This window comes from Miniopterus schreibersii, assembly GCF_964146895.1.
Source record: "Miniopterus schreibersii genome assembly, chromosome: 1".
Lineage (NCBI taxonomy): Eukaryota > Metazoa > Chordata > Mammalia > Chiroptera > Miniopteridae > Miniopterus > Miniopterus schreibersii.
In genome coordinates, this window is record NC_138101.1 from 164453851 (window position 1) to 164598029 (window position 144179).

A 144179-nucleotide genomic window follows, 5' to 3' on the forward strand; every position below is an offset into this window, starting at 1 on the left:
CATTTCACTGTCCGGAACTCAATTGCATGGCCATGCTTAGCTGCAAAAAAGGTTGAGAAATTAAACATCATTCTGCGTGACAACATGCCCTGTTAAAATTGGGAGTTCTGCACATTGTGAGAGTGATAAGATTGAGTAGATTTTGGGGAACAACCTAACGGGTTTGTAATTTTCTGTTTGTGTCTGTGTTGCCAGCAAGACTGCAAGCTTCGTGAGAGCTGGGCCCCTTCGTGCTGTCTAACATATGGAAGACATTAGATGAATGCCTCTGGTTGACTAGAGTGATTGACAAAGCTCTGGAATTTGGGTCAGATTTTTATTCTAGTCTTAGTTCTCCATAATTTGGGAAAAGTTTCTCAATCTCCCTGGGCTTTGGTTTCATAGAATCATAAAAGTTAGTTGGAAGACACTTTAGATATTATCTAGCCCAACTGTCTCATTTTATAGATGAATAATATGAAAAACAGAAAAGGTAGTGACTTGTCTAGGATGCAAAATTTCACAAATAGAAGAGCCAGAGCTCAGATCTCCTAGCTGCCAACCCAAGTTCAACACTAAGGTATCTCTCTCCATATCCAGGGAATGGGTACAAAGGACAGGTGACCTGTAAGCTCCCAAATTAGAAACTCTGATGCACATACATGGTCAGATTTCTACCCTTGAATCAAATTAAATACAAAACTAGCAAGGAGCCCAGCCTATGTGGCTCAGTTGGTTGAGCTCCGACCCATGCACCAAGAGTTCTCCGGTTGGATTCCCAGTCAGGGCACAGGCCTGGTTGTAGGCTCGGTCCCCAGTAAGGGGCATGCAGGAGGCAGCCAATCAGTGTTTTCCTATCTCTCTCTCTAGAAAATCAATAAAAACATATTTAAAAAAAAAAAATAGCAAGGAACCACTGCATCCCACTAAATCTTGCTATGTGCTTCAGCAGCCTCGATGGTCATTCAAGAGGCAGAGAAGTTCAGAGCTTCAGGTTCCAAGGTCATCTAAGAAGCAAAACTAGTTGAGGAAAGCAAGGGAGAGAGCTTGGATGACCCAATTCCTTGGTCACAAGCAGCAATATTCAATATTCTGAGAGGACACTGCTCTCAGTGCCACAGAGCAGCTGCCCTCAGGGAATCCAGGTCACACACAGTTAAATAGCAGTGGGAGAAGGTGTACGTAACATTAAACAGAAGAAATGTCACAAGGCAAACTGGCCATAATAATAATAACAGCTTCCATTTATTGCTCAATTGCAGTGTGTGCCCCACTCAGTGATAGGTATTTATTTTATAGGCTTGATCTCATTAAATTCTCACGACAAGCTTCTGGGATTACTGAAGGTCATACAGCTGGTAAGTGGTGATTAATTGTCAGAGGAGTGGTGTGAAGACAATAAATTATGGAGCAGTTCAGGAGAGTAGCATGTGGATAGAGTCGTCTGGGAAGGCTCTGTGGGGGAGGAGAGGTTTAACTGGACCCTGAAGATGAGTGGGATTTGTGGAAGGGGAGAAAGGGGGACAGTGAGTGTGGGTGGCAAAGGCAGCCTCTGTACAGGGAACAGTGAAAAAACCAATTCCCAGGTAAGGGATGGGAGCAGTCAACACAAGGCCAAACAGCCAAACTGTGGAATTGTGGGGCCAGGGGGCAGAAGAAGAGAATGACATACCCAATGGTCATTCTTAGAGAAGGGGTAACAAGTAAAGCTGGGGTCCCAGGCCCACTGCAAAAGAAAAGAGAAAATAAAGTGACTGAGAAACTCTAAAGGCACTTTGTGTCATGTGCCTAATAAACAAGTATCTTTTCATCCAGGAATCTCACTTCTAGGATTTTACCTAAAGAAAATTTCAGAGACAGTGTGAAAGCTGGAAACAACTAGATGTCTAATAATAGGGAGATTGTTGAATACATTATTGCACATGTATATGACTAAATGTTATGTTGCTTCTACAAAACACACTTTGAACAATGTGAAATGATATCACATAGTGTCAAGTAGAGAAGCAGAACGCAAAGCTGCCATACAAAAGTTTTTCGTTTTAAATTATATATGTGCGTATAAAATCGTGTGTGTGTGTACACATACTATCACAGAAAAAAGACTAGAAGGAAAGACACTCAGAATATTTACTGTGATTATTATTATAGAGTTGTAATATAAGTGCCTTAATTTTTTCTTTAGACTTTTCTATATATGCCAGGTTTTATTCAGCGAACATGCATTTTTACAGTAATAAAAATGCTCATTTTAAATCTTTTTAAAATGTAAGCTCCCCATACTCTGCCATGAAGCGCTATAATAAACGCCTTGCTTTGTCTTTGGAGGTAATTCATTATCTCATCCTCGAGTATACAGACCCTAATATTACAAGCACATGATTGCTCAGTAATTACTCCACCCATAGATTTTTTTGAACGTTCATTTAAACCTGATATTTCTAGGTTCCCATGTAAAGTTCCCATCTCCATGGCTCCCACTGGATCGGAAACACTCAAGTCTCCCATTAATGTGGTCTGTAGCCATTCAGACAAATCCCCTTCCCCAGAGCCATAAATCCTAAGTGAACGACACCCTTATTTCAGGGGACAGGCACCACAACCTTTTTTAAACTCCATGGTTTATGAATCTGTGGCTTTCAGAATGGCAGGGGTCCTTCATCAATACCCACAGGACCTTCCAGGTACAGGAACGTATCACACCAGGTGGAAAGCCATTACTGTACTCGGGTCAATGGTTTTCACCTTTATCCTTCCTGCTTGGTTTGGTTTGGGGGTTTATTTTTTCCCCTTTCATTGAAATAGTGGGGACATTAGCTGAGTAAGAGGCAGTGCATTAAATATGACTTGATCAGAGTCCCAGCCTGCCTCTGCCCTGCCTGCTACAGGGGCAACATAAAGGTTAATAACCGAGACAGGTCCCCGCGCACTTAACCACAGAGCAGCACCCATCACCGAGTGACAATTAGGAACTCTCCGTGAATGCCAATGAAGGGTGGTCAGAGCTTCCCCCGGAGCAGGCGCTCAGCTCTCCATCCATCGCCTCGCTGACGGCCTCCAGCGCTCCTGCGGGCCGGCCGCGCGGCCCGGTCTCCGTTTCCCCAACGAAACGATCTGCGCTTCTTGGACCCAGTGGGGAGGCGCAGGACAGGGGCCGAGGGACGTGAAACAGGCTTGTCTTTGGCATGCTTGGGCAACAGCTCAGAATGTCTGCTTGAGACTTGAAAAGAAATATCGCCCAGTGATCTTGCTTGTCCCTGCTTGCAACTTTCTGGCTCTCAGACGGGGATGGCCCTCCCTTAGACAGTTCTCTTTTTGCAGGCAGCGTGACCAGTTGGAGCAAGCACACAGCCAGCTGTGTGATTTTGGACAAGTCGCTCGGGCCTATATTTTCTCATCCTTAGAATGAATGGGTTGAATGAGAACAGTGGTTTTCAAACTGGGTTCCTCAAGGTCTCACGGTTCCATAGTGATGCCTCAGGACCTCCAGGGGCAGGGAGGTTATTTTATTTTATTTTATTTTATTGAATTTATTGGAGTGACACTGGTTACTAAAATTATATTCAGGTGTAGAATTCTATAATACATCATCTGTGTATTTATTGTTTATTCACCGCTCCAAGTCAAGTCTCCTTCCATCACCATTTATCCCCCTATTCCCCTTTCTACCTCCCCACCCCTTTCCCTCTAGTAATCACCGCACTGTTGTCTGTGTCTATGAGCTTTTTGTTTTGTTTTTCTTACTCTCTTCACCTTTTTCACCCAGCCCCCAAATGTCCCCTCCCCTCTGACAGCAGTCAGTCTGTTCTCTATCTATGAGTATGTTTCTGTTTTGTTTGTTAGTTTATTTTGTTCATTAGATTTCACATATGAATGAAATTATATGGTACTTGTCTTTCTCTGACTGGCTTATTTCACTTAGCATAGTGCTCTCCAGGTCGATCCATGCTGTCACAAAGAGTAAGGTTTCCTTCTTTTTATGGCAGAACAGTAGTCCATGGTGTGAATGTCCCACAGCTTTTTCATCCGCTCATCTACTGATGGGCACTTGGGCTGCTTCCAGATCTTGGCTATTGTAAATAACGCTGCAATGAACATAGGGGTGCATATATTCTCTCAAATTAATGTTTTGGGTTTCTTTGTATATATCCCCAGAAGTGGAATTGCTGGGTCATGAGACAGTCCATTTTTAACTTTTTGAGGAACCTTAATACTGCTTTCCACAGTGGCTGCACCAAATGCGTTCCCACCAACAGTGCAAGAGGGTTCTCTTCTATCCACACCCTTTTCAACACTTGTTGTTTGTTTATTTATTGATGATAGCCGATCTGGCAGGTGTGAGGTGATATCTCAATGTGGTTTTAATTTGCATTTCTCCAGTGATTAGTGGCATTGTCTTTTCATATGTCTATTTTCCTCTTTGGAGAAGTGTCTCTTCAGGTCCTTTGCCTATTTTTTAATTGGATTGTTTGGTGAGGTGTTGTTTTGTTTTTGGTGTTAAGTTTTTTAAGTTCTTTATACATTTTAGATATTAACTCCTCACTAGATGTATCACTGGTGAATATGTTCTCCCATTCAGTAGGTTGTATTTTCATTTTGTTGATGGTTTCGTTTGCTGTGCCACAATTTTTAGTTTAATGTAGTCCAATTTGTTTATCTTTTCTTTTGTTTCCCTTGCCCAAGAAGATATAGCAGAAAAAAAATGTTGCTACAAGAAATGTATTAGATAGGTCTGTCATGACTCCCAGTCTTCGTGGGGTGGCCTTATATAGTAGGCGTCCTGTGGGGACAACCATTTTATTATGTTCATGGATTCCTTGGGTCAGAATTTCAGACAAGCACAGCAGGAAATGCTCTCTCTGATCCATGATGTCTGGGACCTCAGCTGGGAAGACTCAAAGGCTGAGGGTGACTCAGTGGCCAAGGCTAGACTCATCTACCCATTGACGGGAACATCTACACATGGCCTTTCTCTGTGGTCTTGTAACAGGGGCTAGTTTAGGTTTCCTCACACAATTGCAGATGAGTTTAAAAGTCACAGAGTGTTTCTTCTTCTGTACTCTATTGGTTGAGCCAGTCCCAAAGTTTTATCCATGATCAAGGAAGAGGGCTAGAGGGAACAAGAATCATTGTCACCCTGTAAGAAGAGCGTGTGGGATGGGAGACAGTGTTGTGGCCACGATTGGAAAATACAACCTGCCAAGCCCTCTTTATTTGAAAGATGAAGAGAAAGACAAAGAATTAAGACACATCTACAAAGGGCAGAGCTGGGCATGAACCACTTTCTTCAAATTTGAGTTCCTTCTATTTGACCATGCTGCTTTTGGCTCTGGGTTTTATCTTTCTAAATCGGCTGGTCATTAATTTAACAAAAAGACTCATTCAAATACGAATTCTCATCATGGTGGTGCATGACCAGCCCAGGAGAACAGTATCTTCTAGCGTACGGAACATTTTGGTCTCGTCAATTCTCAGAAAATTAGAATGTTATTGTGGTGATCATTTTGCAATATATACAAATATTGAATCATTATGTTGTACACCTGAAACTAATATAATGTTGCATATCAATTATACCCCAATAAAAAAAGAAAATTGAAATAGAAAATGTATATAAATTCCATCAAAATTAAGTTAAAAGGCTAGCTTCTAGTCCAGCATTAGGCGCATAATTGGTACTTAGAACAGGGTTGTTTTGTTGTTGTTTTTAATGAATCAACAATTGATGTTAAATCCTTCCCAAAGTCAGGGCCATATAAACAATCCTTTTAGGTTGCTTTGATGCTTTGATTGTTGCTACTTGGAGTTTACTTCTTTCTTCATTCATTCTCACAATACCTAAGTGTACTTACATCCAATTTACCAATGAGAAAAATGAGAGATGAGAGACCAAGAGAACCAAGAACACAAGGTGGGGTCTGAGGAAAGAGTTGAACTCTGGGGGAAGTTGTGAAGTAGAAAAATCTTCACCCATCCAGCAGCCAGGGAATGGGAAGTGACAATGCCTGGTCCTATGTTGGACACAAGATCCTGAGATGAGTTAACAATAATCCCTGCCCTTGAGGGCTTCACAGCCTAAAGAAGAAGTAATCTAACATAAGCGGTGTTAGAGGGCCTGACCAAAGTGCTGATGGAACACAGAGGAAGCAGGAACAGGTACTGCCTGGGACATTGGCAGGCTTCACAGGGGAGATAACATTTAATCTAGACTTGGAGGGAGAGGTAATGAGCTATGAGTTTGTTAACATTTACATTCTGTCCCATGCCTAGGAGTTTGGCTTGCTGTGTGTGAAGGATTGTCCAGGCAGAGACCATGGGTGGAAAAAGTCCCAAGCATGGGGAATAAACATGAGAGGCACAGAAACATAAAAGGACATGATATGTCTTGAGAAAGGTTGATATCTGGTCATCACTGGAGGCAGGTGTGCATTGAGCATTAAGTTGAGGTTACATTGTGAAGGAGAATCAGTAGCATCCTTAGCTATCTCCCTTTCTGTGAGCTTTACCTTCCACATAGTCCCACTTTACCCCCACTTCTGAGACCCTGCTTTCTCCCTCTCCTGGAAAGTGTCTGATATTAGTCACTTACACTATAGTATAAATGAGATTATTTATAGCCTATAAGCCTGTGAGTTCTTTCCTAAAGAGCTTTATTTTAAAATTAGAAATTTGATTTCAGCTTATAAAACAAAAGGCTGTGTCTCTCTTATTTGAAAGAATGTTGTTGAAATCCTTTCTATGGCCAATGAAATTTCAGCCCAGAGCTTAATTATTCCAAGAGCTGCTAACCATTTCTCCCAATAAAACACAATACATTCCATAATGATCAACTGCAGAACTCTTATCCTTCACACACAGCAAGCCAAACTCCTAGGCATGGGACAGAATGTAAATGTTAACAAACTCATAGCTCATTGCCCATAAAAACTCTTTTATGAGTGCCTAAGTAACAGGCAATTGTCCAGTGCCTGCAGCTAGAGTGATAATTCCACCTCCTACTAGCTGAATGAGATGAGTGCTGATTCTCTTTGTGAGAACATGTGGGTTATAGTGGTGCGCGGGGAAAGCCAGACCTCAACACAGACACAGTTCATCCACAGTGCTGCGAGGAAGGAATGAAGATGTTTCCTTGGGGTGATTGGACTCCTTTCCTTGTTGATTGGTGTCGGGTACTGCCTGACCTCCTAGCTCATCAGTGCCCCTTCTCACTCCCACTTGTTGCCATCCTTGAAGTCAACCTGACCTAGTATTAGAAGGCAACTGACTGATCATTAAGCTCCATTCTTGCTGCTTTTTCTCAGATTACTCTTTTAACCTCTCCTTCCTGCCATCTCTCACCTCCTGACCTCATAGATGATCTCCTGACTCTTGTTTCTCTTCCTGAGCTCTGATTTCCTGACATTCCACAGTGTGACTGGCTTTTTTCCCATGTTCTGCTGTCCTCTGACTGTGATTGCCAAAGCTATATTGTACCCTTCTACAAGATCCCTCTCTGAGTGTTATTACCCCAGAAGGTTGACATCAAGTCAGCCATACTATGGCTCCTGCTTCCCTGGGCCAGGAAGAAGTTCTTGCCTTGTTTTCCTGTGTCCAAGCCTCTACCCGGTGCTGCAATCCCACTCGCCAGGTTTATATCTTACCCTTTTGTTCCAACCCCTGCCCTGCCTGGTTCCTTACTAAATGCCCCATCTCCTTCTTTTGGAATGAGGGTCCTGTCTTGCCATCACTGTGCAAACTGTGCCCTCAGGAGCTGGAGCTCAGTGGGAGGGGAGGTCCAGTTCTTGGATCCCAAGCTCAGTTAATGACGAGCTCTGGCTGCTAATACCACGTTGAAGACCCTGATCTGAACTCTGACCCTTTTCCTGTCCATCTCATCTCTGGTCACTGCACTTTGTCACCCTCCATAGACTTCCTGCTGCCATCTGTTGCTGGGTCTGCTCAGAAACCTGCCCTGTCTCATCAATTAGACCAACTGTTGTGACAACCCCAAATCTCAGTAGTCTAACAGATAACAGGTTTATTTCTCACCCACACAGTTCAAGTATTCGACAGTCTGCCACACGGTGATTCAGGACCTGGCTTCTGCCCTCATCACTGACTAGAACTAGTACCCGGCTACACCTAGAAAATGAAGTCTTCCTGCGTGTCAGGAGAAAATGGAATGGTTGGTGTACAAATAGCATTGTCTCTGCTACATCTGGGAGGCATCTGTTTTCTAAGTGTGATCTCCTCCCAATCCAGTCCACCTCCCCTGCTCCAATTTATTATTCTGTCCAAAGCCCAGAAAGGACTGGACTCCTGAGAAGATATCTTAGAAGTGGCTAAAGATGTGGACCAGGGCTTTTGCTTTTCCACTGCCTGAGCAGAAGATGGATCCCAGGCACTCTGCAGAAAACCTCGGGCCCTGCATAATCTCACAAATTGGGCTCTTTTTGACAAGTGTCAGCCCTTCATTTCTTCCAAGAAATGTTCTCTTTTCCCTCCTGGGGACTTGTTCTGAGAAGAGATACTCAAGTGATACGTGCCTCACAAATATCTAGATAGAGGGGAAAATGGCATAAAGAATAATTTAGACAAAACAATGTAGATTGCCATGGAAACAATCTTTAGAACACACTAGGGAGAAAGAATCATTGTTAACATGGTGCATATTTTGCAGAGATATCCAACCACCAAATTTAATTCTGGACCTTTCAATCACTGTTTTCAAAATGCTGGGGTTGTTTCAGCCAGAGAGTATGTGCTGGTTTTTAGGGAGCCCTTTTCTTACCCATCTGATAACCTTTTAATGAAGATAATGCTTTAATTAAGGCAACTTATTGTTTCTCTGTTGGTTAATTTAAAGTCAGTGAAAGGTTAAGCTACCACTAACGCAGCAAGTTTACTAAACTATTCCAGAAGTATTTATTCTGACAGCAGAGGCTTATAAGAATATGGGGAAATGTGTACATGGAAGATGGGAGGTTTATCTTTTGCAATGCATGGAAAGAAGGGAAAAAAAGCCATCCTTAACTACTCAAAGCAGTTTTTCTCAGATTTTTTTTTCTGTCCCAACATATGTACAAAGCTTTATAGGTATGGATGACTCTTGGTTAGTAATAATGATTTAATATGGCTGTTTAAATAAAACCTCTGGGTGTTGTTAATGAAGTTTGTTCCAGGTGTTACTAAAAATAAATGTCGAAGAAGGGCTGTGGCTTTTGTAAGTGAGGCCTCATAGTTGGGTAGCGTGGTCTAGGTGCTGGGCCTCTACCCTGAAGGCATGGAAATGCAGTGTCTGCCTTGGTTATCTGCCCGCTAGTCTCACAGGGCTCTATCCCTGCCTATTCCCCAGGCTCCCAGCCTTCCTGGGGGAAAAATTGGATGTCTTCTCATTAGAAGGCGAAGCCATTGCCTTATCTTGTGAATCCAGGAACCAGCTGGATCACAAGTCATGCTCCATGCCCTGAGGACTTCTGGAGAATGCTTGTGTTCTCTGCTCCCCTTCCCTTGTCTCTAGTCTTCCCACAACATGATATGTGCAGGCTCAGGGAGGAAAGAGCCAGTTTGCTTGCCTGAAATAGATGCCAAACTTTGGTAAAATTATAGGATTTCTTTCTTACCTCTTCCTACATATATTTGTTGAGCATGTACTATGTACAGCGGGTCCTCAAATAACGTTGTTTCATTCAATGTCATTTCATTGTAACATTAATGAGAACAAAAAATATCTGGCTTGGGCCACTGTCTGCATGGAGTTTGCCTGTTCTCTCCATGTCTGCATAGATTTTGTCTGGGGACTTCAGTTTCCTCCCACATCCCAAAGATGTGCGCATGAGGTCAAGAGGCGTGTCTACATTGTCCCAGTCTGCGTGAGTGTGGGTGGATGTGAGTGGCCCTGTGATGGAAGGGTGTCCTGTTCAGGGTGGGTGCCTGCCTTGCACCCTGAGCTGCCAAGAGAGGCTCTGGCCACCTGTGACCCTGAACTGGATGGAATAAGCTGTTTGGAAAATAATTCTCTTACTTGTTTTCATTAATTTTACTTAAATGTGTGTATAGCTCACATTTGGTTCAATGTTTAGAAAGTGTTTTGGGTCTTTATTTAGAAGGTTGGTGAAGCTTTTGCTACAGAAATATTCCATTGGAACTTAATTACTATTAATGTCAATTGACCTATGGTAAAATTGGTTTCATTATATGTCATTTTGCTTAAAGTCAGTTTCCAAGAACTTATCCATATCAAGTGAGGACTCACTGTACCTGACAAAGGGGAATGGAATAGTGGAGATTGGATTAGCTCAAGCAAGGTCCATTTCTGGAGCGGGAACATTGCTGAACTAAAGCAGAATTCTGTTAGAAGGAAAGAGGCTGGGGCTCTTGCTGTTGGCTAGGTAAGAGGAGTGGCTGCCCAGGATGCCTTGTCATCAACTTATCTGCTAGCCATCGAGAACTTACTACATTCAGGGCACTCTATATTTCTGATTTTCATCTAGCCTACATGGATTTTTTAAAATCCTCACCCAAAAATATGTTTTTATTGATTTTAGAGAGAGAGGACAGGAGAGAGAGAGAAACATCAATGTGAGAGAGAAACATCGATTGGTTGCCTCCCAACTGGGATCAAACTCGAAACCTAAGTATGTGCCCTGGCGGGGAATGGAACCCACAACACTTTGGTGTACAGGACAACGCTCCAACCAACTGAGCCACCTGGCCAGGGCATGGCTTTTTTATTTTAATGGCAGGAACTGTGGCTTATGCACTTAGTAGCCATCCAATAAGTATTTGTTGATTTTTTTTTTTCCAATTTGATGGTGAAGAGTTGAGAGAAGGGTGTAGAATTCACTTTTTCTGGGATCTTATGGTTTAAAGACTTAATTTTTGGTCTCATTGTTAAAGGAAATGAAAGATAACCACATCTGGGTTCTGATCATTTAAATCATGCAGATGCAAATGAATCTCAAATATATCTTCTTAGCTGTAAGTTATCTCCTGGTCAACTTGAAAATTATTTGACTCTGTATGTATGGCCCATCTACATCACTCTTACATATGTTAAATGAATTTAGACAGGTAATGTATGTAACTTGGCTAACTGGTCTCCTTTTTATGTGGCTTTTCCTCATTTTTTATTTAATAGGGAAATTGCTCTCCCACTGAATCTTAATTCACAATGTTAAGACTTCAGAAATACAGTTTTATATTCAAAAAGAATTTCAATCTTCTTACTGTCAAACACAATGTGCTCTCACATTGGCACTTAATATTGTCAGGATGTCAATTTAATTTTGACAGGGCCCCTATAGATGGAATTTTCAACCTTCTATTCTTAGTTAATATGGATGGATAAGAGGATATTTAAGGGTTTTTTTCCTCTCTGTTTTCATGGAAACATATACTTTCCCATAAGATTGGATGACAGTAATATGTTTGTAAAGCACTCTAAGCTTTTGAGAGCAAAAAGCTTCTGTACCACTCAAGACCTACTATTAACTGCCTCCAAATGGCTCCCTCACTGTTGTTATTTCCAAATGCTTAATAGTCTGTAGGGCACTGGAATCTTTGTTCCCACTAAGAAATGTTTTTTTCCACTTTCCTTTGGTGTAGCCCCATTGGACTTTTAGATGTAGCAAGTTATAGTGACAAAGCCATTGTTTTTTGCTCTTTAGGTCATGTTAGTGCCTAATGATTAGTAGGATGTGAATTTTTAGATTTTTGTCCAGGAGTGAACTACTCTCAAGACTCTCGTGATAGCTAGCTATGGCTGCATAACGAATGATTTCAAAATGAAGTGGCTTAAAACAATAGACATGTATTTATCTCACACAGTTTCTGGATGGAATCTGGGAGAGGCTTAACTGAGTGGTTTTGGCTGAGGGCCTATCATGAGGTTATATCAAGGTGGTGGCCTGGAGCTGCAGACATCTGAAGGCTTAATTGCAGCTGGACTGGCTCAGTCCATCTTGGAAACCCCACTCACACAGCAATTGGCTGGAGGCCGAAGTTTCTTGACATGTGGGCCTCTGCTTGAGTGTCCCTAAGATAGGAGCTGGCTTCCTCCAGAGTGAGTGATCAAACAGAAAGACCAAGGAAGAAGCTGCAATGCTTCTTGCAACCAAGTCTCAGAAGTCATACATTGTCACTTTTCTTTATTAGAAATGAGTCACTAGGCTAGCCCATGCTCAGGGAAAGGGGTATTAAGCTCCACCTCATGAAGGGAAGTATAGCAAAGAATTTGTGGACATACTTTAAACCACTACAGCTCTCTTGATTTCTCCCCTTTGTTACAGGGTATTTGCAAAAAAATAAACCAAAGTCAGAGGTTTGTGGCCAGCAAATGGACAGATGAATACTGTTCCCTCAATATTGAGGTAAGTCATACAGAATTTCAACCTCTGGCCTAACCAAAGCGGTGCTCCACCAAAACTCTAAAAGGATGAGTGGTGGCTGGGTCTGAGAGAGCCAGGTTTCTTCTTTCAGCTTTTAGAATGATACCGTTCTCCGTGCCCCTTGTGAATATGCAGTGGCCAGGAGGTAGCTCTTCCCAGGGCATGTGCGGAGTGGGACAACAGTAAGGATGGGTGCTGAACGGGGATAGAAGTGTTTGCGTTCGGTTGTACTTGCCTGGACTAATAGGTCAGATACAGGCAGCCGTTGGTAAGACCTGAGTAAGGAGTTAGCTGGTTCTGTTCCGCTGCCGGTTTACAAAGCCCAGCCACAGATGGTGAGAGTGAGGCCATCAGCGGAATCGACTCTTGGGATCAAGCAAGCGCCAAAGCCTCCTGCTGAAATTATCCACAGCACCACTGAGAGATGTGCAGAATCTGCAGGCGGAATTCTAGGCTTGGATTTAGAAAACAGAAACCGTGGTGGTTCTGGATCTTATCGCAGGGTGTGAGGAAAGGAGCGCTTGGTACCAGATGGAGAGGTTGCGAGAACAGAGTGTGACTGTCAGGCCACAGAGTGAAGCATGGTGCCATAAAGACAGATGGTGAGAGGGGTGCCCCCGTCTGTGGTGGCTTACTGCCTTTTCAGTACTCATCCTGCCTGTGTACCCTTCACACAGGGCTCTTCAAGAGCTACTTCCAAAGCATTTTGATTTAGAAGTCAAATGGAAGTGTTCCAAGCTTTAGTCCAGGCTAAGAGTATTTCATAGCTTTTCTTTTTTCTCACATTTCAAGACACCCAGGTTTTTGATATACTAATAAGGGAATGATAGAATGGCATAATTTATGAAACCAGGCAAAAGAAGATGCCATATAAAGACAGAGTAGAGTGAAGACTAAAGTTTTCTTTCTAGTACATTCCTGGTATTAAGATACCAGTGCAAGAGCAGAGGAGGTGGGAAACACAGAAAACACAGAGATTCATACTTCAAGATATGTATCAACTATGTACATGTCATTACCCTACCAAAGAAATTCCATGGTTCTCTTGGTGCCACCTATAGATGCAGGTGGGAGAGGCCTGCCTTTGAGGCGCTCTGCTCTGGCCCTTCTCCAGCTGCACTCCTACCTACTGAGAAGGAAACCATCAGTGGAAAAAAAATGTGCCCATCTAGAGTTGACTTGACCCTTTCAGACCTTGCTCCAGGTACCCAGAAGGCAGAATTTCCTGCCCAAATCGCCCTGAGCCTGCATCCAGGGCCCATATGGGCTTTTCCCCTAGATCCTGAAATATTAGTACCTTGACCTGTGAAATGGCCCAAAATTAACCATTTTATAGAGGGAAAGGTGGGAATGGAGTTTGGGAATGTGGCCTGGAGTGCCCAGGGAGTGGGGAGTACTTTGCAGTGTGGGGCTGAACTGGCTGTGGGGGGAAGACTACTCTTTGTGGGGACCAGCTCTCCTTGTTCCAGCAGGGAATTCTGAGAAGTCCCAGAATTCTAAGTGCAAACCTGGTCTTCCAGTTTTTTGATTTCACATATTGTTGGCTTGTTTTATATGTTTTGCATATTTAGACATTTGATATGTGACATGTGTAGCCGTTTTGTGGGTCCCACAAATGTTATGGTTGGTTCTGGTTCCCTGTTTAATACAGAAGCAAGCTGAATCAGCTTGCCTGGTTTTTAAGGCTTTTTACTGTTGGTTCCTCTCTAATCTTACCTCCCACTGCTCTTCTGCAGGAATTTTCCATCCACAGAACTGATCTACCCATAGCATGACTCCACCTACATCATTTTCTCTGTGCTCAGGTTCACACTATTTTTCCCTTGGACTGCATTTCTGCCCTGCATTTGGATATGCCAAGCTACTGTTTTAAGACCCAGTCTCCTCCCTCTGGACCCCTCTAACAGCTTTTGTCTGAGCCACTTATTGGCACTCAAAGTGTACAACCGTGTGTAGTCATTTTTCTTATTACGCCCAACAGTTTAAAAAAAAAAGTCAGAAATGTAGCTAGAGAATCAGGAGAATCAGGTACCAAAGGAGGAGATCGTCAGCACTGGCCAAGGCTGTAGAGAGGTCATTGGGAAAGATGCCCCCAAATAGACCATGCCCATTCAAAAAGAGGTCTTTTGTGACCATTTTGAGAACAGCAGATTGTGTGGGCAAAAGCAACATTGCTGTGGGAAAAAATAGAGATAAGAAAGTAGAGACAGCAAATATACTTTGATGTTTCTAAGAAGTATGATTCTGAAAAGAAAGGAGATAGAGTAGTTGAGAGGGTGGAAGAGGTAGGGTGGTTTTGTTCTGTTCAAAAATGGAGGAGATTGAGAGTGTTTGTGGAAGAAAGAGCTTGATTGGGGCGGGGGGGGGGGGTGGAACTGATAAGAAAGATAGTTGATCAAACAAAATCCGGGAAAGGCTGGGGCCCAGTGCACAGGGGCTGGAGTTCACCTTGCTGAGGAGAAAGGGCACTTCTTGCTGCTGTAGCTAAGGCAATGAGGAGGGGAGGAGGGATGAAGGCTACGGGACGGGCATGCCAATGAAGGGACTGGATTTAAGGGAGTGGCTGTCCTTGTAGAGGAGAGGCTAGGAGAGACCGGATTTGGGGGGCGCATCCAGATGTCACACATTTAAATATCACATTCTTTATTCATTCCTTTCACACCTATTCAGTGTGCTGCGTGTGCCAGGCACTGGGATCTACAGAGATACGACTTTTCATGTAATTTGCTATACTGGTGACTCAAGTAAAATTTACTTTCTACTTTCCTAGAAGGCTTTAAGTAGAATTACATGCACGAATCAGACGAGAATCCTTTGTCATACCAGATGTCCTGAGTTGGGGTTTGGAAACCACGGGCACCTCAACAATGGCACTATGTTTCGAGTGGAGAGGGAGGAGGAGCCGAGACGGGCGAGAGGTAGTTTAGAGCCCGGTGACCGAAGAGGGTGCGTCTTCAGCTAGGAAGCTGCGAGCTCCAGGCAGCGCGGTAACCAGGGTAACAGCGCCTCTGCCCGCACAGGTGTGAGGACCCGCTTCCCCGCTAAACCACGGGCATCCACGGAGGCTGTGAAGGTCCAGATAAAAGCCAAGTTTGCGATCCCAACGACTCTCCCGCGGACGTCCACCGCTTCCGACTTCTTAAGGTCATTGCTACCTTTGCTCCTAGTTCATCGATGGGGGCGGAGGAGGGGAAGAAGCGGTGGGCAGGGCAAATTACCTTTCCTGTCTTACAATTGGTAGCGACGGGCTCTGAGTCCCGCCTCCGACGCCGCCGCCGACAGGCTCTGGGCGCTGTCACTCGCGCCTCCGCTACCGCCCCTCGCCGTGGCTGGGATCTCGCGGGAAGAGCAGCGGGCAAGGCTGTGGCTGGGTCTCCGGGCGGCGCGGGGAGCGGGAGGGCTCTTCTCACACAAGCGCTTCCTCGCGGAGGGGTTGGAGCTGCGGCAGCCGCAGGCCTGGGCCGCCCCTTCTCTTCCGCCTCCTTCTCTTCCTCAGGGCTCCCCGGTCCGCTCGCCCTCCGACGCTGCCCAGGTAAGGAAGCGCGGAGCGCGTCTCCGCCGAGGAGCGGTCGAGGAGCCGGGACCCGGAGCTACCGGGGCGGGCGGGCTCCCGACGGGGGCGGCTCCCGGGACCGCGCGGCGCTGCCCGGTGGGCGCCGGGCTTGGCGGGGTTCGGGAGTGCAGGCGGCGAGGAGGTGTGGTGGGGTCGGGTGCGGGCGCCCAGGGGCGGTGCGGCCAGGGCTCCTCGGGGTGAGGGGGCGGTTTATTGGGGGGTCCCAGGGCTCTTCTGGTTTGATGGGTGGTGGTGGTGGTGTAAAGGGTGCAGGGTCTTCGGGGTCGAGGGAGATTTATCAGGGTCCTGAGGTTCCGTGAGGTGGTGTGGCGGGGTTCTGGGACAAGGGGGTCCCTTTATCGGGGTCTTAGGATCTTTGAGGGCAGAAGATTCAGTTTAGCAAGGTGCCGGGTCTCTGAAGGGGCAGACCGTTGGGGTCTGGGGGGACCTTTGAGCGGGAGTGGGTATCCGTTTCGCATTTCTGGGATGAAGCAGCAGTTTATTAGGGTCCCGGGGAACGGGGTCTGCGTTTCGGGGTCTCCGGGCTGGAGGGCGATGTGTCTGCGTCCTGCAGGGGCCGGGCCGCCTCGGCGTGCAGCTGGGGGCGGGAGGGTGCACCGCGGAGACCGGTGTCTTCACTGGGGTTTTTGCTTTGCCCAGAGGGGGGCGGTAACTTGGCTTGGTCTACAGTCTTTTCGGGGGCGACGAGGCGAGTTGGTGGGTCCCGGGGTGATCTTGAATGGAGGGCGCGGCTCAGCAGGCGCCGGGGCCGCTCGCAGACCGGAGGGGGCTTTTCAGGGGCATCCTGAGCCGGCCCAGGAGGCGGTCTCTGTGGCTGGTCAGCATCCTGGAACAGGTCTTTCCTTCGAGGGGATGTACTCCGCGCGTAGTTGGAGGGTTGATCCGTTTCGTTGCATAGTTGGAGAAATAGTAGGTTGTTCTGCAGTTTTCTTTTCTCTGCCCCAGGATCCCTGTAGGGGCGTGCTGGCCTCGCTGCTCTGGGAACAAGAGTGACAGTCCCTTAGATGGGGGTAGTGTCTGTAGGGTTTTTAGGAGGCAAGCGTCCTCAGGTTGAGCGTGGAAGCCTCTGAGGATGGGGAAGAACGTGTAGTTTTGGTGGTTTTGGCTTCCCTTCCCTAGGTCTGCTTTGCTGATACTGCATTATTCGATCTGTACTAAAGTCTTGCTAGAATGTTAGGAAGTCAAGTTGTGCTGGGAAGTGTGTTCTGGCTTCTCTAAAGCATTTGTGGAGAGGGATAACTTTAAGTTTAGCCTTCAAGTAACATACTGGAATTTGAAGTTCCGAAGCTAGAACTCTGCAACATCATTTGAGACCTTTTAGGGTGACTAACAGAGCCCTTTTAGAGAATCTTGCTGAACAGTTTTGTAAAGGTACAGTTAGTCTTGAAACTTATGCAGAATTCTTGGTAACTAGCCCAGACTTAGGTGGAATTCAAATAAAACAACCTGTATATATGTGTATATGGTTTTTTTAAAAATCTGTAGGTCAAAAAGTCTGTGCATTTGCCTGACAATTATTCTGGTTAGATAGCTACTTTATCAGAGAGGCCTGTAAATGAAGCCTGATGAGGCAGGCAATGGAGTCTGTACTCATAGTAATTCTGTCATTTTAGGTAAACAGACAAATTTAAGTATGCCAAAGCAAAGAATTTTGCCTGCTTTAGTCTTTTTCTCTTGGTTTTAGAACCAGATAGATTAGGGAAAATGTTCTTAATCCTTGAATCTTGGAATCATTTTAAAAAACAATGTTATTCTACATAGCAATATTTAACTCTTTAGAGAGTTTACATTGTTACAATTCAAACCAAAATACCTGCTTGACTTTTATAGCTATCAAAACTGATGAGTTGAGCAGATATTTGGAACTACAGCCCCCCCAAAAAAAAACCACACCAAAAAAACCCAGAAAACAAAACAAAAAAAGTAGGCAAACTTTTTTCCCTTCAGTTTTGAAAGACAAATGATAAGTTAAGCAGATTTCAATGACTTTTTTAAAAAGCAGCTTTTCTAATTTCTAAGTAACGTAATGATCAGTCAGCAGTGTTTGATTATCTGCTAGGTGTCAATCACTGGAGGTACAATGACTCCAGCTCTCATGTAACCCACATGGACAGAGAGAAAGACAACAAATAAATACATACATAAAATGATTGAGATGCTGATAAGGAAGAAATAAACAGCTTACTTGGGGTTTAGCTCACTTTTTAAATAATCCCTGAATGATAACATAATTGTTGTCTGTTGTGATAACCAGAGACCAAGCAAGATAATGATCTGCCTTCTGAGTTACCTTCTGAATTATTTAAGAAAGATTACATTATGATCAGTAGAGTTGGGTGTTAAATATATATATTGACTCTGAGGATTAGCACCTTTTGTTATGAAAGCATAAAAAAGTCTTAACATCACACAACAAATTTATCAGTGTTTGGGGGATTTTTCAAGAGAAAATTGCAAAAGCATAAGACAGCTTATTAATTTTATGTGTTTGTATTTGAATCTATTTCAATGAACAGACATTACTTAAGTGTAAATTAGAGAAGCCTAAAAATTAAAATATTTTGATCACTGCAAATTTGTGAAACTTACACTATCAGGCTTTTTGTCAGTGTTGCCACTTCTACCTGTGTGTACTAGTGAAGGAAAAATATATATTTCAAGGATCTAAAAATTATAGGGGTTGGGTGGGGAGCACTACAAAATAAGAAAAAGACTGAGACTTAAGTAAAATGTTAGAAAATGTTAAAGATTTTGGAAATTATTTATATAGAGATAAATTAATCTTAGGCCTCGCCTCTTTCAAATTTAATTGTGTCCTAAGTTTGACAAAGGAAGTTTTAGTCTCCCTGCACAAGAATAGATGTGTTTTAATGGCAGAGGAGGAAGTGTTCTTACCGTAGCACAGACTTCAGGAAGATTTCTTCATGTGAAACATATGCAGATCTAAGAGGTATGTTTTTCTTTGAGGCATATGAAACATAAAAATAGTTCTGTATATTATTATTACACTATTGAAAATTACAATACTAGAGTGTCTTTTGGATTATCATTCAGCATTCTAGAATCATAAATATGATATACTAAAGCAGTTTCTAGAAAGGAAATCATAAGACATGAATTTCCATCTTCACTGTGCAACTAACCATATGACCTTAGGTAATTCCTCAGTCTCACAGCACCTCAGTTTCTGTATATATATAATTGAAACAGGAGAAGCCTCTGTAAATAATCAATATAAATTCCAGTTTCAAGGATTCTATTGCATTGGTTTTTATGTTGCAGATCTGCAGTATTTACATGTACAAAAAGAAATAGATGCATAAGAGTAGCAAGTTCTCAGGGTACAACTAGTTTCATGTAATTTTTACATATCACACCTAATTTTAGAAGCCTCTTCCTCTTTAAGATTTATGGGAAATACTTAATTCCAGAATATACATTTATGAGTGTAAACGATTTCCTTTTGAGAATTTAGCTTTACCTGGTAAAGCATTGTTGTTTTTATTTCTGATCCCTGGTTCTGTAGTAGAATATCTATGTGATAATCCAATGTCCTTATTTAACTCTGACTGTAGAATGAGGTCTCTAGTGGTTGACCCCCTTTAATCTATACTTTAGTGCCAAGATGATTTTTCTAAAATGCAAATCTGTTCAGTGCTTCTTTCTTAAAACCCATTCTCCTTCCTTACCTACAATATTTAGTCCAAACTATCATTACAAGGCTTTTCATCATCTGACTCATCTCTTGCCATTCCCCCACCATAAACCTCAAGCGCTAACTGTACTCATAAAACCGGTTCACTGAAAGAGCCATACTGTGTGTCCTGATTTGGAGTCTTTTCATATATTCTCCCTGCTGCTTAGAATGCTTTTCCTTCTCTTGTCTTGCAGACAAAGGCTACTGACTTTTCAAGATACAACCTAAGCACCATCAGCTTAAGTTTGTGTCCCTTGCCCTCCCTCTTCCCACGCCAGTAGGTTATTCACTCTCTCTGTCTTGTTCATTCTCTTATATTCTTTAGTTTGCTTATAATTATTTATGTGTCTGCTCCTGTACTCAGAGGCAAGTTTATATTTGTCTTATTACTTTTTAAATCTCTACTGCTTATTTTGCACTGTTGGCTCTCATTACATGTTTGAACTCTCAATGCCAAGATTAAGGTCTTCATAATGTCTGAGATGAGTTAAGCCGAAATCTCAAGTCTTGTCCTATTCTAAAAGTCTAGGCTTTCTAAATTTTCTTATTCTCTTGCCTCAGTGACTTCAAACTGACATTAGATCTTCAGTTCTTATCCTCATATTTAAAATGTGAGACTGCCAGAACTATAGGAGTTAAGAGTTTCTCTGTTAAACTTGCAGAAAAGTCTTGCTGAATTGGAGGCAACCACTAATCCCTATATCTAAAATTGCTAAGAGAATTATGAACTAGTTTGGGTATTTCAGATCTTGGATATCAGTGATTTGGTAGACATTTTACCTTGGCTGCTTTCTATATGGGAAATTATTGTTGCAATTATGTGGGCTTTTATATTTGCTTAATAATTGCTTCACATACATTGCCTTTACTTTTCAAAACAAGTCCCTGTAGATTTAATAATTTACTCAGGATCATTATCTACTAAGAAGCAGGCTATGACTAGATCCAGGTCTATTTTACTCCAGAGTCTATGATTTTTCAAAATACTACACTACTTTCTAAATATGATTGCTTATTCAGTGTATTTTAAATTATTAAGAGATACTTGACTCATTTTATAAATTGAAGGAGTAGTTATAAGATTTATCCATTCAGATTTTTCAAAAAGCTAAAATAGAGAATTTGAGATTGACTGAATTTTAGAGGCGATTTAATCCAACTCCCATATTTAGCATATGAATTTACACAAGGGAATGACTTGCTTGAGATCACACAGCTAATTGGTTAAGTGTTTCTTTAAGTTACTTGTGAAAATTGGTGTTATAAACCATTATTTGAAAGGAATACCAGATGCCAGACACCCCCCCCCCCCCCCGGGGAAAAAAGCATAGAGTGGCCTTTAGAAAAGTGATGTCAAGGATCTCAGAGTCTTAAGGGCATGGCTCAGATATAATCCTGACTTTGGATCATGACACACAGTACCTTTACTCATGTAGTTCCTTTGTCTTGGTTTCTTTCCTTCCTCTTTTTTATTTTTAAAAATCCATCCACAGTTTACTAATCTTATGCCTGATGAAGTTATTATTAGCATTGGCCTTACCAGTAACCACTTAAGGGCCAACCATGGGCCAAGTACTAGGGATACAAAAAAGCATAAAATCTAATCACTGCTCTGAAAAGGCTTGGTTTATTTGGGGCTGGGAGGCAGTATATATGTATTTAATTGCAAGGTAGTATACAAGGATGCCATGAATGATGCAATTCTAGGAGCAGAGAAGATTAGGTAAGTATAGAGTGGCTAGTGGTTACAGAAGTTTCTGTGTAAAAAAGGTTTATCTTAAGTTAGCCTTTAAATGAAAAGTTGGAGTGGTGTGAAAGGAGGGAAAGATGGGGAAGAACCTCTCACTATTTTATTTTACTTTTTAAATCTTACCCTTGCTCACTTTCCTTCAGTCACAGTGGCCTCCTTGCTGTTTCAGAATGCCTAAAACATGTTCTTCCAGATATCCATGTGTCTCTTTCCCTACTTTCTTTACATCTTAATTAAAATATAACTCCTGTGATTCCTTTACTGGCTACCTTGTTTAAAATTACAGTATCCCTTGCACGCATAATTCTTTGTATTCTTCTTCCCTGCTTTGTTTCTTTTTTTTTTTGCCTTATTGCTACCTAACATACTCTATATTTTTATTGTCTTTTTACCTTACTGTAATGGAAGATCCACAAGGGCAGGGACTTTTACACATGTTATTCAATTCTTTATACCTAGCACCCAGGATAGTACCTGTTACAAAGTAGGTACTCAAATTTTTGTGGAATGAATAAGACAATTGAACTTTAAAGCAGAAATGTGAAGGTCATTTGATCTAATTTCCCCTCCCTCCCTCCCTTCCTCCCTCCCTCCCTTCCTCCCTCCCTTCCTCCCTCCCTTCCTCCCTCCCTTCTGGCTCGCATAGAGGAGGAGGAACTCTTTCTTCCTTTCTATAAAAATTTTATGACTTTAAAATTAGTTTACTATACTAGTAGTTTACTATACTAGTAAACTACAGAAATCATAAACAACTCCATGAATTTCTATATATGTAAACATGTAGCCACCAACCAGATCAAGGTACAGAATACTTCTAGGACCTTAGAAGCCTTTCTCACGTTCTCTCCTAGTCTTCCCAAAGGTAACCACTGTTCTCAGCTCCATTACTATAGATTCATTTTGCTTATTCTTGAACTTCATATAAAGGGAATCAAATCATTCTTTTATATCTAGTTTCCTTTGTTCAACATTATGCCTGTGAGATTCATCCACATTTTTAGAGTTAACAATAGTTTATTATTTTTCATTATTGTGTAGTAGTCCATTTTATGAGTATATATGTTTCTATTCTACTGTTGATAGACATTTGGGCCATTTCCAGTTTTAGCTTTTAGGAACAAAGCTGCTATGAACAAATTTGTACTTGTCTTTTGGTGGACATAAGGATTCATTTCTTGGCTAAATAACTAGGAATTAACCTGACTTCTCTCTCTCTAGATAGGTACACATAATTATTAATCCCAGGTGGTTCTTAGCACATGCTAGATGGTCATTAAATGATTGAAGATAAATTATTATTATTATTATTATTTTAATAGAGAGGAAGAGGGAGGGAGAGAGAGAGAAACATTGGTGGGAGAGGGAAACATCAATCGGTTGCCTCCTATACTCACCTTGACTGGGGAATCGAACCCACTACCTTGCAGTGTATGGGATGATGCTCCAACCAAGCGGGCCACACCGGCCAGGGCGACGATACATTGTTAACTAATCATGTACTGTGATATTATCTCAAACATTAAAAATATTGGAGAACAGTCCCTACACTGTTCTCTTTCCTGCCTTTAAAAAAAAACCACACATATTTTTTATTGCTTGCTTGCCCTCCTCCAGAAGATGGGAGAAGTATGTGTATAAATGAGAAAAATCAAAATTAATTTCAAAATGTGAATTTCAGAACTTAGCTATTTTCCTATATTTTCCCCCCAATAAAAGTCACTTCTTTCTGACAGTTTGGTTTTATCATACATTATATTTTCCTACTATTTTATCGTTTTGTTGTCAGTGGAAGTGGTGTATTCCTTTCCCCATTGAGTGCGGGAGTGGGGGGGGTTGTCCTTACGATATCTTGAGAAAAAGCATTTTTTGGACTCACATGGGAGAATGAATGATTTTCATTTGTGTGTAATTACATCTCCGGGTTTCCTATTTCCTTTAATCCAGTCCTGGAAGAAGTGCAGCTGGGGATTCAGTCGAGCTAAAAGCAAAAGTCAGTGTCCAGAGTTTCCGTTCCATGTTGGAGTTGGGTTCCGTTTAGCATTAGGCTAGTTGCAGTCCATTAGCCCATTATGTGGGGTCCACGTGGCTGTGGGCCATGTTGGGGAATGCAAGAGAGCAGGAGCCTGAGAGCCTGGCAGGCCAGAGTCAAGCACAACACGCCAAGAGGCAAGAGCAAAGAGACCAGGAGAGCAAACTCCTTTATTTAGGGACTTAAGTATCTCAAATCTTCCCATGCTTGCAGTGGCAATGCCTACTCTGGCCAATGACCTGTTCCCAGGTGTGGCTGACAGGCAAGTACCTTGCCTGTGTCACCCAGGCTTTACTGGGCATGGGTCTATTCTTCCCCGTGTTCAGTCCCTTACCCCACCGATCTTCTGGGAAATAGACCAGTGGCTCCCTAGGGAGTGTTGAACTACAGCTTCCTGACAAAGCTGCACAAATTACATGCCTATAATATTTGGCCTTCCCTTTGCCCCTTTCCTGCTATTAATAACTAGGTTAATTGTAACGGTATCATTCTGAAATCAGTGGGTAGAAGAACTATTAATCTGGTTTTTATTTCTTTCACATGTTAATAGCTTGTGTTGTCTTTCTCTGATGACCTTAAGTCATTTTAGAAGTGGCTTTAGTTGGTGAAGAATGCGAATGAGAGTTCCTACAATAATAGAGAAAATCTTGAGAAATAGTTTTCTCATTCTGGAAACGCCTTCAGTTCCCCTTTTGAAGTGATTCCTAAGCGAAGTCCTGAAAGATGAACAGGAAACAAGGTGGATGGGCTATCCAGTAGGGAACTGGGTGGGCACACTATATGTAGGGAACTGCATTTGCAGAGAGAGGGGCAGCTTGGGGATCTCCAGGTGATTTAGGACAGTGGATTTCAGACTATAACGTGCATGTGAACCTTCCGGGAGGAGTGGGGCTCATGAATTTGGAGTTCTGACGTGTTCACAGCTGATGGAGATGTTGCTGGTTGAAGAATCACAGTTTGCAAACCACTGGGCTAGAGCATAGGAAACAAGTGAGAACAAAGGAGTGGGGAGTGAAGGCAAGATACGAGGGCTCCTATAACCAATGTAAAGACTGCATTTAAGGCAGTGGTCACCCACTGAAGGATGCGAAGTGTGATAGTGACTTGGTGAGATTTGTGATTTCCTACTGGGCAACTAGTGGTAGAAATAATCTTTACGGATAAACTCCATCTACGTTTGAAACTATACAGGTTAGTTAATGTGTGAGAAATTAAAGTTTACCCATTCATTAATAAGTATTGTTTCTCCCACTAGCAGAGTCAGTCTATTTAAAAGAAAAGTTTGGTTATATTTATTAAGTTAGATGTTATATGTTAGTTTAATCAGTTCCTTTTTCCAAGGATATTATTTATCCTAGTAAGTATTAAAATTTAACTCATAATTACATTATTAATCCTGTTTGATAGGATTTAATTTTTGTCCATATTTTATCATATGATAGTCTGAAGTTTTCTTTTTTATTATATTGATTTAGAAATAAGCTAGTTGGGAGTGCTTATTGTGTGGTAGGAATCATCTTAATGATACATAGCATATGGGCTATTTTATCATTGGCTTCCATAATTGTTACTAATTAGAAGGCTTAAACTTCATTTATTTCAACTGTTTAAATACCACATCAGGCCCGGCCAGGCGTGGCTCGGCAGTTGAGAGTTGACCTAGGATCCAGGCGATCGGGGTTCGATTCCTGGTCAGGGCACATGCCCGGGTTGCGGGTGCAACCAATGACTCTCTCATCATTGATGTTTCTATCTCTCTCTCTCCCTCTCCCTTCCTCTCTCTGAAATCAATAAAGATATATTTTAAAAAAATAAATACCACATCAGTTTTGCAATATTATAAACTTAAGAGTGTGTGTGTGTGTGTGTGTGTGTGTGTGTGCGTGTGGTATACATATATAACACTCCCCCCCCCCATTTATAAGTTCTAGAAACTCATTTTAAAAACTTGGAGAAACAGAAAAGACAAAAATCTAATGCCTCAACTCAAATATAAGCATTGCTAACATTATGGTATATATTCTTCCTCCAATGAGTATATTTATTCATTTGAATACTGTTTATCCCCCCAGCAAGCGGTAAATCATGAAGATTTTTCTACTGTATTAAAATTGTTTCAAAATTTAATTTTAATATCAGCATTATATTCTATTGAGTGGGTGTGTAATTATTTAACCATTCCCAATTATTGAACATTTTATTCCTCTGATGATAATGTTAATGAAAACCTTTGTGCATAAATGTTTCTCCATACTTGATTATTTCCTTAGGACTGGAATAAAAATGTTCAGTCAAAAGGTAAAGAACTTTAAAAAATTATATTGACACATTGCTTTCTAGAAAGGTTATGCCAATTTATATGCCAATATTCAATATTAGTTTTAAAAGCCTTTTCTAATTTTATAAACAAAAATGATCTTAAATAAGCTGAGGAACAAAATGGGTCCAGAGGCATAGATTCATGGAACAGAATGATAGATCTCATGGGGGAGGGCAGTGGAGGGGATGGGAAGAGATTAACTAAGAAACACATATGCACATATCCATAACCCATGGACGCAGACAGTAGTGTGGGGAGGCCTGTGGTGGGGTGAGGGCTGGGGAGAAGGGGGAGTATGGGGGGGAATGGGGGACATCTGTAATATTGTCGACAGTAAACAACAACAAAAATGATCCTACTTTAATTTGCATATCTTTGATTTTAAGTGAAGTTGAGCATTGTAAATTGTTTTTCTGTTTTGTTGTATTTTGTTAATCCTCACTCGAGGATATTTTTTCCATTATTTTTAGAGAGAGTGGAATGGAGGTAGGGAGGGGAGAAAGAGAGAGAAGCAACACGTCCTAACTGGTACTGGGATGAACCTGCAACCCAGGTACTTGCCATTGACCAGGAATCCAATATGACCATTCGGTGCTTGGGCCCGCGCTCTGACCACCGAGACACACTGGCCAGGGTGAGCATTATAAATTGTTTTTCAAACAATTACATATAAAATATTTTTAAAAGATAATGAATGCCTCATACATTATTTTCTAAGGTGAAATATTTTAACTAGAGTTCATGTTTTATTGTAGTTTTTCCTTTTAATAGATAAATTAATTTTTTGAATAGTTATTATAAAAACCCAAACAGTTGCCCCAGAGGCAATCACTGTTATCAGTTCCTTCTGTATACTTCCAGAGGTATTGTAGATAGTTTGTATGTGTGTATGTGAGAGAGAGAGAGGGAGGAGGGAACTCTAGACGAATTATGGAGAGCGTTCATTAAAATACTATCCAGTTCAGATGTGCTATTGTGTACTAAATTGTGTAGTAAAAATTAGAAAGGGTCTAAAAATGATTAGTATCTGGCTACTGGCCCAGAAGGAAGAAAAGCAGGGTCTGGCAGTATTTGGCACTAATTTTCTATAAGACAAGTGGCCTTAGCTCTTTTTATTATTGGATCAATTCTTTAACAATAGCACTTCTGTTTATAGTACTGATTCTATAGTACTGTTCCAAATGGAAAGCTAAGTTTTTGAAAATTAGACAGTTGGTACCTGAAAGAAACTCTTTAAAGTACAAAAGCTATTTGGAGGTATTTAAGAGAACATTTAGGGGAAAGATACTTTATTCTTAGGTATTTTAGGATTTCTTTGTTTAGTGGTTACAGTTTTAGCAGAGTTTTCATGACTGCTGCTTAACAGTAAAAGTTTTAGCTTGAATAATTGCAAATAAAATTCATCATTTTCCTAAATTCTTGTTTACGTAATTCAAAAACCAATCAGCCATGGTATAAACATATTTTAGATATATTTTATAAAGATTTTTATACTAATAGTATAGTAGAAATTTGTCTCATACATCTACAATCTTTGAGCTTGACTTGAATGCCACTGCTAAATGAATGGAGCAATAAGAGTCAGGTTTTAATTGGATTCTACAGAGTTTTAATGCTTTATTGAAAATATATTTGCTTTTGGGATAGATTTTTTTTAAGGCCCTTGTTTCCAAAAATAAAATTTGGGGATGATATTGTTTATTGAATACTAACTTTCTGCGTGGCCCAGGATAAGTAGGGGGTATTCAAGAGTTCTTATTTGCTGGAATTTGTGTCTCCTGTTCTAGATTAATTATAGGGCTATAAAGGCTGCTAAAGAATTTGCACCTCATAGTGGTTGGTGATATTTGTAGAGTTTTAAAAAAGAATTTATCAGAGGTAGGAGGGAAAAGACAATCTGGATTTTTTTTTAAATGCTTAATATTGAAATAGTTACATATTTATTGGAGAATTGCAAAGATAGTTTAAATAATTCTCATATACCTTTCACCTAGCTTTTCCTCATGTTAACATCTTATATAATTATGGTACATTTATCAAAACTGAGAAATTCATCTTGATTTTTAAAAGAATTCAACAAACCTTGTTTTTGAATACCTACTATATGTCAAGGAGTGTTTTAGCTGCTGAATTATGTACAATATTGGAAAGCAAATAAAGGCTACAGATAATTATAATAAACTGGTAACCTTGGTGTCACTTCTGAATAAATTTTCAGATTATTGAACACATGTAATGTTGGTACTTAAAAAATAAGACAGTAATCACTAGGAGCCAGCATGGATTCACAGAGAACAATTCATGGCATACTAGCCTCACTTCTTTTCTTATAGAGTAAGTAAACTGGTAGGTTCCTCAGACAATACTCTAGCCATAGTCTATCTAGAATTATAGGTGCATTTATTGGATTTTTAATTTTGTGCTAGACACTGGTTAAATGCTTTACATAGATTGCCTTATTTAGCCCTGTTTTATAAATAAGGAAAGGGGTCTCCAAGGTTATACAGTTATACATTTGACAGCCTTTTAAGATATTTTTGTAGACGAGAGAAATGTAGACTGAATAATTACATAGGTAGGTGGATTTGTAATTGATTAATGGGCCAATGTTAAAAATAAACTACAGTTTATTTGTAGTGGTATGCCTCAAGATGCTATCTTCCCCCATGTCCTATTAAAAGATGTTTATTAGTTATTCTTACAGTTGTGAAGGGGAGTGCTAGTATGTTTGTTATGTGACAGAATCAGGATCCTCCCTGTACCTCCACCCCTTATTTTTAATTATTAGAATGAAAGACTGTATCTAAGAAAATATTTGTTATAATAATTTTATATTTGATGTGTATATATTTGATAGGAACAAAGCAAGCTCTGAATTGAAAAAAAGAAAAATCTGCACAGAGTTGCCGATACAGAGTTGGAGACTTGGAGACCTAACAGCAGTAGGCGGGTTTTTGGTTTTTTGTTTGTTTTTTAAGCAGGTGTAGTCCTTCTTGTTTGTCTGAAGTTGGTGAGTCTATGGTTTATTATAACTGCCCCAAAGCCTAACACCCACTAAAAACAACATTATTTTGAAGCATGTTGTCCAAAACATAGTTGATTATCTTTTTGTACTCTGGATTTAGCTTAGAATTCTCAGTTCTGTCACATTTTTAAGGAGAGCATTCATAAACAGTGTATTCAGAGGAGAGTAATCAGTATGAAGCAGTGTCTTGAAACAGATACTTGCAAAATAATTGAAACATTTAAGATTTTCAGCCTGGAAAAAAGGACACTTTAGTGGGATATATGGTAATACTTTGAAAATTGGGTAACTGAATGAGCTTTCAAATTCTTCCTGTCTCAAATCTGTGATTCTGTGAAAAACAGGAAGGAATGGCATGTGGAAGAGGAATTAAACATATCTTTTTTTGCATCCCCAGAGAATAGAAATAGGAACAATGGATGAAAAAGGAAGGGAAATATTGATACATAATGATGTTTTTAACAATTGAAATGAAAATAGTGGGCATTCTGTCATTGAGGCATTAAAGTATGTATTGGACTGAGTTTAATCAAACAATTCTCTCTGGACTTTCCAGCTCCAACCTTTTTTTAAAAAAATTTTTATTCATTGATTATAATTCCCCATAGTGAAGCTTTCTGTTAGATACATCACTTGTTCTCAACACCTTATGGTTTCATATAATATCGTGTTAGTAATAAAATATTATTATGTAGATTTAAACTTCAGCAGGGTATTTAATACATTAATAATGTATAACTATCACCAATATCTAGTTCCAGAACATTTCATCACCCCAAAAAGAAACCTTGTTCCCATTAAGCAGTCATTCTCCATTCCTCCTTTTCCCCTAACCCCTGGCAACCATTAATCTTTCTGTCTCTATGGATTTGCCAGTTCTGAATATTTCATATAATGGAATCAAGCAATATGTGCCCTTTTGTGTCTTGCTTCTTTCACTTAGCAGATTGTTTTCAAGATTCATTCATGTTGAAGTAGCATGTAGCACTACCTCATTCCTTCTTATAGCTCAATAATATTTCCTTGTATGGATAGTAACACATTTTGTTTATCCATTCAGTCATTCATTGATGAACATTTGTAATGATTCCACTTTTTGGGTATAGTGAATACTGCTACTGTGAACATTTGTGTAAATTTTTTTTGTTTAAACACCTGTTTGGATGTATCTACCTAGGAACAAAATTGTTGTGTAATATTGAAATTATATGATTAACTTATTGAGGAATTACTATACGGGGTGGGCAAAAGTAGGTTTGTAGTTGTGAGTACGCAAAAACAGTTTATTTTTGTATTATTTTTTAATTATTGTATTATTTATTTATATTACAACTGTAAGCCTACTTTTGCCCACCCCTGTACTGTTTTCCATAGCGGCTATAACACTTTACATTCCCACCAGCAATGTATGATGGTTCCACTTTCTGTACATCCTTAATGTTAATTTTTTTAAATCATAGATATCCTAGTGGGTATGAAGTATCATTTCATTGTGGTTTTGATTTGAATTTCCCTAATGACTAGTGATGCAGAGCATCTTTTCATGTGCTTATTGTCCATTTGTATATCTTTGGAGAGATATAAAGTCTTTTGCCCAATTTTTAATAGGGTTGTCTTTTTGTTGGCTTATAAGAGTTACTTATATATTCTGGTTACTAAAGCCTTATCAGACATGATTTGCAAGTATTTTCTCCCATTCCATAGGTTTTCTTTTTGCTTTCTTGATGGTATCTTTTGATGCACAAAATTTAATTGGGGTAAAGTCCAGTCGATCTGCTTTTTTCTTTTGTGGTTTATGCTTTTGGTGTCATATATAAGAAACCATTAACAATTCAAGATCATGCAGATTTAACCCTGTGTTTTCCTCTTGGAGTTTTATATGTTATATTTAGGTCTTTGCTCCATTTTGAGTTAACTTTTCCATATGGTGTGAGATAGGCGTCCAAATTCTTTTTCATGTGGATACCCAGTTATCCTGGCACCATTTGTTGAAAAGACTGTTCTTTCTTATTGATGGCCTTGGCACCCTTTTCAAAATCAGTTCATCATAGATGAATGGGTTTATTTCTGGACTCTCAATTCTTTTCCTTTGATCTGTATGTCTCTTTATGCCAGTACTGCATGATTACTACAGCTTTTAGTACATCTTGAAATATAGAAGTGTGAATCTTCCACCTTTTTTCCCAAGATTTTTTGGGTTGTTTGGAATCCCTTGCAATTCCATGTAAATTTTAGGATCACCGTTTTCATTTCTGCAAAAACAGCTGTTGAGATTTCGATAGAGATTACATTGAGTCAGTAGATCGCTTTGGGGGGTATTGCCATATTAACAATTTTAAATCTTCCCATCTATGAACATGGGATGTCTTTCCATTTATTTAGTTAGATCTTGTTGAATTTCTTTCAACAATCTTTTGTCACTTTCAGTGTCCAAGTCTTTCTTTAAAAATACGTTTTTATTGATTTAGAGAAAGAGGAAGGGAGAGAGGGGGAGAGAGAGAGAACATTGATGTGAGAGAGAAACATCGATTGGCTGCCTCCCGCACGTACCCAGACCTGGGATCTAACTTGAAAGCTGGGTATATGCCCTGACTGGGAATAGAACCGGCGACCTTTCAATACGCAGGACAACGCTCAACCAACTGAGCCACACCAGCCAGGGCAGTGTGCAAATCTTGCAGTGCAGAATAATGACACCTCTCCTCCCTCATGAACTCCACCTCCCTCCAAGTCTTTCAGGAATATCCAATTCAGAAAAATATTAATTCTAAAAATTAAGAATAGATTTGTTCCATTTCTTTTTCAAAGTTCTATAATTTGTTTCATCTATTTTATATTACTCTATCTAAGTTACCCACTGAAAGAATAACAGCGTTCTGAAAATCTTTTTAAAAATCCAAGAGTTTGTTTTGCTTCTATAAAGTCCATCAGCCAGATGTGTTATATCCATGTCTGTTTCAGTTAGGACCCTCCTGTCTATAAGTATCAGAAAGCCCAATTCAAACAGCCTTACACATTAAGGAAATTTATTAGCTTAACATAACTGGAAGTCAGGGCACAGTAGGCTTCCGGATTAGTTGGTCAGTACTTTAGTAAAGAGAGCAAGGATTCAGATTCTTTGCCTTGTTCCAGTCCATTATCCATAATGCTGGCTTTATACCAAGGCAGGATTTTCCTTGTGTGATGGTTGCCAGGAAGGAACCATGTTCTACACGGAATAAAAAGTCTGGCTTCCTCTTAGCAGAAAGGGCAAACAACCAGAAGCTACCAGCAAACCTTTTCATATCTCATTGGCATGGTTCCTCAGTTCTGAATCAGTTTCTGGCAATGATAGTCTCACCCTTGAGTCCAAGTCAGTTCTCCAAGTGGCTGCCATTTACAGCTGTGGAATGGATGTTGGAGCAGGCAGTCACAGTGTCTGCCTTGGTTATGTCCTATTGCTCTAAGGTTTTTTTCTCTATTATTTTTTGTTATACTTTCATAATGAGTCAAAATATGCTTAGTCATGTTTTTATTGGTTTAATTGCCCAGTTCAGAGCTTTCTGTCATGTAAAGCAATATAGCAATTACTAAGTATTCCTTTCTTAAAAAGAGTGTTGGGAGGCAGCTATGCTCACTACTATACCATCAGCACTTTTTTGGGGGGGAGGGTTGGATGCTGGGTGGAGGGGATCAATGGAGGGAAAAAAGAGGACATCTGTAATACTTTCAGCAATAAAGATAAATTTTTTTAAAAAAGAATGTTAGGCCCAGCCAGGCGTGGCTCAGCGATTGAGCGTCGACCTAGGATCCAGGTGATCGGGGTTCAATTCCTGGTCAGGGCACATGCTCGGGTTGCCGGCTCAATCCCCAGTCGGGGGCGTGCAGGAGGCAGCCAATCAGTGACTGTCATCATTGATGTTTCTATCTCTCTCCCTCTCCTTTCCTCTCTTTGAAATCAATAAAGATATATTTTAAAAAAAGAATGTTGGAATAGTGTAAAGATTGGAATAGTTGGCAAATTTGAATCTGTATCTCCTTGTAACCAATAATTTTTAACTGCTTTCACATCCACATAATTGACTTAGTTACCATTTATGTAAAGACTAGTGATTTGATTTCTGTCTCCTTTCTCTCTTCAAGTTGCCTGAAGAAAAAGAAAGTAGATAAAGTAGATCCTGATACAGTAGAAAAGGAGCTGGGTTATGAGTAATGCTCTAATTAATTCCAGCTTCACTGCCTTCCAGCTGGGTGTGATCATGGGCAAAGCACTTCATCTCTCAAGCCTTCAGTGGTCTTTTCTATAGGCTGAGATAATACTACGTATCTTCTCACCAAGTTAATTTAAATTATGAAAGAAATTGTGAAAGAAATATGAAATGTGTAGAGTAGCACAATTTTTAATTATCAATATTACACTAATTAAAGAGTAGGCAGTTAAAAGGAGGAAATCTAAATAACGTGGGAGATCTTGTTTTAAAAAATAAATAATTGATCTTAGATTCTAAGTATTCAAACTATATCAGTAGAAAATAAAGATGTGTCCATCTTTTTTAAAATTAGATGCTTCATAAATAAAAGAAAGATGTTTTATAAAATATCTGTTTGAAAACTTGATTCTGGTTAGTGTAACCTACTAGCTACTTTTCAAACATTCCCCAGAATTTTTTTTACTTCCCATTTTGCCCCAGTTTTTTGGTTAAAAAAGCTATTTTTGAAGATAACAGGTATGGAGTAAATTGTAAACTATAGCACTTTATGTGGCTTGCAGGGTATGATGGATTTATTTATTTATATCAGTTGTTGCCTTTTCTTATATGCACTCTGTTCTTTTCTTTTCTTGGAACATTATTCTTTTAAGAATCCTGAGGTTTGACACAGAAATATGGGTGGAATTTCATTGTTATTACCAAATGGGATATCACATTTCATAGCTGAGAACTTCGAAGAGTAAAACTTTGTATTTGGAGTTGAATGAAATTATGATGACACTATGAAATTTGATTTTTAAAATACTATTTAACATATTCATTATGTCTTCACTGAATGTAGATGTTGAGTCTGGATATGTTAATAAAGTCGAGTATTAAGTATAGTTTTTCTCTGTAACTTACTACTGTTGGTGAAACGAAGCATATGTGCCTTTCGAAGTGATGCTCATTTACCTTTCGGTTTTGAGCTAGTGGCTGTGATCCATCAGGTTGGATTTGGGGCATTACCCTTTTCTGAATGAGCTCAGTCTTACAGCGTGTCTTTCTCTGTTATACTGGAGATGCTGTAGACCAGCATTGAAGGGAAAGAAGAACTAACATGTTGACTCTGCCACTAGGTACCTAACATTTATGTCATTTTATTCTTCCTCCAACCTGATGAAAGAGTATTAGTGTCCCCATTTTACAAAAGAAAACATTTAAATTTAGAGATTAAGGAGACTCAGAGTTACTCTAATGGAGGAATCCTCTGTCCCTCCCTCCCATCCCTCCTATTTTCATTACATTTTTCATACCTGCTTTCATTACTACAGCTCCTCTTTGAGGAAGGTGTTATTTTCTTTTTCAAATGAAGAAAAGAGTTAACAGGAGTGTCCAATTTAAGAATAAGAAAATAAGCCCGGCTGGCGTGGCTCAGCGGTTGAGCATCAGCCTAGGATCCAGGAGATTGCGGTCGGATTCCTGGTCAGGGCACATACCTGGGTTGCAGGCCGATCCCCAGCAGGGGACGTGCGGGAGGCAGCCGATCAATGACTCTCATCATTGATGTTTCTATCTCTCTCCCTCTCCCTTCCTCTCTGAAATCAATAAAGATATTTTAAAAAAAGAATAAGAAAATAAGAATATGCATACCACATTAAAGAATAGAATCTTATATAAAAAATTTTTTTTAACATTGATTTATTTTCAAATGCCAAACTAACTTTGCTTTTCTCTAAAAACACCACTTGGTCATGACATATTATACTTTTTATTTATTGTTGGACTTGATTTATGGAAATGTTAAGAATTTTTGCATCCACATTTATGGAAGATTTGGCCTTGTACAATGAGTTGAAAAGTTTCCCTCTTCAATTTTCTAGGTGTTTTTTACAATTGGTATTATTTATTTCTTAAATTTTTGTAGAATTTACCAGTGAAGCCAGTAGGCTTAGAGTTCTTCTTATAGAAAGATTTTTATTACTATAATTCTGGTATCTTTAATAGATATAGAATTGTTCTGGTTATCTGTTTCTTCTTAAGTGAGATTTAGTAGTTTGTCTTTCAGAAATTTGTCCATTTTGTCTCAGTTGTTAAATTTATTGACATTTATTGTTCATAACATTTCCTTATTATTTTAATATCTATGTTCTCTCATTTCTGATGCTGGTATTTTGTCTTTTTTTTTCTGGTTAGTCTGGCTCAAGGTTTATCAATTTTACTGATTTCAAAGAACCAGCTTTTGGTTTCATTGACTTTAAAAATTTCAAATATACTTTCTTTTTTAAGAGCAATTTTAGGTTGTATGCAAAATCAAATGGAAAATACAGAGTTCCCATATACTCCCTCACATATTCACACCCTCCTCCACTACCAACATTCCTCACCAGAGTGGTATATTAGTAATAATTGATGAATCTTTATTGACACATCATTATTACCCAAGTCCATAGTTTACATTAGGGTTCATTCTTGGTGTTGTACACTTTTATGGGTTTAGACAAATGTTTAATGTATTCACCATTCTAGTATCATACAGAGTAGTTTCACTGCCCTAAAAATACTGTGTTCTGCCTAATCACCTTCCCCCAAACCCCTGGAAATGACTGATCTTGACTGTCTTCATAGTTTTGCCTTTTCCAGGATGTCATATACAGGATGTCCCCCAAAAATGTATACACATGTTAACAGTTGATAGCTCAATTTTGAAAATGAAATCTATTTCAATAAACACTGCCGTTAGCCCTAGCCAATTTGGCTCAGTGATTAGAACGTCAGCCTATGGACTAAAGGGTCATGGGTTCGATTCCAGTCAAGGACATATATTTCAGTTGCAGGTTCTATCCCCAGCCCTGGTTGGGGTGTGTGCAGGAGGCAACCATCGATGTGTCTCTCTCACATCAATGTTTCTCTATCTGTCTCCTCCCCTCCCACTCTCTTTAAAAAATCAATGGAAAAAATATCCTTGGGTGAGGATTAATAAAAAATAAATAAAGTAAATAAATAAATAAACACTGCCTTTATCATCATTCAAAGTGTATGTATACATTTTTTTGAGGACACCCTACACTTGGTATTATATGGTATATAGCCTTTTCACATTGGCTTCCTTTACTTAGTGATATGCATTTAAGGTTCTTTCATGTCTTTTGATAGCTCTTTTTTTTTTTTAGCCCTGAATAATATTCCATTGTCTGAATAGATTACAGTTTATTTATCCATTCACCTACTGAAGGCTTCTATGAACATCCATATGCAGGTTTTTTGTGGATTAAATTTTCAACTCATTTGCGTCAGTATCAAGGAGCATGATTGCTGGATTATATAGTAAGAATATGTTTTGTTTCATAAGAAACTGCCAAACTGTCTTCCAGTGTTTCTTTACAGTTTTGCATTTTATTGATATCAAAGAACTAGCTTTTTATCCCTTTGACTTTTTTCTAGTTTCTGTTCTATTGTCTTTATTTCTTCTGTCTTCCCCTTTTTCTGCTTTCTTTTTTTTTAAAAAGTATTTTTATTAATTCTGAGAGAGAGAGAGAGACATCAATGTGAGAACAAAACATCAGTGGGTTGGCAACCGAGAGTCCAACCAGCAACCTCTCGGTGCTCGGGATGACACCCAGCCAATTGACCCACACCAGGCAGGGCAGCTTCCTTTTCTTACAGAAAGGAGAGAACACTTTACTTACTGCTTAGGCTTAATTTGCTCTTCTGTTTCTAATTTCTTAAGGTAGAAGCTTAGGTCATTGATTTTCAGACCTTTTTTCCTAAGATTTATAGTGTCGTTTAGTTTCCAGATTTGGGGGTTGGGTTTTTTTCAGATTTTCTTATTTAATTTAATTCCATTGTGATCAGAGAATATACTTTGTATGATTTTAAATCTTTAAGATTTATTGAGAATGGCTTTATGGCTCAGATTGTAGTCTGTCTTGGGTAATGGTTCTGTGTATACTTGAAAAGAATGTCTATTCTGGTATTGCTGAGTGGAAGGGAATGTTCTATAAATGTCAGTTAATTCAAATTAGTTGATAGTATTGTTCAATCTGCTATATTATTAATTTTCTGTCTTGTTCTATCAATTTTGGGGAGAGGAGTGTTGAAGTCTCTGATCATGGATTTTTCTATTCTTCCTTGCATTTCTTTCAGTTTTTGCTTTATGTATATTGAAGCTGTTAGTTTGGGATTCTTATATCTCTTGAATTGATTCCTTTATCATTATGAAATGACCCTATTTATCCTTGGTAATAGTCTTTGCTGTGAAATACACTTCTCCAGCTCTCTTTTGATTAGTGTTAGCTTGGTATATCTTTACTGTCTTTTAATTTTTAAACTTTTTGTTTGTATATTTAAAGTGAGTTTCTTGCATACTCATTTTATCTCATCTGACAGCCTCCTTTAAATCAGGAGTTCAGACCATTTACATTTAATGTGATTACTGATGTGATTGGGCTTTTGTCTGCCATCTTGCTATTTGTTTTCTGTCTTATCCATTCTTTGCTTTTTCCCTTTTTTTCTGTCTTCTTTAGAGGAGGTGTAAATCTTTTTTTACCTTCATAGTTAAATTGTTTTAACTTCTCCCCAACCACTTATTGTCTTGGAGGAACTATGATGAAGTCTGATGTAACATGTCCCTTGGTATTGGCTGAAAATGGAAGGAAGAAAGCGTATCTGAGGTAACAGATTCTATTCCACAGAGCCAAACCATGGTACAGAAGCCTTACCTATTTTTAGGGTAATCTGACTTGGCCCTAGAAATGAATGGCCCTGTCCACCTAAGCCAGATTCTGTTCATTCCAAGTGTGCTGTTGCCCACCGAGCTTGCAGCCATATTTGTAGTTTGAGAGTCTCAATAAGCCTGACATGACTTTCGACATGAATGTAGATTTCTACTAGGGCAAAAAGAATTCATTCTTATTCTTTTCAGTCCAGATTTCCAGGATTATTCAGATAAGGATCTAGTATGAGGTCTAGGGGTAATACGTGATTTTTACCTGGAACAGCCTCTCTTATATATCTTCTCTGGCTACAGTGGTAGCTGTTTAATAGTTCAAAGGTTCTAAAACATTGATCTTGTGTACAGAGAACAACCATTAATCTCATATTACTACTGCTTTGGATACTAAGTTTTCTTTAGTTGATTTTTATTGACTTCTTGGGCTTTTTTCTTCTTGTTTTCTACAAGAATATCAGCACATTTGTAACATCTGCAAAACACTTTTATAATAGATTGGAATGTGAAAAACCCCAATCCTGAAGGCAGATGCCTTTACAGTCAAGTCTTTATAGACTTAAGCAGTGATACCGTTCTTTAACCACTGGACGAGGCAGTATGTCGTGATAGAAAACAGTGGACTTAGATTTGAAAGAACTGTTACAGTCCAGATTGAACCACTTATAGGTTATTGACCTTGAGCAAGTCAGTTAATCTCTTTGTGACTCAACTTTTTCCATCTGTAAAGTATGTTGGAGGTGAGGGAGGATGTGATTATATCTGCCTGCTTATTGTACACATCAGTGTGAAGATAATAATAAATAAAGATATAAATAGTACTGTGGAAAATGTGTAAAGCACTATACAAATACAAATGTAAAAATAATATTTAAAAAAATTTATTTTCTCAGTTCAATCAAGTCCTGTTCTTATCTTTGAAAAACTGTTTAAATATTGCTTCATCTAAGTAGTTTATTTCTTTTATCACTAATAGTTTAAAAAAAGGAAATGAAGTATATGTAGGTTGGAAAATGGATGGAAAACACATGATATTATCTTAGGCAAAGGTTATAAATTACCTATAAAAATTTTATAAAATCGCCTTGAAGTAGTTGGGCTTTTTTAATACTAATAAAATTTGATTGAAGTTTTTACTCATCTTTTCTTCTGCTCCTAGAAGAGAATTTGAAAATTCTTAACAGTTATATTTTATGAAATGTTGCATATGGATTTTCCACTTTGGATCATCTATAACAATTATTTTTTTAAATCATTCTGGTTGCTCCTTGTGTAGGATGAGTCTGGACTACTCTTCCCTTCCTAATTATGCATTGAGGAGAATACAAACTAATTTAATATAAGCCCAATTTGAGTATAATTAAGGAGTTAAATCTGTCAGAACATAAATCACAACGATTAAAATATGAATGTAAAATTTGGTGCCTTTGAAATTTTTTAGGTTACTCCACTATGTTAGAATAGATCAGTGAGAGAATCTTCTTGGTTGGTTCAGTCATTCATTAAACAAATATCAATACAGTGTCTACTATTGTATTTACGTGTCTCTCACCCATTACTAGATTGATGATACCTTAATCCTATTCATTATTCAACTTTTAGTTCCTTCAGTACAGTGTTTCCATTCATTGCTGTGTGTCTATTTTAGTTATCTATTGCTGCATAGTAAATTATTTCAAAACTTAGCTCAAAACAACATTTATTATCTAGCAGTAGGTCAGGAATGCAGGAACAGCTTGGGTAGATCTCTTACAAGGCTGCAGTCAACGAGTTGACTGGGCATGCAGCCCATCCATCTAAAAGCTTTCTGTGGAAGGATCCACTTCCTAGCTCACTCACATGGTTGTTGGCAGGATTCATTTCCTTATTGGGATTGGCCAGAAGCCCCACTTGGTTCCTTGCCACGTGGACCTCTCCATAGAGCATCTCACTCTGCATAGGCAATCAAGATCAGAGCAAGTAAGCAAAAAGGCAAGAAAAAGTGCCAGCAAGGAGGACATCACAGTCTTACAACCTAACCAGAGAAGTGACGTCCCATCACTTTTGCCATATTCTCATCTTTAGAAGGAAGCCAGTAGGCAAAGCCCACACTCAGGAATAGGACATTACACAAGCATGTGAATACCAGAAGTCAGAGATCATTGACAGGGCATCTGGCATCTTAGAAGCCTGCCACCCAAACCCTGCTACTATAAAATGCTTAACTTGTTGAGTGAATTCATTTTTCCCCATGCACCCTAACTAGTAACATGTCTTTGTAAGAGGGCTGACCAAAGGTACAAATTCAGTTTGAGAATGTCAAACAATGACTTGCTACTTAAGGATTCTTTCAACCGCATATTCCTGGTGTCATTAATGATTTGCTTTCATGAAATAAGTTAATTTTGGTAAAAAGTCAAAATCATTTTATATCTTTAGGACCTAAATGAAACCAGGAATACTATTTAAGAATATCAGAATACATGCATTATATAATTTAATGGGAATTCAATAAATAGCCTAATAGCAAGCTATATTTTGAGATAATTCAAGCTTCCCAGTCATTCCCAAGACATATATCATTTTATGACCTGGATAGACATAGTGATATATCAAAATCTGTGCAATTGAAGTATAGCTAAATTGCTACAGTAAGATGATCTTTCTTACAAAAATAAGCTTCTAACAGGCTGGAATAAGTATTAGATTGTAGTTTTGTTTTTTTTTAATTTTACATAGTTTAAATGTTGAGGTAGTTTAATCTTTAGAAGAGAATTAAGGAATCTCATTCTAAACTTGTAACATGTTAAATCTTAGAAATATCTTGTCCAACCGTATCTTTTTATAGATGAGGAAATGGCTACTCTGTCACATACCCAGGCTCACTGGTGGTAGAGCCAATGCCAGATCCTCCTGATTCCATTCAGTGCACTGTACCATGCCACACTGCAAATAATAAACCATACTGGCAACACTTGAGGATCTCTAAAAATACTGATGCCTGTCCCATACCCAGACAGTCTCATTTAATTGGTATGGGGTGGAACTTGCATTGGATTTTTAAAAGCTCCCAAGTTTGGGAACCTGCTCCATAAAGGTATGTGTGCCTAAGGACTTGGAACCAGGGTAAAATCAATAGTACAGACTTCTATCCATTCTGATTTCTTAATCATATATTTGGCTAGGTTTTTTTTCTGGGCAGTAAGAAAAATCTTTACATTGAGAAATAGCCAAGAATGCTGAACAAAGGCTTTCTTAATAAAGCTGCCCTTCCACTCATAAGTATGTATTTTGGAAATGAGTTAGCCTACAAGATTGAATGAACAAGATTCTTCATTCTCATGAAATAGGAGAGCAGTTCTTTGACACTGCTCAGGCAAGGAGAAAGTCTTATGCCATCTGTGTGTGGCATACTCTGCTGTTGTTTTAACTAGATAGAATTCTAATTACTGTTAAACAGATTGTTTATGAGGTTGTTTTTAATATTTTACAGCAAGTGTACAAATATAAAGAGGCAAAGAAATGGTACCAAATTTAAAAACAAAAGGCTTTTCCTTTGAAAGTATGTTAATCAGAATTTGACCCACTGGGTTGTTCAATAACACATTTCTGTGTATGTCCTTGGTACTGTGTGTTGCAGAGAATGTGAAATTTGCAGTTTGATATAGCCATCCTACGCAGGGCTGTCATGTACTCTTTGTTTGGCACAATGCTCACCAAACATTGTAACTAGAAAATACTGATTCTTCTTGTTCCAAATATCCATTCTTTTAAATGAGATCTTTCCTTCATAATGGCAGGTGTGCGAAGTGTGACATAGAAGAGTTAGGAATAGGAGATTATGATCAGATTGAAGCATTTAAGAACTTTAGATCTTTTCTTGAAGCCAGGATGATGACAAGAAGCTATATAATTGAGTTGCTAGGATGGAGGTTAAAGGGGATGTATTGGTTTTCTATTGCTGCCCTAGCACATCACTACAAACAGTGGTTTAAACAACAAAAATTTATTATCTTATGTTCTGTAGGTCAGTAGGAAAACACGGGGGTCCTACAAGACTAAAATCAAAATTTAGGCATGGTGGGTGTTCCTTTCTGGAGGGTGTAGGACTGGATTCTTTTCCTTGCAATTGTAGGGCTTAAATCCCAGTTGCCTTGTTAGCTGTTAGATGAAGGCTCTGCCCAGCTCCTGGAGACTCCCTCATTCCTTTGCTTGTGGCTTTCATTCCTCCATTTTAAAAGCCAGCAACACCAGGTCAAGTCGCTTTAAGACTTCCAGTGTCTCCTCCTGTCTCGTCTCTCTGACCCATCTTCTGTTTTTCTCTTCCACATTAAAGGACCCATGTGATTAAATTGGGCCCACTTGGATAATCCAGGATAACTTCCCCATCTCAGTGTCCTTAACCTAAATTATAACTGAAAGTCCCTTTTGCCATTTAGGAAAAGCTAGGCTGGAGGTTAGGGGGGAAGGGCAAGGATCAATTTGGATGGCCATTCTGCCTGTCAAAGGGGGCTGGGTTCCTGGAGTCAAGGAAGCCAGGCCTCAGTACTGACATAACTGTTGAAAGTCTTCATTTATCCAACAAATAATTTTGATTACTTACTGTGTGCTGGATATTACAATAGGCACCGAGGTTACTGTGGTAAACAAGACAAGGCATCGCCTCTGCCCTATGTGTATAGCAGTATACTTATGAAAAACAAGCAAAGCAGACATAGCTGTGCTTTATAAAGGATTCTGTGTGTGTTTTATATTTATGTAAGTTTTTCAAAAGCAGGTACTAGCGCAGTATATTTTGTTTTGTTCCTTTCCTCACCCCACCACTGATACTGTTGTAATTTAACCTAGTTATAAATAACTGGAATAGGGCAAAGGGAAGGCCAAATAGTATAGGTATGTCATTTGTGCAGCTCTGCCAGGGAGCTGCAGGTTAACACTCCCCAGGGGGCCACCAGTCTATTCCTCAGAGATCCCTGAGGGAAGGAACTGGACAGGGGGAGAATAGGCACATGCCCAGTAAAGTCTGGGTGACATAGGGAAGGTACTTGCGTATCATTCACACCTGGGAACAGGTCATTGGCCAGAGTAGGCATGACCACTGGAAGCTCAGGAAGATTTGAGATATTTAATCCCCTAAACAAAGGAGTTAGCGCTCTTGCTCTTGTGCACTTGGCTCTTGGCTCTCTTGGTTGACTCCTGGCTTGCGGGGCTCTCACGCTTCTGCATTTGCCCAGATGGCCCACATCCATGTGGACCCCACACAGTGGACTAATGGACTGCAACTAGCTGAAGGCTGTACCAGGCCTAATTCCTATATGGAATGGAAACTTTGGACACTGGCCCTGCTTCTAGCTTTATTGAAGGGATGTAATTCCATGAAAATAAAGCTTTCTACCACACCTTATCCTCTTGTGGGGGCCTCTGAAAATGCTTGTTCCAGTGGTACCCCAAGAACCCCACTCTCACTAGCAAAGGAGAAAGGCCATCCACACATTTCTCCAATAACACCACTACAGCAGTGTTTTACATACTAGATGCTCAACAGATATTGTTAACAAAAGCTTACTTTGTTTTTCCTTTGTGTTGTTAGGAACTTGACTTAAGTCTCTTTTCTGCTATGTTCTACTCCAAAAGCAGTGAGGAATTTTGAGTTCAGTAATCCAGATTCAGATGACAATTTAAGATTCTTATGAAGAATTATTTTTTAAAAGGCCTTAAAAATGATCATGTACTTCATTCTATTTTTCTTAGTAAAAACTCTACAGTGCTAAAGGCAGTTTTACAAAAGCTGTCATCATATACATTGGTAAACTTTGGCTTTTCCCCCCTGCATTCAACAGCCAGAAAGTAGTTACCCAAATAAAAAATAATCAGCAGTTGCTTTAAACCAGCATTCATCAATAGATAGTGAAGAATTGCCAACCCAGGAGCACATTAAAATTAGCTTCTCATTATGGCTTTTCTGTGAATAGAGAGACTTTTAAAATAAGGAGAGATTTACTATCTGTTGTTTACTACTCTTACAGCTTCTGTCTTTCTTGTATACACTCCTTAATACGCTCCCACTATGTGCTGAGTGTCAGTGTACTCTTTATGGAAAATCCGCAAGATTCTTATCAATTGTTCAAAGACTTCTAGAGACAGTTATTCTTAATTTTTTTCAGTGATGGTCAAGGTTACAATTCTGTATTACGTAATTTCCCAGAGCAGCAATGGGGAATTTTAATAATGATGGGTTGGAGTAAGCATAGGTATATGCAATTTATAGAAAATCTGCCCAGGCATTAATTTCAAACTTGACCATTACAGAATTTTTTAAAAATCAGAACTACTAGTGAGTGACTAAATGTACTTATAACACAAGTTTGGGCTTCAAAGTATAAATGTCACATGGGTTCTTAGGGCACCTTAATATATACCAAGTTCTCCATCCAAAATTTCTTCATGATTCTTTGGCAGTTTCACTTTATTCATGAATAATTTCTTATCAGTATGACTCTCTATGTCTCTAAACAAATAGCATAAATATGTTTATACAAATATTTCATTTCTGAAAAAAATAACATTTGGAATAGTGGATAGAAAATTCACTTGATTTGCGTATGGAGAGATGGCTATTGTCATATTAAGTTTGGATGGTACTAACTTGGGTGAAGGAAGGTGATAGCTATTTTCATTTTATAAAGATAGATTAATGTACCATAGTCTTGAAAATGTTACTAGATAATGCTGATTTCTGTGAACTTTTTTGATGTCTCAGTGTCTAGGAAAGTGTAGCATCCAGTTGCATTTAGTTCTTATGTAAAAATTCTTATTAAATGGAAACTTGAAGAAAGTTGGAAGTATATCAGTGAATGGAGCACTGATAAAAATGACAGGTTCTCTTGATTCTTTTGGAAAGAGGGAAAATACACTTCGTGGTTATGGACATTAAAATAAAGAAGTAACTTAAATACATGTAGTACTACAGAAAGACAGATGAAATTTACTGTCTTACTGAAAACTTTTGACAGGTGCATTGCATCTTTAGAAGGCAGATTTGAATTATTAAAGCAGCCTTTGTTTAGTAAATTGAACATCTACTGAGAAGATTATATGGAGGAATAAGCATGTTTTAATGGGTGTTGAAACTAAAATGACCTTAGTGAACTGTTAGAGCAACAACATACAAATGGCTTCAGTTAGAAAGGATAAGATTCCAGATGTAAGCCATATATTTTTTTCAAATGTGTTTGTGAGAAAAATAATCCTAAATTCTTGAAGCAGGCCATATCACTTCTAATTGAATATAATATTAGGAAAACAAAAAAAAGGCAAAAAATTTTCTCACAGAAGTTTTTTTGTTTTTCATGTGAAATTAGTGTAGTTGTAGATTGACCTTTTTAAAAAAAAACTCTGATTCTTTTAAATAAAGCATGGCAATGTAAAATTGTTGCTTAATTTACTAGCACAACTATGAACGATTGTATCCTTAAAAAACAAGTAATCATTGAGTTTCACTTAAATATAAGTATTTGGCTGAACATAATTTTTAAAAATAACACCTAAAATAAACTTAGGAATCGAATAGATTAAATATGATAAAGGTATTTAGGACAGGTAGCACCTTTGTACTTATGGTGTTTTTTTTTAATTTAAATTAATCCCTGTAGTATATGGATTTGAATGTTTTGTGCCATATGTATGTATAGTATATAATGGAAGCTTATAGTACTAGTGTATTAGTTAAGGTAAGATAAACTCTTGCAGAAGAATAAAACTCTAAAATTTTTGTTATCTGATTTACATTTTTGTTTCACCTTGTCCTCTTTATTAAAATAGAACAACTAATTTTTTCACTGATAATAAAGGTAGAAACAGATGATTGTGTTTTACTTTTTTTATTTTTAGAATGCTCTCTGTGCATTTGAAGTAGAATTAATCACAAAACATTTTTCCCTCCCTGAAATTCTCTGACCATAAGTCAGTATTATTTTTTTAAAAAAAGACAACTTTAATGGAAGTTCTTTTATGATGCTATTAAGTAGATGTCAGGATTTATTCTTCAATTAGGTAGGGTGATTGTTAGCAGATTAGATACCTTTGCAGGTGATGCACTGCCTAGAGGAACTGACATTGAGGCTATTGATCCCCCAGTGATTCTATATGTCAGGACTGAGCTGTGATATTTGTCACTGCTCTATCTTAAAAGTAGCCAGAATAAGCAAGAAAATCTTTACAGACTGTAAAATCCAAATATCCTGGAAAAAACCTTGATGAGCTAAAGGTTATTTGTTTATTTAGGTATCATAAATTTATTTTTTTAATGAACATGCAGTAAAATTGACTTTTTATGTGCACAGTTGATGAATTTTAACATGTCTGTAGATTCATGTAACTGTCATCACAGTCAGTATCCAGGCAGTTTGATTAATTCATGAAATTCCTTCATGCTATCCCTGTCCCTTTATAGTTGTACCTTCCCCACCCATTAGTAAATCTTGACTACCACTCTGTCATTTTAGTTGTTTTTTCAAAAACAATCATTAGATAGAATTATATAGTATGTAGCCATTTGACACTGTTAGCATAATGCCTTAAGATTACTTTTCATTGCTGAGTAGTATTCAGTTGTATGGATGTACCACAGTTTGTTTATCCATTCATTCTTTGAAGGACTTTGAGTTTTTCAAGGTTTTAGTAATTTGAATAGAGAAGTTATAAACATTTGTGTACAGACTTTTGTGTGAATGTGAGTCTTCGTTTCTCTTGGGTAAATACATAGTAGTGGGATTGATAAATCAGATGATAAGTATATAATTTAACTTTATAAGAAGTTGCCAAACTGTTTTCTAAAGTGGCTGTACCATTTTGTATTCTCATCAGCAATGTATAATAGCTCTAATTCTGCCTATTTGTCAGTACTTGGTATGGTCAGTCTTTTTAATTTTAGCCATTCTAATAGGTTTGCAGTGATATCTGATAATGGTTTTAATTTGCATTTTCCAAATAGCTAATGATGTTGAACATATTGCCATGTGCTTTTTTGCCATACATATATCCTCTTTGCTGAAGGGTCTGTTCAAGTCTTTTGTCCATTTTTAAAAATAATAGAGCCCGGCCAGGTGTGGCTCAGCAGTTGAGCATCGACCTAGGATCCAGGAGATTGGGGTTCGATTCCCAGTCAGGGCACATGCCCAGGTTGCTGGCTAGGCAGCCGATCAGTGACTCTGTCATCATTGATGTTTCTGTCTCTCTCTCTCCCCCTCCTTTCCTCTTTCTGAAATCAATAATTTTTAAAAAATAAAAAAATAATAGAAACTTTTATTTTGGAATAATTATAGATTTATAGAAAAGTTGCACAGATAATACAGAGTTCCTGTATGTCCCTCACACAGCTTCCCATAATAGTATCTTACAAGACTAAGTACATTTGTCAAAGCCAAGAAACCACCATTGGTATCTTACATTAACCAAACTCCAAATACTAAACTTGGATTTTGCCAGACTTTCCACCAGTCGTCTTTTTCTGTTCCAGGATCCTATACAAGGTTCTACATCGCATTTATTATGTCTCCTATAGTCTGTGTCAGTTTCTTAGTCTTTGTTTTTTGTGTGACCTTGATAGTTTTGAGTACTCGTCAGATATTTTGTAGAATGTCCCTCAATTTGTGTTTGTCTGATGTTTTTATTATTAGACTAATGTTAAGAGTTTTAGAGAAGAATTTTGTTACATCATATCAGGGAGTTAATGATAACATCACTCCCTGTGGAGTGATCATTACCTTAATGTTTGCTAGGTCCCTCCACTGTAAAGTTGTTATTTTTGTCTTCTGTACTCTATTCTTTGGAAGTGAGTCACTAATTCCAGCCTACACTCAAGGGGGTGGGTGATTGTACTACATTTTATGAATGGGGTATATCTCTCTGTATATATTATTAGAAATTCTTCTATAAGGAAGTTTGTCCCTTCTCTTCCATTCTTCACTGATTCATTCTTTCATGCATTCATTCCTTTACATCAGTATGTGTACTTATTTTATACATTAGCTTATAGTTGAATACTATGTTATTTATTTTGTTGCTAAAATTATTCCAGTGTTGACCCCTGTGTCCCTTTTACATGGCCTCATCCTTCCCTTTCTTGAGTTCCTGATTCCTGGCGCTGTAAAATAACTCCAGGCTCATCTTGTATTTTCTGCACCCTACTCTTAAAATCAGTCATTTCTCTAAGGAGCTCTGGTCTCTTGTATTGGAGAATTGTGTGTAGAGACCAATGTCTAGGTGCTGGGTATACTCCTTGCTGTTGATGTATCACTGTTTCTAGGCCTTCTCAGAGAACAGAGCTAGGAATTATACATCTGCTAATCCATGTATCTGTACATATCTGTAATTATTTCTGTATTTATTCATCTGATTGCATATTAAGCAGTATATGTGTTATGTTCATACCAATGTCTGTGACTAATCCAGTACCACAGGGTTCATTCTAGCCTTTTCCCCCTGGCTTATCTGTAACTTCTCTCTGACAGTGAGAAAACTGGCTTCAGTCATTTATTTACTTACTTGTTCCACCCCAGTATACATGTAAAGCAAGTTCGGAGTTGTTAACTAGTACCAGCACCAGAAATATATTTACCAGCTAGAGTACAGTGTTTATGTGCAGGTTCTTTTATATTTAGCCTTAAAGTTTCCATTCAAAACACTATTTTCCAAATTTACTTAGGTCAGCTCAATTTCCCCCTACTCCCTTCAGTGGGGTTATGCTATTCATTTATAGTACAGTCAGATTCATTTGTCACAGACTGTATTCTATCTTGAAATCCTCCCCAGCATCTTAGTTGATTTTTTAAAAATTTGCATACATTAAAGTTCTCTCTTTGTAATGTATGATTCTACATGGGTTTTGACAAATGCACAGGGCCATTGTCCACTACCTTTGTATATACAGACAAGTTCATCAATCTAAAAATTCTGTTAAAAGGTTCTGAAGCCAATTACAATGTGTGTATGGCAGGGGGCCGCCACACCAACAAGCAATTCTCAGACATCAGCTGGGTGTCCTACAATTCAACTCAATTCTTAACACTATCTATCCAGAGATAGCATCAGATTCCTCAGATTAAGGACTCAGTCCCACCAGACTGCTCTCCCCTGCCCCCGCTACTTCAGATGCCAATCCAAAGTCGAGGTTATCGCCTGTGCTTCTGACCCACCAACTGTAAATTGGAGATTTCATTGGCACCCCTAACCCTTTGGGTTTGATTAATTTGCTAGAGCAGCTCACAGAACTCAAAGAAACTCATTACTTACTAGGTTGCTGGTTTATAAAAGGACATAAATATCCAGATACAAGAGATGTATAAGGCCAAGGTATAGGGAAAGGGTGTGGAGCTTTCATGCCCTCCCCGAACCCACCACTCTCCCCAAATTTTCACGTGTTCACCAACCTGGAAGCTCTTTGAGACCACTCCTGTCGGGATTTTATGGAGGCTTCATTGTGTAAGCATGATTGATTAAATCATTGCCCGTTGACGTTGGTGATTGATTCAACCTCCAGCCTCTCTTTCTTCCCTGAATGTCAGGGGTGAGGTTAGGGGACTGAAAGTTCCAGCTTTCTTATCACAAAGTTGATTCTCCTGGCAACTAGCCCCCATCCTAGGTGCTTTCCAAAAGTCACCTCATTCATATAACCCCAGTATGCTGGACAGCGGCTTGTTATGAGTAATAAGACACCCAGTTCACCTTCCTGACTCTGAATTATTTATAGGAACCGAGGACAAGAAACCAAATATTATAACAAAGGATGCTCTCATTGCTCTTATCACTCGAGAAATTCCAAGGGTTTGGAGAGCTGTGGATGAAGACCAAATATATGTGAAAAATATATTCAGTCTTCTCAATGGCCAAATACATGTTTCTTATAAATCCCAATATTGCATCTGTGTGTCTGCTTTGTAGTCAGCCATTTCTCTATACTCCAATCCCTGACAATTTGTTTTTATTTCCTTTAGTTTTGCCTTTTCCAGTGTGTTGTAATGAATGCAGTAATACAATGTGTAGCTTTTTGGAGCTGACTTCTTTCAAGATTTAGCAAAATGCACTTAAGATTTATCCATGTCATTGCATGAATCAAATAGTTTATTCCTTTGAGTATCTGTGTTTTCTTGGTGTAGGCATCTTTTCCCATGCAAGCTGAGATTTTCCTGATTCTTGTTATGTCAAGTAATTTTGGGTTTTATCCTGGACATCTTGTCCTATGTTATGAGACTTTGGGTCTTGTTTTAATCCTATGCATAATGTTGATATATTTGTTTAGTAAACTATCACAGCCCAGTCAGGTTCAGAATGTATGTTCCTGTGGATAGTGGTTACAACATCAGTTCAATTTTCAAAGACTCTGCCATGCTGTTTGGGTCTGTCCCACATGTGGACCACCCATTGGCCAGTCTGGAACTTGGTAGTGGTCTGTCTCATAGTTCAAGTCTCAAAGTCTATTTATGTTTGTTTGGGTCAAATCCACACATGTACTGCTTGAGTGTAAGCCCAGCAGTTCATAAACAACTTTGAAGTGTTGCTTTCCCAAGCTCCCCCTTCTCTGTGGTCTCTCAGTAATTTCTGATTTGCTGGGGCTCCCTTTTTCCATTCTCTGACCAGAAAGGTAGAGCTTCATTTATCCCTCTCCAATGTGCATTATCTACAGCTGTGCCCATATCTAGGGCCAAGTGGCAGGAGGACAGAAGGAAGGAAAAAAGCAACAGGGCTTTACCACATTCTCTTGGGGTCACAGCTACTCCAATCAGAAGGAAGGTGTTCCCCTCTGTCAGAGTCTTAGGGCCCTGATGGCTTCTAGTGCCACAGCTGCCACCAACAGGCTGAGGTTGAGAGAATGGAGAAAAAACAGGGGAGGGATTTCCACACTTTCTGTGTTAGGAGATCCCTTTCCCTTTCCTAGAGCCAGCACTAGGTTTCTGAAGCTTTCTCTGTGCTAATACATACTTCTGGGTGGAGCCGTATTAAGTTCAGGCTGGAAGAAGCCAGTGGGAAACAAAATGCTCTTTCAGTGATACTTCAAATTCTGGTCTTCTTACCCAATCTGCTTGCTATGGTTTACTTTTCAGAGTCCTCAAGTAGGTGCTCCATGCGTTCTCTCCAAATCTTGTAGCTACATTCACTCAGAGAGACAGGTTGGAGTGTGATTACCCCATTTTATCTGGTACTAGAACCTGACTTAAAATGTTTTTAATTTTGTTTCTCCAGTAATTTCACAAGAAACTGAAGTTTTGATCAAAAAATATTTTGAATTTGAAACCAGACATGTACTAGACTTTAGATTCTTTCATTTGATTAAGGTAAGATTGTTTAATAAAATTTAATTATATCCTTACATTTTCAAACTTATATTTTAATGTGTGCTTTATTAATACTTTTCAATCTACCTGAGATTATGACCTAAGAAAATATTTTCATGGTTCCTTTATGATTTGAATAGCTAATGTTCGATGTAACAACTTCCAGATGTAAGGGGAATATATGATTATAATGTTTACTGAAGGTGTTATATATTGATAATCAGAGCTGTTTGCCTAGTGCAGGAGTGGACAAGCTATGGCCTACAAGCCAGTCACCTGTTTTGGTAAATAAAGGGTTAGTGGAACATAGTCCTCCCATTAATTACATGTTGTCTATGGCTGACTTAGCACTACAGTGGCAAAGTTTATTAGTTGCAACAGTGTCTGGCCTGCAAGTCTAAAATCTGGCCCTTTAAGAAAATTTTGCAGACCCTTGACCTAGGTGATTAAATCAGGCTGTCTTACTATGCTGTATAATTATAATATGTGAAGTGAGAGCTAACCAATTTTTAGTTGTCAGTAAGTTGTTGTCATGTATGAAGACTAATTGAAGATTTGAATATGCATTTGAGTAGGTGTGCTCCTACCCCTACAGCTGCCACAGGAGGCTAAGCCTGAGAGAATGGAGAAAAGAGGTGAAAAGTAAAGGATCTGTATTATTTCTTGGGAAGAGGTATTAATTTTCTGAACTAATTGATTTTACAAATAAGACAATGCTGTGAGAAGCTAAATACCAAGTGTTATTTCTAAGTAGAAGTCTTTATTTTGCTTAGATTTTCAAAAATTAAAGTTTATATGATAAAGATCAAGCTTGTTTTTACTCTGAAAAAATTTTCATACCATTGTATTTATAGCTTGTCTTTCTTGGTAAATTTAAACAGAACTAGTAATAATTTGAGAGTAATGATTATGTGTTTTTAATATCTGTCCTAGTAACATAGTGGTTTAGAGTGTATGATGTTTTAAATGAAAACATTCTGATATGAAACTATGTTTAGTGGTTAAAGTTGGAATTATATTTATCTCTGAAGTTTATATTGAATCATATATCTGTTCGTGATTCCTAAAATTATGAGTGTTTAAAAAACATAAAAATAGAAGGAGAAATTAAAATTTGAACCTAGAGAGTCTATAAAATGTTTGCTACACTTCTCCGGAATCTCTTGGCTGAAGAAAAAACTTATTTTTGAAATGTGATAAATAAATTAGAATTTCCAAGCAATATCAAATGAAATATAATATCAAATGAAATACATGATAAAGGAATTTCTCTTGTTTTGAAAACCAAAATCTTTATAAGACATTTTTTGGTAGATTCTAGGTAATTTTAACAAAATAAAATGTTTCTGAAATTTCCATCTCTTAACTATTTGATTTGAAAAACACCCTCTATTATGTCATGCATAACCTGAGATATATCTGGATTCCTAACAGACTTCTGTGAGGTATCTTTGCTTGTGTTCTTTTTTTTTTTTTAATTTAATTTTTGTTTAAAATATTACAGATGTCCCTTTTTCTCCCCAATGACCTGTTCCACCCCGTCCCTTCCTCCTCCCCAGTCCCTCTCCCCACCATTGTCTGTGTCCTTGGGTTGTGCATATATGCATATAAATTCTTTGGTTACTCTCTCCCCCTCCACCCACCCGCCCTCCTCCCTCCCTCTGACATTCGTCAGTCTTATCTATGCTTCCATGTCATTGAATCTATTCTGTTCATCAGTTTATTAAGTTCTTTAGATTCCACATATAAGCAAGATCATGTGATATTTGTCTTTCTCTGCCTGGCTTATTTCACTTAGCACAATATTCTCCAGGCCCATCCATACTGTCCCAAAGGGTACGAGATCCTTCTTCTTTACAGCTGCGTAGTATTCCATGGTGTAAATGTCCCTCAGCTTTTTTATCTACTCATCTACTGATGGGCACTTGGGCTGTTTCCAGATCTTAGCTATTGTAAACTGTGCTGCTATGAACATCGGGGTACATATATCCTTTCTGATGAATATTTCAGGATTCTTAGGATACATTCCTAGGAGTAGAATCACTGGGTCAAACGGCAGCTCCATTTCTAATTTTTTGAGGAACCTCCATACTGTTTTCCATAGTGGCTGCCCCAGTCTGCATTCCCACCAGCAGTGTACTAGGGTTCCCCTTTCTCCATACCCTCGCCAGCACACGTCATTTGTTGATTTGTTGATGGCAGCCTTTCTGACAGGTGTGAAGTGATACCTCATTGTGGTTTTAATTTGCATCTCTCTGATGATTAGTGAGGTCGAGCATTTTCTCATGTGTCTCTTGGCCATCCATATGTCCTCTTTGGAGAAGTGTCTAAGTCCTTTGCCCATTTCTTAATTGGGTTGTTTGTCTTCCTCTTGCTGAGTGCTATGAGTTCTTTGTACACTTTGGAAATTACCCCTTATCAGATACATCCTTGGCAAATATGTTTTCCCAGACCATGGGGTTCCCTTGTATTTTGAGGCTGTTTTCTTTTGCTGTGCAGAAGCTTTTTAGTTTGATGTAGTCCCATATGTTATTATTTTTTCTTTTGTTTCTCTTGCCGTAGGAGATGTATCAGTGAAAAGTCCTTTGCTTGTGTTCTGAAAAACAAATTTAAAACCTTTTAAAATATACTTTTTAAAAGTGGGAAATGTAGGAATTTATCTGTAAGGATATCTTTGCATTGTTTTATACCATCATGCATTTTATATTTAAATCATTTTATATTTAAAATTAGAGTGCTTATACATATGAATTATGAAAGACTGGTAAAATTAAGCTGCAGAAGAATTGATAGGAATCTTGATAGCTTGAATATGTGAATGAGGTCATCTTAGTATTGTGTGTGTTTAGTTGTGGTCTAAACTGAATTGCATTTGTAAAGTACCTTTCTGATTCATAGACTGAGACTCATGCATAAGAATTCTGTTTTAAATGATAGATGGTATAAGAAGGTACTGCTAAAGCTTCTTGCTTCTATCAAAATCGTATCTTAAGACAGCTTTTTAAAAAATCTTCCCTGATTTATATTGCAGTATGGTACTTCAAAGTAAAAGAAGTAAAAATAAACTTATAGAAAAGTTCACAAGTTGATATTTTTTTTCCATGTAACCCTCTATACAATCTTATTTTTCTAGGTCAACGTAAAGTATTTTATTTTAAAAATCAAATAGTGTATCATTGCCAGCTTGACAGTATCATTGAAATTAAATATGTGTGTGTTATAGATGGGCAGAATCCTCCCCCTTTTTTTTTTAATATATCTTTATTGATTTCAGAGAGAAGAAGGGAGAGAGAGAGACAAACATCAATGAGGAGAGAGTTGTCACTGATCGGCTGCCTCCTGCACGCCTCTGACTGGGAATCGAACCTCAGTCTCCTGGATCCTAGGTCAATGCTCAACCGCTGAGCCACGCCTGGCCAGGCCAGCATCCCTTCTTTAAATGGAATATGCTGCTTGTCTTTTATATGGCTGAATAAGAAAGGGCTTGGGTGGACTTGTTTTATATATATTTTTATGTTCATATCATTCATGGTTTATATTTTATCAGGCTGTTATAACAAAATAACATAACTGGAGAGCTTATAAACAATGGAAATTTATTTCTCACTGTTCTGGAGGCTGAGAAGTTCGACATCAAGGTGTCAGCAAATTTGATGTCTAGTGAGGACCTGTTTTCTGGTTCATAGATGACTGTCTTTACGATGTGCCCTCACATGGTGGAAGAGGTGAGGGAGCTCTCTGGGGCCTCTTTTGTAAGGACACTGATTCCATTTATGAGGGAGGGGCCTAATCACCTCCCTAAGGCCCTACCTTCAAATACCATCATGTTGGGAGTTAGGATTTTAACATGAATTTTGGGGGTGACACAAACATTCAGTCTATAGCAATCAACTTTTTAATTTTGTAGACCCTGATTATTGCCATGGTATAGCCTTAGGTCAATAAAGAAACTAGTTTGGAAATGAGCCTCTAAGGCTTATCCTCACAGGAGATAATGCAAAAACACTTTAATTGACCACTATGAGGTTTTCTTTTTAAAAACTATAGGTAATACATTCTTTAAAGCTTTTCTTTATACACAGTCATTTCATTTTTCTAGCAAAATAATTTTTTTTTAAGAATAAAAATTTTATCCACAGAGTTTACTGTCAAGAAAGGTATACACACATTTGAAAGCAAGGAATAAAGGCTATTTTTTATAGCTTCCTTTTTTAAAAAAAAATTATTTTGGGGATGATTTTAGATATACAAATAAGTTCTCAGGATAGTACGGAGCTTTTGTGCATTCTCCACTCAGCTGCCGCTAATGTTAACATCTTAGTAAGCTTGGTACAGTGATCAGAACTAAAGAATCAACAATGACTACGAAAGTAAAGACTTTATTAGGGTTTCACCGACTTTTCTACTAATGTCCTTTTCTAGGATCCCACGTTATATTTGTGTGTTTTATTTCCTTCGTCTCCTCTAACCTGGCAGTTCCTCGTCTTTCCTTGTATTCATTTCCTTCACATTTTGGAAGACTGCTAGTCAGGTATTTTGTAGAATGTCATTAATTTGGTTTTCTTTGAAGTTTTCTCATAGTTATATTGAACTTACAGATCTTTGGAAAGAATGTCAGAGAGGTGATGTGCCCTTAGTGCATGATATCAGGGGTTATATGATGTCAGCATGACTCATTACTGGTGATGTTATTAACCTGGGTCACTTGATTTTGGTGATGTCTGCCAGATTTCTCCACCATAAAGTTACTGTTTTCCCTTAATTAAAAAATATTTTGGGGAAAATACTTTGAGGTTACACAAATAATCCTGTTTCTCCTTAAAATGTTGGCCACTAAAAAAAATAAAATAAAAAATAAAAAGCCCAGCCAGGCGTGGCTCAGCGGTTGAGTGTCGACTAAGATCCAGGCGATCGGGGTTCGATTCCCGGTCAGGGCACATGCCCGGGCTGTGAGCTTGATCAATGGCTCTCTCATCATTGATGTTTCTATCTCTCTCTCTCTCCCTCTCCTTTCCTCTCTCTGAAATCAATAAAGATATATTTAAAAAATAAAATAATAAAATTTTGGCCACTAATTTTAGCATTAACTGGTAGGTCTTGCCTACAACAATTATTACTCAGATATTGTAATGGTGATTTTCTATTTCATTCCTTCCTTCTACATTTATTAATTATAATTCATCTTTAAGAAAGAGTTGTCTTTCCCTACATTTATTTTATTTAATCATTTACTTATATCAGTACACACTCATAGATATTTATTTTATTCTCTGGGTTAGACTCAGTCTGTTGTTACTTATTTTGTTGCTGAAATTGTTTGAGCTTTCGCCACTGTGAGCCCTTATGCTTCTGTGTCCTTACTTCTGTGTCCTCTGAAGTTCGCTTCTGTGTCCTTTCAACATGTCTTGATGGTTGTTGTTTTTCATTTTTGGGTGGGGTTTTTTGGTAATTTCTTACTTTCTGTCTCGACAAGATGTTCCAGGCTTGTCTTGTCTTTCCCCTTCCCCAGGCCTGGAATTACCCACTCCTCCAAGGAGCCCAGGTCCATCTTATTGGAAATTAGTATTTAGAAACCAACTTCTGGGTACTAGATGTGCTCATTGCTACTGAAATGTAACTGCTGCTAGGACTTTCAGTAGTCAGAGGTAGGAAATGTATGCTTATGTACTAACCCATATGTTCGTATGGAAAATAATACAATAATTAATAAATAATACAAGAATAAACTGTTTCAAGCACTCAGAACTGTAAACCTTTTACCCCACCCTGTATGTATACACATCTATGTTTATTTCGGTGTGTACTATCTATCTGTATATGCAGAAGACAAATTAGTTCATACTGGTCTCTCCAAATCCAATCTAGCACCATAGGGATTATTCTAGCATTCTTCTTTTGCTTATTTGTAACTACATTTACATATTTGCTATACATGTATAGATAGTAGTTTTATTTTTATTTATTTTTTAAAATATATCTTTATTGATTTCAGAGAGAGGAAGGGAGAGGGAGAGAGAGAGAGAAACATCAATGATGAGAGAGTCATTGATTGAGCCCACAACCCGGGCATGTGCCCTGACCGGGAATCGAACCCCGATCGCCTGGATCCTAGGTCGACACTCAACCGCTGAGCCACGCCCGGCCGGGCTAGATAGTAGTTTTAGATTTGCTAACCCATACTCCTGCAAGAAACAAACTTACCAAACACAGTACAGTGTTTGTGTATAGTTCTTTTTTATCTTTATTCTCACAGTATCCAGCCAAAATGCTCTTTTCCAAAGTTAGTTAAGTCATGTCTTTTTTTTTCATATCTCCTTCAGTCTCCTGTGTCATTCATTTGTAATAAAATTAGATTCAGTTGTCACAGTTTGCATTCCATCTTTGGTTTCCTTGGCACCCTGGTTTGTTTTGTTTAATTTGTATCCTGTAAAATTCACTCTTTGTGTTGCACAGTTGTATTGGTTTTGAGAAAGGCATAGAGTCATGTATTTACTAACAACAGTTCCATTACCCCCTAAATCCCCTTGTGTTGCCCCTTTGTAGTCAGCCCCTCTTCCTACCCCAGACCCTAGCAACCACTGATGCATTTTCCATTCCTTTAGTTAGCCTTTTCCAGAATCTCATGTAAATGGAATCACTGGCTTCTTTCACTTGCCAAAATGTATTTAATATTCATCTATTTGTTGCATAAATCACTAGTTTGTTCTTTTTTATTGCTGAGTAGCATTCCACTGTACCCATTTATCTGTTGAGGGACATCTGGATTGTTTCCAGCTTTGGGCAATTATTAATAATCTACTACAAACATTTATATAAAGGTGTTCTGTCTGTGTGTGTGTGTGTGTGTTTGTCTTTGTTTTTATGTCATTTGGGTAAATACCTGGGAGTGGGATTATGTACTTTAGTGTAACTGTATACACTGTATTTAACTTTATAAGAAGCTGCCAAACTTTTTTCCAAGTGACTATACAATTTTGCATTCTTACCACCAGTGTCTACAGAGTTCCTGTTGCTCTGCGTAGTCTTCAGCACTTGTCAGTTTGGTTTTTTCTTTTAGCTATTCTGCTGTATGTGTAGTGGTATCTTGTGGTTTTAATTTGCATTTTCCCAGTGACTAATGGTGTTGATACGCTATCCATCTGTTTGTGAAGGGGCAACTGGTCCCTTTTATTTCTCAAATTTTCTCCTTTTATGATCAACCACGTGGATAGAGGTGGGGTTTTTTTCAATATATTATTGATTGAACTAGTTGCCATCATCTCTGAATGTTTGGCTATATTTTACAATAAAAATACACATTTCCATATATGAGTTTTGGTTCTCTATGTTTATTGCAATAGAACAAATACATAGTTTTTTTTATATAGCTGAGTATTTGAGTGATAATCTCATTGTTGTCCAAAACTATATTGCTTTATAAGAATCTATTCATAAATTACATCTTAGACTGGAAAGACTTGCAAGACAAGGTAAAATGTAATAAATTCTGCTAGTGCTAAAGGTTAGCTTTGGATTGACAAATATCAATTTAGAAAAAGAAATTTAGGGTCTTATGTAAGATTTTTTTCCCCTTTGGCTATCAAATGAACAAAGAAAACCTGATACTTTCTTGGGATGTCTGTCAACATATGCAACCTTTTGTATATCATTATATTTAATCAGTAAATATTAGGTGAAAGAGATTACAGATTAATATTTTTACACTTCGGCCTCTTTACATGAACATTTAAGTTGACAGGTTAAAAACACTTTAATATATTGCTTCATTGAGCTGAATTAATAAAAATGTGTGGAATACTCATTACCTACTTTCTTGAATTTCAAAGACTACTGCTAAAACTAATTCAATAACTTATTGAATTCTTAGCTTATATTTCGCTTTTATCAGAACGGAATAAAGCCACAGTTTTAGTGAGTGATTTTTACCGTGTTTAGCTTTAATTTACTATTTTTGTTTTGTAAAGACCTATATTTAATCTTTTAGAATATGTGCAGGGATACCATGTTATTTAAATAGATTTTTCTGTTTGTTTGCTGTATGAAGTCCTTTCAAGAACTTAATATATTATGTAAAATATATGCTTAAGTTGGAAAAATACTATATACCTTAAAGAATAGCATTCCTATTACATCTTTTGGGTAATTATGATTCCCTTGATACAGATTCTAGTTAACTAGGCGCATTATCCCCTATTTCAGTAGGAGAAAGCCAAAACAATATTTTGTTTACATATTCAGGTTCTGAAAATGTTAGTATTAGAAGTCATTGCAAATGCAAAGATGACTTTCTTGTGTGCTTCAGAATGAGCATATCTCTTTAAACATCCTATTTGATAGTGTGATTATGTCACTGATATTTCTAGCGGCTAAACCCAGGTTTGTCGTAGTTATGGTAATGACAATCTCTGCATTTAAGCCAGCAAGTTTTAAATTGGAAGGTGCAAACCATTCTATAGTGGCTGCTTCGGTCACTGTACACAGCATAACTTACACTATCCCACCTTCTCAGGCTCTCTTTGTAAGTAAGATATAAATAAGACAGCGTCTTCCTAGCCTTGTGAAAGGGGGAAAGTATTATAATGTATTTATAATATAAATGTGTATTTTATTTCCCTCTTCCCTTCTCCTGATAGTAGGGGCACAAAAGGAAGGCATGGGTTTTGTCTGTCGAGGTCTCGATGGCTGCCTGCTTCCTTATCACAGAAGACTTGGAAGCTGAGATTTGTCACTTCAGTTGAGTGTTCTTTAGAGCCCAAGACTAATAAAGTGGCAGATACAACAGTTGTGCTTGTGTGACAGTTGACAGTATCAGTTTTGCCTGACAGTGTTGAAACAAGCATTTCTGAAATGGGGGAATTGGGGAAGGATGAAGTTTAACTTCTTTTGAACAATTGTTTTTGTTAACTCCAAGTCGGGCACTTTGTTTTGCATGTTATTTAACTTAATCCTCACAATTAGCCTACGTGGTTTTCATGATTACCCAAATTTTACAAGTAAAGAAAATGTATCCGAGATAAAACAACTAGTATTGGCAAAGTTGGGATTTCAATCTCTGTTTTCTTACATAAAAGTCCACACTCTTACCTGCTATACTCCACTGCTTTTCTTAAGATTAGAAAAGTAATGAAAATTATTAGAAAAACCTCTAAACTTTTAAGCCCGTAGGAGGGAAAATAATAATTAGATAAGACTGAGATTATCGCAACCTTATGTAGCGCTTCCCTCACCCTAAGGGGCATCACTTTTGGAAAACCTATTTTATATGAGAGAACAGCCAGCATAGTACTCATTAATGCTAACTTTGAGTCTCCAGTTGATATCTCAGAAAGGATTCTCTAATGATATTAGTGACAACTAATAGCTTTCTTAAAAATAAAAATAATCTGTTTTCAGAAATAATACACATCTGCATTGCTGTTAGCAGTAAAAGTATCTCAAAAATTTAGCACATTTGCAGCAACTTTTAATAGTCTAATTAAACTCTAGAAATGATACTTGGTATAACATTTGCAAAACAAACTCTTGTATAACTGCAAATAATGCTTTAAACTGTTTTGTCAATAAACTCATTTTATAGTAGATCAATAAATTCCATTTGCACAGTATTTAAATCTTCTTTATCTTAATGGTATTTTATTTTGTAGTCATGTTATACTGTCACAATTAATGACTACATGTAGAATTGTTGGTTGTAAGAGTTTTTCTTAACATTTTCATTACATTAGTGATCTTATTGTACACTTAATTTATCTATAGGCCAGTTGTTAGTTATTTAGTATTTATTTCTAGCATATTAAAATTCTTAAATGGCTAAATATAAAAAGTATTTCAAATATGATAAAGTTGGCCCTGGCCACTGTGATTCAGTGGTTGGAGTGTCAGCCCTTGCACCGAAGGGTCACGGGTTTGATTCCTGGTCAAGGGCATGTACCTGGTTGCAGGTTTGATCCAGGCCCCAGTTGGGGCACCTGCAGGAGGCAGACAATGGATGTGTCTCTCTCACATGGATGTTTCTGTCTCTCTCTCTCTCCTTCCCTTCCTCCCTTCTTCCCTCCTTCCTTCCATTCCTCTCCCCCTCCCTCCCTTCCACTCTCTCTAAAAATCAATGGAAAAAAATATCTTGAGGTGAGGATTAACAAAAAAACAAAAAAAAGATAAAATTCTATGGGAAATTATTTCAGTATATATAAGTAGTCAAATCATAGACTTTTTGTTTAAAAGGTGCTAAGTGTTACTTGACATTTGGTAAGGAAACAGTCCAGAATTTAGTATTTCAAAGTATTACCTGAGTCTTTTTTATTTATTTTGGCATTGCAGGAAAGTCAATAAAGGCAGTAAGTTGAAATGGAAAGCACAGCCTTAGAAATTAGTAGAGTTGAGGTCTAATACTAGTTGTGTAACTTTGGACAAGTCATTAAATTTCTCTAGATTTTAATATTTTTTTTGTTTGTAAATAAAGTAATTGGATTGGTTTCTAAAATTATTCTTAGCTGTATGATTCTTATGTCAGAATTTATGTCAGTACTAAACCTAACATAAAAGGTATAGTTCAACTTTTCTTAACCAATAAATAGGGATTTTTGTTTTGTTTTCATTTGTTTTTAAAATGGGCAGCCCATTGCAACTATGCTGGTGAATTTAAGTGCTTATAGTACTATATATACCTACACTAATACAGTACATGTTAAAAAAATATATGATTCTTCCCATTAGGAATAAAAGACTAGAACATTAACCAAATATTTTTAAAACTTTTTTTTGCAGGAAGGAGGTAAGGAAGGGTTAGATTTTTGGTCCTCTCTAGGCTTGGCATAATTCCGAGTCGGCCCGGAGTTCTGGAAATACCTGGAATATATTAGACATCCTTCATCAGCTCTCATGGAAGTCCCTGTTGTTATACACAAAATGTATGTTCTTTACCACAAGATCAGCATTAATTACATATGGCCTTAATTCTAAATAATTTGTCTGTTAATAATTATTATAAGGTTTTTTTAATGTAAAGCCATTTTTAAAAATTTTTATTTATTGATTTTAGAGAGAGAAGAAGGGAGAGAAAGAGAGAGAGAAACATGGATTTGTTGTTCCACTTATTCTTGCATTCATTGGTTGCTTCTTGTATGTGCCCTGACCGGGTATCAAACCCACTACTTTGGTGTACGGGGACAATGCTCTGACTGACTGAGCTATCCAGGCAGCACATGATTATAAGATTTTGTGGGGCAGATGTTATACCTCTTGTTTTTATATCCCAGTGCCAAGTAGGTGTTCAGTAAACACTTATTGATTGGGTCATCATCATATATAAGGAGTAATATTGTTTTGTATAGTAGTAAAGGTTTTGAAACTTGGGTAGACATTAGGTTGAAAGTGTATGCAGCTTCCTGTGAAATATGTTTAAATTTAAAATTTTAAACTTCGGCTTACATTTTTAATTATTAAAGATTCTCTCACTTTTTAAAAATGTGGTGGTGGTATTTACTAACATTTATTTAGTATTTTCTATGTTCCTAGCATTGATCTAAACACTTTATATACATTAACTCATTTGGTCCTACCCTATGAAATAGTTATTCTTGAAGCCCATAAGTTTATGAGGAAACTGGGATGTAAACAGGTTAAGTAAATGTCTAAAAGACAGAGAGTTAATAAATGATAAAGCCAGGATTCAAACCCAGAAGGAACAGTTAACAAGCCTGCATCCTTAACTACTATTCTGTATAGCTTCCTAATGGTATGTGTGTGAAATTGGAGATTTTTGTTGGACTGAGGCCCTAAATTCATCAAAACTGACCCTCCTAAGCATGCAAGTGCATGCATGTGCACCCACAGACACACACACCTATTTCAATTCTTTGTTATTTTATTAGATATAGTGATTAGACTTATCATGTCATCATGGCATTTTCTCTCACTAAACTGCTTATCTGAGTTAGATACGAATTAGGTCTTTGACACAAATATCACTTTTGTTCCAAATTATTAACAATTAGAACTATTTCATGAGTAATAAACATGCTTTGGGCAAAGTTCCAAATACTGCTGTTGTTGGAAGTATTAAACCAGATAGAATTCTGAGTACTCTGTTAGGATAGACAATGCAAATGAAATATTTTTATAAAGATCTCATAAACTTCGTTGTCTGTGTAAACCCTGCCTGTCTCACAAACGTACAAATGCAGAAGATAGGAAAATCTGAGGCAGTAATATAGCTAGTCAATCACTTTTTAAATGTAGCATTTTTACTTTGTACATAGTGTTAATTGCAAAACAGCGTAAGAATAATGAAGTCCTCAGAGTAATGCTGAATGGCCAAGCAGGGAAGTTGGTACTAAAATGAATTCCAGCTTCTTAGTGAAAACCAAAACATGGCTGTCTGCAAACATTATAAGGACTTCCTGCTCATAGATATTTCTAATCTGTACATCAAGACTTTTAATATAGATTTCATGTTTTCAGCCAGAGTAAGCCTGCTAAGTAATATAATCTTGAGTAGATGTCAGTAGAAACACACCAAAAATTGTCTGATTAAATCAATGGCAATTAATTGTTTAAATGCTATTTGAATTTGAAGCAGTGGACCATGTGTGAGCAAGAAATAAATTTGTTTGCTAAGTCACTAAGAGAGTGGGAATATTTGTTACTGCCCAGGCCTTGATTACCCTGACTAGATTAATTTGTATGTTTTACAGTAAGGGTATCCAATTAATCATTAGAGATGGCCCCTATTTATATAAAAGGACACTTTGGAGAGAGAACGTCAGTATTAGTGAAGCCCTGTGACATCAGTCACTAGTCTTGAGTATTATCTTCTCAGTATACAGCTGGTACTAGAGTGGGTGTGTCAGAGGAAGCTTTAAAACAGCATTCAGTAGAATGAGCTGTTATATAACTAAGAGGAGTCATCAATTTATATTTTTATGTGACAGAAAAAAAGGGGGGATAGTCTTTTCTGAGCAAAGGCTTTGGGCCAAACATAACCCTGCAAGAAGCATTCTTATACAAAGAATGTAGAAGGCAGAAAAGGAAAGCTGTAGCCAAAATTAATGACGTCAAAAGCAAAGAGAGACTCAACAAAATCAGTACATTTAATAAAAGTAAACTCCCTGGAGGACAGATGAAGAAAAAAAGGAAAAGACATAAATTTCCAATTTCAGGAATGAAAAAAGGACCCCTTAGATCCTATAGACATTTAAAAAATAAGAGGATTTTTTAAATTACTTTATATCAATAGATTTAAAAATTTAGACAAATTTGAGTGTAAAAGTCTGAATAGCTCCATATTTATTCATGAAATTGAATCTGTAACTTGGAACTTTTCCATGAAGAAGATTCTAGGCCCAGATGGCTTCACAGATAAATTCTTCCAAGAATTTTGAGAAGAAATAACATCAACATTACTGAAATACTTTCAGACAATAAAAAGAGAAAATATTTCCCAACCTGTTTTAATACTTGCATAACCTTAATGTCAACACCTGGTAAGAACATTATAAGAAAGGAAACGTTCAAGTCCATTTTTCTTGTGAATACAGATAAGAATATTAGCAGATCAGATCCCGGTAGATAGACACGGGTACAGGTAGATGTCATGAGCCAGCTGCATTTGCTACAGGAGTGCAAGTTTGGCTCACCGTTCAGAACCCAGCGTGACTGACCAGATTCACATAAAAAGAGAAGAACATCACCTCAATAGGGTTTCTCAATTGGAAATATTTGATAAAATTTACCTGTTCATGATTTTATTAAATGCCTTTAGCAGTCTGTTGGAACAGACTTTCCTTCCTTTGACACAGAGTCTATCCCATCCCCATCTTCCCGAAAAAAACCTACAGCAAGCATCACGGTTAGCGATGAAGTAGTGAAAGCGTTTATCCCGAGAGGGAACACGGTAAGGATGCTCGCTTAGGCACCGGCACCCACCGTTACGTCGGAGATCCTAGACCTGAGCTGCCCAGCACGCTTGTGGAAATACAGATTCAGTTAGTTCAGTTTAAAATTATAGATCACTCTGGCTGCATACCAGGTGCTCAATAGGTACATGTGACTAGTGCCTGCCATCTACCACAGATATACAACATTTCCATTTTCACAGGAAGTTCTGTTGGACAGTGCAATACAGGAGGAAGCACAGTGATTAAAAAGAGAGGAATAAAACTGCAATTATTTACAGATAACATGATTGTTACAAAGGAAATACAAAAAAATCTATAAACAATAGAATTAAAAATTGAATTTAGCAAGGTTGCTGGGTGCATGATTAATATACAGAAATCAATTTTAGGCCTGTATACCAGCAACAAACAACAAATGAAATTTAAGAGATGGTATCAGTATATCAAAAACATCAAATACCCCCAATTAATCTAACAAAAGACCTCTATACTGAACATTTTAAGATATTATTGAGAGAAATTAATAAGACAAATAAATAGAGGATTATTTCAGTTCATGGATTGAACTTAGTGTTATAAAGATGTCAATTCTCTCCATATAGATTCAGTGCAGTCTCAAACAAAATTCCAGAAGATTTGTTTGTTCTTTGAAATTGGCAGGCTGCTTCTTAAGTTATTATGGAAATGTAAGGGACTAAGAATAGACAAGATAGTCTTGAAGAATAATAAAACTAGTGGATTTATACTACAAGATACCAAGACTTACTATTAAGCTAAAGTAATAAGGACAGCATGATTCTGGCACAAGAAAAGACAAACCAGTGAAACAAAGTAGAGCCAACAGATGCACACATAGTCACTTGATTTATATCAGGTAACATTGTAGTGCAGAGAGCAAAGGATGTTCTTTTCAATAAATTGTGCTAGGTCAGTTAGATATCCATGTGAAAAGAAAAGCTGAATCTTGATCTCAACCTCAAACCATATAAAGGAATTAATTATAGATGAATTATAGATATGAAAAGTGACACAATAAAGCTGGAAGTAAACAGTATCTTCATGACCCTGGGGTAGGCAAAGATTCTTAAAATACATAAAGTGTTAACATTAAAAGAAAAAAATGGTACAGTGGAGTACATAAAAATTAAGAAATGCTCTTCGTTAAAAGACACCATTAAGAATGAAAAGGGCCTCGCCGGAGTGGCTCGGTTGAGCACTGCCCGTGCCCCAAAAGGTTGCCAGTTCGATGCCCAGTTGGTGCCTACCTGGCTTGTGAGTTTGGTCCCCAGTTGGGGACCATACAGACGGCAGCTCTCTGTATGGAGACACACAGGGATGTTTCTCCCTCCCTTCCTGCCCCCCTTCCTCTCTCTAAGCGTGTCCTCAGGTGAGGATAAAAAAAAAAAAAAAATTAATTAAAAAGCAAGCCACAGAGTGGGAAAAAGATAACTCGCAGTTTGTATTACACATACATACCTGACAAAAGACCCCAGCCGGAATATATAAAAAATTCCTACTTAGCAATAAGAAAGACAGGCAACCCAATAGAAAAATGGGCAGTACACTTAAACGGTCGCTTCCCAGAAGATACTTAAAAAGCAAACCTATATTACATTTATCCTTAGTCTCGTTAGCCATTTGCAAAGAACAGTTTAAACTGATGATGAGACTTTACAATTCCAGTCTTCGGTCTACAGGGGTGAGCAAAAATAGGTTTACAGTTGTTTGTATGGAAAAAGACATGCAGGTTATGATGATTACAATAACTTTATTGACTCAAAAGGATGTCACAATGACACAGTAAACCTGCTTTTGTCCACCCCGTGTATCCAACAGAAATGCGAAAATTCATTCACCAAAACACATGTGTAAGTGTTCACAGAGCAGTATTCACGTGCCAAGAACAAAACAGTCCAAAATGTTCAGCCACAGCAAATTGGGTAACTAAATAGTGGTGCGTTTATATGCAATGTAATGCCTAAGCGGTGAGAATGAGTGAACTGTTGCAGTGCACAACCATGTCGATGAATCTCAGGAACATAATTTGCAGTGGAAAAATCCAGTCACAAAAGAGTACCCATTGTATGATTCCAGTTATGTGACGTTTAAAAACAGGCAAAACTGATTTATTGTGTTTGAAGTCGGGAGAGCTGGTCCTTTGAGGGAAGGGTTTGGACAGGGAAATAGCATGAACAGATCTTGTGTTGCTGGTTAAGGAAGTTCTGTTCTGAGTTTGTTATAAGCATTTAATAAAATCAGCAGAGGTAAATTTTATCAAAAGCTCCTATTTGATAAAACCTATTGATTTTTCTCTCTTTTTCTGTTAACTTGAATTCTGAATGTTAAACTAAACTTGTGTTCTTATAGTATTGATCTGGGTACCGGTTACATGGGTGTATTCACTTTGTGAAAATTAATCAGTGTTTACACTATGTATATTATACTGTGATAAAACATTTATTTAAGTTTTTTAATTTAAAAAAATTAAAAGGATATTTGGTGATTTAGTCAAAAATTTACATGTTCAGTTGATAGGACAAGAAGATACAAAGAAAATTTTACATTTCCACACGGGAGTATCCTCAGTCATGCTTGATTTAGAATGTGCTCAAAATGAAAAAATAACATTTTATGAACTAATTTAGTAATTAACCCATGCCCCTATGAAGTCAGCTACAAATACAGTAAGGCTTTTTAAGTTGCAACAAAACAATGATGTAATAATTAAGTGGAGCTTATTAATGGTAAGAATTGACTTCTCAACTTTACTTCTCTTTCCCTAGTTGTAGTTTTTCAGACATTGGATAAAAGTCAGTCTAGGGTCATATCTGAGAGAAGAGAAACAAACAAGGTGAGCCCACAGTGTTTCCAGGCTACCGTGCCGGGTGGGGGAACGTAAACAGCCCAGGAGTCTCACAGGGTGAGGCTGGGGCTCATAGATGAATGGGAAGCTAAAATTTTGAGGGCAAAATACAGGACAGGAGAGGTCCCACAAAAGGAGAGCTCCAGAGACCTGTAGAGGTTCCTTTCAAGTCCTTGCCTCAGTGTGGATCTATACATACATATGAAATAACTGTTTGACCCTAGGGAAAGAACTACTAGAAGGAGTAGGAAGAAAAGTCCTCAGAGATCACAGAGAGTAAGGCGGCCTCACCAGCCAGAGAGGAAAAACCTCCTAATAGACAGGCACTGGGTTTGATTCCAGCCAAGGGCAGGCACCTTGGTTGTAGGCTTGATCCCTGGCCCCGGGCAGTGCACATGCAGGAGGCAAGCAATAGATGTGTCTCTTTCATGAATATTGATATTTCTCTCTCCCTCTCTCTCTTCCTCCCCCATCCCCCTCCCACTCCCTCTGAAAATAAAGGAAAAAATATCCTCAGGTGAGGATTAAAAAAAAATTGTTGAGGGTAAACAAATAAATTGTATAAATTCATTTATCAACTCATATATCCTATAAATAGCATTTTCTGGTTTTTTAAAAAATATGCAATATATTTGTATAGTGAAGATTAAACATGAAAGATAAATACATATCCATAACAAATCAGAAAAAATACCCAGTGCCCAAAAAATTCTTAAATGTTTTGCATCCTATAAAAAATTACCAGATGTGCAAAGAAGCAGGGAAATATGACCCATCATCAGAACAAAAATCAACCAATAGGAGGAGAGAAAGAAATGATCGAATTAGCAGACAAGGACATTAAGGCAGCAATTATAAATATACTCCATGTGTTCAGGGGGGTAGAGGAAAACATGAGCATGCCAAGGAGAGAAAGGGGAGTTATTTTTAAAAAGAGAGACCCAAATAGAACTTCTAGAAATGAAAACATTATCTGAAATAGAAAATACAGCAAATGAGATGAACAGATGAGACATTGAAGGAGAGAAAGATGAGTTAAAGCCTGAAGACAGCTATCTCACCTATCTAAAATGATGCACCAAGAGAAAAAAATACTTGGGGAAAAACACATCAGTTAGCCCTGGGGCAGTATCACACAGTTTAACGCAAGCATAATAAGTTTCAGGAGATGGGAGACAGGAAAAAATATTTTAAGAAATAGTTTAATGAAAACTGTAAACCCACAGATTATAGAAGTTCACAAATCTCCAAGCAGAGGAGCCAGGCACAATAATCAAATTGTTGAAACAAAATGACAAAATCTTAAAAATTATCTTAAAATCAGCCAGAGGAAAAGAGTATCACCTTTAATAGCAGATGAACAGATACATAAAAATTAATGTAGACCTTTTGTCAGAAACTATGCATGTCAGAAGACAGTGAAGTGACATTCTTAAAGGACTGGAAGGAGGCAAAAACACTTGGCCTAGAACTCCGTACCTGGCAAAAAAAAAAGATCTTTCCAAAATGAAGGCAAAATAAAGACTTTTTTGGATAAAAAGCTGAGAGAATTTGTCACCAACAAACCTGCACTACAAGAAATGTTCAAAGTAGCTCTCAGGCAGAATGAAAATGGTATCAGATAGAAATTTGCATCTACAAAAAGATGAAGAGCACTGGAAACAATAAATATGTGGGTAGATAGAAATGCCAGTTTCCCTTCATTTAAGATTTTTTTCCCTTGAAGAGAACTGCTTACAACAAGAATAAAAATATATTGTGGTGTCTATAACATAAGTAGAAGTAAAAAAATTAAAAGGTGTAACAAGTCAGTGGTGGAGATAAAATGGAATCATAAAAAATACCAAAAGATGATAGAAAAAGAAGACATAAATAGACAAATAGCACGATAGAGATTTAAATCTGACCATATCAGTAATCACATTAAATGTAAATGATTTAAACAGCCTCGTTAAAAGCGATTGTATGATTAGACGTTTTTTAAAAATGAAGAATTATACGCTGTCTACAAGAAACACTTTGAATATAAAGATATAGATTAAAAGTAAACAGATGAGAGCTCTACAGTCAGGGGTCAGTAAAAATAGTAAATATTGGGGCTTACTAATTGCTAGGTGTATTAGTTCCCTCTTGCTGTTGTGACAAATTACCACAAACTTAGTAGCTTAAAACACCACAAATTTATTATCTTACAGTTCTGGAAGTCAGAAGTCCAAAATGGGTTTCACTGGCTCCTTCTCCCTACAGGGGGGCTGTAACTCAGTGTTTAGGATAGCAAAGTACAATTTGAGGGGAGCATTATATTCATGGGAATTTATTCAAATGTATTCCTGGAATAATTAGACCATTGCATGGAAGGAAAACAAAACTGCATTGCCCTAGGCTCTTTGAGAGGGGGGAGATAATCCATTCACACAACCTGGTTTCTCTTCTCAAGGAATTTATTTTCTGATATAAATGCAACAACAGGGGTGTATAAGAAATTCACCCTTGGAGAGTTGCAAGGTTTAGGTAAAATCCTAAAACTAATTGGGAGTGTTTCTGTTTGAGGGGAAGATGTGCTTTTGGGGGAGGAGCAGCAGATAAGAGGAGTGAGACAGAGAATAAACAAGTGAGAACTAATCTAGTAATGTAAAGAAATAACGGCATTACTAAGGATGGTAGGATATCCGTATTGGGCATTGTAGGGTAATTTCTCATTTTCCTGGAAAGGCTTAGAATTTGATGAGTCATCCTAAAGTGCTCTTAAAGTATGTTCAGGTTGGGCATATTTAACTTTAGGGTGCTCTATGACCCTCAAGAATGTCCAGTCTAAAGTATATGAAAAACATGTAAAAAGATTCCCGGTGACCCCCAAAAGTCTTGATACCACCAACTTCCCAATGACTTGCTTAGTCACTTCTTGTGACTAAATGGAAAATAAGGAAGAAATAAAAATGTTACTGACTTTATGCTTGTTTTTAGCTGATAAATATAGAATTTCCTTGTTTCATTTCTACATTCAGGCTATGTAAAATTTCACCAAGAAATTGCTAGAAGAATTTGATTTTTAGTCAAGAAATAGACACCAATAACACACTTGAACACCCTTCCCCTCTCCTACCCCAGGCAATAGTAAGGGGTAGAGAACAGTGGTGTCATGTCTTCAGATTCGATGTATGTTAAGCTTCTTTTTAAATTCACTCTGCTTCCTAGAGATGGAGATTCAGTCCTGACAACAAAGGGCATAAGAGAAGCTCAGTAACAGATTCCTGTTGGATTCTTTGGAGGTCCTATCTGCTTTGTAGTTGGCTTAACAGAGAAGGAAATATTTGTGTATCATCTTAATTTTTTATTCTTTAATCAATATTTGCCACAGTTTAAAGCCTAAAGCTTATAAAATGTGGGGTAATACTTTTAAATTCTATTTTGAAGGAGTACTTTTTAAAAAACATGAAGCAGTGTGTGGGCTGTATGGTGGGGCTTGTTGCAGAAAGAAAATATATATCTGTGTATATATAGATATAGATATATGGAATATACATGATACACATTTATGGAGAAAAGAATTTCGATTTGGGAATAAAAACAGAAGATATAATTTTCTCTTCGCCAAATATTTGTAATTCACATCTCACCTTTATAAATAATCCCAGTACCAAGATCTGAGACTGTTTATGTAAATGTCAGGGAAAAATTAGTTTCAGCCTTTAGAAAAAGTATAGAAATGTATTTCTCTACATTAAGAAATACTGTTTGGGATAAATTTCATCTCTACTTCAGCCACCTTATTTATTGAAGTAAATGGAATTTGTGTTGTAATTTACATTTATCTCAAATTTAAAAACCCACAGAAAGTATTTATACCCTTTGCTCAGCATGCAGTGAGGCCTTAAGTAGGAGTTAAATGAAAGTTCCTACAGTGCTGAAGTTAATTCAATTTGGTAACCTTCCTATTTGCTTAGAAAATTGTACATCTGGGAAATCTTAGCTTAAATCTTATTTAATCACATTTATTGCTGATAAAATTTATGTTCCATTTCTATAGAAAGGCAGATTGTATTTGTTTCTTGATTGCTTTCTTATCAACTTTTATGACATACTAAAAATTACAGAATCTCAGAGAAAGGTGTTCTTTTGCAGGGGGAGGGTTTACTTCTCTCTTTTTTCAGATTGCCTGTTTGGAAAATGTTAACATACCATAGAATAGATGCGTAGCAAAAAATGTGTTGGTTAAATTAACTGATGTAGATAGATGAATACTTCTTTATTAACTTAAAAAAAAACATCACTTCTCCAGAGACATAGAATCATGGAGCAGACCGTCGAATCTCAGAGGGAAGGCAGGGGTAGGGGAGTGGGTGGGGAGAGAGTAACCTAAGAACTTACGTGCTTATATGCATAACCCGTGGACACAGGCGGTAGTGTGGTGAAGGCCTGGAGGGGTGGTGTGCAGGGTGGACGGGATCAGTGGGGGAAATAGGGGGACATTTGGAATGCTTTCAACAATAAAGATAAATTAAAACATAAAAAAAAAAAAAAATCACTTCATCCATAGATATTTTCCTTTGTTTGCCTACTATGTGGTAGGAACCAAATTAAGTGTTCATTTGTTCATTTAATCTTACAACTTCTTTATAAACTAGAAGGTCTTATCTCAGCTTTACAGATGAGAACTCAAGATTTGGAAAGGTTACCTAACTTGTCATATATCCCCAGGGAAGCACCATTTCAACCCCACTTAGTATTTCCTAATTGAATTTCTTATTGTCCAAATAACTGGGAATTTGATCATTTGCAGAGGTTTGTTACTGGGGAAATTTTGGAGTCACTGAATGAATACCAGGTGAAGTACTCTGGAGAGGTGCTAAAATTCATCAGAGAGTCATTAACAATTGTTGCTTAGGCTCTCTTTGCTTTCAGACCTCTCGTTATTATTAGTTTCTTTTATATTTTCAGAGCCTTTATTACTCAAAATAAACCCTATAGAAATGCACTTATTTCTTTTTTTTAATATGTTTTTATTGATTTTTACAGAGAGAGGAAAGGAGAGGGAGACAGAGAGAAACATCGATGTCAGAGAAACTGATCGGCTGCCTCCTGTACACCCCCCACTGGGGATGGAGCCCACAGCCTGGGCATGTGCCCTGACTGAGAATCGAACTGAAGACCTCCTGGTGCACGGGTTGACGCTCAACCACTGAGCAACACCAGCCGGGTGAAATGCGTTTATTCTTGACTAATTTACAAGTTGTTTTAACAGATTTATTGAGGTATAATTTACATACAATAAAATGCACTTCTTTTAAAGTGTATAGTTAGGTGAGTTTTGACAGACATATACATTCATGTAACCTGCACCACAACAATCAAAGTCTGGAACATTTCCATTACCACCGCCCCCAACATCCCTCATGCCCCATTAGAGTCAATTCCTTCCTGCCACTACTGGGCTTACTTTTATCCCTATAGTTTTGCTTTTTCCAGAATGTCACATAAATGGAATCATAAGTTAAGTAGCCTTTTGAGTCTGGCTTCATTCACTTCGCAAAATCCTTTGAGGATTCATCCATGTTGTTGCAGCGATCAGGTATCAGTTTATTGCTGAATTGTATTTCATTGTATGAATGAACCACAGTTTATTTTTCCCATCACCAGTCGATGGACATTTGGGGTTTTTCCAGTTTGGGATTATTATGAATAAACTGCTGTAGACGTTTATGTTTATAACCTATTTAGCTTTAGAATTTCTGGGTTAGCATGGCATTCTCTGAGTGACTAGATCAGAGATCACTTAGTCTTAGACAATCTAAAAGGAAATTCCTCACTGGGGACTCTGAGCCCTCTATTAGAAATTGGGGGTGAAAAACACGTTGACCGTTTTAAAAATTTGGAGGTACTGTATGACATTTAGGACATACTTTTTAAATTTAGCATGCTGTAGAAGTAGAAAGATAAGTGATATGAAATGAAGTACAATGAAAATGTGCTTCAGACACTGGACTAAGTTCAGAATTTGAGTTCTAGTCCTTTAATCTGGTTTCAGTCTCCAGCTCTATCTCTTATTAGACTTTGGACAAATTTTGACTTTGAGCAAATTACTAATCCTCAGCAAGAAGAAAAATAAAACTTTTTTTTAAATCCTCACCCTAGGATATGGTGGTGGTTGTTTTTTTATTTTAGAGAGAGAGGAAGGGGGAGAGAGAGAGAGAAGGAGAGAAACATTGATCCCTGGCCTCCCATTCACACCTTGACCCAGGATCGAACCTGAAACCTAGGCATGTGCTGTGACCAGGAATTGAACTCACAACATTTTTGGTGTACAGGACGATGCTCCAACCAACTGAGCCACCTGACCAGGGCCCACATTTTTTAAATATATACATTATTTCACTTAGTTCTCAAGACCACCCTGTGAGGTACCTAAGTTCTGTTTTACTGGTGAAGAAACTGATTCACAGAAGTGTAGTAACTGGCAGTGGTAGCAAAGCTAGTAAGTAGGTGGTTGAGTCCACAGCTGACTCCATATGGGTTCCCTGTCTGGAAAATGGAGACAATACCCACTTTGTAGACAAGAATTATATGTGAGAGTCTCTTTCTCTACTTCCCTTTTTACAGAGGTCCCTCTTTCTGTCTTTGGCCCTGCTATCTGTTAACTGTTACTAGGAAAAAACTAAAATTTGGGTGCTAGCCTTATCTTTTTTTAATTGCAAAGATTATATAGTGTCAGAAGGCTGGTATATTAGATGTTTCTTTTTGTCATAAACATTAGAAAAACAGTAACTCAACAAGCAAGTAGAATTCACAGTATAACAACCTGACAGATTGTTCTCACATAATGCCTGTTAGCACATTCTCTCAATTATTTTTTTCCAGTGTGATGCTTTCTGCATTGCTTTGTGAGGTAGCTCAGAAATACATTCTGTTAGTTGTGTTAAAAATTATCCCAGTAACTTCTCACATTTAGAAATCAGCTTGGGCACTGATTTCTTCCACATACAGTTTCTGCATGGCCAGGACTATATATGCCTTAAGATTGTTTAAAATTACTATAAGCAGCCAGCTTGATGAACCTTTCCCCTTCTGTCATTCCTATTTTGCAGAATTGCACCAAACTTGATAAAACATTATCAGCAGCTATTTCATAGAACTTCTTAGGATAGTTCTACCAATTTGTATTGTAAATCCCCCTGTCCATGAGCCATGCAGAGTAAACACATTAGCTTTTCTTTCTCCTGACTCTCCTAGTGAGAGGAGAAATCTTACACAGCTGGAAAAGCCTGGGACTCCTTTCTGAACTGATTTATTTACATAGCATAAGTTTAGTTTGACACATTGCTTAGAAGAAGCAGATACTTTTTTTAGTCAAGTACTATACAATACTTCAAAGAACATTTTAGCTACACTATAATTGTTTAGCTTTTCTGGATACAAAGCTGCTTTTTGCTCTCTAAAAAACATTCCTGTCCTAGTTCTTTATATTATTGCTTTTATTGTGAGAGAGAATCTGAATATATTTAGGAGATCTTTTCAGAAACATATTTTAGTTTCCGAAGTTGCTGCATAATACTAGTAGTTTAAGATGTCTGCACAAACCAAGGGCAAATCCTTGTGCTCTGAGCTAGTTGGTAAGAAAGTAAATGGTGACTTGGAGCCAGATAGTATGCTATTGTGGTCTGATATAAAGAACCTACACTTTGAAGCCAGATAAATCTAGGTTTAAATCCTACTATGTACCTGCCAATAATTTTTTTTTTCAGCAGAGTTAAAACTACTCAGTTTTCTCAACTATGCTGGTGGTAAGAGCTCCTTCTTAGGGTTTGATTTCAATAACTAAAGTATGTATAGCACTTGGCATATGGTAAAACTACCTATTAAGTGTTTCCTTTCCCTGTAATCTTTCCTCTTATCTCCTCAAAAAAACAAAAACAAGAAAAACACCACTTTATCATTCAAATATGGCTTTTAAAAAACCTAAATATGTCTCATGCAGGTTTGAGGATAGATGAGGGGTAGCAGGGAAGACCTACCCATGGAATGCTGGGGATGTTTTTCAGCAAAGCTCTGGACTATGCGACGACTAAGTTGCCATATTAGGTAACAAGGCAACAGATTAGTTTGAAAATAAACACTGTCATTAGATACATACCTTCAGTATGCCTGAATAAGGGACATTTCAATTTAATATTTGAGGAGTACCTACAATGGGTAAGACATTCTACTGAGAGATGATTGCTCTTATGCCCTTCTGTCTTTCCTCCTCTTTTTGGGCCACAATACAAACCTGATGACTGAGGCTTCAGTAACTTCTTTGGCCATAGTGTGATGTAAAAAGATAGAAAGTGCCTAGATCCTTAATGATGTAGATGTTTATTAGCTCCGGACTCCCTACTTCTGAGTTTTGTCTACTGAAAGCATTGTTACCAATTCAATAGCAATAGGAGTCCCCAAATTGAAGTGCTGTGAAGGGGGAGAGACTTTATTCAGTGCCAATCGTTCAGTCGTGGGACAGCATGGCTGTGAGACCGCTCAGTAGTGATACCGCACAGTTGGAACATCCTGGCTGTGAAACGGCTCGAGTGAGGAGGCCCAGAGTTGCGGCTCTCATGGTACAGCTCCGCTCCACTCCTGCGTGACAGCTCCAGCTCTGACGCGCCGTCTTCCCCCGGGGAAACCTAGAGCATGCTCCCGAGGCAGAAGCAGCTTGCTTGTAGAGATAACCGTGCCCACCCCCGGTCTCTGATTGGTCCGTTCTTCCACCCCCGGTCTCTGATTGGTCCGTTCTTACACAAATGAGGGCTCCAAGCCCTCTCAGTTTGATTGGTCGAAAAAACACTGTCCTAATTTGTCAGGATGGAGCTGCTCTGATTGGTTGGTGAAGATGCAAATGAGAATATAGCTGTGCAACTTGGATTGGCTGGGAAGTCTCAGTTCGGTTGACTGCAATGTGTCCCAGGAGCGCGCTCATAAGGGTGGGCTCAGACCGCAGGTGCCCGCGGGGTAAGAGGCCTGGCAGCCCAGCAGGTGGCTTTCCCTGCAGTGCGGCATGTGTGAGGGACCTCTGCAGACAGCGGCGGCTAGACTCTGGTTATGAATATGGGCTCAGTTAACCACTAGGAGTTCTTTTCAGCAAGTATATTCTCAGGGTCAACAATTTATTTTACTGTTATGAAAAGTAACAATGGCTAGAACATATAAGGATTCTTTTTCTGGTGTCTGCTAGCAGCAGAAGAACCTAATCCTAACAGATTCAGGTAGCAGTCTGGGTACAGGCATTGGACTCCCTGTTACCCCACCTCCAGTCACTACTGCAATGACTAATATACCTAAAAATATTACACCAGCACTGAGACATGGGAAAGGGGTATTTATATACCTGAAATACAGAAATGTCAAGAAATTTCTATTAGAAATAATCTGGATATCCCCACTAAAAGCAGCTAGAACTCTTTCAAGAACGGCTGTTTCGGGGCTTTGGCAGGAAGTGTGCACTATGAACCTGGGATATCTTGTCAGACAAGAAAGCAGGAAAGCTCTCAGAAACTACTTGAGTTGTGTCAAAAGGACTTAGGAGCCAACTTGGAGAATTCGCACTGATGAAAGATGGGATAGTTTGAGCAACAAAAAGTAATAACTTCAATGGATATGTTAAAAATTTGTGAGTTCAGCCGGCCGGGCGTGGCTCAGCGGCTGAGCGTCGACCTGGGATCCAGGCAGTCAGGGTTCGATTCCTGGTCAGGGCACATGCCCGGTTGAGGGCTCGATCAATGACTCTCTCATCATTGATGTTTCTGTCTCCCTCTCTCCCTCTCCTTTCCTCTCTCTGAAATCAATAAAGATATATTAAAAAAAAAATTTTGTGAGTTCATATATTAGTAAAAAGGAAAAAAAGGCATTGCTTATTAGGGATCCAATTAATTATTTTTAAAATTGGTAAATAAAAGGCAAGATTCAAGCATTAATTCTGCCTTTCCTGTACAAACTATATACCTCAGGATAACCAAATAGGTAGCAAGGGCAAGATTTTCTTTGCAGAAGGTATTTCAGCTAACACATTAAAGAAGGGCTGATAGAATTAGAATAGCACCATTTCGTTACTCCTGAAACAATTATCGGTGATGGCTGGGACTATGAGATGGACAGCTAATGGAGAACTTTATAATGGCTGAATCGAGCTAACAACACCTGAACATACAGATTAATCCGAGCATAACAAAAAGAGGCTTTATCAGACATTATATACTTCCTGGTGAAAGGGCACACCTCTGCCTTAAAGTATTCTTGGCTAAAGAATTAAACCCTACTTTTATCAAGCTGTAGATCCAGCTACTGGTTTATAAGAAATACCTGGAATGGAATCTGAGATAAGACTCTGTAACCCAAAAAAGAGGAATGTGGCACTCAATAATGGGCTAAAGCATACTCTTGATACTGTCAACGTAAGAAACATCCAGACCTGTAGAGAATTTTTATGAGTTTTTTTGAGCCAAACTGATAACAATTGCTAGGAAGCAAAATCTCAACAGCTTGAGAAAATGCTATGGAGATTGGCAGTTTTGCAGCTTATTTTATACATTAGAATAAAAGGAGGAGACATGAGGAGGGTTACATGAAATCCATTTGTGGTAGATTCAGGGGGCGGGAGAAAGCAAAGTGGGGAAATCTCCATCTGTTGATAAATAAGCAAAATGTGGTATATACATACAATTGACTATGAATCAGCCTTAAAATGGAAGAAAATTCTGGCACGTGCTACAACATGGATGAAACTTGAGGTGATTATACTAAGTGAAATAGGCCAATCACAAAGACAAATCCTGTATGATTTTACGTCTGTCAGACACTCACTGTAGTCAAAATCATAAACACAGAAGGTAGATTGGTGGTCACCGTGGGCTGGCAGGGTGAGAGGAACAGGGAGCTACTATTTAATGTTTAATGAGTTTCGGTTGTACGAGATAAAGAGCGTTGTGGAGATAAATGGTAGTGATGGTAGCACAACATTATGAATGCATTTAACACCACTTAACTGTACACCTAAATTGGTTAAGATGATATATTTTATGTTATATGTATTTTACCACAGTTTTCTTTTTAATTGGGGGTGCAGGGAGAAAGTGAGCTTTCACACTCTGGAGTAATAGAAGACAACAGGGGGTCAGCTCTCCTTGCAAATACACCATACATAGCACCGCAAGTGTATCTTGAGTGTTTGTTTGTACAGTTAGTGTTCTTTATTAGATGGGTCTCCTTTATTTCTTCAGTTTTTCATTTTTGTTTTGTTTTGTTTTGTTTGTTTTATCCTTTCTTGGCAATGGATATGAGAGTTGCAGAGAAAGCTAAAGTATTGGGTTAAGTTACTTCAAAGCAGATTTGTTTTGAGTAAGTGAGCACATAAATTTGAACTTTGATGTCACAAATAATGTTTATTCTGAATAATTACAGGCAATCTATATCTAAGATTATATATTCTTGCCAGAAATTAAACTCAATAGGAAAAAAGGTTAAAACATTTATATTCTGGGTTGTGGTTTTTTGGTTTTGTTTTGTTTTTTGGCCATGGTTAATTAAAAGACAATTGTGAAATAAAAATATTTTTATCTTTAGAGTTATACTTTTTTACACCCTAACTTTTTACACTAAGGCTAGTTACTGCCACCTTGGGATTTTTAGAACACCAGCACATTATTTTCAAAGCCTCAAATTAACATGGACTGATGAAACTGTTAATATACTGTATTTCTATCTCTGGAGAAAGGTTCTGCTTCAGCGATTTATCCCAGAACATCATAATAATTATTAGCAGAAATGAAGCTTTGTAATGCATTTGTAAGTTGTTGCTGGATTTGTGGGGCCAGTGGGGATCCTATTTTCAGGGGCTTAATTATTCTAATCCACCTGGAGACCAGGTAGCTTTATTAGACTGTACATACTTAAGTATTCATAATTATGACTCATTTCTACTTTTATATTAATATGGCATATAATTACACTTTTTAATTTGAAGAAAATTCAAAAATACTAATACATTTTTAGGATACTAGATAAATTTTCCTAAAATCATATTTTACCTTTGCAAACTGTTGATTCAAGGTCAGAATTCAACTTTGTCTAGAACAAGACCTGTAAATGTTTGAGTTCAATTCACAACTGGTAACCTGTTATAAATTAGAATATCTCTAGAGGGAGGGCAATATTCAGGCTCAGAAATACAGTATGTATCTGCTCAAGTACCCTGTAACATGCCAGTTAGAACACAGGGTTTGGAGTCAGACAGACAAACCTGAGTTCAAATCTCAAGTGGACTATCAAGTAATCTTGTGACCTCGGGTAATTACTTAGCAGCACGTAGCATCAGTTTTATCATCTGTAAAAGAGGAGAAATACAATTTTTAATCAGGTTTAAATTCTCATTTTTCTTGGCTTTGTTCCTGTCCTCTTCTTTAGTGAAGCTCTTGTGGGCCCTTATACCTTAGTCTCTTCATCTATGAAATGTAAATAATGTAGCATCCCATATACTCCCTCCTCAATTTTTTGGGGATGTGTACCTAGAAATATAATCTTATTTAATGCGTTGTAAGCTGCTTGTATCAAAGATGATTTTAACTTTTGTTTTTTTATCTCTTTTTTTTTTAATCTTCACCTGAGGATATTTTTTCCATTGCTTTTTCAGAGAGAGTGGAAGGGAGAGAGAGAGAAACATCGATGTGAGAGAGACACGTCGATTGTGCCCAGACCTGGGCCAGGGATTGAGCCCCCAACTATGGTACGTGCCCTTGACTAGAATCAAACCTAGGACCTTTCAGTCGAGGGCCAACGCTTTAACCACCGAGCCAAACCAGCTAGGGCAACTTTTGTTATTTTTAAAAATGGACTAGCAAAATTACCTTCTCAGTTTTTCCTTTATTGTGAGTAATTGCCAGAGAATACTACTTGTTTACATTGTTGGAAGAGCCTTGACCACCAGAAATACTAGGCAGTTTTCCTTTGAGTTAGAGCTGTCACAGAATGTTTAACCATTTGTGTAATTTCAATCTTGGTCTATCAGGCAGTAAACAGATGGAACATTACTAAGAGCAGTAATTAAATTGTAAATCTGTTTTAAAGAGTTGGCCAATATACAACATCACAGTCCATATTCTATTGTATCCATTATGTTCATTTTTGTTTGGATTATGGTTTCAGAATACCCAAATGTGGGAAAGAAAGCAAAGTTGTCTATTTTAAATGTGTGTTATTTTTAAAACTTGCATACTTAACATTGTTCATTCATTCACCAAGTCTATATTGAATGCCTACTGTGAACCAGGCACATTTCTAGCCACTGGGGATCCAGGAGAAACAAAATCGCAGTCCTTGTGGAATTTAGATTCTAGTGGATTGGAGATGGCTAATAATATAAATATGTATGCATAATATCAATAATGATAAAAGCTAGGAAGAAAAATAAAGCTGAGTAAGAACCTGGAGACTGACTGTTTTAGATTGGGTGAGAACTGCTGTTTTAGATAGGGTGTCAGAAGTGGTCTCTTTGATATATTGACCCTTAAGCAGGGCCCTGAAGAAATAAGGAAGCAAACTAATGGATATTTGGGGGCAACAGTTCCAGACAGAGGGAGTAGCAAGTGCAAGTACTTGGCTGTCAGTCTCCTACTCATTCCAGCTCGAAGCTTTCCTCAACACCTCAGAAAGTTGAGGGACAGTTACAGCTTCCTCCTTTGGGTTTCATTCAGATTTGTGTAATTTTTTTACCGTTTTAGTCTCATAACATTATTTTCTATATATATAGATAGTTTGATTATCTGTTGAGCAGCTACTAGTCCTTTTACTCACTTGGTACCAAAGGATTATAACAATGTAAATTGTTAGATTCACAAAGGAGCAAGCAGGCCTTCATCCACGTTATTCAGAGGGAAGAAAAGCCAGTAACTTCTTTCAATTAAATATTTTACAAGTTTAGTTAAAGGTGGTTCTGAACTGAATACGACCTTCATATTTCACAAATTCACATGGATAATCACAGTTGCAATGTTTACTGAGTTACTTCAGTGATTATTTGGAATGCTCAGTTAAGAACATGCATTTGAAAGGTAAGCTATCTCGGAAGAGTTCTTTAAATTGCAGATCATTCCAGAAGAGAACAGTTTGCTCTTCCAAAGAAAAATGAAGTTATGTTTCGCTTTCCCTAATTTTTTATCTATTTCTGCAAAGTTTTTCCAGTTTCTTTACAATCTTACTGAATGTTATTTTCTGTTTTAGATCTCCAGAGTTACTAAAATCAATTTTTATTGCATTATGTTTCTAATAAAATAAATCTTTAGGGTCAGCACTAGATGAGGTTTCAGGGTTTTTGGATTTATGGGCTTTTTAAACTTTTTTTTGTAACTCGAAAGGTTAATCTAGTTCATGGATGTGGCAGAGGCTTTAAAGTAAGTAGGAAGCTTATCACCACTCAGCAGAAAACCCTCATTTTAGCTCTTAAAGTTACTATCATTTATACTTAGCAAAATGTCAATGCAGTCTACTTTTTGAAGTTTGAAAGTTTCTCCGGTCAGTTTTCTACACTTGAGCAACATTATAATAAAATGCTCACATTTACCTTTAGGTGAACCTGTTTCTGTGGTTAATACCGCGTGCCAGTTCTCGAGGTTTTCTCTCTCTCGGTTCTCCTTCTGTCTCCCTGATCTCTCTCCCTCCCCCCAAAATGTCAGTGCCTATTTTGAAAACTGAATACTTATAGACATTTTTAACTTAAAATTTACATTTCTTTCTTTCAATATTTTAACAAAATTGACTTTGACCTTTTTAATTTTCAGTTTTTATAGTAAAATAAACAGCAAATATAATCATGAAAATTAGAAAATAAAGACCTATATATGCATTATTTACTAAAGTGAGATCGTACTATATTGCTGTTTTGTAACCACCTTTTTTTAATCAGCAGTCTCCATATGTCTTTCCATCTTTCCTTCTTATCAAAGCCATAGTCAAATTCCCCAGTATGGGGCACATTTTCACATCTGGTTGTTATATCCCTTACGTCTCATTTTTTTAAAAAATTGAATCCAGTCCCCGTTTTCTTTTATACCACTAATTTATTGAGACGGGGCGGGCTCTCCTGCCGGATGTCTTACCTTCTAAATGCATCTGGTTGCTCCCACACTTAGCTTGTTCCTTTATACCTTGTATTTCCTGTTAACTAGAAGTTAAATCTTAAGACCTGAGAGATTTAACTTAAACATTTTTGGTTGGGCTATGTGATAGGTTCTATTTTTTTATTTTAACTCATCAGCTGTCGGGGGACGAGTGGGGGGGTGAGATGGGGGAGGGTATTAAGCAAAGAAAAAAAGAAAGACTCATGGGCACAGACCACAGTGTGGTGATTGCCGGAGGGAAAGGGGGTGTGGAGGGAGGTGGAAGTGGTTATAGGGGGATAAATGGTGATGGAAGGAGACTCAACTTGGGGTGGTGAACACACAATACAATATACAGATGATGTATTGTAGAACTGTATACCTGAAACATGTATAATTTTATTAACCAGTGTCACCTCAATAAATCCAGTTTAAAAAAGAAAGAGTCTTGGCTGGAATGGCTCAATGGTAAGAGCGTGTACCCGGGATTCGGGTTCGATCCCTGCCCTGATTGGGGCACGTGCGGGAGGCACCCAGTTGATGTGTCTCTCACATCGATGTTTCTCTCTCCCCCCACCCCTTCCACTCTCCCCCAAAAAAATCAATGGAAAAAATATCCTTGGGTGAGAATTAACAAACAAAAAGAGAGAGGCAGTGTCTGGATGAGTCACCGTTCATGAGACTGAATTTGACCACTGAATTAGGGTAATGACCCTTCGATCCTTCTCTGTGGAGTTTCATCTTTTTCTCCTTGTGACTAGAAAATAATATATTTGGTGTTACTTTGCACAGTATGAATCTCTAGGTCCCTGTCAAACATATACCTTACTATAATACTGGCCTAAATTAGTAATTTCATGAAGGGTCCCATAATGCTAATTTTCTGATTAAAAATTTTTTTTCTACATTATTAGCCATAATTTTTCTGTAAAATAGAATCTTTTAACATCTGAGGCTATTGATTTGTTCTCCTGTGAAGGTCAGATAGGTAAATTCTTTAACCAGCTCAGAATATGGCATACGTTTTTTCCCTGGCTTTCTCCTTTTTTAATATCATTGTAGACTCATGGATTTTTATTGGTTCAGTGTGTTTTAGATAATGTGTCCTAATTCTCACAACTTTGACTAGTGGGGGAGGGCACCTTTCAGGCTGATTCCTGTCCTGTGTCTTTTTGCTGTGATACTATTTTTTAAGTTCTAGAAACATTTAAACATAAACAAAAGTATATAAAGAAAAACATAGTGAACCTCCAAGGTGCCTTTCAGCTTTAGTAATTATGAATATATTTCCAATCTTATTTGTCGTCTTCTACTTTTTTGATCCCCTGAATTACAATTCCATTGATACTTGAAAGTTTTCCATTGGTACTTGAACAAGACCCCAGACCTGGAGTCATCCATTTCTAAGAAGCCCTGATTTGAGTAAGGAATGGTATCAGCTGAAATCTCAGCGTAAAAGTTATTGAAAGCTTTTTATTTTGATTTTACTTTACTTTCCCCCCATGTGCCTGCCTCATCATGATGGTAGCCTAGTTCTCATAAGCAGGGTTACTCTCATTTGAGTTGTGGAGAATGGACACTTCTCAAAGATGGGACAAAAAGCTTTATATTTCTGTTTCATTTAGTCTAAATGTTAGGTATAGCTGACACATGATTCATGTTTTGGCTGGTAAGTGTTTTTAATAAAGGATTTTTTATAAAGTAAACACCATTTAGTACTGCAATATAAGGAAATCCTCAATTTTTAAATATGTGACTGCTGAAGCTTTGCTTTACCACACTTTGGTGTGTGTGTTTTTGGCATTCAACACATTTTCTTATATTAATAATGCAGATGATAAATTGTTATTGGATTCTAGCTCTTAAAATCTGTGTGATTTCCAAGATTAAACCCGCATCTTTGCCCCCTTTTCCTCCCGATGCCCTGCTGAAATAAAAGGTATAGAAATAAGAAAGGAAGAAGCCAATAACAATAAATAGGAAGACTACCTAAGAGTGATCATTGAACAAGCTCCTGGATCTCTTTTTGAGTACTAGAAGGCGCAAGTTACCCCCCTTCTCACCTCTCCATACTTTCTCAGCCCTGCACTTGGACCTGAGATAGCTGGCAGGAACCCAGGCAAAACACCACACAGATTTTCTTTAGAGAAACTGGGGAAAGCTAAGGCTTCTTGAGTACAAAATATGTCCCCAGAATAAAAGAAAAAGCCATCTTCATTCTGGCATTTAGAGGGCCTGCTGGCTCCCCACCTACACACCCTAAGGGAACACTGTGTACCTAGCCCGCACAGGCCCCCTGAGGAGAGCCATCTAGGGGAAAAAAGAAAAAAAAAAACAGACCATCTTGACACTAACAGAGAAAACCCATGTTGGCTAATGAGTCAGTCGTTCAGGACTGCATATGAATAAGTAACCAGAGATCACCAGGCATGTGAGGAAAACTAATGGCATGAAAGAGAAATTCAAATCGTCAGAAAAAATGCCGCTGGAGAAAATAGAGCTAACCAGAGAGAACTTCACAAAATAGGAACTCTCATATCCTCAGAGCTACAAGAAGATGATATATCCATTAAACAAGAATAAGAGGACACACATTTTCAGATTGAAAGGACACACCAAATACTGAAATAGTGACTCAGATATACTGTAACACAGTCTCACAAACCTGCAGAATTCCTGGGATAAAAGATCCAGAGAAGAGTCATGTTCAAAGTGATAAGCATCAGCCTGAAATCAAATCTCTCATCGGTAACCTTTAATGCTTTAAGACAGGAAAACACTGCCTACAACATTTTGAAAGAAAATACTGTGCAACCAGGGATTCTATGTCCTGCAAAACTATTAACCAAAAGTGAGAGCAGAATAAAGTTTTCAGACAGGCAAAGACTCAACCTTTTGGAATGAAAAGAAAGAAATGGATTACACAGTCACCATCAACCTTCTTGTAAGGCAGAAATTCATTGTGTAATTTTTCATTAAACATTTTCTTTTCGGGCTTTGATTTTTTTTTAAATCTCATTGGTGCCAGAAAGGTTTATTGAGAGGAAAAGGGGAAGGAAGATTGCAAACAATAAAAGAAATAGTTGTGGATTTACACCACAAAGTAAATTACAGAGCTACTGTAGCAAACAGCAACGAGACTGCTCCTTTTACTCTCAGCAGGCTGAAATATTCCATATATTGCACATAAATAACCAATCGTTTTTCATGTTTCTCAATGACCCCAGCAATAGGCAACCTGGGAGTGCTCACATGTAATCACAACCGGCTGGTACACCACATGGCCAGCAGGGGCACCAGCGTCAGATTCTTCTCCCGTCATGCCTGGAATGACATGATCTGGCTTAGACTTAAAAGCATCTTTCTGAATGCTGTGTTGAAAATAGACCTGGCTATAGAATAGTAGGGCAAAGACAGAAGCACGGAGACCAGTTTGGACATCGTCGCTGTATCCCAAGTGAAAGGTGACAGTGGCTCTGATGAGGTGGTAATAGTGTATCCGAAAAGATGTCAGATTCTGGGCATAATTTGAACGTAGAGCCAATAGGATTTCCTGACCAATTGGATATGAGGTGAGCAACAAAGGAGTCAAGATTTCTGGTCTGAGCAGTAAGAAATGAGAAACCGGTAGAGGGAAAAGATTAGGAGTTAAGCTTTGGGTAGAGGGAAAAGATTAGGAGTTAAGCTTTGGGTAGAGGGAAAAGATTAGGAGTTAAGTTTTGGGTGTTTTATTTCAGAAGTCCATTTCACCTCCAGGTAAAGATGTCAGTTACTTGGATTGGCACTTAGATATGTGCATCTGCAGTTCTATTGAAAGGACTGGCCTGGAGATAGAACTTTGGGAGTATGTAAGTTGTATTTAAAGCTGTGAGACTGGGTGAGATTACCTAGAAGTGACTAGAGATAAAGAGGAGGTCTGAGGACTGGGACCCCATGGCACTCCCAACATTTGAGGTTCAGGGAGATGAGAAGGAATGACCCAAGATAACTGAGGAGGAGCCGCCGGTGGGTATAAGGAAAACCAGGACCGAATGGTGCCCTAGGAGCCATGGGAAGAAGGCGTTTCAACAAGAAGTTAATTATTTTATACTGCTAAGAGGCCAAGTAGGATGAGCGCTAAAAATTCACTGTTGGATTTGGCAACATGAATGTTTGTTGTAGCTGCAACAGAATTTCTGGTTTCAGTGTTTACCTTAATAAGACCCGTTACATTTTTTTAAACAGTTACTAAGTTGTTAAGACAAGAATATATATTAAGTTGTTTGGGCCCAACTACTTAATAAATAGAACTATTGTGTATTTCTTTGGGCTTATGGGCTTCGTGAAAAAATTACTAAGATACAAATGGAGCTACAAACAGGAAAAGTTTGGAAACCTCTGCTTTCGGGGATTGTGCCAAGTGAGAATTTTAAGAGGGGAAAGCACCTCTTGCCTTTTCTTTGTCTCTGCTGAAAAGTTTGAGTTAGTCATTTTAAATCCAATTAGATTACGTGCAGTTAATAAAATTTCCCTAATGTGGTTATTCAACATAAAAAAATAAAAACTTACCTTGTGAAATGTCAGCGGTACATCTTTGCATGAATCTTTCTTCTTGACTCCATAGGTATGATCTGAATATGCGTTGCTTGGCAGCTCGGGTCAACTATAAGACTTTGATTGTGATCTGCGCACTCTTCACTTTGGTCACAGTACTTTTGTGGAATAAGTGTTCCAGCGACAAAGCGATCCAGTTTCCACGGCACTTGAGTAGTGGCTTCAGAGTGGATGGATTAGAAAAAAGAGCAGCAGCGTCTGAGAGTAACAACTATGTGAACCATCTGGCCAAACAGTCTGAGGAGGCGTTTCCCCAGGAACAGCAGAAAGCACCCCCTGTTGCTGGGGGCTTCAACAGCAATGGGGGAAGCAAGGTGTTAGGGCTCAAATATGAAGAAATTGACTGTCTCATAAATGACGACCACACAATTAAAGGGAGACGAGAGGGAAATGAGATCTTCCTCCCATTCACTTGGGTAGAGAAATATTTTGACGTTTATGGAAAGGTGGTTCAATATGATGGCTACGATCGGTTTGAATTCTCTCATAGCTATTCCAAAGTCTATGCACAGCGAGCTCCTTATCACCCTGATGGTGTGTTTATGTCCTTTGAAGGCTACAATGTGGAAGTCCGAGACAGAGTCAAGTGCATAAGTGGAGTTGAAGGTTGGTATCTCTCTGCTCCACTGCATTTTTCTATCCTGGTTGTGTTGAGGAATAAAACACTATAGGTGTTAATTATATAGCAAGTACATCCATAACTTAGTATAAGAGACCTTTCATCACTCTGACTTAGCAAGGAGTAACAATTTATTCTGAACCTAGGGCAACTTTCTAGATGGTGCAATTTAAGGGCTACAATAAGATTTTACCTGGTCAGATAGGGTTATTCCACCAACCTGTCTCGGAATCTGAAATTCTCACCAGTAAGGCCAAGGCACAGGATCTCCAGAAATTTTGTGTTAAAATATACAGTTATTGTCCTATGAGAAGAGAGGGGAAAGGAACAGAGACCAATGGACCCATCAGTGTCCCAATATAGTCTTGTTACTAGATTAGCCAGGTATCCTCTCTGGATGGAGTACTAAAGTCCTCAGAACTAGACAGTCCATAGGTACCATTTCCTCTGAACTTATTCTGAACTCCTATAGTGTATTACATATTGTCTTTCAGACTTGGAATAGTGGGGGTTCCTTATGAGTATATTAGTGTACAATTTAAAATTTGTATTTCAAACCTAGGATTGATCAGAAAGCCAGATTGAATTTCACTTTTCATTTACTTATGATTTGTTAATTTCAGAAGTTTTCAGTTCTATTTACTAAACTTAGGTTTTGTTTTTGGTTTTGGTTTTTTACCTCTTTTATCGTTAGCCATTTGCCACACCATAATCAGCTATTCCTCTGTTTTTTCTCTTAATAATTTTATGATTTCGTTTTTTTACATTTAACTTTTTTAGCCCATTTAATTTGGTTAATGTTTTGGTAAATGGTAAAAGGTTAGGGTCTATCTTTAGACTTTTTTTCCTAACATGTACTGAATAATCTCTTTCCCCCACTGATTCATGATGAGAGCTTTATCATTATACTGAAATACTTTGAATACTAGAGTATGTTTCTGGCCTACTATTCCATTGATCAGTCTATCAGTTCTTATGCCAGTTGTACATTATTGTAGTTATCACCCATCTTTAATGAGATTGAAAACAGTTCTGTTTGAATTTTGGGGAAAAGAAATCCCCCCTTGGAGAAGGAATTCAGAAGTTAAAAAGCTTATTTGTAGCCTCGGTTTCTTCATCTATGTGGCCCCTAATTTCTTAAACTGTGTTGAAACTACATCATACCAGATACAGTTTTATAGGTTCCCAGTTTCTCCTGGGGCTAGAACTACATGTATATAGGAGTTTATCTCTCAACACATACACCATGACTCAACAATACAATAGTCAGTGCAATGCGGTATGATTGTATTTCCCATGTAGGGAATTTCTAAAATAAATACTGACATCAAAACATTTAAAGGGCCCCAGCCAGTTTGGCTCAATGGTTAGAGCATCGGCCTGCGGATTTAAGGGTCCTGGCTTCGATTTTGGCCAAGGGCACAGACCTCGGTTGCAGGCTTGATCCCCAGACCTGGTTGAGGCTCATGCAGGAGGCAACCAAATGATGTGTCTCTCCCACATCGATGTTTCTCTCTCTCTCAGAGTCTCTCCCTTCCACTCTTTCTGAAAAGCAATGAAAAAAAAAAAAAAAAACTTTTAAAGGTTTTCCTTAGAACTTTACAAGAGGTTAATCCATTAATGAATTTTTTCAAGAATCCATGTTTAAACATACAACAGTAATTTGTTAAAAAAAAAATACTCCTTGTTCTCAAGAATTACATTTTGACATGAAGGATGTGAAAAAGATACACAAGCTTGTGTATACTTTAAGTTGTGTAATCATAACTGGGTTCTTAAGCAAATGCTTTAACCATCAGGTTATATACTTATGAGGCCATATCTCAGTATTGGAGGGAGAGTGAGTATGTAATTAACTTGATTGTTAAATATAAATGTTTTAAGAAAATGTCAGCGTTGATACTGTAGATTGATTGTGGTAACATTATCTACATGTATTTAAGTTACGTAAAACTTGAATGTTTGAAACAGGATTGTGAAACATGACATCTGTAGCTATGAGCAAAAGTAACACATGTAAAAAGTCAGTCTAAAAGATAATCTTCAGCATTGCATTGCTGTCTATCAACAAATAATGAATGAGAATGAATGAACACTTAATTTTGTTTTTCATATCTGGTTAATTTGGTACTATTTTCAAGTAAGTATGAAAACAGTATAATAAGGAAGCTCAGATTTTGCTGATAACTTTGTATCCCCAGAAGTAAATCAGTGAAATGGTGTTCAGAACAAATTTATAAATGTCTGGACATAATTTATTTTGTTTCTCTATTTTATAGGTGTACCTTTATCTACACAATGGGGACCTCAAGGCTATTTCTACCCAATCCAAATTGCACAGTATGGGTTAAGTCATTACAGCAAGAATCTAACTGAGAAACCTCCTCACATAGAGGTATATGAAACAGCAGAAGATAGGGACAGAACCAGCAAGCCCAGTGACTGGACCGTACCAAAGGGCTGCTTCATGGCTAGTGTGGCCGATAAGTCTAGATTCACCAATGTTAAGCAGTTTGTTGCTCCAGGTAAGTGATATATTGTGTGTCTGCTAATTTCATGTTGATTTATGGCATCTGATAGTCTCTTAAAATTCTTTTTTTGTTTGTTTGTTTGAAAAACAATATTAGCAGACTCTTTATATTACGTATGTAAAGAAACAAATGGTGTCACTCAAGTGAAATCCCTGAAAAAAGGACAGCTAAAAATTCAAGGTCATAAAAGGTATATTTACTGGGAGAAGAGCCAAGCCCTAGATTGAATATTAAGATCCAGGTTACTGCCTGGTGTGCATCTCCTTCCAGGGATCAGTATCCCACAAGAATGAAATTCCTTTGTTTATTTCAGTACAGTATTTATTCTAGAATTTTTAAACTATTTTGCATTAAAGTAGAAATTTTCCTTTATAGAAGGAGCCTATTTTTACCAGTAGCTTTTAATTTTTTTTAAGATAAGGCAGCATTACCAAGTAGGCCTGCTTCCCATATTGAATTTTGTTAATGTACTAGATTGTCTCAAACTTCATAGAAAACCATTTCATTAATAAAATCATTTATAAAATCAAATTAACTTTATGCAACATTTCCCCTTTTACTAAGACAGTCTCATTAATTAGGATGTAATGCATTTTCCTCCACTAATCAATATCTATGAGAATTAATGAGTCCATTACTTAAAAAGACAATGAAATAATTTTAGTTAGCACCTCAGGCTTAAATTCTCTGTGGGGAAATGTTGTCAAGGCTAGAGCTCATTCCTCCCTCCTGCCAACCTTGCCGTCAGTAAATAGAAAGAGAAAAGGTTATAAGACCTCTTCTGTATTCTCTGCTTGTCCTTTCCTGATGACTGTGTACTTCGCAGACCTTGAAAGCCACAGTACAAATCTACTCATTCTGGATGGCCTTAAGTCATGGATTTATGAGTTCTTAATGCAGTACGAATAATGGGTGACCTTTCGTTTTTACCCTGTGAGTAGGTCTTCTTTTCTCCTCTGGCATTCTGTGATATTCCAGCACATAGAACATCTTTGCTTATTGTAAAACAGCAGGCTTGGCTGGGTGAGAAAGTATGTGGAAATGTTTGAGAAGATTTAGCTTGTGATACCTAAGAGGTTATTTATTGCAGCAGGAAATGATCGGACTGAGCAAAAGGATATTTGGTTTGGGGTGCACCAAAGGCACTTATTTTTGCACTAATTACAAAGTGTTGTCTGAATTAGGGTGGGAAACAGTAGCCCTCATCTTGATCTCCTCAAATGCTGGGGAGTTTTTAGAACAGTCTTTTGAACTCTGTCCTATTTAGAGCAATAAATTTCATGGCACACTTTTGGATGCCCTGGGTAATACAAAAGAGATAGGTTCCCTCATTTGAAATGAGGGACCCTCACTCCAGCCCTTCTTCCTCTGGCTGGTAGCTGGAGATAAACTACCTCCTAAGGTGGTTTTAAGCATGTGGAGAAGAGAACTGTCTGTGACAGGTACCCTGCAAGTCAGACAGAAGCTGTTCACAGTTGGAACTCTTGTTGGTGGGCGTGTGCCCGCTGGGGATGATGCTTGTTTTGATATCCTGGGTGTGCCTGGTGGTGCCTGCGATACAAGTGTTGGAGGGAGAGAGAGCTGGAGCTAATGGGAGGTGGTGTTCAGAGCAGGAGAAAGCACTCCCCACGGTGAGTGTACTTATTAAGGTGGTGGTGTGGGAGACGAGGCTTTTGAGGAGATACAGGCCTCATGGGAGGTAAATTCAGAGAATCACTATTGAGAAGAAATCGGGGCTTGTATGTAAAAGCACAGGCCTGAGTGAAATGAGGCTCTCGAGGACCAAGGCCTGAACACTGTTGGCCTTTTATTTTTTGGCCTTGAATTTTTTTCCCCTGAAGGGGACAAAATCATCTAGTGGAAAGAATCAGAATATGGGTCTGCAGCATATTTTTTATTGTTTTATTTGTTGAATGTTTTGTTCTTCTTCCTGATTTTAAAATGGAAGGAACTGAAACTTTATACCTGTCCTACTCTATTAAATCAAATTAGCTTTTTCTTTCCCCAAACCCTGTCTTCACTTCATTTCCACAGCCTCCCAGCCCTGTCCCTGTCGCGGTTCTTCCTCAGGCTTCTTGTGAGCTCTCTTCCCCCGCCTCACCCTCCGCTCTGGGGTCCTGGAGGTTCGGCATAGGGCCTCTTCTCATTCCACGGTGTAAACCTGTTGATTAAGTGAATGAGTCATAACAGTTGGTGTTGTATATGAAAGCATTGATTTAAAGACTACTCTTAAATGTTTATCATTCTTTGTTGCCCAGAGTACATGTACACATGTACTAAAACTAGACACTAGTAGAGACTCCTGGGAACAACTGCTCAGAGAGAGGAGGGGTTGTGGATTTCAAACAGTTAGGAAACTCAGAATTTTCTGTTAGTAGATTTAAAGCACTCTGGTTTCCATGCCATAGTCACTTCCACTTCTTCCACTCAGATCCTTCTGCGTGATGGTGACAGGTTAGTTAACCTCTCCGTACATCTATAAAGTGGAATTGAAAGAACTATCTCATAAAATTGTTGTGGAGATTGTGATTGTCAGTGGATTGCTTTAAATTAGGGATTGTGACTTCTCTGTCACCTCTCCTATGTAATGGTGTTAGGTTTTGGGAAAATTAATAGTGGTTTTTTAAAAGGTTTCATCCCATGACATCATTCATTACTGAGTTCTTTGAACTAATCTATTATATTGAGATGTAAGGTGATTGATTGAACCATATCATTTGGTTGGATTTGTAAATATAAAGTGAAAACCAGAACATAATTCTGGGAGAACAGTGGGTACTTCCTGAGCTTCCTTCCGTTTGGCTCCTGGAGATGGGTCATTGCTACCCATCTTGGTGTAAATGGAACTCATAGTTAATACTCTCGTCTGATTAATGAGGCGTTGCCCTAAGAATGAAAAAGTAAGTAGCACTTGAGTAATTCATAAGTCAGCAGAACCCTGTAGTGTTTCAGGGATGTACTGAGTGTCAGATTCCATTGCACTGTTGATGCAGAAAAGTGCTAGTTAAGAGAGAGATTACATGTTGATATTTTTCCAGATTAAATGGATTTTTACTGTATTAGAAGTATACTTCTGAAATGACTTTTGTAAGACATCAGAGCATCATTTGATGTATAAGTATATCAAGATGTTCTCATTCCTAATACAGTTTCCATAATTTTCCATCAAATGAAGTAATTAAGAGCCTTGGGTCAATTATATCCACACTAGTGAAGTCCAGCATTGGAATAGTTAACAATCAACTCAGCATGTAATACTCTCCAAACTAATCACGCTATATGCACTATACACTGTCATCAGTCCACGTTAGTAATCTTTGCTCCTGGTGACACACTAAAGATTTCCTCAAGGACTCCTCAAAGCAGATCTGGTCCTGTGGCTGTATTTAAGAGAAATAACTCTTCTACTGATTATTCTCATGAGACTTCCACTTCCGGTCTCATTTCTTTCTCACAGTCTTTGAACTTGGGTTCAGAAATCCTGGTTTCCAGTGCCTACTCCACCACTAATTAGCGTTTGGCTTTAGGCAAACCTTTTAACTTTGCAAGGCCTCCATATCTTCATCTCTAAAATGGAAGTGGTAATTCCTGTTCTGCTGGCCTCAGTAGATTATTGTAAGGATCAAATGAGATAGCACATGTGAATGTGTTTTGAATATTTAAGTTCTATAAAGATCAAGATATTTACATTTACCTTTAATATTATAAAATTTGTACTACATTTTGTTGTTTTTCTTGTTCTTGCTGCTGTTGCTGCCTGACTTAATGTGCTCAGTTTCTTTGCCTGGTAGATCTAGCTCAGCAGTATACAGAAAGTCATCTTTCTGGGAGTCAGCCATCATTGCACTATAGATATGCAAGAAATTTCCTGTTTGATAATTTGCCAGATTAAATAGCTTTTACTGCCCTGGCCAGTGTTGCTCCATGGTTAGAGTGTCAGCCTGAGCACTGAAGGGTTGAGGGTTCAATGCCTGGTCAAGGGCAGATACCTGGGTTGCAGGTTCGTTTCCCAGCCCCAGTTGGGGTGTGTGGGAGAGGCAACCAATCGATGTGTGCCTCTCTCTCCCTCCCCTCCCCCCCTCCCTCCCTCCCTTCCACTGTATCTAAAAGCAATGGGAAAATATCCTCGGGTGAGGATTTAAAATAGATAAGTAAATAAATAGCTTTTACTATTTTATCAGCTTCTGAAGCCGGTGGCTTCAGAGTAATCATCATCATCATCATCATCACTATCACTGTCATTTTCTACTATGGTCCAAACCACTATCTTTTTTAAATCCTCACAATTACCTTGCAGAGTGATATTATCTCTGTTTAACATGTGAAGAAACTGAGACAGAGATGCATTTATTGGACATCTCAAAGCTAGTAAGTGGTAGAATAAGTTTATACAAGGCTGGGGTTTCTTTGTTTGGTCGGTTGGTTTTTTAACTACAAAGCCTGTGCTCTCCCATTACCTCCCTCAGTATCCCTCACTTTTTGTTGACTATACCAGCCTATTCCTTAATTACCAGAAATTTTATTCACAATTCCAGCAAATATGTGAAAGCAAACCTATCATTTTTAATATCAAATAGTGAATGAGAGCATGTATTGTGGAGCCAGACTAGACAACCCAGGTTCAGCTAGCTTTTGGCTACTTTTTCTTTGTTCAGAATGGCTATACTGGAATAGTCACTGATTATTGATCAGCTAGAAAAGGCATTTGATCAACAATACCTTAGCCATTGCTCTTAACCCTCTAATGTTAACCACACAGACCAAAAGATAAGAGATTTAGCCTGATGCTCACAAGTAGCATGGACTCATCAATTCTATCATTTGTGGTTAATTTAGTAAAAATAATAATAATAATGATCTCACACAAAATATTGAAGTATTAATTTTGTATGGTCAGTGGTTGTCAAGGATGAACTGCAGTCAACTTTTAAATACAAAGAGGTTTTATTCTAATCAGTCTTTGTTGGTATATTTTGTCCCCTACAGAGACCAGTGAAGGTGTATCTTTGCAGCTGGGGAACACAAAAGATTTTATTATTTCATTTGACCTCAAGTTCTTGACAAATGGAAGTGTGTCCGTGGTTCTTGAAACTACAGAAAAGAATCAGCTCTTCACTGTGCATTATGTCTCAAATACCCAGCTAATTGCTTTTAAAGAAAGAGACATATACTACGGCATTGGGCCCAGAACTTCATGGAGCACAGTTACCAGGGACCTGGTCACTGACCTCAGGAAAGGAGTGGGCCTTTCTAACACGAAAGCCGTCAAGCCAACCAAAATAATGCCCAAGAAGGTGGTTAGGCTGATTGCAAAAGGGAAAGGATTCCTGGATAACATTACCATTTCCACCACAGCGCACATGGCCGCGTTCTTCGCTGCCAGCGACTGGCTGGTGCGGAACCAGGACGAGAAGGGCGGCTGGCCCATCATGGTGACCCGGAAGCTCGGGGAGGGCTTCCGGTCTCTGGAGCCGGGGTGGTACTCGGCCATGGCCCAAGGGCAAGCCATTTCGACACTAGTCAGGGCCTACCTGCTGACAAAGGACCATGTATTCCTCAATTCAGCTTTAAGGGCAACAGCTCCTTACAAGTTCCCGTCAGAGCAGCACGGAGTTAAAGCCGTGTTCATGAATAAACATGACTGGTATGAAGAGTATCCAACCACACCTAGCTCCTTTGTTTTGAATGGCTTTATGTATTCTTTAATTGGGCTGTATGACTTAAAAGAAACTGCAGGAGACAAACTCGGGAAAGAAGCGAGGTCCCTGTATGAGCATGGCATGGAATCCCTTAAAGCCATGCTCCCCCTGTACGACACTGGCTCAGGAACCATCTATGACCTCCGGCACTTCATGCTGGGCATCGCCCCCAACCTGGCCCGCTGGGACTATCACACCACCCACATCAATCAGCTGCAGCTCCTCAGCACCATCGATGAGTCCCCCATCTTCAAAGAATTCGTCAAGAGGTGGAAAAGCTACCTTAAAGGCAGCAGGGCAAAGCACAACTAGAGCTCACAACCAAAATCGGATTTCAGCCTCTGCTGTGCACAGAACTGCGGCCCTGTGTCAGCAGCGCACAGGCACGTGTTAAAGGTCGGAGGCTAGGTTTTTGTGGATGACATCAGAGTGGTACATGATCCTAAAACCAGTCTTCTGAGATCACGGCATTCCATGGGTTGGGTGTGTAGAGTTGTAGGTGGCATTTAGAGCAGGAAAGTGTTTAGTCGGTGGGCTGAACAAAGGTGTTTAACCTTGCCTTGCTTTCACCCTGTACAGTTCCACAGGTAGCCCAGCCCCTCTCGGTTTGGGAAAATGAATGGTAAGTAGCTGTTACTGGCCAACTGTCTGTCACTTACCTGAAAACTTAGTATGGGGTGCTTTTAAAATGTGATTATTTATGTTTATGTTGAAAGCAGACTTTAAAAAAATAATGTGCTGTAATACAGTAAATATTTACTTGTAGCCTGAATAGTGGACTGTGTGCAACTTTTTTAAATGATGTGGTGTTTTTTTTCTATAGATTAACTTCTTGGGGGCAAATGAGCATATTTGTTGCTTTTGTTCAATTTGTTATATATGGAGAATATTTTGAATTTATGGTTTTCTTGATGTGTAAATTAAAAACACAGTCAGTGTTCAGGCTTCACAGTTATGTGATGTAAGCACAACTAAAATGAAACGTGTTGACTGCACAAATTACAAAAATGATGTTATCTGTTTTATAAAACTTGATCTACAATCAGTAAAGATTTGATAATCAGTCTATCCCTCCCTTATCCCTATCGTGATGGTTTCTTTTGTCACTATCTAGAACTTTCTGTTTTATTTCAGACTACGGTCAAGAGTTTTTTCTATTTGGGGGGACATTTTGGGGACATTATTTGGAAATTTTTACTATACGTAAACTAAATTTGGAAAGGAGGCTAATAATTTTGATAAGTCCACCACCACTGCACTTTTAGCATTTTTTTCCCCCTTAAAGAAAAATACTAGGCAGATATTACATACAAGAATCACAGCAGGTTTTTTCCGACTTAGATCATTCTTGGTCATCAACTTTTCAAACCATTGACTGCACATCATTGTTTTTCCTTTGCAGTTTTAATTTTAAATTATTTCAGCTGTTGGTTAGAAGTGATGCTACTGTGTTTGTTGTACATGTGTAATCAGACTTTATTTGGCTTTTATATCTCACTATGCCGCATCGTTCCTATGCCTGCAGGTTTCTTAGCCCACAAACCCTGCACGGTGTTTGCTGTAGGGCTTCAAGCATTAAGTCAGAACCAAGGAGGTTGATTTTGCTGTCTCTTGTTTTATTGTATGTGTGACAGACACTAAATCAGTACTATAGCTTAGACAGATTGGGATATGAGACCCCATGCTTTCAGGGGTCACACACAAGCGTGCAGTTTGTCTGTGACCTATAGTAAATGCACATCACAAACTATTTTGCCCGTAACAAAACCGTTGTGGGTTTTTAGGTTCCCCCATAGCTTTTGACCTTTTTAAGTTCTTATACATTAGATTTCTCAACAAAAAACATCTGGGTGTCTTCATTTTTAATTTCAGTGCTCAAAAATAAACTTTCTCCAATCGGGGAACCCTTTCTACTTCATCCTATTTGTTATTATTTTAGAACAGTTCAGACTTCTGCCTTGTGTTTGCATACTGGTACTTCAGATGAAGGGAATCAATGAAAACACTATGGTACTGCTTCTGTGACAAATACCAGTGCCTTAACAATGTGCCTGTCCTTTTCGACTGAAAAAGGACAGGTATTTTGATCTAGAAATGGCATTGCTATTTCACTGCTGTTGGTTTCACACTGCCTTCCACATTGCAACAGCAACCTAATTTTTCTTGTGATCCCAGAATTTTCTAAGAGAGTGAGTTGAACCTGTAGCAACACCGTCAGTACAAACTAGTGGTTCTCAAACTTCAGGATGTCTCAGAACCACCTGGGAGCTTACTGACGTGCAGGTTCCAGGTACTCAGTAAATCTCCTGTGAGCCGCGGGAACCTGCATCTTCCAACAAGCATTCAGGTGGCTCTGAGGCGGCGACCTGGGGGCAATTGTGGAGGAACACTGCCCAAGCCCATCCATTGCGTTTTTGTTCCTAAACACCTATGGAGTTTTCTAGGGTTTTCAATCATGTAAAATGTTTACTTACTCTGAGCTTAGAGAGAATGGGGAAGGTGTTTTAAAGTTTTCTTTTGTTTCTTTAAATGTGTCTTTGTTTCAAGATTGTGGGTGTTAGTTTACACGTATCTTGGGTTAGCTTTGACGTTAAGGTAAATCTGTTGCCGCTTTAGTTTTTAAGCCAGCCAAAAGTGTCCGATAAAGGTCACGTTTGACCCTTTAGCAGTTACTGTACATAAAGGCTTCATCCAAAAACCACCCCGTGTGTGTGAGCAAGTACAGAAGTGGCGCCCAAGCACAACCCGCGAGGTGCGGCAGCCCTTTCCGCGCCGGCGTGCGGACCTCGCCGGAAGCTGCTCTTTGCCTCCTCCTCGGAACTGGTTTTCTTGTTTTTCCTCTGTTGTACATGTGGGTTATATACCATGTGTTAAATATGCAATAAAGTGTTTACCGGATGCCCTTCTGAAGGGTGGTCCTTTGTAAAGCTGTACAGACTTTGCAGTTTAAGCACAATGTGCACATGTTAGTTTTATATACAGCAAAACTTGATTTTTTGCAGATGGAAAGGTATTTTGTTTCTATACAAAGTAAATGGATTGTTTGTGCTTAATGTAAAGCTGCTTTATAAAATTGTAAAATAAAGTTTTTATCTTAAAAGGAATATACCTGGATATTTCTCTTTTTTCTCTAATTATTCCAAAATTATCTGATCCGAGCAAGCAGATTTCTGACCATCATTTTCTGTTCGGCCTGTGACAACTAGTCAGGCAACAAATGTTCATTAAAAGGTGTATCAGGCCCTTTAAGACAGTGTGGGGAGGAGTATGTCACATGCGCCGTAACCAGGAGGGTTAGCCTATAGGGGATACATAGTGTTCACAAAACAGTTTCAGAAAAATAAAATGCTGGCTTGTGTGGCCAGTCAGAGAAGGCGTGGAGGAGCTAGAGCCTGGGCAGGGGCTCAGGCCTGGGCACCAGGTGGAGGGAGAGGCTCAGGTAACTTGAGCAAAACCAGGGCGCCGTGCGGGCTGCGAGGGTGCCTTCCCGAGCTAATTCAGGCTGGTGGCTGTTTCGATCTGATTTCAATTTATTGGAAGTTGGTCCTTCCTGTATTTTCTGTAGTTGCCTCTTCTGAACAAAAGCATTATTTAGTCCCTCCCCCCTTCTCGGATGAATGATCTAGGCTCCCAAATGCATGCAAAATCATAGACCAGCCCGGCATCATGTTGTGTTGCATTGCACATTATATTTGGGTGATAAACACTGCATTTAATTAATGGAATTCCAGTTGGTCAGCTTTTTCCAGCGGGTGGGTGCACATACTCTGACAGGCTGCTGATCCACAGTTGGGGCCACTTCCCTCTCTGTCTTCCTCAGCTGGGAAGCAGCCCCACAGGGGCGAGCAGTTCTTGGTCCGGACGAGGTCTCCGACGGCTCTTGCTTTGATTGTGCAACTTGAGCCAAACTGTTAATACATTAGCCATTCTGCTGTGGCACACCGAGCAGCACACGCTTGTCCCCATTGCCCTTGAGGGAGACAGACCCTCCATGCCCCAGAGGACTCGCTCCAGTCTGTGGAGCCCTCCTTTCCCAGGGATACCTCCTTCGTATCCACAGGGCCCTGGTGGCCACTGTGTGCTCTGACACTGCCTCTTCTGGGGCGAGTCCCTCACTCGAGGTGGGCCAATAAGTCTCTTCCCCAGGAATCCAAAACTGGGGTAGATAACTGAAGAAACACAGGGAAAAAGAAGAGACTCTTGACAGGGCTCCAGGCCCTGGATCCAGCGCATTTCTGAGGCCAGCAGCATTCCACGCCGGCCCCATGCAATACCACCGCATCCTTGGGATAAATTCCTCTGTATGCTAAGTGGGCTGGATTTAGTTTCTGTTGTTTATAACTAATGAACCCTAATTAATAACAGTGTCTCCAGTATAGAGAAAAATATAATGCAAATTCTATATTTTCCTGCAGTCTGGACCACTGTATTTGCTAGGGTTGCCATAACAAAATACCACAGATTGGGTGGCTTAAACCATGGAAATTTATTTTCTCACAATTCCAGAAGCTGCAAGTCCAAAATCAAGGTGTCAGCAGGTTTGGTTTCTTCCGAGGCCTCTTTCCTTGGGCTGCAGATGGTCGCCGCCTTCCTGTGCCCTCTGTATGTTGTCTTTGTCTAATCTCTCCTGATAAGGGGATCAGTCCTACTGAATTAGGGCCTATTTGTGTCACCTCGTTTTACCTTAATTACCTCTTTAAGGTCCTGTCTCTTAGGGCTTCAACATGGATTTGGAGGGGTTGGGGGACACACAATTCAGCCCATAACATCCACTCTTCACTCTCAAGTGCACAGAAACTGAACTAGCCGGGGTTGCCATTCAATTTGTTGATAACCAGTTAAGGCCAACACTCAGATCCTCAGGGACCATTCAGAGGGCAGAAACCTAGGCAGCGCTCCCTGGCTCTGGCATCGTAGCATCAGGAACATCCTCCACCCCATGGGCGTCCATTGCCTTCTCATACAGTCCAATTAGAACTAATTGATCTTACAACTCTTCTTTATAAACTAACAAAAGGTGACCTCTAAACTTAAGCAGTGGTAATAAATATATAGAGGCGCCAACATCAGCCCCTAGATTTTTATTCTTCCTACCATGTGTCATATCCATGAGCCCATTCTGAATATAGAACTCTGAGGTATTGAAAAAACAGAGCGACAGATGATATCAAAATAGCAAGTTGTGAGATTTGTTCAATGATAATTGCTTAAATTTCAAGACTGCATGATTGTAACTTACAAACAGCTAATAATATAGGGATAAAATATTGATTTTCATTATGCCAACTCCCTAAGGATGTCAGATTGAAAATGGATGTGAATTTAGATGTTGCCTCGGTGGTGGGCGGAATGTTTGCCGCTCCCCTTCTCATGGAAGGAGACACGGCGACCATCTGGTAAGCGCGATCGGTAACGTGTGCGCTGCACTTCCTGGGGGTAAGCAGCAGCAACACTAATTCTGCTCATCCTGTTCCAGGAGTAGAAGGATTTTGTGAAATGACAGGACTGCAAAGCAATCCATCGAGGAGCAGCAGCGAAGAGAACAGCAAAAGGGGAAGAGAGAGGCCCTGCGAAGGATCTGAAACAGAGCAGCCCATCAACTAATGGTAAACACAGCTTAGATCGGGTATTTCTAGGCAACCCCAAGCTCACTGCATCCAAACTCACCTGGAAGAGACAGTGCCTTCCTGGGATTTTGTGCTCTTCTCATCAGCACCTCGTGAAATCAGTGAGTGAAATCAGTGAGTTACGAATGGCTGCCCCCTTTACTAGTTTAGAAAACCTAGTAAAGAGTTAATTCCTGGGGCCAAGAGAAGGTGGTAAATCCATGAGGCGAGCTGGGGGCGGGGGGAGGGGGAGTTCTCGGCAAAAGTGTATGATTTTCACTTAATTGCCTGCTACTCTGTCTTTCTTTTTTAACACCAGTGAAATTAAATCTGTGATTCGATTGAATATAGAGTGGGAGGCCCCAAGCTAATTCTCAAATTCCACCAATGGCATGGCAGGTAATCAGGGCGAGAGGGTATCTTCTCAGCTCCTGCAGGTAACCTAGAGAGTCACCAGCTTCATCTGCAGATATCCACCACAAGTATTAGCCGGGCAGCTTCTTATGAGCTTGAATAAATCCTCAGAATTCTTCGTGTCTGAGTAGAGCAAACTACGATTCTGGATTGGGGCTGCTTTGTTTAGGACGAGGGAGAGGGGACAAGCACCACTGTGGGTGCTCCCCAAACTAAATCTCACAGCTCGCTTCTCAAAGCCCGACTCTGGAGGTAGTGAGAGAAGGAAACACTGTTGAAGTAACTTGCTTTTCAGGAGGCCTCCTTCCCTTCTTCATTCGGTCATCAGCTCCAATGTCAGCTCCTTGGTGAGGCCCCTCAGACCACCCAGCCAAGTCAGCCTCTGGGGTGCCCGTTATCACAGTACCTCGCTTTCTGTTTGCATAGCCTTTCTGCCCAACAGGAATGGACTTGTTCCATGTGCACAGCCCTGCCTCCCCCCCAGAATACACCTCCTTGACTCTGGCCCCTGTCTTATTCCTAGCACCTAGCACAGTGCCCCATCCACAGAGTGAGCTCAGTAAATGGTGGTGGGTGTTTTATTAATTAATTAATGGAAGTTTCCAAAGAAAGAGGGGCCTGGGAGCTAGCTCTGTCCTCACAGCATTCTGACAGTTCTTCGTACCCTCTAGAGTCAGCATCATTTCCAGGGGCTTCCTGGGAATGAAAATCCCAGGCTCCGTCCTAAACCCACTGAACCAGGGTCAGCGCTCTACCAATGCCCCAGGTACCTGGTGTGCACGTTGCAGTTTAAGGATCACTGCCCGGTGCACTGGTTCACAGACTCGCCCGCACGTTGGCATCACCTGGGGAGTTACACAAACCCTGACGCCTGGGCCCTGCCCGCAGTGATTCTGACCTCATCTGTCCTGGTGGGGACTGGACTGTGCAGCTGGTTATAATGCGCAGCCGAGGTGGAGAAACAGCTCATGTCTGGTGTGCCTTCCTGTGGGAAACAGAGAGCAAAGCTCAAGAAACGGACAAGGGTAAGGCTTGAATCACATGGGGAGGAAAGAGAAGGGAAATGTGTGATTGCCTCCCTGTCTTCAGCTCAGCCTTTAGCAGGGCACTCGGCCTCATTGGTTATATTTATACGCCCATCTCTTAGTTCCTAAGTTGCTCTGGGCCCTGCTCTCCTCCTCTTTAAGTGCTCTGAATGGAGACTGTGGCTCCCCCATCAGACGAGGGCATTACCCAGAGTGGAGGCTGAACCCCACTCAGACAGGGACCTCCTTAAGGCTTCTCATTTTCTATACACACACACACACACACACACACACACACACACACACACGCCAGTTCCCCAGAGTTCTCAGCACGGAGTTCTCCGGTGGGTCAGGGACACGGTGAGCCCCAGTCCAGTGTGTGAACACAGGTGCATGCACGCGCTCCCACACACAGTGGGCACCCTGCCAACCCCCTCGAGAAATCCTGACCTCCGCCCACAGATCCCCTGATCACAAGTTTCAAGGAGGCTGGATTTACAGAAAACCAGGCGAAGTCAGGAAAATCCCCCCAGCTGCTGTCCTTTCAGCGGAAAGGAGAGTCTGTACCCATGTCAAAACCACCCAGAAAAAAGTGCTGGCTGTCCTTGGGTCTCAAAGAACAACTCCAATTCTCGGATGAAGAAAAGGGAATTGGGTCCGAGGACAGGGCTCCTGCCCCTCCCCCAAGTCCACCTCACAGGCCCCACTCCAAGGTTTTCCTCCACCCTTACCTCAACCCCAGCAAGCTAGGATTCCAGTCAAATGCCAAGTAAACCGTTTCCAACATCTACACCTGGTGTAAATGGAGCGGCCAGGTCCTTTTACACCAAGGAGGCAGCGCAGCCAGGGGGCTCTGGGGTCGGTGAGAGAGACCTGGTGTGGCCCACACCCCCCTGGTCCCTGGCTGGCTGTGGCCTCCACGCTGCAATGCTTGTCTCCCTCTCAGGCTCTCGTCCTTCAAAGCAGCCTTTTAATGGGTGGAGGAAATCATTAACTGAAGGCTTTCTCTCTGGTTCACAAAGTCACTCACTTTGCCCGGCTGCCTTAAATCAATGCGCCAGCCCTCTGGTGACAGCCACGGTGCCTGCCTGTGCTCTAAGCAGATCTCACAGTGAATTAATATTTCTAATTACCAACAATTAAAATAGACTGAGAGGAAAAGGTGAGCAGAACTCAGCCCTGGGTCTCTCCTTTGCTGATTTCACAGAATTTTTCTGGGGACCAGCAGAGACCCACTCCCTACCTAGCTAGGCTTCTTTCAGGAGAGTGGGGGAGACTCCTTGGAGGGGTCAATGATAGCCGGGGACTCTCACCAGAAGAATGCTCAGAGAATCTTAGATACATTTCAGGCCTCATGGCCTGAATACAGGCCTCATGGCCTTAGATACATTTCTGCCCACAATTGTGGAGTCTCCCAGTGCCCTGAATTTTATCCAAAGATCTGGAGAGGACCCATGAGACCCAAGTGAAAAATGATTGTATTTTTTTATATTTAAATATATAAACTCACAAGCCTTCAGAAACCTGGCAGTTAAAATATTATAAATGAATAACTGGGTCAGTGGGTGATAAGGAATGGTGGAGACTGTGGCTAAAATTAAGCATTTAAAATTTTGAATTTAATTTCAAAAAATAATTACTAGGTGGACCAAATAAAATGCATCCTTAGACTAGATTTAACTTATGGGTAACCTATGTACTGTCTTAGGATTTTTTTAGGTATTATACCTAACCTCATCCTCCAACTGATAATGAAATCTACCCATTCTCTAACCTCAATCACTCCATCCAGAGCAGAAGCCTACTTCTCTTCAGTCTTACCTGGTGAGAGTTCTCTCAGCTCTTTTCCCCTGTCCTGTTGCCAGTTCTTCCAGGGCTCTGCTCAGTTCCAAGGCCCAAGTGTTACAACACCTCAGCCATGAAGCATCCTGACAGCCAGAGAGAGCCACAGCGTGCTTCCTGAGCCCTGCTGACTCAGGTGTCAACACCCTTTCCCTAAGCCAGCGGTTCCTAACTAGGGGAGATTTTGCCCCCTTAGGGGACACTTAGTAATGTCTGGAGACATTGATGGTCACAATTTCGGGGACGGGTGCTACTGGCATCTAGTGGAGAGAGACCAGGGAGATTGCTAAACATCCTACAGTGCACAGCACAGCCCCACAGCAAGGAATGTCTGGCCCAAGTGCTGAGGCTGAGAAACCCTGTCCTGAGTGGCCCTGAAAGAGCTCCTTGCAGGCAGGGCCATGTCTCGCTTAATGCCGTGCCCCCAGGGCCTCTGACACAGGGTCTGGCAGACGGTAGGAACTCGCTCAGGCCTGTTGATGAGGTGGAATCCCGTATCAGCCCAAACAGCACACAGCTGAGTCAGGAAGGCGACCCCCCATGCACCTTGGCTCTCCATACAAACAGCTCAACCAAGGCTGACAAGCAGAGAGGGAGTCTGCTGAGAGGGGCTTCCTGAGTTTAAGGAGGGAGCATTAGGATTGTTTGTTCCGTTGGGTTCTTAAGGTTGCAACAACAATACACCCAGGGCTCCTTCAGAGGTGGAACATTCACTGTGAAGAGAGATGTGAATGGAAACCCAGGCCTTGGGAAAAGCAGAGCAGAAGGGAGACTGGGCTGGGAGCCATCATTCTGGCACCTTCCATCATGAAGACCCAGATAAAGCCGTGTCTGTTCCTTCCAGCCTGCCCCACTCCACCCCCAGCTTCATCTAGTTGGTCCTGCTTAGCCTTGACCTGGGCTCCTACCAGGGTCAACTTATCTGTTAGACAAAGTGCCTAGAGCCACAAAAATATTTTTAGTTTTATAAAAAAAAATTTTTAATTCTCACCTGAGGATATTTTTTCCGTTGCTTTTCAGAAAGAGTGGAAGAGGGAGGGAGAGAGAGAGAGAGAGAAATATCAGTGTGAGAGAGATGAGTCCATTGGTTGCCTCCCGCACGCACCATCAGGGCTTGAGGTTGAGCCTGCAACCAAGGTACTTGCCCTTGGCTGAAATCAAACCTGGGACCCTTCCGTCTGCAGGCCGACGCTCCAACCACTGAGCAGACAGGCCAGGGCCACAAAAATGTTTTAATTTCTTTTAAAATCAGAACAGCCCAGCTGGGCATGGCTCAGCAGTTGAGCGTCGACCTAGGATCCAGGAGATCGAGGTTCAATTCCCGGTCAGGGCACAGGCCCAGGTTGCGGGCTCGGTCCCCAGTCAGGGGCGTGCAGGAGGCAGCCGGTCAGTGACTCTCTCATCATTGATGTTTCTATCTCTCTCTCTCTCCCTCTCCCTTCCTCTCTCTGAAATCAATAAAGATGTATTTTTTAAAAATCAGAAGAACAAAAGAATATAATAATAATAAATATAATGAATCTATCCTGGATTATATTCATCTTTCCACCAAGGCAGTCACATTAGATTTAACACTATATTTTATAAAAAGAAGGAGGCCACCCCCAAAGACTGCCCATCACGCCCTCCCAGCCCCTCTACACCGTGACCTCTCAGGTGCGACTCCCACCGTGGATCACTGTCCCTTGGTTCTTAATGAAAATCCCACAGGAAATCCACTGGAGACTTTTTGAATACAAACATGTAACTAGGAAGTTCATTGACTTTGATGAATTTTCCTTGGGAAAAGGTTTTTCCGGAATGGACTCCATTAAGTCAATTTAATTCCTTGATCAATTTTCTATAAAGCTCAGTTAAGCTATTTCCAATTTTTTCGCTTTTTCATTTCAAGTTGACTGAAACTATTTTCATTGGGACCAATTCTTTTTCCACTTAGATTTTTATACCAGAAATTTGGTTCATAGATCAAATTTTTGTCAATATCAGATTTCACTGGTGATAGCTTCTGTCGTGGCAGCTTATCCCTTGTAACCTTTACCGCTACCAAGTCCATTTCCTGGGGTGACATTTCATTCTCAATGTTGTCAAGAACATTTGGTTCTCTCATAAGTTCTAGGTGATGACAATCTGGATGAACCATATCTGTTTTTCTATGCATTGGATAAAAGACTTTAGAATTGATAACTATTTCTTAGCCTAAACCACAAGAAAATTGTGATCATATTTATGAGATGGAGGGAGAGGGTGATGGAGGTGAGGACACAGCGTAGAGAAGAGAGAAGCTGAGCAGCGTTCCTCAGTTGTTGAGGGTACAGGGAGGTCAGGATGTCCTGGGAGGGAGAGGGAATTAGTGGGAGGGTGAAAATGATCGTCCCTGTCCCAGTTTATCTTTGTCTACGCTTATGTCATATGTCACTTGACAACCCTTGGGATCAACTGTGGGTTGGAGGAAGCATGTGGCATAAAATATGATGGCCTAGCCCTGGCCTGTGTGGCTCAGTTGGTTCGAGCATCATTCCGTGCGCCAAAAGGTGGCAGGTTTGATCCCTGCTCGGGGCATCTGTGGGAGGCAGCCGGTAGATGTTTCTCTCTCACATGGATGTTTCTCTCTCTCTCTGTCTTCCTCTCTAAAATCAATTTTAAAAATACATATATGATGGCCTAGACGTGCCACTGAGCCCACAGCTGGGGCAAGCCACCGTTCCTCAGAGGAAGGTAAGGCACGAAACCAGGGTCTTGGGCTATGGGCAGAACAGTTTCCACCTGGACAGCCCTGTCTCTACGGCACAGAGCACTTCCACGGTGCTATTTCACACCATCACCTTTGATTTATGGATGATAAAGGAAAATAAGGCACATAAGCCGGTCCTCTTGTTTCAAACCCAGGACTCCCCATCAGGCCTCAGGGCCTGTGGAAAGAAGGCGAGGGAGGCACCGCGTCGCGTGTCAGAGTCGGCAGCGGTCCTAAGACCAGGCAGGCTCCCGGGGCCTGGGGCCTGAAGAGTCCAAAGGGAGGCCCCTACTGTGTGTCTAAATATTTAAAAGTTATTAATCAGGAAAAAGAAAGTGTTTTTTCCCTCTAACCTTGACCGATAATACCTTAATAATGACAAAAATTGAAAATCATGTTTTTCATATGACTGAAAACTGGTTTTTATATGGCTGAAAGTTAGTAAAACATCAAAGATGACAGCATTTAATGATTACTAGGTCTGCCTGAGCCTTCTGTTGATGAACTAGAAAGAATAATAAAATAAAAACATAAGTTATACATTATTTATTTCATAAAATTTGTCTTTCTTTATTCCAACAAAATTACAAATTATGCTGTTATAGTAAGGATTTTTACAAAAATTTTGTTCTATGGGCAGAAATGCCAAATTAAACCATCTTTCTTGAGTTCTTAGATTTGCTTTAAATTCTATGTAGAGAAACTTCAGTTTTCTGAAACAATAGGAACTGGAATTATTAATATATTCCCTAAAGCAGTACTTAGATTCCAAAGTGAACCATAAAATTTACATATCATGTTCAAACACTGCAATGGGCTTTTATATAACTTATTATTACAGGAAACATTACATAATATTCTAATTTTCTCATACAAATTTCTATCACCTGCAGATTTCAACCGCCCTTGAAGCAGTACCTAGCCTGGTGCTCCTCAGAATGCCCCCCAGGAAATATTGTTGCTGGTCTGTGATGAGGTAGGAGGTCGGGAGGAACGTGTCCCTAGGCACACTCTTCCATTCAGTTGTACTTTTTCAAAACAAGACTTTCTTGATGAGGAAAGCAGTATGTTGATTTACATTCCTTAATTAGCATGAAAAATCCATGTGGCATTTCTTAAGTTCTTTCACATTTTTCAACACTGAGATACTATAAAGAAAACCAAAAATACCAGTATTTTGCTCATTTGTGCAAATCTCTCTTCCATTGAGATTCTGCCTTCATCTATAATGGCCAGAAAATAGTCTCCATAAACTGGACTATTTGAAAATGAATCTTCTTTATAGTCATATGAGCATTTTATTTATGTTTCCTAGTTTCCTTATAGTTTATCTGCATATCACTTTTATTGCATATTTCATATGAAGATCTGTTCTATTTATCTAAAAATTTCTCTAAAAATTAAAAGGTATTTTCAGTTCTTTAAAAAAAGACAGCCAGTTTAGATTTTTTTTAAAAATAATATTTTGCTAATATTATTGACAAGCAACAGTTTACACCAAATAATTATGAGTAGCACACATTTTAAAAATAATTTCATTTTCTGTCAAGCACCATGACTTGCTCTTTGAGGGCCTGCTGTTTCACTGAACTCTTCTAGTCATATTGTATCTTGTCCAAATTACTTCTGATTCCTTTAAGAGTATTTGCTGGCCTTCCCATCAAGTGTCTGTGAGTGGTTGTAAGGTCAGATTTGATACGTGTTTCATCAAGATGTTCTATCTTGGGACAGGTCCAGAAAATATATCTAATTGCTGAACCATCCAAAGAATGCATTTCATTGGCGCAGTTGAAGCCACATCTCCTAGTAGAGATTGAAACCATGAGCTGTACGCAGCACAGAGAATGCTTCTTCATTTTTGATTAAAATTCTGGCGCATACACTTTTTCCTTTATGATCATATTAGTGGCATCATCAGAGGTTTACCCTGGACAATTTTTTAAATGTAATGCCTATAACTGAAAGCTGTTATTCAGTTTGTCACTTTAATCAAAACCTATACTTTTCATAAAAGGCATAAAACCAATGAAAATACTACTTAATTTTGACATTTCTTTTTCTGTGGTTCAAAACTCCTACAATAAATATTAGTCATTCAATGTAGCTTTTGTCTCTAATACAATCTAAGTGATCAGAGTAATATATATTTTTTAATTTTATGTTCAATTTCTTCTCTTACTTTTCACCCTCCAAATTAATCATCTCATTTTGAATTTTACATCCTAGATAATTATTTGTTTCACTTTTTAAATTTTCAGCTTGCATGTTTGCCTATGTTAGCATAAAATTTAAAGTCATTTCTACTAAACCTAGGCTTCATTATTTTGTTTTTTGTATATATAATGTCATTAGTGCCTCTCCCTACTCCGAATACAACATTCTATTTGGTTAGATACTGGGCACATAATTTTATTTAAGAACATCCCATCTATCTTCCCTATTGGCGTTTACGTATTTTTATTGAAAATTGTCCCCAGTTGACTGTTTAGTTAGCTCCTTTTTCCATTTCTAGTAATTGTATGAGTGTTTTTAGAGGTACAGGTAAAATCTGCTCACTTTTGTTGTTGGCAGTTCTCAAAATTTTAAGCAGGCTGTCACTTTGAAGATTTTCTGTTTCTTTTCACCTCTTTTGTCTGAGCTCCACGTTAATAATTGCTCTTTCTTTCATGATCTCTAGTTGTGTTCATTCTCAATGATCCATGGGATTAAAAATAAAATTAATCACATCAAGAGTATAAAATCGGAATATATTTTCATCATAGCAATGTAAATTAAATCAATTGTAAAAATGAACTTTTTTAAAAAGGTATGTTAAAAGTAATTTTATTATTTCTAAAATATTAAAAAGTATCTATTAAATTGTAAAGGCCAAATACAAAATATAAGTCACGAATATCAAGACTTAAAATCAAAATTACTTAAACCTGGAATTTTCTATTTAATTTTTTTTAATTATCGTTATATCTTAACTAGTTTATAAAATTAAAACCACTTGTGATTGTAGCATTCAATGTCCATCTAGTTGGAATACAATCTTTCCTGACTGACACATCCTGTGTGCTGAATAACAAGAATTGCTAACATTTATTATAAGTGCTAGCATTTATTGTGTCCTCACAGCCCTATGAAGTGGGAAAGATTATTCACATTTTTAGGGTGGGAAAACAGAGAAACTTGTCTGGTGTCCTCAGGCAGCGAGGGGCGGCGTCAGGAGCTGGCTCACCACACACTGAGTACCACCCTAGGACAGGCCCACAGGACAGGGCCCTGGAACAGTTTGGGGCAGGTGGGTGCCCCTCAGACCCAGGGTTTTCTCTGCCTTTACACTAATGCCACAGCAGCTATTTTCGGCCCCTTCAGGCCTGAGGCCTGGGGTCCTGCAGCCCCTAGCTTGGGGCTCTGTGTGGCACAGGTTTGGGACCAGCCATCTGGCCAAGGGTCCCAGGCGCTGCAGAGCAGGGCCAAAGCTGAGTGCCTCTTGAGCCGGCGTGAGGGCGCCACCTGCAGGGCAGCAGGGGCCCTTCCCGAGCAAGCCAGCTCACATCGGAGCAGGGACTGAGCAAGAAGAGGCTTAGCAGGTTCAGGCCCACGGCGGACCTCAGGGAAGCAAGGAAGTTTGGACGAGTGCAACCAGGAAAGACCCATGCTACTCTCCCCGCCGTTTGCTCAGTTAACCCTTTTCACTGCTTCCTCTGGCAGAAGGAAAGCTCTTCCTAATGTCTAACTTTAATCCCTCAGACTGCAAGGGAAGCCCTTTCACTGCAAAGAAACAGAGAATAGGGCAAGACCAAGCAGTCTTTGTAGCTGCTTTCTACAGTTTCCAGAGATACAGCTCTGTGGAAATGCATCAGGAGTTCCCCTCGCATTCAAGCCAACCCCCGTCCCACCACCTACAACCTCAGTCAGGCCCATCTCCTTGCCTTAGGAAAGCTCCTCAGATTAAGTGTGTGTGTTTAGAATCCTGCCACCAGATTGCACATCCATACCCCTCACAACAACCCAGTGAGATCAAAATTGCTATTGCCCGTGTTCAGATGGTGAAACCGAGGCCTAGGGAGATGGCACAACTTGTCAAGAGAATCAGGGACAGGCCAGAAACAAGTAGAGATCTGATCCCAAGCCCGAAGCACTTCTCACCAAGCACTGTCTCCCCCTGGTGGCAAAGAAGTGTGGGGTAAAGGTGAACTCCTGTGTCCATTCTGTGTGTAAGTGGGGTGCGGGTGCTCATGTGAGCATCCAACCCCAGGGTCCATATGCACATGCTTTGCACAAGTGCATGAATGACTGAAACCACTGGACCTCTATTTCACACACACGCACAGAGATGCAAAAAAAGACCTCTCACCTACCCCACATCTTAGACAAAACAACCCCCACATGGATCACAGTCTTAAATGTAAAATGCAAACCTGTAAAAACTTCTAGAAGATACAGGAGAAAAATATTTGTGACTTTGGGTTCTGCAAAGAGTTTTTAGATACCAAAAGCATAATCCATAAAAGAAAAAATTGACATTAAGTTGGACTTCATCAAAGTTAAACACTTTTACTCTGCAAAAGACACCGAAAAGGAAAACATACTGGGAAAATGTTTATAAATCATATCTCTGACAAAAGTCTTACATTCAGAATATATAAAGGAGTCAGCAATAAGAAATAACCAAATTAAAAATAGGCAAAGGATTTCAAACAATATTCCACCAAAGAAGAAGTAAGGATGGCACATCCTTCATCTGAGGGAAATGTGAATCAGAACCACAATGAAGGAGCTCAGATACTCAGCAGTACAGTAGTCGCCCCTTACACGCGGGGGATAGGCCCCAGTACCCCCAGATGCCTGAAACTGCAGCTATAACTGGACTGTATAGAGACTGCACTATGTTTTCTCCTAAACATACAGACCTATGATAAAGTTTTATTTATAAAGTAGTCACAATAAGAGATTAACAACCATAACTAATAATAAAATAAACATTTATAACAATATACTGTAATAAAAGTTATGTGAGCCCAGCCAGCATGGCTCGGCAGTTGAGCACCGACCTAGGATCCAGGAGATGGCTGTTCCATTCCCCTTCAGGGCGCAGGCCCGGGGCTACTGGCTCGATCCCCAGCGCAGGGCGTGCAGGAGGCGGCCGATCAGTGACTCTCTCATCATTGATGTTTCTATCTCTCTCTCCTTCTCCCTTCCTCTCTCTGAAATCAGTAAAGACATATATATTTTTTCAAAGTTATGTGAATGTGGTGTCTCCCCCTCCTCCCTCCTCTCTCTGTTTCTCTCTGATAGCCGAGTAGGCTACTAAGTGGCTGGCGGGCGGGGAGCACGTACAGTGTAGCAGGAAGGGGCAGGATTTCATCGTGTTACTTAAAACAGTGTGTAATTTAAAGCTATGGATAAGAGGAGACTGCTGTAAGAGTATAGTTAAATTATGGTGCATTTCTACCAAAGTATATTCTCCACCTTTCAAAGATTATATTTTGCTCTCCAAAATATAATTGCTCTTAGTATATGGGACAATATACTAAGTAAAAGAATTAAGATTTAAAGGTATAAACAGAATTACCTCAACTTAAAGAAGGAAAATTGTGTGTGTTAAATGGTTATATTAAAGACTGAAATACATAAAAACATAAATAAGGCTTATTTCCGGGGATGGCAGTTACAGGAGATTTCAGTTTTCTTCCTTATATTTCTCAGAATTCTCCAAAATGTTTCCCAACATATGCATATTGCTTTTATAAACTGTCTAATTAAGACAAGAGAGAAAAAAAATGGATGTAGGTCTGAGCCCCTAAGCCCTCCCCCTAAACCCTCCCTGATCTTTCAGTTCTTCACACAGGAGATGCCTCCGGGCTTAAGGTCTTCCTTCCTCAGCCTTGTCCAGAGGCCCCTCTTGGGGCTCTGCTCCTGGAGCTGCTGACTTCCCTTCCTCCTGGGAACACCCCTTCCCCTGCATTGTCCTCACTCTCCCCCTCCTCCAGCTGCTCCTCTTCTGTAGATACTCCTGCTGCCCTTCCCCACCCCCCTTTCCTTCCCGATCTCCATTCTGTCCCCGTGGGATTTCACTCACTCTGTGTCATCGGCAAGGGGACCGGGACACCCACATCTCCATGTCCGGCCTAAACAGTTCCCACCCACACGCTCCGGGCCCTTGCTCACTCACCCACCCATTCCGCAGATGCTCATTGCGAACCTATTGCCAGGCGCTGCTCTAGCAGCAACAGCAAAGGTGCCGCTTTCACAGCCCTGACGTTCTAGCAGAGGGTCAGGCAATAAACACGGCAACAGATAAATGAACAAGTTAACTGCAGGACCTGTATGCTAACAAGATCCCTGGGACATTGAATGCACATTAAAACTTGAGAACCACTGCTCCACACCAGCCATTCTCAAAGCGTGGTCCCCAGCCAGGGGCCTCAGCTTCTCCGGGGAGCCTGTAAGAATGCAAATTCTCAGCCCAGACCTACTGAAGGTGAAAGTCTGTGGGTGAGGCTCTGGGTCGGTGTTTAACAAGCCCTTCAGGGGATCCTACATGGCCCCATACAGGGCTCCTCAAGGTAGAGACTACATCTCATTTATCTTGGTAACTATTAGTTTCCTATTGCAACCCTGACAGATTACTACAATCAACGTGGCTTAAAATAACACAGATTTATTCGGTTTTTGTTCTGGAGATCAGAAGTCCAAAACCAGTGACACTGGGCCAAAATCAAGGTGTTGGTACTGATGTGTTCCTCCTGGAGGCTCTAGGGGGAAACCCACTTCCTTCCTTTTTCTGGCTTCTAGAGGCTGCTCACAACCCTTCCTCATGGCTGCATCACTCTGGCCTCTGCTCCCATCATCACACTTCTTTGTCTGACCCCTAACTCTCCTTCCTGCCTTTCTCTTACCAGAACCCTATACACGTCAGAAACCACCCCGAAAACAGTTGCTCACTCATCAGTGTGTGCCCTTGGTGATGAGGTCATGCCAGGGATGTGAAGGGTAACATGGGTATGAGCTCACTCTGATACAAAGGGCTCACTCTGATAATCCAGGATAATTGTCGCATTTCCAGATCCTTAACTTAATCACACCTGCGAAATCCTGTTCACCATGTGAGGTAACATATTCACAGGATCTGAGATCAGGATGGGACATTTTCGAGCTTATACAGCATCTGTCAGAGTGGGCGCTCAGTAAGATCTCTAGAAAGAATGAATGAGTGAGCGAAGGAGGAAAAATCAGGGGCCAGATGAAGCCTGCCTTTCCCCACCCTGTGAGCCCAGGCCCACTAGTGCACTTCCGACCTGGTCCGGAGGTAATGAGACCCCACAACGCTCCTTAGCAGAGTGGTTTTTCTGTTTAAGTGGCCAGGTGCTATGTGCACGGGGAAGGTGAGGCCCCAAATTCAGGACCTACCAGCCAGGACCAAGCCCAGCATGTGGCACTCATCAAGCACTGGGGCAGGCTGACTGGTGATCCAAAGGTCGGCTATGAGGGGAATAGTGGGGTACCAGCTGGGCAAACTTAGTGTCTGGGGTCACCAAGAGAACATGCATGCACTTTGGGTTCAAGTCCTGACTCAGCCGTTTGCCAGTTGGCTTGAATAGGCATTTAACCATCTGCGCCTCTTCCTCTTCAGTGACTTCATTGGCAGGGTGGGCCCTGTGGTGGTGGATGGGGGCGGGGATGCTACTGCTGGTGAAGGCGTGAACTGGGAAGCCGGAGCCAGTAGGCGGGTGCTGACGCTGACTCTGACTCTGGGTAGCTTGGGATTAGCCGTGGCCCCTACACTCCCAAGCCCCCTGGCCCCCAACCCTCACAGTCCTGGGCATGAATTAGGCTTTAGATCTTACATGGCCCTTTGTGTGATTTGCTGACTCCCTTTAGTCATTCATTACAGGGAAATGAGCTCGGAGAAAGGGGAGTCATAGGCGCCCATGGTCCTGGGGGCCTCCCTGGGGACCCCAAGTTGGGGCAGGAAATGCTTAGAATCTGGGTAAAAAAGCCTGGGCTCAGCATTTACCAGCTTCCCTGACCCTATAAGCTTCGGTTTCCTTCTCCATAAGCAGGGATGATGCAGTCCATCCCACCTCTCCTTGGCCCTTGGTGATAAGGTCATGTGAAGGGTAACATGGGTGTGGCCTGGGAGGGTGGAGGGAACAGAGTGTTCAAGTAATAGAAAGAGGCTCTGCCTGAGGTCTAACCTGGGGTTTGATGTGAGCCTGAAAAGGGGCTCTTTTAGACTCAGGAATATCATGACAAAGGCATTAATGTTCTGTAATTAAGGACAGCAGCTTGGGGCTGAATGAAATATTTACACAGATTTCAACTATCTTCTCCTTCTCTTCAGCAGCTCCCTCACCATCTAAAATATTTAGCAGGGATTTCAGAAGTATTCTCAAACCCAGCTATGGGTCAGAAAGGGACTCGATGGTGAGGAAGACCATGACCACTGCTTTTAGCAGATTCCCAGCCACGACGGCTTTCGCTGGAGGCCAGGACAGTCCACGGGACTCGCTCAGACCTATGTGTTGGAAGAAAGATATTGCACTTGGATCTTTCAAAAGCAAACTAAATAAACCATGTAGGCTGATGTGACTCAGATTGAACCCGAAGGAACTTTCTAGTATACACGTTTCAGAAACCACCCCGAAAACAATTGCACAAGAACTTTTGAGGAAGAAGAAAGCCCAGCAAGGCAGATGGAAATCTAATGCCACTTCAGCCTTTAATTCACGGAGTGACCACAGACAAGCCATTTGACCTTTTAGGACCTTACTTCTCCTAGAATAGCTAATAGATCTCTACCTCCCTGTATTCTAATGTATGAAATTGACTATAAATTCTCCATATTTCCCGTAAGTGGATGATTTCTCAAAGGCTTGATCCTGTGAAAGCTTCAGATTGGCTGGCTAATGTGAACAGGAGTCACATTTTGAACCTTAGCTATAGAATATAATGTTATGGTGAAGACATGTTCCAGGAAAAAATGTATATATAGTTAACTTTCGGACTTTGAAATGTACCTCTGATCATTAAGAAAGGCAGTATAGCACAGCGGTTGAGAGCACAAACTTTGGAACAGTCCTGAGCAGCTGTGTGACCTTGTACAAGTAAGTCACTGCCTCAACTTTCCAGTCTATGAAATGGGGATAATGATAGGCGTGGGGTTTGGTGAGCAGTGAGATATCGTGTCCTGCCTGTAGTAAGAACTTGGTAAACACTGGTTATGATTATCACTTTAAATCCTCTCGTCAAAATGAAGACTTCCTTACCGGCTGGATCTGGATTCTACGCCGCAAGCAGATTCAGCATGTCCTAGGCTTCATCAGAGTCCGGAGCTACCGTCCAGGCCAGGCCCCCTGAGAGCAGCAGGCAGCACTTTTGCCTCCCACCTTTAACAGCTCCGGAGCTGGGTGTGGACAAAGAGCACAGCAAGGCTTCCTCCTGCCTTTCCTGAGAACACAACTTCAAAACGTCCACACCCATACTTTAAGAAAGCCTCAGGCCCAGCGCCAGCCCTCCTCTCCCTGGAATCAACACTCTGTCCCAGCCCTATTTCTAGAAGTGTCCTTGGCCATCCAGGTTGCGGCTAAGGAGGCTCTGGATAGGATGGGTCACCCTCCACCTCAGGGGGGAGCCCCAAAGACAGAGGGGAGCAGGCCCTTGCTCTTGGCTGAGTCCCACCTGGGTTCAGATCTCAGCTGCCTGGACTAGCTGTGGACCCTCAGCACCTTTCCTACCTAGTCAGCGTCCCCATCTGACCCCACAGATATTCTTATTAATGAATAAAATAATAGCCAGGGCCAGTGAGGCTCACAGGGTGTTGTTACCTGGGAGCCGTCCCTCTGCTGCCCCCACAACGTGGGCACACTGCGCTCAGAGGGCTGAGGGGGCCGGAGCATGGAGAAGAGGGCCTCGCCCACCCGGCCCTGTACAATAGCTCTGCTGCCCTGGCCTGAATGCCAGTTTGTCTGAAACACTAGCTTCTTTCAAATGCAAATACTGCTCAGAGGCATCTCGAAGGAGGGCCTGAGCTTGTTTACACCTGAGCTTAAATAGGTGCATTCAAAGAGCCTCGCCTGAATGCAAGACTAATAATAATTACTACTATATACTCACACAGACATGTATTTATTGCATACTTATTACCACAACACCAGAAATCAGAAAAAGAATCACTCACAATCCCAGACCTAGTAAATGGGAACTTTGGTTTTCTTTTTTCTCCCAGTTCCCCTTCAGCCCTGGTACATGCACATATACAACTTTCTCACAGCCGGACTCCTGCCCACCGCAATTTTGCGCTCAATACCACATCACCGGCGCTTTCCCATGTTGCAAGTCTTCACAATTAGCTTTTAAAATGGGTGGGCTGCCCCACGCCAGCGCTCCAGAGCCGGACCTTTCAGTTGCTCAGGTTCCCTCCTGTTAGGTACAATGCCGGAACTTCGTTCAAAGGGCTTTTTCATTGAGGATTATTCCCTTAGGATACATTCCTAGGTGTGGGGTTGCTGGGGTAAAGGTGGTGAATGTTTGTGTGGCTCTTGAAAGAGAGCTGAGTCCAGGCTTAGCCTAGAGCTCGCGGACAGCTGGCACCTGGGGACTGGGAGAGATGGGGGGTCAAAGAGGGGAAGAGAGGAGTCCCTGGGCTCACTAAGGCAGTTGAGGCTTTGCAGGAGCAATCCTTACAGGCCATTAGCCCTGGAGGGGAGGCAGCAACGCCAGGCTGAGAGCAGATGCCAGAGGCTGCCCAGAGGAGCTCCCTCCTTCCCACTCCTCCAGCCAGGGCAGTGACCACAGTGGGAGAGGAAGAACCCCAGGGAAGTGGTGAGCCACGTGCACTGCATGGCCCAGAATTCAGGCAGGAAGTGCAACTGCAGTTGCTGCTGGGGAAATCCTCCCCCATCGCTCTGCCCCGCGGTCAAGGCTGGCTCCGGGGCTCCGCACACATTCTGTGTATACAGTCTATTTGCTGTGTGCGGAGTCCCCCCCCAGGGCACCCCGGGGCAGGATGATGAGGACACAGAGGTGACCAAGGCTCTCTAGGCGCCCCAAGACTCAGGCAGCTGAGGGAGTTGGACTACCCTGGGGTCTCCCCGCAGGCTGCACAGAATTGCCTGGGGAACTTTAAAGAGACCTGTTCCCACCTCCAGAGATTTGGATTGAACTGGTAGCTGATGCCAACATCGGCCAGGACCGAGACCCACTGGATGGGGTATATTTTCTTGTTAGAGCGTTTTAGGATGCAGGGACAGCAGCCCTCTGAGGCTAGTAGGAGAAAATGGAGGTGATTGTGGGATAGCAATGATGTTGCAGGGGAGGGGAGCTAAACCCCCTTCATAATCTCTATGCATGTCCTTTCCCTAGCCACCCACATAAACCCTCCACCCAAAAAAAAACTGTGCTTCTCTGCTAACGTAGCTTTAAGACCAGTCCCCTAGCCCTCCCCTTGCAAGCAGGGGGCTGTCCAAGCCTCTTGTATAGAGGACCACGGGCCCTCAGCTGCTGTAAAAATATTGCCTTGAGCCTGGAAAGCTGGAGTCTGAGACAGAGGCACCACAGGTCTGCTGGTCCTTCTCATTGCATCTCTGCTTCTTGCTGAGCATCTTTACTACTTAAGTCAAATGACCCTGAAGGCCCTTTGGATTCTCTGGTTCTTGACAGATACTGGCACAGGGCAGGCCTGGGGCTTCCTTCAGGGACCTAAGATGTCAGGCCCTCATGGTCTCTCTCTGGGGAGGCAGGAGCCTGAGCCTAAGGGTGACCATTTGGCCTGGCCCTGGCCAGTGTGAGTCCCAGACAAGGTAGGTCACCCTCCTCTTCTCCTAGCATCTTCCTTCTCCACACACACCCTTCAAGAGCCAGCCTTTCACATTCCACCTCCCTCAATCCTGCTCTGAGGACAGGATCCACACCTAGGGAGTGGCTGTGCCCCCCACATCAGGGGGCTTCTCCTGGAAGGCTATGCTTTCTGCCCAGCATGTAAAGCTTTGTTGCTCCCTGGCAAAGGGTTGTTGACACCTGGGCATCAGAAGAGGGGCTGGGGCCTGGGGTGGAATGAGCACATTCTCCAAAAGGGGCAAGATGCCTTTGTAGGTACCCTTGACGGAAAGATGTTAGCGGAAGGGGAGCGAAACGTGCCATTGTAATAGCCGTGGTCGGACTGTGAGACGGTGGGAGAGAAAGTCAAAGAAAGGTGAGTCCCCCAACTCAGTGACCCCACCAAGGCCCCCATATGGCTCTTGTCTACTTTCTCCTTCACAGCAGGGCCAGATGGGAGAAGATGCTGTAGGAGGCTCCCTCCAGGCAGCTGAGATGAGGTGAGAAATTGAGGGAAGAAGAAAAGGAAGAGACTGACCTCAAGGGACCACAAGTACTGCCATTAGGAGGAAAGACACTGCAGTGGGTTAAACAGTGCCCCCCTAAAAGATAAGTCCACGTTCTAACCTCCAGCCCCTGTAACTTTATTTGGAAAAAGGATCTTTGCATATGTAATTAAGTTAAAGGTATTGAGATTATCCTGAACCCTTTCCTTATACAAATAAGAAAGGACACAAAGATGCAGGGAAGGCCACATGGAGACAGAGGCAGAGATTAGAGTCATGCCACCAAAGCCAGGGAACTCCCAGAGGCACCAGAAGGTGGGAGAAACAAGGACACGTTCTCATGTGGAAACTTCGAAGGGAGAGTGGCCCTGCTGATGCGAGGATTCAGGGCCTTTAGCATCCAGGACTGTGAGAGAGTAAGTTTTGTTTAAGCCAGTGCATTTGTGCTCATTTGTACGGTGGCCCTAGGAAACTACAGCAGTGACCGCTTGTCTGAGCACAGCGGCTGAAAGGAAGGCTCTAGGAGAAGTTCCAGTCAACCATGCATGCTCCCTGAGCAGCCATGTCTTCCTCTGTACAATGAGGCTAATACTTGGGCTCTGATGAGACAATGTCCAGGAAAGGGCCTTGCCAGCAGGGCAGTTCCAACAGGGTAGGTGAGGTGATGACTCTAGATCAGCCCTGGCACCTCTCCCAGCCTCAGTTTTCTCATCTACAAAGTGGAGTAGTAAACCCTGCTGATGCCATCACAGAGGAGACAAGAGGGAGAGAGCTTATGTGTTAAGTTAGGGTTGGATACTAGAGGGCCAAGAATGCCTGAGGGGACTGAGTCCTGCTATTAAGTGGGGATGACAGTCCCTTTTGTACTGTTCCTGCTGTCAGACAAGGCATTTTGAACAAAGAGGACAGATAGTCTGGGCCCATCCAGGAGGAGCTGGTGAGCCCTGTAAGGAGGAGATGCCTGGTTAGGAAAGTAAATTCTGATACTGTGCACCCTGAACACATAGGTGCCAGGAGGGGCAGAGGCAGAGATGCCAGATTCCAAGTCATATGGATGAGGTGAGACTATTCTCCCAAAAAGGGTGTTTGAGTTAACACTGTAAAGATGTCTGAAGAAGATGTGACATTAATGACTGTCACTCGCCTTTCTTCCTGTCTTCCATGGTTCCTCTGACCATTTGCAGACCCCCCCTTTCATGGTCCATCCACGCACTGCCATGAAGAGGGACGCAGGGCCTAACCCAACATGGGTCAGTTCCACAAATGTTTGCTGAGGCCCTGAAGGAAACGACAAAGCCCAAATGTTAAATTCACTCAGCACTCTGCAGTTTATAGAGCACTTCCAAATGCATCCTGTGGTCTCAAGATAACATTAAAAGAGAAGACCTTAGGTTACGCACTCTATAGATAAAGAAACCCAGGGTCAGAGAAGAGAAACAACTGCTCAAAGCCGTTTGAATACCAGTTGCCAGACTCCTGGTGCTCTTTCCATGTCACCTCACTGCCTTCCTGACATGTCATATGCTGTCTCATTGGGTAATTTGGGGCCTGTGACTCTGGGGGAACACCCCATGCCCATATTTCCCCAACTGGTATAGCCTCAAAAATCCTCAAGCAACCTCCCTTCTGCTCATTCCCACCTCTGCACCTTGGCTCAGCTCCTTCTCCCAACTAGAAGGCTTCTCCCAGTCAGGTACATATCCTATCCCTGTCCTTCCTGTGCTTCAGATTTTCTTGAGCTGCACAGAAGGCCCCAACCCACCCCCTCTGGCTCCCTCCCTTCCCATTCTCCTGCTCTGCCCTCCCTGTGTGCTTACCCTCCACATCAGCCTCTCCTCGTTCCACACCTTTCTACAAAGTGTTCCTGTCTAATGAGTCAGCTAGATGTTAAACTCCCTAAGAGCAGAGGTGGGTGTCTGTGGCACCTGCCAACCAGGTGTTCAGCCAGGACATGCTGATAGGCTCATTGGTAATCCACTGACCACCTCCCTTTAGGTTGGGAACCTCCTGATCTTCTCTCTTTAGTTTCCCAAGGGCCTGCAGTGGGCCGGAGTCTGGTGAGGAGCTGTGCGTCAGTTCACTTTGCTGGGGGTGGGAGTGGGGAGGTATGTGCCTCCCCTGTGCATGCTGCAGCTTCTGCAGGGCGGGAACCAGGCCAACACTAGGCTTTGAACATCTCAAGTCCTCTTCTGCCTCTGAAGTTCATCACTGTCACAGGCATCAAAAGATGACATCAGAAAGCACACAACCTCTTGCCTTCCCCATTCAAAGGGCTTCGTATCTAATATCTTAGCCCCCAATACCCTTGAGAAGGCAAAGGGAGGATTATTAATGAGGAACTTGTCTGAGGCCACTCTGAATTCAGTATAAGCTGGGACCAAGATCCACTCCCCCAATGCCAGCCAGCCTTGTCAAGCTCTGCTTTGCACAGGATGACCGCCTGCCTGTTTGCATGCCCTCAGTCACTTTCCCTCCAAGAATTTATTAAGTCTGAGAGGACAAGCTAATCTAGACTGGGGTTCACACACACACACCCCTTTACAAGATATGCAGCCACAGAAAACCTTATAAAGCAAGATGACCAATAGCACAATTCAGGATCCATAAAAAAGGGCCTTAGAGATAACCAACTGCACTCACTGCAAATTGGGAAACTAAAGCCCAGAAAGGGACAGAGACTTTTCCAAGGTCAGAGCTAAACGGGGGCCTCTGGACTCCAGGTACAGTGCTCCTTCCACTGTCTGTGCTCTTAGCAAACAAGGCAAAGCAGGGAGCAGAAGGAGCTCAGAGAGCCTGAGGCAGTAAGGGGAGTTTTATCCAGGGGGTGCATTTGCCAGACTTCCCCTGGGAGGGTGAAGGTTAGGGGCAGCAAGTAGCTGCAACCTGTTCCTTGGGCATCTGGGAGCAGCCACAAAGTCTGGGTCCCAGGGACCAAACGTTCTTTGTCCTCTGTGTCCCTTCAACTCTTATCTCTGTGTCCACTGAGTGGCAGAGGCCCAGGCCCAGCACCTTCCAGACCTGGGAAATGGAAACCTGGGAGAAAGGGTGAGGGGTGGGTGCCAAAGCAACACCACCCCACCTCCGACCGCCGTCTTGGCCGCTCCGGAGAGAACCAGGTGTACCTGACACGGGGGCGGAACTGCCAGGAGCCTGTCCCACTCCAGAAGAGGGCACGTGGGGTGTGGCTGCGGATACCCAGTTTGTTTGTTTTTTCCTTCCCTGCGCCCCACCCCATGCATTCTTCTGAAGGGCATGCTCAGGGGCCTGGCCCTCAAGGAGGCCTCAGGCTCCCAACCCTCGGCCCCTGGGAGTGGGGGTGGGCTTGAAGGGCGCAGAGGGGTAAGGGGGGGGGGCCATGCGCACCCCCGGGCGCAGGGCTTTGGTCGCGCCTCAGCCCGCGGAGTGATGGGGCGACCCTTTGGAGGTCACCGAGTCCTGCGTCGGAGGCTGGCGTGTGGTTAAGCGCGAGCCCCGCGCGGGGAGGGTGCCCCCGGCCCGCGGCTCCTCCCTCGGCCTCCCGGCCCGGCGCGCCCCGCCCCGCCCCGCGCGGCAGGAGCTCGCGGGCGGGACGGGCGGGGAAGGCGCGCCGACCGGCCGAGCCAGGTGCAGCGCCCGCGTGTCTAGGGGCCGCTGCGCCAGGAGGAGCGCCCGGGTCCACGCGCCCGCTCAGCTGGACGCCCGTGACCCTCGGAACCCAGGTAACCGAGGGCGGGACTCCTTGCGGGTGCCGCCGCGGGGCCCCGCGCACGCGCCCTCCCGCTTCCCGTCCACCCGCACCCACCTCCGCGGCTGCCCGCGTCCTCCCCGGGGCCCTCCCGGCGCTCCGAGGGCGGGTCTTGGAAAGTTCGCCGGGACGGCCGTGCGCGGGGCGCGGGGAAATGCAGCCCGGCTCCCCGCCCGCCCCCCGCCCCCTGCTGCGGGGAGCCCGGCTCGGGGCGGCGGCCGCCGCGGGTGCGCGGGGTGTCCGTGAAATCTCTTGCGGTTTGCCTTCTCACTGGTCCCGTCGCTCACTCCCCCGCGCCTCTGCCGTCCTCCCCGCGCACCCAGCCCCGTGGAAACGCCTTCGGATGGGACTGCGGAGCTGGCGGTGGCTAAGGGGTGTTTACAGTCGGGCTTCCCGCCTCCTCGGCCCGTACGCGCCCGGACTGCGGGCTCCGCGGGCGGCGGGTGCGAGGTGGCTGCCCTGGCTCAGGGCGCTGCTGAAGCGGGTGCCCCGCCGAGGGGAGTCCTGGCTTCTGTCCTTTCCTGTGGCAGGCCGCAGCCCGGCTGGGCGTCCTCGGCGCCCCCAGTACTTTCGGGGCCCAGGAGAAAGGGTGGCCCGCAGCCCAGCAGGGGCGTAGACCGGGGCTCAGTAACCCGTGCTAATTTGAGCAGAATGGGCTTCCTCCAGCCTAGACTGAGGAGGGCTCAGCTCCCAGTAAGGATGGGGTGAGAGGTGCCCCGTCTCACTGGGGGAGGGCAGTGGGTCAGAGAGGGGCTAACTTGGACACATCTCTGATTTCATTTTACCCCCACAAGAAACCAGTGCCCTAAGTAGGCCTTATTCCATTGGCACATGAGAACAAAAAGTGGCTAAAAGAAGTTAAGCAATTTGCTCATGATAAGTGGTGGACCTGAACCTCAAACCACAGTCTTCTAGAGCCAGATGGTTGCTTCTCAACCTTTTTGCTGGGCCCCTGATTCAGCAGTGGTTAGTTTCTTCTCCCTCTCCCTTGAGGTTTCTCCCCTGAAAGGGGTAGACCAGGAAAGGGCACCTCCAAGAAGAAGTAAAATCTGGTCACGAAGCTCCTCCAAGAGAGCCAGCTTCTTGCTAAGCTAAGAACTGTAGCCAGAGTACCTAGAACAAAGGTGCTCAACTAGAACTGAGTGAATTAACCTGAAACAGCAGAGATCCTTTCCCTGATGACAGTGCTCTGCCCTTGGTGAGCTGATGAAAGGGCACTCAGAAAAGTTGGACCAGAAAGGGACCCACCACCATCACCAAAGACCTTTGGCATCCTTACCCGCTTGAGGCAGCCTGGCATTTTTTAAATGAGTGAACACATCCACCACCCCATGTAGTTTTCCAGATGGACAGGCTTTCGCTTTACCCTCAGTCCACTCCTTGTCAGGCCAGGGAGAAGCAGAGGGAGGTGGGTTACATGCCCGGCTTGGCCTGCCCTGGGTTGGAGGCAGCGGACCCTTGTCCCACCTGCACCCAAGTCTTACCCATCCCTCCAGAAGTCTTGTTTGGAAACGTTAATCTTCATTGCCTCCTCCCTCTCCTTACCACTCCATGGGGCAAACATGGACTGAGGGAAGAGAACTTGCTTTTCTGGGCCTTCATTTCCTCACGTGTAAGATGAGGACAACAGAATCTGCATGCTTTTAGGGGACAGTGAGTGACCTAAAGGGCTCTGTAAGCTTCAGAGCAAACCGTAGTCATCTCCTCATGGGTCTGCATGTCAGCCCGACCTGCCCAGGTGGCTGTAAATTCCTCTGGGAAGCCACCATGCATCTTGGAATCCTCAGAGAGCTGACCTCATCCTGAGCACACAGTAGGTTCACAGGAAGTATTTATTGATCAAAACCAGTCTCTACGGGGTGAGAAATTGCTAAAATTGGTGGGAAAGTGAGAGTTTTTAATCCCTTTTCCCCTTCCCCATGTAAGAATAGGGGATAGGCTACCATATAGGGAGAGTCCAGGAGGAGAGACAGGAGTGGTGTGAGAGCCCCTGGAGGTGGAAATGGTCATTGTCTTGTTTATCCAAGGCCACGGTCGAGTGGGGTGTTGATGGAGGGCCTTAGAAGATTTTCCATGGTGGTGCCCTGAAGACTGGGCCCTGCCAGGAACCCATAACCCCCTGGACTCCTCAGCAGATCCCAATATCTGCTTTGGCCCAAGGACAGATCAGTACACCCAAAGTTGGTCAGTTCTGTTCCCTAGAGGAGGCCACTGAGAGCACAGCTGGGATTTAAGCCCCTGCACCAACATGCCCCCCACCCCTCAGCTGTCCCTGCCAACTACTGCTGGTTCCTGAGTCCTAACAAGAGCTCTAGACCCAGAATTTTTCAGCTGGAATCAGCCTTAGAGGTTATATCCCTACACCTCTTCCCTGCTTTATTCTCCATAGTACTTATTACCACCTAACATCCTTAGGTATATATTTCACTTTTTATGTTGTTTATTGTCTGTCGTTCCTGTTAGAATATCAGCTCTATGAGGGTAGGGCTTTCTGTCTGTCTTATTTACTGCTATCCCCGGGGATCAGAACAGTGCCTGGTGTACAGCAGGTACTCAGTTAATTTGAGTTAAATAAATGGTACATCCAGCCTGCCCTTCCTAGTTGTACAGATGGGAGACTGAGGCCTAGAGATGAGGAGTGACCTGTTGGAGGCAGTACTGGAACTTTTCTTGATTGGACTCCAGCTGATTCAAAGCTGGGTCTCTGTCCCCTGCACCAGGTTGCCAGGGTGCTTCAAGCCAGCTGCCTCCAGTCACCCAGAGGGGCAGCTCCTAGGCTGAACAGAGGGCCACCCACAAAGGGCTGTTTGAGAGAGCCTCGGAGGAGTGCTCTGGGTCAGACCCCCATCTGAAAAGAAACCTCCCAATACTGCCCTCCAAAGGTGGCCCGTTCCTCTGTTAGTGGTGACAATTGCGCCCTCTAAGGCACTGGAGAACCCAGAAAGACCAAAGCCTAGTCCCTGCAGCCCTGAAGAGGAGGGTGGAGCGTCAGATCACCTGGGCCAGGGATAGCATACCTGTCTGAGGTGGTGCAGCAGACCTGTGGGCCGGGAAGAGTTGAGAACATTATTCTGCTCAAGGCCCTGGGAAGGTTGGGCTTCTGAGGCCTCCCTTAGGAGCCTGATTAGGGTAGTTCCCTTGAAGGCCCCAGGAGCTTGAATTTCAGAGACACTGTGTAGAGACAGGCAGGATGGAGAAGCTTAAGTGTGGGGTGTGGAGGTGGAAATCTAAGAACTATGTCTGGTAGAAGCTGGAACTTTCTATGGGGTAGAAAATATGGGAGAAAAATCCACACACACCAAGCAGCTTCGGCCTCTCTGCCCCCTCATTCTTCCAGCCGCCATTGTTTTGGCAAAGGAATGTGATCTGTCCTAAGGCAAAACTCTGGGCCATGTGGAGGTGATTGGAGGGGAAGACGCTGGTGCCAAAGAGACTTCCCAGGGACGCTATTCCAGGAGCATAGATGGGAGATGGGGTCCCTGGAGGCATCTCTCCTCCTCCACTCCTGGGAAGTATAGACCCTGCCCTTCTTTGCTCAGAGGGAGGAGGGCTGCATTTTTAATAATAGTAAGAAACATTCAATAACTGTTGGCTGGGTGCCAGATCCTGTTCTAAGCACTTTACATGTATTAGTTGATCCTTAAAATTACCCCACGAGGTTGAAACTATATCATCTCCATTTTATAGATGGGGGAACTGAGCCTAACTTTGCCCAGAGTGACACTTATAGGGACAGGGGGCACCAGAATTAGCCCGGACAGTCTGGCTCTAGACCCTGCAGCCTTAGCTTCTGTACCATGCTGCCTCAGTCAACCAGGTAGGCCACACAGATGGGACAGAGAGCCTGGAGGCCAGGGTTGTTGGCACATCTCTTGCAAAGGAAGCAGCTGCCGTGCAAGCCCACACATGAGCTCCACGGGTACTTTGGCTTTTCCCCAAACCCTGCTATTGACCCCCAAATCCTTTTCCATTGCTATTGTGGCTTGTCAAATTAAGAGTTGCAGTGCACCTGAGACTTGATTTTGGGAAGAGACTCCAGAAGTTGGGCCTTGAAGGATTTGTAGGCTTTTACCAGCTTGTTGGAAAAACTGGAGAGGAAAGGGATAGGGCAGGTGGAGGAAACAATAATAATTCTTAGCCTGAAGAAATGAATTCATAATAGTAACTCCTCCTGCATCTGACGCCACTTTAGGGTCTCCCTCCCAGCCTTTGTCCCCCAACCACTCCCTGTGGGCTCCCTTCCCCTGAGGAGGGTGAGGCCTTGACCGGAGACATAGCTAGTGCATTTCTGTCCCCTGACCTTCTCTTTATCACCACCATCACTACAAGCCTGGTGGCTGGAAAAGTACTCCTGTTGTGACATGATGTGAGTCAGTCCTTCATAAATACTGGGGTTGCACCATTATTTCTGGGGTCAGCTCTGATGCCTGGACCTGTGCCCTAGCGTCTGGCCCATGGTTGGAGACATGGTGTTGGCTCCTGGGGGAAAGAACAAGGGTGACTCGAGATGTTATGTTGAAATTACACAGATGGCAATGAGGAGCCAACAGGTATGAGAGAGACGGTCACTGTTGGCATCTAGGAAAAAAGACAGTGTCCCCCAAAGCAGTAATCTAGGGTGTACTTCCCATCCATGCCCTGTCCTCTAAGGCAGGGCTTATCCTATAGAGTTGTGCTCACTTCTGGCCTTGCCACCAGGCTGACTCACCCCAAGCATGTTCTGTGGGGACTTGAGTGGCAGATTTTGCCTAAGCCTCAAACAGGCATTTTGCCTGGACACACCATAGCTCCTTAAGACATTCTTTCTCTTTGGTTGTTTGGGAGCCCCCTGGCCAGGCTGACCTTGGTGGGGTTCATTTGGAGCCTGCCAGAAGCACAGAGCCTGGCCATCGTGGGCTTCTAGGTTCCATGGTCCCAAATTCAGCCACTCTACCAGCTTGCCACTGGTCTCTGCTCTTGGGAGCTGAACGCTGGGTATGGCTGGTGTGGCCAGTATGGCTAGTAGGGAGCCCTGGATTCTAATTCTGACACTAACTCAGTTGACATTGGCCCTGTCCCTTCCTGAACCTCAGTTTTCTCATCTGTAAAAGAGACAGCTTGGCTTAGATCAGGGACTGTTGACATCGTGGACTGGATACTTCTTTGCTATAGGGCTGTCCTGAGCACTGTAGGGTGTTTAGCAGCGTCCCTGCCTTTACCCACCAGATGTCAGTAGCACCACCTCTCACTGTCTTTGATACAGGCAAAATCGTCTCTGTTTGAGAACCACTGGATTAGACATCTCTGAATACCCTTCCTCCCAAGGATCATTCTCAGGACCCAGGATACAGTTTTCTCTTTCCAGCCCCTGTTCTGTAAATGTGGACTGTGTATGAATCTGTGGTGAGGGCTCCAAGGGCTTATAGGGTAGGATGGAAGAAAAGGGAAGTCCCCAGCCTGCTGGGCCTCTTGCTGAGAGCCAAGGCCAAGTTCTCTTTGCTTTCCAGACCTTGGGTTACATAAGAAGGTGGGGGGCAGGGGGGACAGGCCTGTGGTCAGCCCACACACTAAGGCCAGCAGCCTTCTAGCCAGTGACTAATCATCTCCCTGTGCTCAAAGGACTTGGCTTCTCCATGGTCCCCTCTTGGGGACACAGGAAGTGAATCAGCCCATCCTCTACACAGAGGAGGGAGAGGACAGAGCATGGTGATGTTAGACGCCAGGGCCATGCATGCTTGCCCCGACCCAGGCCTGGTTTTATTTTCTTTATTCCTCCCAAATTAGCTGTTTATTATCTTTCTCCACCAAAGCCCTTTCTGACCAAGTCGCTTAATGGAAGAGCAAAGATTTATCTTCTCCAGGGGTGGGAGGGGATTGTTGATGAATCTTGGAAGTAAATCACTATTGTTGGGTCAGCAGGCTGTGAGATTTGGGGTAGTATTAACCCAAAATGATTGATTTGGGTCATTCATTCTTGTAGTCCTCATTGAAGGGCTGTAGACTGCTCCAGGCTGTGGGCTAGATGCTGGGGAGGGAGCCGTGAGTCAGACATGGTCCCTGCCTGCAGAGGCCTTAGTCTGGGCGGGCGAGGTGTCAGTCCCTAACTGCCGTGTGCTCTGGGTGCGTGCAGGCCCTCGCACAGAAGGATCTCGGCCCCACCCAGGGTGTGTTGTAGGGAATTGGGAACGCACGGACCGGGTTTGGTGAGGCCGTGGTAGCACATAGAGGTTTTCAAGACAAAGAAGTGGGTTTGGATTTTGTTTTTGTCTCTTTTTTTTAATTGTGGTAAAATATACATAACATAAGATTTACTACTTTTGTCCTTTTAAAGTATACACTTCAGTATCTTTAAGTACATTCACATCGTGTGCAACCATCACCACCACCCAACTGTGCAACTCCTCACTTTATAAAACTAAAACTCTAAACACTAACGCCCCATCCTCTCCTCCCCCAGCACCTGGCAACCACCATTCTTTCTGTCTCCATGAATGTGACTTCTGGGTACCTCATGTAAATTGAATCATACAACATGTGGCCTTTTGTGTGTGGCTTCTTTCGCCTGTCATCATGCTTTAAGGTTCATCTGTGTTGCAGTGCGCATCAGAATGTCCTTCCTTTTTAAGGCTGAATAATATTCCATTCTATGGACGGACCACATTTTGTTTATCCATTCACCTGTCGGTGGACACGGGTGGCTGCCACCTTCTGGCTATTGTGACTAGTGCTCCTATGAACACTGGTGTGCAGCTGTCTACTTGAGTCCCTGCTTTCAGTTCTTTTGAACATATACCCAGAAGTAGAAACACTAGATCCTACAGTAATTTATGTTTAATTTTTTGAGGAACTGCCATACTTTTGAGGAAGAAGTATTTGAACTAGATTTTAAGGATTAACAGGAGATCTCCAGGTATCTGAGCAGAGGAAGGGGAAGAGAAGAGAAAGGAGAAGGGGAGTTGAGAGGAAGGAAGGGGAGAGAAGGAGAGAAGGACCTAAAAGGTGGCGTGAAGCTAGTGGCACAGTGGCGTTTGTGCTTGGGGCTGAAGCAGGGGTGTGACGGGCAACAAGGCCGTGGTGAGGTAGAGTATGAAGGGCCTTGGACCAGGCTAGGGAGCTCGGCCTCCACACTGTAGACAGTGAGAAGAACTGAGGGGGTTTTTAATCAGGAAGTGATACATCCCATTTGTCACCTTAGAAGGAGGTAGCTGGCTGTGATGTCACAGGTAGACTGGGAGGGAAAGAGGCTTAAGGCAGGAACCAAGTGGGAGGCCCTGGCTGGGGTGGCTCAGTGGTTAGAGTCTGCCCACACACTGAAGGGGCGCAGGCTCCATTCCTGGTCAAGGGCATGTACGTTGCAGGTTCAGTCCCTGGCCCCTGTTGGGGTGCGTGCAAGAGGCAACCAGTCAATGTGTCTCTCTCACATTGATGTTTCTCTCTCCCCCCCCCACTCCCCTTCCCCCTTCCCCTCCCTCCCCCTCCCTCCCTTCCTCTCTCTCTAAAAACCAATGAAAAAATATCCTCAGGTGAGGATTAACAAACAAAAGAAAAAAGAAGGGAGAAAACTGGGTAACACTGAAGCCATGTCATTGGGATGGGTGGAGGGAGCAGGTCTGAAAGGTGATTATGCCACACAAGGGTGCCCAGGTGTCTGGTTTGGGAGGCTGGGTGAATGGTGGGTGAGCTAACAGGAGGAGCAGCCGGTTTGACAAGATGACAAGGCAATAAGCTTGGGCCCAGTTGGCTTGGAGGGGCCCCTGCAGACACCTGGGTGGAGGTGAGGGTTTGAGGGGTGTCCAAAGCTGTGCAGAGCTAGGTGCTGCAGCAGAGGGGGGAAGCTGGTCAAGGGCAAGGGAAAACTGCTGTTGGACGGCATAGAGGACCCAGTGGAATTGGAGACCAGGGCCTGGGGTGGCATCTGCTCAGTCCCTGCCCTGAGCATCTCATGTAGCTTTTCACTGCCAAGTTCAAGGTTCTGTGCTTGAGGCTGGTCACTGGAGGTAGAGATAGGTAAACATGAGCCAGCGACTTTAATTCATTTATTCACCCTTTAAAGCTTAGAAAATGGAACTTGGCCAATACCTTTGCACAGTTAAATATTTAATCAGGATTGTAATAGGTGATATGCAAGAGAAATAGAGCGTGCTATGAAAGTGTGTCATGGGGACGTGATTTAGTCTGGGTGGGACTTCTCACCTCTGCACTGTGAACATTTTGGGCCAGGCAGTTCTTTGCTGTGCAGCTGTCCTGTGCAGCTGTCCTGTGCATTGTAGGATATTTAGTTCATCCCTGGCTTCTACCCACTAGATTCTAGTAGCCACACACATCCCAGCTATGAAACAAAAATTGTCACTAGACATTGTCAAGTGTCCCCTGGGGGCAAAGTCACCCTCAATTGAGATCCATTGGTCTAGAAGGTCAGGAAAGGTTTCTTGAGGAAATGATGTTAATCTGAGTTTTAGAAGAGAGATAAGCATTTAGATAAAGCAGGTATGGCCCTGGCCAGTATGGCTGAGTTGGTTGGGCATTGTCTAGTGCTCCAAAAGGTTGCAGGTTTGAGTCCCGGCAGGGCACATGCCCTGGTTGTGGGCTCAATCCATGTTTTGCTCTTGTATCAATGTTTCTCTTTCTCTCCTCTCCCTTCTTCTCTCTCTCAAAAAAAAAGATAAAGAAGGTATGGAGCGTGGAGGAGAGTGTTCAGGGCACACAGATATGTGCAAAGGCCCTGAGGTAGAGAAAAGCATGAGGAAGACCAGCAAGGAGGGTGGTGGAGCCAATGAAAAGGCACCCAGTAGGTGAGCAGTGGTGGAGAGGGGAGAGGGGATGATCTAGGGATGCTCAAGAAGGAGCACAGGCGAGGAGGCCTCTCAGGGGTAGAGAATGAAGCTGGCTGGAAGCTGGTGAGTTACATTTGGGTTATGTTGGGTTGGAGATCTCCGGGAGACACCCAGGTGCGGCCCTGAGCTGAGAAGCAAGGTCTGGCTAGAGATTTGGATTTGGGAGTTACACGCACATAGAAGGTGAGTGAAACCCTGGGGTGGATGAGGCAGGGAGTGTGTGTGGACCAAGAAGAGAAGATCAGAGAGGAGGCCTAGAAGTGAGCTCTAGGAGTGCCCACACTGGGAGAGTGAGGAGAAGCCTGCAGAGACCGGAGGAGTTCCCAGAGGAGGAGCAGAGGAACCCAGATTGTGTGGTGCCCTGGAAGAGTGTCCGAGGAGGAGGGCCTGGCCCACCGTGCTGTCTCTGTTGCCAGAGCAAGTAAGATAGGACTGGGAAGCAGCCACTAGTCTTAGAGACCAGTAAACGCCATGGGGGAGGTCAGATGGAGGGAAGCTGGATGCCAGAAAGGGAAGTGGGTTAGGGAAGGTTTTGTTTTGTTATTTTAATCTTGCATGTTCTCCCGACACACCTTTTTTTTTCCTCTCTGAGAAATAAATGTAAAAAGTTCAGAATTCAAAACCTGGGACAATTTCATTGTGAAAAGTCTTCACCCCATTTCCCTTGGCCTCCCAATCTCCCCCACCTTCGGAGGCAACTTCACCAGTTTCTTACAGATTCTTGCAGAGATACCTCATGCATGAATCAGTAAACACATATGTAGAGTCTTTCCCCACTAGTGATAGCACACTATATGTAGTCTTCTGCCCCTGATTTGGGTCTTTTCCCAGATAGCTATCTTGAGATGCTTCCAGATCAGTCCATAGTGCCTTCATTCTTGTTTATAGATATATAATATTCCACTGCTATATGGATGTCACATAATCTAATTCATCTCCTGTTGTTCGGACATCACAAACAACCTCCCACTGCATTACCTGTGCTTTAGTTATTTTGCAGCGTAGGTAGGTGCATGTGGGATAAGGTCCTAGAACTGGAATTGATGGGTCAGGATTATGTGAGTTTGTATTTTGAAAGATATCAGCAAATTGCTCTCCACAGAATTGCTAAGAATGTGTACTCCTACCAGCCACGTATGAGGATGCTCATTTTCCCACACCGCCCGACATACAGTGTTATGAAACTTCCTGATATTTGCCAATCTGGAAGACAAAAATAATTTCTCAATATAGTTTTAATTTGCATTTTTCCTGCTATGAATCAGGATGAACATGTTTTCATAGACATAAGAGCCATTCCTGTTTTGTTTTCTATGAACTATCTATGCATATGTTTTGACCATTTTCTATCAGGTTGTTGGCCTTTTTCTTATTGAATGAGAAGTGTTTATGTATTTGGGAAATTAGACTTTTGTTTAGAATATAAATTATAAGTGCCCCTTCCCACCTGCCCAGTTTATCAAGGAGTTTTTTGCTGTTGCTACTTTTTTTTTTTTAAGAATTATTAATGCTGCCCTGATGGGTGGCTCAGTTGGTTGGAGTTTCGTCCTGTACACCAAAAGGTTGTGGGTTTGATTCCCAGTCAGGGCACATACGTAGGTTGCAGGTTTGATCCCCCCGTCAGGGCAAGTATAGGAAGCAACTGATTGATGTTTGTCTCTTACATCGATTTTTTTTTTTTTCTCTCTCCCTTCCTTTCTCTCTAAAAATCAATAAAAATATATATCCTCAGGTGAGGATTAAAAAATAAAAGGAATTATGAATGCTGATGGGGGAGGTTCACTAGAGAGGGTGCCCCTGGCACAAAGGTCCCTAAGGGAGCACTGGGGTTCATTCCGGATTGGGAAGGCCGGGGACACCTCTGCTGCTTAACAGGCAGAAGCAAGGGAGGAGGGTACTGGTGTCAGGGCCTTGATGGCCACGGGTTGAGGGAGTGAAGGCTGATAGTTGAGTTTGTCCAGGGATGGGGTTGTGTTGAGGTATCAGAGTTCAAGGGGCAGGAGAATTACTGTATTAGCAGGAGAGTGATTGGATTAATGAACCCTGGAAGCTGAGCTAGTTAAGGGGAAGTGAGGGGATGGGTGCTGTATGTTTGCTTTGAGTCTGTCTGTCTGCTTGGCACCCATTAATCACAGGGCCAAACTAACAGCCAAAATTACTTACACCTTCCCTGCGATCCAGAGTCCATACTTTGAACTACCTCCTATCTCACTCTCACACACCAAGCCATTATCTCCCCTGCCCCGAGCAGGTACCAGACAACCAGGGACAGCTCCTACACCCCCAAACCCTCTGGAATTAAACAAACCAGTCCTGAGCTGTTCAACCTGCCTGCCTTGCCTTTCCCCTAGAAACCCAAGAAAGGCTCTGGCCTAGGCCTTCCCCTAGCCCCTGCTCCTGCCTCTTAACCAAAACCTAGTGCCCCCCTTGTGGTCCTGCGTAGTATGATGTATCTCCTTCTCTTGGGAAGTATGGCCAGCTCCATAAATGAAAATCCTACGGGTACAACTGAGCCATTAGAGACTCTTGGACAGGCACAGAGTATGAGGGTCAATAAACCTTAGGTCCCAGCAAGGCTCCAGAACGATCTCAGTGTCAGTGGTTGAATAAGCAAGCTCTCGGCGCCTGCTTCCTGGAGGAGGCGGCTGGCGGTGAGGCGAGGCCTTGTGTGGGAATACAGGACCACAGAAGGGAAGGCACAGGGGAGTGGGTGAGGGGCAATGATCAGAACAGAGCCTTTGGGGCAGTAGGTAAGGGAAATCTGCCTATTCTAATAATGTTGGCCTAGATTCCAATCCTATGTGCTGCAAGTCAATAAATCCACCATAAGTTCACAAACCTGTGTACGCAGTTGGCAATGACTCATGCTACCTTGCGATTTCTCTTCTGTTGTTGCCTAGAGAGTCATTTACCTCCTTGAGAGTGGAATTTGGGGGGAAATAATCTTACATTCAGCAGGTGCTTACCTGCTTCTATGAACTCTGACCTGGGCCCCACCATGGGTCTTACAGGTTTGTGGCAGGAAAGACGCCATGTAGTGAGCCTCCAGTACAGCCCTAGGTGCAAGGGCAGCCAGCTGGGCACGATTGGCAGAGAGACTTCTTGCAAAAGGAAGAGCTCAGGCAGACAGTGGGTCTAGAAAAGGTGGCAAAGAGGAAGGGAGGGGAGAGGAGATCCAGTGAGGAGGCCCCTTGTTTCTGGTCAGGCGTCCCTGGAGGAGATTGGGCTTCAGGCCTCTGGATGACAAGAGGTTGGTGAGGGTCACCCTGGGGCAACATGTGAGCCTCTAGATGGAAAGGGAGAGGAGGGGTGGAGTCCCTGTGGGCTCTCACATATGAGGGATCTTGGCTAGCAGGGGTGCCCAGGGGGTGGAGACCCTCAAACTAGATGGGAGAGGTTGGACTTGTGACCTTGGATTTCTCTGAGGGACTGTGCTGCTTTGAAAACTCCCAGTGGGGGGCTGTTGCCTCCTGAAGGATCCCTCTGTTGCCTGCGGGGCAGGAAACAAGTGTTTCCCCAGATCAGGGTCAGTAATGCTTCTTTTAGGGAGTCCTCCTTGTGAAAGTGGAGGGGGAAGCAGCTGCTGGGAAAAGGGCACCAAGAGGGGAGGGCATCCATTTCTGAAATGTGGGACCTCAATAATTTATTTCTTGAATGTTTTTGGTACACATCCTCTCTAGAACCGGACCAATGGTTTTTTTTTAATGTAAGTGATAAAAAAGGAAATTGTGTGAAGGATGAAATATTTGGCTTAATCGTGAGGCTTGGGGGAGGAGACAGGAGGAAGGGAAAGCGGCTGACTCTATGCCTCCTCCCTCCCCCCTCCTCCTCTGGTCGGCACAGTTCCTCCAAGTCCCACAGATGCCCAGCTAATGGAATGCTGCTTTTCAAGACTGGGGTCTTCAGGACTTACCCTAGGCCTAGCTCGCTGTGTGATCCTGAGCAAGCCACCCAACATCTCTGGGCCTGGGTTTCACACCTATCTTCTCTTCTGGAAGCATCAGTTTTGCCTTTTAGGTGTTTTTTAGGCTCCTCCTAATGATCAAGTCTGCATGTGATCCTCAAGATTTCCTTAAGGCCTGAAAAGAGCAGAAGTGGAGTCTGAGGAAGTCAGTTCCAGTGGTCAAGCTCCGGCAGGCCGGGGAGGGGAAGGGATGCAGCCTGTAGCTGGCCTCCTCCCAGCCTGCCTGGGTGTGCTGTAAACACCCCTCATTGTCTGAAAGCCTCAGATTTGACTTTCAAAGGGAAAGCATCTCTCCTGATAAAGTGGGCCTTGTTCATTAAAGGCGGCTTTGTTTGGGCTCCCAGTTTTAGTTCCAGCGACCTACTGGTGGTGTGAGGACAGGCTGACTCCGGTCTCTGGGGGGCGGTAAATGATTCCTGCTCTGGGTGAGCCAAAGGGTCTCGCACACCGGGCGGCGCCCAGCCGTGCCTTCAGCATTGTTTATCGAGTGCCTGTGGGTGCTGGGCGGGTATTGCCATCTCCATTTTCTCATACTGGGATGGGGAAACTGAGGCACAGGACGGTCATGCAGCCTGTGCGCTCACTCCCTTGGGCCTCTCAGGGACTGCTCAGTCAGATTTGAACCAGGTCTTTGGATTCCCTGCCCAGTGTTCTCCTCCCACAAACTGTTTACTGTGTACCCTAATACAGCTGGGTTCTCTGCCCCTCCTCTCCACGCCTCCTACTCTCATTTACCTCCCAAAGTGCCAGCTGCTACCAATTATTGTGGAAATGAATTCACTTTGCTCAGGTAGAAAGATCTGGGCCTCTGTATGAAAAATGAGAGGAAAAAAATTTCCTCTAATACTTTCAGCGAATCACCGTAACACCTCCCTTCTCCCCAAAGTACCAGTGTGTTCCTGAGGTCCTTCCTTGAAGGCCCAAAGAAATGAATCTGTAATGGTGAAACTTCTAGCCTCAGGGTGTGGAGTGGCCCTTGATTCATACTGCTGAGGTGACCACTTTTCCACCTCATCCAGGTACCAAGCCCAGTGTGACATTCCCGGGCCAAGAAAGACAGAGACCTATCTTCAAGCCATTTCCACCTCCATGGTGCGTCCTGTTTCCCAGCACTCTGTGGGACACTGCAGGGACACTTGTTTGGGAGAGGTGTGTTGAGCATGAAAATGAATTTTTCTTTCATTCTCACTTTTCATATAGAGGCCTGGTTTTCCCTTCCTGGGCAAAGTGAATCATTTTTCACAATAACCAGTGGCTGTTGGGATTTGGGGGGGCAGGACGGGATGACTGGGACAGCTTGGGCCAGAATCCCCACCCCCACCCACGCTGCCGCCCCTAGGGCCAGCCTACCTGGGTTCTGGGTGGAGCTCTGGGCAGTGGCGCTAGGCCAGCCTTGAGCCTGAGAGGCAGCTGGCAGCGGACGTGGAGGCCCACGGGAGGTAGGCAGGGGTTACCCGTTCCACCTTCCTGAGCTCCGGCTGCATGTTCTTGGGGGCTGATTCCAAAAGATCCATTATCCCCATTCTTCATGGGTTTTGAATAATGCATTTGCCTCAGCCCTTTAAAAAAAGCCTGTGCTTAATAATGCTAGAATAATGACCTTGTGTCACATTTCAGCCACTGGGGCTCTTAATCCACTGCTGCATTCAAATGTGAAATGTGTTTCTTGTGACATTAGGTCAGCAGGAAAAATACCAATCTAGTGAGAAGGAAGGAGAGTCAGTTTGCTGTCTACCTTGTAGCCTGTGGCAGGTTTGGGAAGAGGGGTGTCTTTCGTCTTAACAACATCATAAGGGCAGGTGCTCTGTTGAATACCTACTGTGCCCCCAGCCCTCACACATGGACACTTCTTAATGCTTGAAACAGACCAAAGAGGTAGTCACTCTGGAGATTATAAACGTTCTCACCCAAAGGCATCTTGTGAAAATTCAGTGGAGTGTAAAATGCCCATTCAGGGCTTGGAATAGACAAAGTGCTCAACAAATGAGATTTCAAATCAATACCATCATCCCCATTTTACAGCAGAGGAAAGTGAGGCCTGGAGAGATTTCAAGACTCAAAGCCTGGTTGCCCCGACTCCAGGGCTCAGACTCACATGTCACCCATGGGAATAATGTATGGTAGGGAGGCTCCCTCCTGTCTGAGCTCCTTATTGGCTGTGGGGCCATTTGCCACTCACATTTGTTCCCCACCTGGGCCCTCATTCCTTCTCTGACCCCCAATGTCCTCTAATTTGAAGGTTTGGGCACATGCTGGTCCCCTGCCTGGTCCACATGACCTACTTCCTTCTGCTGGTTTGAACCACCCTGGCTGCCCTGACCATTTCTGCATTACCTGCAGGGTGTGTTTTTTGGGTAATAATTATGTGAAATGGCTCACCCAGCAGTCTGATCAGTTAACAGTGCCCCCGTCCTGCTGGGTGAAGCTCACGGTTAATGATTGCCAAGGAAAGCTCAGGAATGTGGATCCTCTGAGGAGGGAGGTTGCTTTGAGCACCCTGGCCTGGAGGAGAGACACACCAGGGGGCACCGTGTCCTGGTGGGCTCCCTGTGCCCCTCCGCTTGCTGTCCTCCCATCTCATCTCTCTGAGTTCAGCACCAGAAGGCCTCCCTGCTCACTCTCTGCCAGCCAGCTTCCCTGCTCTGGGCCTTTGCTCTAAAATTTCTCTCCCTGGGGGCACTGTTCCCTCTTCTCTACCAAAGCAAGTCATCCCTGCCTTTTGGGATCCACCTCAAGCGCTGCCTCCTCCAGAAGCCTTCCCTGATTGCCCCAACATCCTTTCTCTGGGTCCCTTCTCTGAATTCCTTCAGGCTGTTCGGCAGAGTTTTGAGCACCCTCCAGCATGTCGGGTGCTGTGCCTGGTCCCTGGGACCCCGTAGTGAGCAAGGTGCCAGCCTGTAGCCCAGGAGGGGGATAGATGTGCTCCAGGGGCACCTGTGCAGCCTGAGGTGAGCAGGGATGCCATAGGAGTTCCCAGTGACCTGGGGGCAGATGGGAGGTGAGGTGCACTGGGGTCTGATGAGGGGGGCCCTGGGTGGCCACTGAAGGGTGAGTGGGTATTTCCAGGCAGACAAGGAATGAGGGTCAGGGTGTCTCGAAGCAGAGGGAGTCAGAGAAGGATCCAGCTGTGGGTGTTTCGGGTTCGAGGCACCTATGAAACCCCAGGTGGAGCTGTCCAGAAGGCAGGTGGTCTCTCAAAGTCTGTCTCCTTCCTTTCAGTTTTATTACTTCCCTCGCAGTTTTATTACTAAGTGTGTCTGTCTCCTCAGAGAGAAGGGATTCTCCTTGAGGGCAGCCATGGTTTCCTGTACAGCTCAGCAAGGACCTGAGCATCGAGCACTGAGGCGACGTGGAACTGAACCCAAAACTCATCTCCTTCAGTACCATCACTAGCCTCCCACCCTGTCCCCCACCCTGTACCTGCTTTCCACCTCCCTGCTGGTTCAGGTCCCTAGCTCTGTACTTCTGTGTCCTTTGGCCCTGAGTGCCTGTCTCCTGAGTGAAGTCCAGGCCATGTGAAGGTGAACAATCATAGACCCTCAGGGCAGCCATTCCAGAACCAGCAGGGTGTGGGAATCACCAGCAGAGCTTGAAAACCAGGCTGCCCCCTGGGGATTCTGATTCAAAGAGCCTGAGTTGGGCTCACCTGGTTGGTTTTGAGTTTGCACAGTTGGGTTTGGGACTTATTGCTAGAGAGCTTCTCCAGGCCTCTGTCTCTACCCCTAACGTCACTCCCCTCCCAAGGTTCAGCACCCCAGACTCCACCTGGACGTCTCCCGGGTGGGTAGCTCAGTGCCCATGGAGTGGCCCTTCCTCAATGGGAGACAGGGCTTCTGTGGTTTGAACTGAAGCCTACCTCCCCAAGGCTCCCGGGGTTGGGTCTTGGTTCTGCCCTCAGGGACCGCATGGCCTCCTCCAGACCTGCTTCCTCAGGATATGGGAAGGTGTCTGGTGCCCCATCTTCACTGGGTCTCCCCCGTTTTCCTCCTCCTGTGGGGTCTGGGTGCTTACAGGTGGACAGCCTTATCTCAGACTTTAAGTTCCTGATCAGTTTAGAAGCTTGGGAGGGGGGTGGAGATAAGATCATGCCTACCACAGCAGCCTGACATTTCCCTGTTGGGGGAGGGGAGCCCCAACAGTCAGAGCCTGCATTCACCTTCCATCAACCTGGCAGGGACTTCACCTTTTCCCAGCCTGGGGGGAGGGACCTGCCTACTGTACCCACCCTGGAGGCCAGCGAGCCATAGCATAGGCTCCCGGGTCCTCATTCCACAGGGCTCAGCGGCAGCCCAGCGCTGGGTAGGGTCTGCGCTCACCTTGGCCTAGACTCCCAGAGGGCTCAGCACTGGCTGTGATTTACAGTCCCCTGGGCTCCTCCTCCCTCCCTGACCTGTGATGAGCCTAACTTACCAGAGCTGTAGTGGGCCTGGGGAAACAGTAAGTTTTAGAGTTCCCTGGGTGGTTCTAAGGTACATCAGAGTTAAGGACCCCGGGCTAGATGCCTAGCACCCACCTGTCCAGCTCTGGCAGTGGGCAGAAATAGTTATACTGGAGTAAAATAACCTGGGTCCTCTTTCTCTATATATCACATAGTACTACAGTAAATCTTTGTATTTTACTCTTGTATAAAAAGGTATTTAAAATTTTAAGTCAGTAAAACCAAATATTTAATAATTTTTAAATACAAAAATGTATAACAGTTTAGAATATCAAGTAAATGTAAATCTGTAAAAATAGACATTATAATTCTGCTCTGTATTAGCAGATAAACAGAAATGAAGTAATCCAAACATTAAAATCTACACACTTCAAAAACACAAATTTAGTTATAAAAAATTGAAGATGAAATATTATTTGATCCCTTTTAAAGCAAAATCTTACATTCAAAGGACATTGGCAATATCATTATGTTACAAAATTTCCTAGAAAAAGCTTTTCTTGACTCTACCCTAACTGTGGAACAGTGAGAAGATATATTTGTCAGATATCTTTGAATATTTTCCGCTGACAAGGCCTTTTGCCGCCCCCCCCCCCCCCCCCCCCCGCCTGCACTGTAGCCTTTTATTTATCAGGAGCCATAGTTTTCGTTTCTAAAGCATTTCCTGTTTGTCCTTAAGTTCTTTAGTTTTTTCTTCTTCAGATGGAGATTCTTGTATCAATTTCAAAACTGCCACGTTGATATTCCGTATGTTAAGAAAGTCTGTGAATCCAGTGATAATTATTCCTCCAACAAACTTCTGCTTTGTCTTCTGCCGTGCAATGTCTGAGAAGAACGCAATACATTTCACATTTCAGGGGTGCTTTTGACATTGTGATTGTCTCCTTTTAAAAACATATACTGTACAGAAATTGAGAGATTAGTATAATGAACTTCCATGCCTGGCCTCAACAATCATCGATTCATGGCCAATCTTTTTTTTGTTTACAATTTTTTTTAATCTTTATTGATTTCAGAGAGAGGAAGGGAGAGGGAGAGATATAGAAACATCAATGATGAGAGTCATCATTGATCGGCTGCCTCCTGCACGCCCCCAACTGGGGATTGAACCCACAACCCAGGTATGTGCCCTGACTGGGAATCACACCTCGATCTCCTGGGTCCTAGGTCGATGCTCAATCACTGAGCCACAGCCAGCCGGGCGACTCATGGCCAGTCTTTTTCACATCTACTCTTACCCACCACCCCTGCTCCCAAGCAGATTCTATTGAAGCAGGTCCCAAACCTCATATCATTTCATTTGTAATTACTTCAGTACACATCTCTAAATGAAAGGGCCCTTTAAAAAACAACCGGCCCTGGCCAGAGCTGCTCAGTGGTTAGAGCATCAGCCTGCACAGTGGAGAGGTGTGGTTCCATTCCTGGTCAAGGGCACATACCTGGGTTGCAGATCTGATCCCCCCCCCACCCCCCCACCCCCAGTCAGGGTGCATATGGGAGGCAGCCAATTGCTGTGTCTCTGTCTCTTTTCTCTCTCTCTCCCTCCCCCCTTCCACTCTCTAAAGAACAAACAAAAAACATAACCATAATACTATTATTGCACTGTAAGAACTGACCATTTCTCATTCTTATAAAGTAATGTGTTCAGATTTCCTCAATTGTCTCATACATTTTTTATTTATTCATTTATTTTAAATATTTTTATTGACTTTAGAGAGATAGGAAGGGAGAGGGAGAGGGAGAGAGAAGGAGAGAAACATTTATTGGTTGCCTCCTGTACGCACCCCAACCAGGAGTTGAACCCATAGGGCACAACCCAGGCATGTGCCCTGACTGGGAATCAGCCAGCGACCTGTCAGTGCACAGAACAACGCTCAGCCAACTGAGCCACACCAGCCAGGGCTCTCCTACATTTTCTATAGTTGATTTGAGATTTCAGATCTTAAAACTTCTGAACTAAAAATTTTGAACCGAGCATGGCTCAGCGGTTGAGCGTCAACCTAGGATCCAGGAGACCACAGTTTGATTCCCAGTCAGAGCACATGCCGGGGTTTCGGGCTCGAGCCCCAGTAGGGTATGTACAGGAGGCAGCCAATCAATGACTCTCTCTCATCACTGATGTTTCTATCTCTCTCGCTCTCCTTTCCTCTCTGAGATCAATAAAGATATATATTTTTTAAGATTTAGAAAAAAAGTTTGAACCAAGCAAAATACACCATTTTGGCACTGAAGTGCAGGATTCATGAATAGAGCATGGCAACCAGTGGATGGAAGGTTCTAGAGAAATGAACCACAACCTGCCTCTAGGGTTCAGAGTGTGCAAGGTGGCAGAAGTCATCCAGTTATTCAGCAAACATGTGTTCATTCAGCAGTAATATGGTGCCCAGTCCTGGGCTGAGCACCTCAGACACAGCAGTGAACCAGACAGACTCTGCCAGGCTTGACCTGCAGGGAGCCAGGGCACTGGTATTTCACTGTGAAGTTTGCAGATGGGATGATATAGACCCTTTCAAATGATACTTGAATTTAGACTTCAATGGGTAGAATTTCGTCAAGAAGAGATGGTGGAGAAAGAGGTGTCTCACCCGAGTAAACAGCAAGTACAAAAGCATGGAGGCAAGGACAGACCGGTGGTGGTGTATGCGGCATATGGCAAGGGTGGTGGGAGGCGAGGCTGGGCCTGAGCTGTGGAAAGCTTGAGGATATGCTAAGGAACAGGGTCTTCTGGCACCCAATGCTTTTGTTGTAGGAGCATAAAGTGTGGGCCATGAGTCAGGAGAACAGGGACTTGCAGGAACTCTGAGGAGCTGTTTGGATTTCCAAGCCCTTCCTGGAGCCCCATATCTATCAGGCCAGTAGTCCCATGGAAACAGCCCTCTGTCTGCCCCCATTTCCATGTATCTCCAAGGCTGTCAGGTGTCTGACACTCAGAAAGTGCTCAGTATGTGTCTACTGACTGATGTCCTTCCAGGCTCCCAGTGCAGGGCACTCCTGCCCACCTCTGCCTTCGCCATCGTCAGGACAGAGGGCGTCCACTTAGGCCAT

The 144179-nt window shown here is 41.6% G+C and overlaps 2 protein-coding genes across 3 annotated transcripts in view; both read left to right on the forward strand.

Annotated features, from left to right (window-relative positions):
* Positions 1-15675: 15675 nt before the first annotated feature.
* Positions 15676-99367, forward strand: GLCE (glucuronic acid epimerase). 2 transcript variants are annotated; one of them, XM_081143045.1, is made up of 5 exons: positions 15689-15879; positions 50859-50950; positions 87425-88020; positions 90313-90558; positions 95551-99367. In XM_081143045.1, exons 3-5 carry the CDS (start codon positions 87438-87440, stop codon positions 96573-96575), a joined length of 1854 nt encoding a protein of 617 aa, XP_080999171.1. In that variant the 5' UTR covers positions 15689-15879; positions 50859-50950; positions 87425-87437; the 3' UTR covers positions 96576-99367. The 2 variants fall into 2 exon arrangements, with proteins under 2 accessions (XP_080999172.1, XP_080999171.1); XM_081143046.1 differs by lacking the exon at positions 50859-50950 and having other exon boundaries at positions 15676-15879.
* A 24387-nt stretch (positions 99368-123754) lies between these two features.
* PAQR5 (progestin and adipoQ receptor family member 5) overlaps positions 123755-144179 on the forward strand; it is a 67072-nt gene continuing 46647 nt past the window's right edge. The window contains exon 1 of the mRNA XM_081131850.1: positions 123755-123893. The gene's annotated coding sequence lies outside the window, so the exon portion shown is untranslated. The remainder of the gene's footprint in view (positions 123894-144179) is intronic.

Excerpts from the sequence above, each read along its gene's own strand:
- GLCE (XM_081143046.1), top strand. The coding sequence starts at position 87,438 with ATGCGTTGCTTGGCAGCTCGGGTCAACTATAAGACTTTGATTGTGATC. Across the intron at positions 88,021-90,312 it reads GTGCATAAGTGGAGTTGAAG|GTGTACCTTTATCTACACAA; the intron begins GTTGGTATCTCT and ends TCTATTTTATAG. Across the intron at positions 90,559-95,550 it reads TAAGCAGTTTGTTGCTCCAG|AGACCAGTGAAGGTGTATCT; the intron begins GTAAGTGATATA and ends TGTCCCCTACAG.